The sequence below is a fragment of the Heterodontus francisci genome, chromosome 3, assembly GCF_036365525.1.
Source record: "Heterodontus francisci isolate sHetFra1 chromosome 3, sHetFra1.hap1, whole genome shotgun sequence".
Taxonomy (NCBI): Eukaryota; Metazoa; Chordata; class Chondrichthyes; order Heterodontiformes; family Heterodontidae; genus Heterodontus; species Heterodontus francisci.
This window is the reverse complement of record NC_090373.1, coordinates 106,955,060-107,099,238: the sequence shown is the minus strand read 5'-3', so window position 1 is coordinate 107,099,238 and position 144,179 is coordinate 106,955,060. Positions and strand designations below refer to the sequence as shown.

The window sequence follows — 144,179 nt, the reverse complement described above, 5'->3', positions numbered from 1 at the left end:
ACAGAAAGGAAGAGTTCTTTGATATCTCCAACAACAATGTAATAATTAAATTTTAGTCCCAGAGAAGTTGACTGGCAGTAATTAACTCTTGCCATGTCATTAAAAGAGCATTTAGACTGAAATGACTTAACTCTCTGTGGTGAATTTACTTCATATCTACAGTGCAATTACAGGAACTTCACGCTGCTCAATGCATTTAAATGAGAAGCCAGGCAGAAAGATGTTGTTTCCATGAAGGTAAAGACAGAGCCTCGCATCTCCAACAGCAACTTCTCGATTTCCAAGTTTAATTGCTCTGCCCTTATCTGAAGTTACTGTGCCATTTGCACTTCAATATTCACTGTTGTGTTATTTTGACAGCAATTTTTGTGTCTTTATGTTTAGCTGTATACATATCTGGATAATACCAATGTGGGTGGTAGATAATATTTTCCCTATTCACAGTAAGGTGAGACTTACCACTTTTTTAAATCTCAGGGAACAAGAAGGTAGAACAGCAACATTGCTTTACTATAGTGGCTGAAACATTATTTTTAAAGATTGTTTTTTCTGAAAATATGTTACATCTGGCTCAACCAGTGAATGTTTATTTTTTATGGACAATGATCTTGTTAGGTTGTAGTGGGCTAGTCTGCTTCATGGTCTCATCCTCATTTTGCAAATGTTCCTAAGCTTATTGTGTTGAATGGTTACAATGTCTCACTGTGCATCACACAAACTCATAAATAGTAACCGCCCAGTTTTAGATGGGAAGAACTTGCTCATCCAATCTCTTTGACTTTCTTGAGGGACTGACATCCCAAGTAGACATTGGAAAGCCCTATTATATGTAGTGCCTTCCAAAGTTTGTCCCTTATAAAATGCAGCTGCGTAAGTTTAAAGCAGTGGATGATATAGGTTAAAATATTGGTGGTGAATAGACAATTAGCTGAACCAGAAGAAGCAACAAATATTAGTTAGTGAAGTGATGCCAGAATGGGAAGATGAACTGAACGGCCTGTCCCAGGAATAAGTGCTGAACTGCAATTATTTCCAATCTCCAATGACTTGGATTCAGATATGCAAAGGGAGTTGGTCAAATTCACAAATGATAGGAAACTAAGGAGACCGGTCATTGGACAAAGCAACTAAAGAATCGCATAAGAACAAAAACAATAGTTATAAATGGACAGATGAAATTCAACAAACATAAATGCAAGGATTTGCATACTGGGTGAAAAATAGGGGACATATTTATTGAAAGAAAGAAGCTGCATTTATATAGCACTTTAGGGTGTGCAATGTCCTTTACACCTAATTAATTACTTTTGAAATGTAGGCAAATGTGGCAGTCATTCTGTGCTTTGCAAGGTCCCACAATCAGCAATGAAATAAATGACTAGTGTTACGACCGACCGCTCCAGTCAAAGCCCCCAATCAAAATATAAGATTCTGATTGTGCTGGGAGAAACGCACTGTTAATTTAATCCTGTCCCTCCACAGATTGCCTAACATATCATTTTAAACTTTCCAAATTAAAGAAAGACCCAGCCAAATTGTACCATCTATTAACCCCCGAATGAGGCTAACCAAACCAGGTGTCTTTAAATCGACAAATTAACTGTTAAATTAGAAAATCTAAATTCTTAAACACTATGAAGATTTAAAGAATATTTAAAATAGAAAAAATTATAGTCCTTGCAAACTTACTCTTCCCGATGAACAATCCTCTGATTAAAGTCCACGTGCAATATTCCAGGGTCCAATGAGGAAAGGAAAACAATCCAACACCCGAAGTTTCAAACTCCTCTTTCTTTCAGTGATGACCACAGTAGATTAATAACTCACAACCACTTTCAATAGTATCAATCTGGCTTTAGGATTTTTGAGGGAAAGAAGATTGTCACAGTCTAACTTCCCTTCCTTCAGTTTAAATTTCAGAGATCTCTGTTTTGGCTTGACTTTTTTTTAGAATTTTGAGAGAGAATAATAAATGAACAGACTAAATTCTCTTCCTTCAGTTTAAATGGGCTGAGAGCTCTTCTTTCAGGTGCTAACACACAGCTGTCTATCTGTGTCCTCTGTTAGAACAGGCTGTTTGCACTATAAGCCAGTTCAAAATTAAATTGTAATGAATGTATCTCTTCATGCTCAGACCGAATCACTATATCCAAGGTAATGAGAATGCACTCTTTGAATCACGTCTCCGACCGGCTGTATCCAAGGCAACGAGAATGCATTCTATGACTCAGTCTTCACAGCTTGCTGACTAAAAGCAATACGGCTCTTTCTCCAGAACACCACATTCGTCCCCCCAAAAAAAACTACATGTCATAACACTAGTTTCAAGACTTTTCTTCAATTTTAACTTAATGGAAATAATTTTTGAAAGTGAATTCACACAGGTTTCAAAACAGTCACAGATTACAGAATTTGAAGATGCATGTTAAAACTAGAGAAGCCAATATGTGAAATAGTACATATTATTATTGTCTGAGTGCAGGCCCACCAAGCCAGGATGGCCAATATTCATTCTGAGAAGAGCAGAAGGTATTTTCTTTCAACCCATATTCCAAAATGGCAGCTGGTATCGGGTGACAGCGTTGGATGGGCTTGGTCTCAGGTGACAGTGCCGGGTGGGCTTGGTCTTGGTGACAGGGTTGGGTGGGCTTGGTCTCAGGTGACAGTTTTGGGTGGGCTTGGTCTCGGGTGACAGTGTTGGTTGGGCTTGGTCTCGAGTGACAGTATTGGGAGGGCTTGGTCTCGATGACAGGGTTGGGTGCACTTGGTGTTAGGTGACAGGGTTGGGTGGGCTTGGTATTGGGTGACAGGGTTGGGAGGGCTTAGTCTCGGTGACAGTGTTGGGTGGGCTTGGTCTTGGGTGATAGTGTTGGGTGGGCTTGGTCTCTGGTGACAGTGTTGGGTGGGCTTGGTCTCGGTGACAGGGTTGGGTGGTTGGTGTCGGGTGACAGGGTCTGGTAGGCTATAACTTGGGTGGCAGTACCAGGTGGGCCTGGTCTCAGGTGACAGGGCCAGATGGGCTGGAAGCAGGCTGCTGATCAGGCCTGGGATGCCTTCAGTAGCCATCCACTGGCAGCCTGAGGCCTGAAGGCCCTGGCTGGCTGAGGAGTTGGTGCTCAGGTACAGGAACCTCATCGGTCGTCACGGTTATGGAGCTGGGCTCACTGGTGGAGGGGCTGAGGAGCTGCTGTCCAGACTCAGAGCACCCTGAGAGGAGCACCCAGATGTGGAATTCAGCTTCTCCTCCTCCCTTTCAAGGCTAACTTGAACCTCCCTGCTCACCAGAGAAGGATGAGGACCTGGAGAAGACTCTAGATGCCTCATCCTTCTCTTCCCTTGCCACTGCTGCGTTGAGCTCATGGCCAAGGTGACGTTGTGCAGATCTGTGCGCATCTGTGGGATCTGCCTCTCCATGAGGGTCACTGCCCTCTCAATGGAGGAAGCCCTGCACTCACATGCCTGAGACATGGCAGCATTCATGGCATGGATGGACTCCTCCATTATACACTCATGTCTGCACATTGACTTTGGAAGCTCTGCCAGATGTTGCCTTATCTCTCTCTGCAACTCCAGAATGCCCTGTGCTGTCAGCAGCAGAGGTTTGTCATCAGCCTGGGGATCAGTTTGGGCCTGGCCACTCAGTCCTCCGACTGTCAGAGGCCTCAGCTGTCACAACCTCAGCCAGTTGCTTGGCCACGTGTGTGGGCTCTGACTAGCTTGTGACCCTGAATCTAAGGCCAATTGCACACCCACTGACGTGACTGTCTCTGTGCTGATGGAGTGTGCAGGAGAGTCATGTGATGGTGCACCCTCTGACTGCTGCCCCTCCCCCGAAGTTAATGGCTGGCCACTTCAGCTCGAGCTCCTGCGGATGCCGACCTGTATGAAAGAACAGAGACATTTGTGTGTTAGGTTGTGCAGATCTCGTCATAACAACCATGCGTGATGTGGATCTCCAAAAGTGTGGTTGAGGTAAAATGAACACAATCCTCACTCTAACCCTCACTCTAACTCTGGGCCCCCGCTAACTCCAGGGCCTCTTTGTCAGCCGTAAATAGAGGCCGGTGATCGGGGATGCCCACGCGAGTCCTCAAGTTCACTCTTGTGTTATGGGCCCATTTGCCAGTTGTGGTATGGACGAGTGTGTGGGACTCGCTGGGTGGTAAGAATATGGAGGCGAAGGACATCGGAACATAGGGAGAAGAATTATGATGAAGACATCATCGTTGGGGTTCATATTGAGCATTTTAAGAATAAAAGACAATGCAACTGAACAAGGACCCGCACACACACACACACACACACACACACACAAGTCATGACATGCCACTGATGTGGTAGCCTGGGCTGTTACAACATCAAACAGCCTGACTACAACCACTCTCATGGACAATGGCCTTTTGAAATATATGTGAATGGTTTTCATTCTTGCCTTATCAAGATGCAGATATCACATCCATGAGTTGTATGCACCTAAGAACGCCCTCCTGCAGGTGGTCTTGCATAGCCAGGCTGGGATTAATAAAGCATTGAAACCCAATCGGATGACCCAATTCAAAACATTACCTTATATGTCAAGGGGCCAGGGTCAGAAAGGGGAATAAAGCCACAGCTCACAAAGACATTGTTGCTGCAGCCAAGAAGTGTGACTTGGTCAGTCACGGGAAGTTGTGCGGAAGAAGTCATTCGGCGGACCTGATCACCCGGGAATGAGCTCCTGTATGTGTGTCTACTAAGTAACTGGCGTTGTAAGTAAATACTATTGCTTGCTGAGTTAATAAATGTGTTCCACATAAAGTAGAAATTGTATCCAAAGTCTGGTTTGTGTGATTGATACTCAGTACTGGGTCAGGACCTTAGAGGGAAGTGAGACCCCCTTTTTAAGAGTCTTACAACAGGAACAGCAACAGAACAGTTATGATAGTGGCAGTCCCTTGTCCCTTGATGGAGTCTCCTACATGGTTTCTCCCCACGTCTGCTCTGAGGGTACAAAATGGGGGTAAGCTGTGAAAGAAGGTAGCCTGTCACTGAAGCGCAGCCATGCGTCTGCCAGGATGCGGTGAAGCCTCAGCCCCTTTCCAGGACCTTTGTGGTTACTCCCTCCCCATGTCGCACTTCCTTGCGCTGAGCCACATTCAAGCCCCAAAGAGGAGAGAGGTATGGAGGACTAGTCTAGGCAGAACGACAGAGGTCATTGACCCCCTTCCAACACTGGACGCAGTTGCATGGGGTGACCTCATGGCTGCTGACCTACCCTGCAATCTCCATCCAGGCTTGCTTGGTCAGGCGGGAGGACCTATTCTTGCCATCAAGGGCAATTAGGGATGGACAACAAATGCTGGCCTAATCAGCGATGCCCACCTCCCACAAACGAATAAAAAAAAGTCCTTGGGAAAGCGGACCTCCCACCTTTCCCTTGCAGCCTGAAAGATAATCTCCGGGGAGGCATGGCTAAACCATGGGGACACCCAGTGTCTTGCCTCAACCATAGGACCAGGTCGCTCTCACTCTGTGCAAACGGTGGTACGTCCTTGTCCCGGGTGGAGTAGTGGGTAGAGGGGGAAGATCAGGCGTTCCAGCACCTCTTCACAGGGTCCAGCAGCAATTCAGTGTTGTGTTGTTGTTTTCCAACACAAACATACCAAACATTATGAGACTGATTGGTCAATTAAATGTAGGGATTTTACAAAATAACTGAATTACAGGATAGCTCTGCATTACATGTGCTACCGACTGACTAACACTGCTCCAACTATTGTATCACGTGCTAGCTTGAATCATGTTCTGTGATGATGTATACCAAACTATTTACATATTCAGTAGCATGTTAAATAGCATTCAGGCAGTTAAAGCAATATCACAACATCCTCCTTTCCTTAAATAGAAAAGTCACATAACTTATCAGCTATTTATATAATGAAATAGGATAATTGTGAAGAGTATTTACACATGTATGGCCTCTCACATTAATTGCTCAAGTATCTCTGAAATGTAAAGGTCGTCTGCTGACTTGACCTGATCTGGAAACAGTGAAACATTGCTAAAATCTGGAATTGTCAACTCTTTTCTCTTGACTCATAGGTCTGGAGTGACAGTTATCTTATACTTGGGTGTTGTACGTGTCATCTTCCTTAACTCCATTTTTAGAACTTGAATATGAGCATGTTCTATACGCAATAGGATTGTCAGGTATGATGCTGTTGGATAACTCTCTCAGCTGACATCTATTCCTTTTCAACGTTGCTGCATTCAGGGTGGTTACCTCGTATGACCGTGGCTCATTACAGATCTTTGGCACTTGTTAACCATGTCTTTTCTTGCGGGTGGATCACTCTGACCTTTTGCCCGATCTGTAGAGGAGGTAACTCCACACCTGCATGCTTGTCAAGTGTGATTTTCTCTTCTCTTGCCAATTTCTTATCTTTGACTGATGATGATCTGAACAAATGATGACTCGGAAGAGTTATACTGACTTGCCTTCTGAGCATGATCTCTGCTGGAGATGGCAATTCTGTGTCTAGTGGTGTTGCTCATAAGTGCAATATTGTTATTTGGATGTCTTGATTAGTCTGCTTACACTTCAAGATTAATGACTGTTTGCACCATCCTTTCTGCTACTCCAGGTCTTTGCCTACCTCATGGACATGCCTGTGCTCGGACTGATACTTGGCAAACTTTTTTTTGTTCTTGTCACGAGCTGGCATTTCTTTTTATTGAGCTGCGGCTTGCTGTGTCTTCTGAGCACTACTTCGCTGCCAGATTTTCTTCACAGTCTTGCCCAGTGTCCCTTTAGACCACACACCTTACAGGTATCTCTGAATGCAGGACAGTTTACCTGGCTGATGCATTAGACCACACGTGCCGCATGCCTTGCATTGTTGAGATGCCTTGCCTGCCTCACCCATAGCTTTTTTTTAAAATGTATTCATTCATGGGATGTAGGCGTCACTGGCCAGGAGAGCATTTATTGTCCATCCCTAATTACCCTTGAGAAGGTGGTGGTGAGCTGCCTTCTTGAACCGCTGCAGTCCATTTGGGGTAGGTACACCCACAGTGCTGTTAGGAAGGGAGTTCCAGGATTTTGACCCAGCGACAGTGAAGGAACGGCGATATAGTTCCAAGGCAGGATGGTGTGTGACTTGGAGGGGAACTTACAGGTGGTGGTGTTCCCATGTATTTGCTGCTCTTGTCCATCTAGTTGGCAGAGGTCGCGGGTTTGGAAGGTGCTTTCTAAGGAGCCTTGGTGCATTGCTGCAGTGCATCTTGTTGATGGTACACACTGCTGCCACTGTGCGTTGGTGATGGAGGGAGTGAACGTTTGTAGATGGGGTGCCAATCAAGCGGGCTGCTTTGTCCCAGATGGTGTCGAGCTTCTTGAGTGTTGTTGGAGCTGCACCCATCCAGGCAAGCGGGGAGTATTCCATCACACTCCTGACTTGTGTCTTGTAGATGGTGGAGAGGCATTGGGGAGTCAGGAGGTGAGTTACTCACCTTAGGATTCCTAGCCTCTGACCTGCTCGTGTAGCCACGGTATTTATAAGGCTACTCCAGTTCAGTTTCTGGTCAATGGTAGCCCCTAGGATGTTGATAGTGGGGTTTCAGCAATGGTAATGCCATTGGAGATGGTCATTGCCTGGCACTTATGTGGCACGAATGTTATTTGCCACTTATCAGCTCAAGCCTGGATATTGTCCAGGTCTTGCTGCATTTCTACACAGACTGCTTCAGTATCTAAGGAGCCACGAATGGTGCTGAACATTGTGCAATCATCAGCGAACATCCCCACTTCTGACCTTATGATTGAACGAAGGTCATTGATGAAGCAGCTGAAGATGGTTGGGCCTAGGACACTACCCTGACGAACTCCTGCAGTGATATCTTGGAGCTCAGATGATTGACCTCCAACAACCACAAGCATCTTCCTTTGTGCTAGGTATAACTCCAGCCAGCCAAGGGTTTTCCCCCGATTCCCATTGACCTCAGTTTTGCGAGGCCACCTTGATGTCATACTCGGTCAAATGCTGCCTTGATGTCAAGGGCAGTCACTCTCACCTCACCTCTTGAGTTCAGCTCTTTTGTCCATGTTTGAACCAAGGCTGCAATGAGGTCAGGAGCTGAGTGGCCCTGGCGGAACCCAAACTGAGCATCATTGAGCAGGTTTTTGCTAAGCAAGTGCCGCTTGATGGCACTGTTGATGACACCTTCCATCACTTTACTGATGATTGAGAGCAGGCTGATGGGGCAGTAATTGGCTGGGTTGGACTTGTCCTGCTTTTTGTGTACAGGACATACCTGGGCAATTTTCCACATTGCAGGGTAGATGCCAGTGTTGTAGCTGTACTGGAACAGCTTGGCTAGGGGCGTGGCAAGTTCTGGAGCACAGGTCTTCAGTACGATTGCCGGAATATTGTCAGGGCCCATAGCCTTTGCAATATCCAGTGCCTTCAGTCGTTTCTTGATATCACGCGGAATGAATCGAATTGGCTGAAGTCTGGCATCTGTGATGCTGGGGACTTCAGGAGGGGGCCGAGATGGATCATCCACTTGGCACTTTTGGCTGAAGATTGTTGCAAATGCTTCAGCCTTATCTTTCACACTGATGTGCTGGGCTCCCCCATCATTGAGGATGGGGATATTTGTGGAGCCACCTCCTCCAGTTAGTTGTTTAATTGTCCACCACCATTCACGGCTGGATGTGACAGGACTGCAGAGCTTAGATCTGATCCGTTGGTTACAGGATCGCTTAGCTCTGTCTATCGCATGCTGCTTACGCAGTTTGGCACGCAAGTAGTCCTGTGTTGTAGCTTCACCAGGTTGACATCTCATTTTGAGGTATGCCTGGTGCTGCTCCTGACATGCCCTCCTGCACTCTTCATTGAACCAGGGTTGGTCTCCTGGATTGATGGTAATGGTAGAGTGGGGGATATGCTGGGCCATGAGGTTACAGATTGTGGTTGAGTACAATTCTGCTGCTGCTGATGGCCCACAGCGCCTCATGGATGCCCAGTTTTGCATTGCTAGATCTGTTCGAAATCTATCCCAATTAGCACGGTGATAGTGCCACACAACACGATGGACGGTATCCTCAATGTGAAGGCGGGACTTCGTCTCCACAAGGACTGTGCGGTGGTCACTCTTACCAATACTGTCATAGACAGAAGCATCTGCGGCAGGCAGATTGGTGAGGACAAGGTCAAGTATGTTTTTCCCTTGTGTTGGTTCCCCCACCACCTGCCGCAGACCCAGTCTAGCAGCTATGTCCTTTAGGACTCGGCCAGCTCGGCCAGTAGTGGTGCTACCGAGCCACTCTTGGTGATGGACATTGAAGTCCCCCACCCAGAGTACATTTTGTGCCCTTGCCACCCTCAGTGCTTCCTCCAAGTGGTGTTCAACATGGAGGAGTACTGAGTCATCAGCTGAGGGAGGGCGGTAGGTGGTAATCAGTAGGAGGTTACCTTGCCCATGTTTGACCTGATGCCATGAAACTTCATGGGGTCCAGAGTCGATGTTGAGGACTCTCAGGGCAACTCCCTCCCTACTGTATACCACTGTGCCGCCACCTCTGGTGGGTCTGTCCTGCCGGTGGGACAGGACATACCTGGGGATGGTGATGGCCGTGTCTGGGACATTGTCTGTAAGGTATGATTCCATGAGTATGACTATGTCAGGCTGTTGCTTGACTAGTCTGTGGGACAGCTCTCCCAACCTTGGCACAAGCCCCCAGATGTTAGTAAGGAGGACTTTGCAGAGTCGACAGGGCTGGGTTTGCCGTTGTCGTTTCCAGTGCCAAGGTTGATGCCGGCTGGTCCGTCCGGTTTCATTCCTTTTTATTGAAATGGCTGGGCCATTTCAGAGGGCATGTAAGAGTTAACTACATTGCTGTGGGTCTGGAGTCACATGTAGGCCAGACCAGTTAAGTACAGCAAATTTCCTTCCCTAAAGGACATTGGTGAACCAGATGGGTTTTTGCAATAATCGACAATGGTTTCATGGCCGTCATTAGACGAGCTTTTAATTCCAGATTTATTAATTAAATTCAAATTCCACCTTCTACTGTGGTGGGATTCGAACCCAGAGAAATGTCATAGAACATAGAACATAGAACATTACAGCGCAGTACAGGCCCTTCGGCCCTCGATGTTGCGCCGACCTGTGAAACCATCTGACCTACACTATTCCATTTTCATCCATATGTCTATCCAATGACCACTTAAATGCCCTTAAAGTTGGCGAGTCTACTACTGTTGCAGGCAGGGCGTTCCACGCCCCTACTACTTTCTGAGTAAAGAAACTACCTTTAACATCTGTCCTATATCTATCACCCCTCAACTTAAAGCTATGTCCCCTCGTGTTTGCCATCACCATCCGAGGAAAAAGACTCTCACTATCCACCCTATCTAACCCTCTGATTATCTTATATGTCTCTATTAAGTCACCTCTCCTCCTCCTTCTCTCCAACGAAAACAACCTCAAGTCCCTCAGCCTTTCCTCGTAAGACCTTCCCTCCATACCAGGCAACATCCTAATAAATCTCCTCTGCACCCTTTCCAAAGCTTCCACATCCTTCCTATAATGCGGTGACCAGAACCGCACGCAATACTCCAGGTGCGGCCGCACCAGAGTTTTGTACAGCTGCAGCATGACCTCGTGGCTCCGAAACTTGATCCCCCGACTAATAAAAGCTAACACACCATATGCCTTCTTAACAGCCCTATTGACCTGGGTGGCAACCTTCAGGGATTTATGTACCTGGACACCAAGATCTCTCTGTTCATCTACACTACCAAGAATCTTCCCATTAGCCCAATACTCTGCATTCCTGTTACTCCTTCCAAAGTGAATCACCTCACACTTTTCCGCATTAAACTCCATTTGCCATCTCTCAGCCCAGCTCTGCAGCCTATCTATGTCCCTCTGTAACCTACAACATCCTTTGGCACTATCCACAACTCCACCGACCTTCGTGTCATCCGCAAATTTACTAACCCACCCTTCTACACCCTCATCCAGGTCATTTATAAAAAAGACAAACAGCAGCGGCCCCAAAACAGATCCTTGCGGTACAACACTGGTAACTAAACTCCAGGATGAACATTTGCCATCAACCACCACCCTCTGTCTTCTTTCAGCTAGCCAATTTCTGATCCAAAGCTCTAAATCACCTTCAATCCCATACTTCCGTATTTTCTGCAATAGCCTACCGTGGGGAACCTTATCAAACGCCTTACTGAAATCCATATACACCACATCCACGGCTTTACCCTCGTCCACCTGTTTGGTCACCTTCTCGAAAAACTCAATAAGGTTTGTGAGGCACGACCTACCCTTCACAAAACCGTGCTGACTATCGCTAATGAACTTATTCTTTTCAAGATGATTATAAATCCTATCTCTTATAACCTTTTCCAACATTTTACCCACAACCGAAGTAAGGCTCACAGGTCTATAATTACCAGGGCTGTCTCTACTCCCCTTCTTGAACAAGGGGACAACATTTGCTATCCTCCAGTCTTCCGGCACTATTCCTGTCGACAATGACGACATAAAGATCAAGGCCAAAGGTTCTGCAATCTCCTCCCTGGCTTCCCAGAGAATCTTAGGATAAATCCCATCTGGCCCAGGGGACTTATCTATTTTCACACTTTCCAAAATTGCCAACACCTCCTCCTTGTGAACCTCAATCCCATCTAGCCTAGTATCTGTATCTCAGTATTCTCCTCGACAACATTTTCTTTCTCTACTGTAAATACTGACGAAAAATATTCATTTAACACTTCCCCTATCTCCTCTGATTCCCCACACACAACTTCCCACTACTATCCTTGATTGGCCCTAATCTAACTCTAGTCATTCGTTTATTCCTGATATACCTATAGAAAGCCTTAGGGTTTTCCTTGATCCTATCTGCCAATGACTTCTCGTGTCCTCTCCTCGCTCTTCTTAGCTCTCCCTTTAGATCCTTCCTGGCTAGCTTGTAACTCTCAAGCGCCCTAACTGAGCCTTCACGTCTCATCCTAACATAAGCCTTCTTCTTCCTCTTGACAAACGCTTCAACTTCTTTAGTAAACCACGGCTCCCTCGCTCGACAACTTCCTCCCTGCCTCGCAGGTACATACTTAGCTGCTCCTTGAATAAGCTCCACATTTCGATTGTGCCCATCCCCTGCAGTTTCCTTCCCCATCCTACGCATCCTAAATCTTGCCTAATCGCATCATAATTTCCTTTCCCCCAGCTATAATTCTTGCCCTGCGGTATATACCTGTCCCTGCCCATCGCTAAGGTAAACCTAACTGAATTGTGATCACTATCACCAAAGTGCTCACCTACATCTAAATCTAACACCTGGTCGGGTTCATTACCCAGTACCAAATCCAATGTGGCATCACCCCTGGTTGGCCTGTCTGCATACTGTGTCAGAAAACCCTCCTGCACACACTGGACAAAAACTGACCCATCTAAAGTACTCGAATTATAGTATTTCCAGTCAATATTTGGAAAGTTAAAGTCCCCCATAACAACTACCCTGTTTCTCTCGCTCCTGTCGAGAATCATCTTCGCTATCCTTTCCTCTACATCTCTGGAACTATTCGGAGGTCTATAGAAAACTCCCAACAGGGTGAACTCTCCTCTCCTGTTTCTAACCTCGGCCCATACTACCTCAGTAGACGAGTCCTCAAACGTCCTTTCTGTCGCCGTAATACTCTCCTTGATTAACAATGCCACACCCCCCCCCTCTTTTCCCATCTTCTCTGTTCTTCCTGAAACATCTAAATCCCGGAACCTGCAACAACCATTCCTGTCCCTGCTCTACCCCTGTCTCCGAAATGGCCACAACATGTCCCCAGAGAAATATCCTGGGTCTCTGGGTTACTAGTCCAGTGATAATACCACTATGCCACCGCCTACACCGCTGAAAGCGCTTGTACATATTGCTTGCTCACATCTACGGCTTCATATTTTCTGCCATCTTGGAAAAGACTGTCAATATCATACTCTTTTTCAAGCAGATCCTTTTGGAGTGCCTGTGTTGGAGTCGATGCGATTACCAGCTTCATTATTCTCTTGGAGAGTTCTGCGTCTTAGCAATCGCAATCTTTGTCTTTTTCTTGACATCTGCTGATGATCTGGTCAAAAGTTTCTTTGGACAGTTGCCTGTCGGCCATCTGTTCGAGTTGATGGATCCTAAAGTTGACTTTGACCCTTATTTGGTCTTCCAGTGTTGTCCAGAGTTTACAAGACTCCTTTTGGTTTGCTACTGACAGTCTAGAAGTGTTGATGCGATGGATACCTTCAATATCAATTGCAATTTTTATCTTTATCACTATCTTGTTGAGTTCTCTGACTGCAAGATCTAAAAAGCATAACTCCATACGCTGTTTAAAAAGTTGGAATTTGTGATGGACATCCAGAAGCTTGCAATTCATCGTTGGGTATTTTGTTGCCATGGCATTAAAACTTTTTGCTCACAGGAACTCTTTTGCCACATCTTTCTCCTTAAATGCTTTCATTTTTAACAGCTTTCCTCCTAGGAAAATTTAATGCAGGTATTCTGTGCCTGCAGTACTGGACCTCTGCCATACCCTGAGCTCTGTGGCTGCAGCGTGAGCTTTCAATCATCGCAAGGGGAACTTCGCCCATGAAGCTCTTTAGTCGGGAAAACCACAACGCTAATGGCAGTGAAGTCTCGCAGCCCTGACTCAAAACAACTCTTTTTTTCCCACTTTTGAGCCCAATTCTGAAAAAATACTGCCTTTCTGGTCAGCCAATATTCGATAAAATTTCCCCTTTTGGTTACTCTCTCAGAGGACTGATTCTAGAGGGCGCTTGTCGACCACAGCCATGTGTCACACTGCCGCTGCTTCCTTTAGATATTCTCAGTGTTGTCCCAGGTTTTTATGGCTTTACACAGGAGAAACTGTAATCCACAATGTTGCGCTTGTGATCACTGCCACTGCCTCAAACACCGCTGCTAACATTTTGCGTTTCTCTGCCCCTGCTACCCTATTGTGTTCTTCTGTCACCATATTGCATAATTGGTTTTCAACACAAACAGACCAGACACTATGAGACTGCGTGAGCAGTTAAACGAAGGGTTCTTTATTCCAGAATAACAGAATTACAGGAGAGCTCTGCAATATATGTGCTGCCTGCTGACTAACACTGCTCCAACTACTGTATCACATGTTAGCTTGCATCACTTCCTGTGATGATGAATACCAAACTATTTACATATTTAGCAGCATGTTAACTAGTATTCAGGCAATTAAAGCAATATCACAACATCCAAAATCAATGATTCACTGAAGGGCAGCAATACAAGCCAGACCCATGATGGGGTCACTAAATTCAGCCCATGGTCACAAATATCGTCATTGCTAACAATGGGGACAATATGGCAGTATCATCTAGACTCTCTGTTCCCAGTACAAAAGGGGGCTTGTGGCTTGGGTGATGTAGGTATTGAACACACAAGTGACATGACACTAGAAGCAGGCTCTGTAAGGACATCAGCATCACTGAGATGAATGCCACCCGAAGGATCTGTCAGTGCTGTCCCAGCCACCAACCTCATAACCTCCTGACACTAAGGTAGCACTTAGGCATCAGAGATTAGGCACAAGAATTGATAAGAAATGGTAATAGGACATAATGAATAGTCAATCTGTAAATGTGGAAATCTTTGGCAGGTTGATGTGTTTATGGACTTTTTAAAAATCTAGGCCATCAATTGACTTTTCGTTTGTTCATGAAGGTTTGTAATTGTTCATTCCTTGAAAGGATGGGAAATGTACAGGGGGATTGAGTTTTGGCTGTTTGTGAGCATTGCAAATGTCAGTCAATGGCATTATGGGCTTTGAAAATGGGATGCATCAGGTGTTGGATATTGTGTGTCTGTGCAATATTTTAAGTTGATTTATTTCATTGAAGTAAATTAGTTCATGGATTTAGTGTAACTTGGTATTGTCTTTTGTTTTAATATCAAGCCTCACATATGTATAGCACCTTTTCCAATTCAGGAATTAAATCAACATTGCTCTAAAGATTATGAAATTGTAGTGTTAGCAGTGTTTATTTATGTTCATAGTTTATTTTAGAATTTTGTCGGTACAGACTACAATTTAGTGGGTGTTTAATTTTCTATTGATCATGTGGAAAATTGCCCAGGTATGTCCTGTCCACAATTAGCAGAAAATATCGATCCTGGCCAATTGCATGCCCATCAGTCTACTCACAATCATCAGTAAAATAATAGAAGGTAAGCTCGACAGTGCTATCAAGTGGTACTTATTCAGCGATAACCTGCTCTCCGATGCTCGGTTTGGGTTCCACCAGGACCACTCTGCTCCAGACCTCATTACAGCATTGGTCCGAACATGAACAAAAGAGCTGAATTCCAGCGATGAGGTGAGAGTGACTGTCCTTGATATCAAGTCAGCATTTGACTGTGACATCAAGGAGCCCGAGTGAAACAGAACTCAATCGGAATCAGGGGGATTATACTCCACTTGCTGGAGCCATACCTAGTGCAAAAGAAGGATGGTCATAGTTATTGAAAGCCAATCAGCTCAGCCCTAAGACACTGCTGCAGGAGTTCCTCAGCGTAGTGTCCGAGATCCAAAGATCTTCTGCTACTTCATCAATGACTTTCCCTCCATCATAAGATCAGAAGTGAGGATGTTCACTGATGATTACACAGTGTTCAGTTCCATTTGCAACTCCTCAGATACGGAAGCAGTCTGTGAAGAAAGGCAGCAAGACCTAGACAATATCCAGGCTTGGACTAACAAGTGACAAGTAACATTCGTGCCACACAAGTGCCAGGCAATGACAATCTCCAACAAGAGAGAATCTAACCATCTCCCCTTGACATTCAATGACATTACAATCACTGAATCCCCCACTATCAACATCCTGGGGGGTTACCATTGACCAGAAACTGAACTGGAGTAGCCATATAAATACTGCGGCTACAAAAGCAGGTCAGAGGCTAGGAATCCTGTCACGAGTAACTCACCTCCTGACTCCCCAAAACCTGTCCACCATCTACAATGCACAGGTCAGGTATGTAATGGAATAGTCTCCACTTGCCTGGATGGGTGCAGCTCCAACAACACTCAAGAAGGTTGACACCATCCAGGACAAAGCAGCCTACTTGATCGGCACCCCATCCACAAACATTCTCTCCCTCCACCACCGACACACAGTGGCAGCAGTGTGTACCATCTACAAGATACACCGCAGCAATGCACCAAGGCTCCTTAGACAGCTTCCAAACCCGTGACCTCTACCACATAGAAGGTCAAGGGAAGCAGATACATGGGAACGTCACCACCTGCAAGTTCCCCTCTAAGCTAAACACCATCCTACCTGGAACGATATTGTCGTTTCCTCCCTGTCGCTGGGTTAAAATCCTGGAACTCCCTTCCTAACAGCACCTACCCCACATGGACTGCATCAGTTCAGGAAGGCAGCTCACCACCACCATCTCAAGGGCAATTAGGGACGGGCAATAAATGCTCGTTTAGCCAGTGATGCCCACATCCCATGTTTGAATAAAAAAAAGTAATATATACACCACACAAATGCCAGGCATGACCACCTCTTCTTGACATTCTGTGGCATTGCCATGTCAAGTCCCCAGCAACAACATCCTGGTGGTCACCATTGATCAGAAGCTTAAATGGACCAGCCACATAAATACTTTGGCTATAAGAGCAGCTCAGAGGCTGGGTATGCTGTGGTGAGTGACTCATTGCCTGCGTTGCCACTGGCTTTCTACAATCTACAAGGTACAAGTCAGGAGTTTAAAGGAATACTCTCCACCTGCCTGGATGGGTGCAGCTCCAACAACACTCAAGAAGCTCAACACCATCCATGACAAAGCATAGAATCATAGAATCAGAATAGCTACAGAACAGATGGAAGTCATTCGGCCCATCATGTCAGTCCGGTTCTCTGCAAGAGCAACTCAGCTAGTCTGACTCACCTGCCCTTTCCCCATAGCACTGCAAAATTTTTCTCTTCATTTGCTTATCTGCCTCCACCACACCCTCAGGCAGTACATTCCAGATCCTAACCACTCATGGCGTACAAAAGTTTTTCCTCATGTTGCCATTGCTTCTTTTGCCAATCACCTTAAATTTGCATCTTCTTGTTCTCGAGCCTTCGCCAATGGAAACAGTTTCTCTATATCCACTCTGTCTAGACACCTCATGATTTTTAACACCTCTATCAAATCCCCTCTTGACCTTCTCTTCTTGAAGGAGAACAACCCAAGCTTCTTCAATCTATCCTTGTCACTGAAATCCCTCATCCATGGAACCATTCTTATAAATCTTTTCTGCATCCCCTGTAAATCCTTCACATCCTTCTAACGTGCGGTATCTAGAATTGAAGTTGAGGACGAATCAGCATTTTCGAAAGGTTCATCATAACTTCCTTGCTTTTCTAAACAATGGCTCTATTTATAAAGCTAAGGATCCTGAATGGCTTTTTGAACCACTTTCGCAAACTTCCCTGCCACCTTCAATTTGTGCACATATGCATGGGTCTCTCTGTTCTTGCACTTTCTTTAGAATTATATCCTTTATTTTATATTGCCACTCCTTGTTCTTTCTACCAAAATGTATCACATCATATTTCTCTGTGTTAAATTTCATCTGCCTCTTGTCCACCTATTCCACCAGCCACCACTATATCCTCTTGAAGTCTCTCACTATCCTCCTCACAGTTCACAATACTTCAAAGTTTAGTGTCATCTGCAAATTTCAAAATTGTGCCTTGTATACCCAAGTCTAGGTCATTAATAAATGTCAAGAAAAACAGCAGTCCTAGCACCAACCCCTTGGGAACCCCACTGTATACCTTCCTCCAGTCCGAAAAACAACTGTTCACTATTACTCTCTGTTTCTTGCGACTCAGCAAACTTCATATCCATGCTGCCACTGTCCCTTTTATTCCATGGGCTTCAACTTTGCTGGCAAGCCTGTTACATGGGACTTTATCATATGTGCTTTGGAGGTCCATGCACACCACATTAACTGCATTACCCTCATCAATTCTTTCTGTTACCTCATCAAAAATCTCAATCAAGTTAGTTAGCTATGATTTGCTTTTAACAAATCCATGCTGGCTTTCCTTAATTAATCTACACTTGTCCAAATGACTGTTAATTTTTTTCCCCAGATCATCTCTAAAACCTTTCCCATCACCAAGCTCAAACTGACTGAGCTGTAGTTGCTGGGTTTATGATTACACCAGTTTTTGAATAAGGGTGTAACATTTGCAATTCTCCAGACCTCTGGCACCACCCCTATATTGAAGGAGAATTGGAAGATTATAGCCGGTGCCTCCGCAATGTCCACCCTTACTTCCCTCAGCATCCTTGGAAGTATTTCATCTGGTCCTGGTGACTTACCAACTTTAAGTACAGCCAGCTTATCTAGTACTGCTTCTTGATCAATTTTTAGCCCATCTAATGTATCAACTACTTCCTGTTTCACTCAGACTTTGGCAGCATCTTCTTCCTTGGTATCTTTTAGTACCTCAGCCATGTTCTCTGCCTCTATGCATTGATCCCCCTTTTGGTCCTTAATTGGCCACACCTCTCCCCTTACTATCTTTTTACTATTGATATACATATAGAAAACTCTTGGATTCCTTTTTATGTTAGCTGCCAGTCTCTTCTCACACTCTCTCTTTGCCTCTCTTATTTCCTTTTTCACTTCCCCTCTAGACTTTTTATATTCAGCCTGGTTCTCAATTGAATTATCAACCTTATATCAGTCAATCTGTCATAAGCACCCTTTTTCTGCTTCATCTTGCTCTATCTCTTTCGTCATCCAGGGAGCTCTAAGTTTGGTTGCACTACCGTTCCCCCTCTTGGAAATGTACCTGGACTGTAATGGAACCATCTCCTCTTGAAAGGCAGTCCATTGTTTCAGTCTGCTTGATTGACATTCCCTCCCAAACCCACTGGTGCACAGTGGCAGCAGTGTGTACCATCTACAAGATGCACTGCAGCAACTCCTTTCACAGCACCTCCCAGACCCCCAACCTCTACTGCCTAGAAGAACAAGGTCAGCAGGTGCATGGGATCACTACAAACTTAAAGCTCTGCTCCAAGTCACACGCCATCCTGACTTGGAAATATATAGCCATTCCTTCATCATCACTGGATCAACATCCTACCGAACAGCACTGTGGTAGTCTCAAAGAACAAAGAACAAAGAAAATTACAGCACAGGAACAGGCCCTTCGGCCCTCCAAGCCTGCGCCGATCCAGATCCTCTATCTAAACCTGTCGCCTATTTTCTAAGGGTCTGTATCTCTTTGCTTCCTGCCCATTCATGTATCTGTCTAGATACATCTTAAAAGATGCTACTGTGCCCGCGTCTACCACCTCCGCTGGCAACGCGTTCCAGGCACCCACCACCCTCTGCGTAAAGAACTTTCCACGCATATCCCCCATAAACTTTTCCCCTCTCACTTTGAACTCGTGACCCCGAGTAATTGAATCCCCCACTCTGGAAAAAAGCTTCTTGCTATCCACCCTGTCTATACCTCCCATGATTTTGTACACCTCAATCAGGTCCCCCCTCAACCTCCGTCTTTCTAATGAAAATAATCCTAATCTGCTCAACCTCTCTTCATTGCTAGCACCCTCCATACCAGGCAACATCCTGGTGAATCTCCTCTGTACCCTCTCCAAAGCATCTACATCCTTTTGGTAATGTGGCGACCAGAACTGCACGCAGTATTCCAAATGTGGCCGAACCAAAGTCTTATACAACTGTAACATGACTTGCCAACTCTTGTACTCAATACCCCGTCCAATGAAGGAAAGCATGCCGTATGCCTTCTTGACCACTCTATTGACCTGCGTTGCCACCTTCAGGGAACAATGGACCTGAACACCCAAATCTCTCTGTACATCAATTTTCCCCAGGACTTTTCCATTTATTGTATAGTCCACTCTTGAATTGGATCTTCCAAAATGCATCACCTTGCATTTGCCCGGATTGAACTCCATCTGCCATTTCTCTGCCCAACTCTCCAATCTATCTATATTCTGCTGTATTCTCTGACAGTCCCCTTCACTATCTGCTACTCCACCAATCTTAGTGTCGTCTGCAAACTTGCTAATCAGACCACCTATACTTTCCTCCAAATCATTTATGTATATCACAAACAACAGTGGTCCCAGCACGGATCCCTGTGGAACACCACTGGTCACACGTCTCCATTTTGAGAAACTCCCTTCCACTGCTACTCTCTGTCTCCTGTTGCCCAGCCAGTTCTTTATCCATCTAGCTAGCACACCTTGGACCCTATGCAACTCACTTTCTCCATCAGCCTACCATGGGGAACCTTATCAAACGCCTTACTGAAGTCCATGTATATGACATCTACAGCCTTTCCCTCATCAATCAACTTTGTCACTTCCTCAAAGAATTCTATTAAGTTGGTAAGACATGACCTTCCCTGCACAAAACCATGTTGCCTATCACTGATAAGCCCATTTTCTTCCAGATGGGAATAGATCCTATCCCTCAGTATCTTCTCCAGCAGCTTCCCTACCACTGACGTCAGGCTCACCGGTCTATAATTACCTGGATTATCCCTGCTACCCTACTTAAACAAGGGGACAACATTAGCAATTCTCCAGTCCTCCGGGACCTCACCCGTGTTTAAGGATGTTGCAAAGATATCTGTTAAGGCCCCAACTATTTCCTCTCTCGCCTCCCACAGAAACCTGGGATAGATCCCATCCGGACCTGGGGACTTGTCCACCTTAATGCCTTTTAGAATACCCAACACTTCCTCCCTCCTTATGCCGACTTGACCTAGAGTAATCAAACATCTATCTCTAACCTCAACATCCATCATGTCCCTCTCCTCGGTGAATACCGATGCAAAGTACTCGTTTAGAATCTCACCCATTTTCTCTGACTCCACGCATAACTTTCCTCCTTTGTCCTTGAGTGGGACAATCCTTTCTCTAGTTACCCTCTTGCTCCTTATATATGAATAAAAGGCTTTGGGATTTTCCATGACCCCTTTTAGCCCTCTTAATTCCTCGTTTCAGATTGGTCCTACATTCCCGACATTCTTCCAAAGCTTCGTCTTTCTTCAGCCGCCTAGACCTTATGTATGCTTCCTTTTTCCTCTTAGCTAGTTTCACAATTTCACCTGTCATCCATGGTTCCCTAATCTTGCCATTTCTATCCCTCATTTTCACAGGAACATGTCTCTCCTGCACGCTAAACAACCTCTCTTTAAAATCCTCCCACATATCAAATGTGGATTTATCTTCAAAAAGCTGCTCCCAATCTACATTCCCCAGCTCCTGCCGAATTTTGGTATAGTTGGCCTTCCCCCAATTTAGCACTCTTCCTTTAGGACCACTCTCGTCTTTGTCCATGAGTATTCTAAAACTTACGGAATTGTGATCACTATTCCCAAAGTAGTCCCCTACTGAAACTTCAACCACCTGGCCGGGCTCATTCCCCAACACCAGGTCCAGTATGGCCCCTTCCCGAGTTGGGCTATTTACATACTGCTCTAGAAAACCCTCCTGGATGCTCCTTACAAATTCTGCTCCATCTAGACCTCTAACACTAAGTGAATCCCAGTCAATGTTGGGAAAATTAAAATCTCCTATCACCACCACCCTGTTGCTCCTACATCTTTCCATAATCTGTTTACATATTTGTACCTCTATCTCACGCTCGCTGTTGGGAGGCCTGTAGTACAGCCCCAACATTGTTACCGCACCCTTCCTATTTCTGAGTTCTGCCCATATTGCCTCACCGCTCGAGTCCTCCATAGTGCCCTCCTTCAGCACAGCTGTGATATCCTCTTTGACCAGTAATGCAACTCCTCCACCCCTTTTACCTCCCTCTCTATCCCGCCTGAAGCATCGATATCCTGGGATATTTAGTTGCCAATCGTGCCCTTCCCTCAACCAAGTCTCAGTAATAGCAATAACATCATATTCCCAGGTACTATTCCAAGCCCTAAGTTCATCTGCCTTACCTACTACACTTCTTGCATTAAAATAAATGCCCCTCAGACCACCAGTCCCTTTGTGTTCATCATCTGCTCCCTGCCTACTCTTCCCCTTAGTCACGCTGACTTCATTATCTAGTTCCTTACAGGCTTTAGTTACTACCCCCTTACTGACCTCCTCATTTGGTTCCCATCCCCCTGCCACATTAGTTTAAACCCTTCCCAACAGCATTCGCAAAAGCACCCCCAAGGACATTGGTTCCAGTCCGGCCCAGGTGTAGACCGTCCAATTTGTAATAGTCCCACCTCCCCCAGAACCGGTCCCAATGTCCCAAAAATCTGAACCCCTCCCTCCTGCACCATCTCTCAAGCCACGCATTCATCCTGACTATTCTTTCATTTCTACTCTGACTAGCACATGGCACTGGTAGCAATCCTGAGATTACTACCTCTGAGGTCCTACTTTTTAACTTGGCCCCTAACTCCCTAAATTCTGCTTGTAGGACCTCATCCCGTTTTTTACCTCTATCATTGGTGCCTATGTGCACAACAACAACTGGCTGTTCACCCTCCCCCTTCAGAATGTTCTGCAGCCGATCTGAGACATCCCTGACCCGTGCACCTGGGAGGCAACATACCATTCGGGAGTCTCGTTTTCGACCACAGAACCGCCTATCTACTCCCCTTACAATCGAATCCCCTATGACTATAGCCCTTCCACTCTTTTTCCCGCCCTTCTGAACAGCAGAGCCAGCCACGGTGCCATGAACCTGGCTACTGCTGCCTTCCCCTGGTGAGCCATCTCCCTCAACAGTATCCAAAACGGTATACCTGTTTTGGAGGGAGATGACCGCAGGGGACACCTGCGCTGCCTTCCTGCTCTTTCTCTGCCTTTTGGTCACCCATTTCCTTTCTCCCTCAGCAATCCTAATCTGCGGTGTGACCAATTCGCTAAACGTGCTATCCACGACCTCCTCAGCATCGCAGATGCTCCAAAGTGAGTCCATCCGCAGCTCCAGAGCCGTCATGTGGTCGAACAAGAGCTGCAGCTGGACACACTTCCAGCACGTGAAGGAGTCAGGACATCAGCCGTGTCCCTGAGCTCCCACATTGAGCAAGAGGAGCATAACACGGGTCTAAGATCTCCTGCCATTTTTAATCTTAAGCTTAACTTAGTCTTAACTTAGATAAATGAAAAAGGAACGAAAGGTTTTTACCAATCACACGAAAAAAAAAAGAAATAGAAAAAGCCTTACCTTATCTACACACCACCGAGTCCTTTTTTTTTGGGTAGAGGAGGAGGGCGGGTGGGAGACACTACAGGTGTAGTGTCTCGGGTTCAGCCGCTGCCCAAATATATAGGACTTACTTACCCAGCTGCCACCTCGCTCTCCCTGTCGCCGCTGCAAAAAGAAACTGCCGAAACAAAAAGGTAAGTTTATATAAGTTGTAAACTCACTTACCCAGCTGCCACCTCGCTCTCCCTGTTCCCGCTGCAAAAAGAAACTGCCGAAACAAAAAGGTAAGTTTATATAAGTTGTAAACTCATTTACCCAGCTGCCACCAAACTCTCACTGTCGCCGCTGCAAATAGAAACTGCCAAAACAAAAAGGTAAGTTTATATAAGTTGTAAACTCACTTACCCAGCTGCCACCTCGCTCTCCCTGTTCCCGCTGCAAAAAGAAACTGCTGAAACAAAAAGGTAAGTTTATATAAGTTGTAAACTCACTTACCCAGCTGCCACCTCGCTCTCCCTGTCGCTGCTGCAAAAAGAAACTGCCGAAACAAAAAGGTAAGTTTATATAAGTTGTAAACTCACTTACCCAGCTGCCACCTCGCTCTCCCTGTCGCTGCTGCAAAAAGAAACTGCCGAAACAAAAAGGTAAGTTTATATAAGTTGTAAACTCACTTACCCAGCTGCCACCTCGCTCTCCCTGTCACTGCTGCAAAAAGAAACTGCCGAAACACCACATGGACTTCCTGCAGTTCATGAAGGTCGGTCACCATTACCTTCTCAATTCGAGATGTGGACATTCTGTGAAAGAATAAAAATAATTGAGGTGTGGTCATATATGAGCAGCATGGGGCTCAACTTGAATGTTAAATCTCATATTATTTCAGGTTGCTGCTGTCAATTTAAAAATGTAGATGATTCTATTGTGTAATTTTACCAAATGAAATCACACTTCATTTTTGAAAATCCGACCGGTCGTCACTTCACTAACTGAGGATTTAATACTATGTAATGCCTTAGAGCATAATAAAAGCATAGAAAGTTATCAAATTTACAAGAAAAGTATTAGACTTAGCCATACAGTCGACCCTGATGTGTATTTTAAGTAGTCTCCTGCCTGTTTCTGACAGGTATTTACAGGCTCACTTGAAAATTGAATCAAGTGGTTCTTGGACATTAATGGATTGACCAAAATAACTCCTCCTTAGTTGTCAATTATTGGCCACCCCCATGCTTAAGGTAAGAAAAGGGCAGACAGCAGAAGAAAATTATTCCTGAGTGTGTTTCATCAGGTTGTTTGAGCCAAGCTCAGTCCTGTCCTTACCTGGGAGAAGGTTTTCGCTGTGTGTCAAAAATGTGAATCTGTTCTATATAAGTACTTCTAAAACATCACTACATGTAGAACACTAACAAAATCTTCCTTCACCCACCGCCCTCCCCCCCACCCCCCACCCCTTTCCCACTCTCTGGGCTGGATTTTGTTCCCAGCCCGACGTCGGGTTCTGTGGGGGGGCTGGAAAATTAGAGCGGCTGCCCAGAACCCGTCGCCACGATTGCTGGGCCCTATCTCCCCGGTGGCGAGGAAGCTCTGTGGTGGCCCCTCTGCCGCTCTGCGATAGGACCCAACTTAGCATATTTAAATAACAGATTTGCATGAATTAAAAGATAAACTGTAACAATCTTACTTTCAGTTCCCGATCCTCAGCACAACGTGCGGCGCTCACGTGACTTCACTTTCCCATCCAGGGAAAGCTGGCGCCACCTCGGTGAAGAAGGATTGAACTCTGCACTTTGTGTAGCTGGAAGAGGGGAGGGGTGAACTCTGCACTTTGTGTAGAGGGAAGATGGGAGGGGTGAACTCTGCACTTTGTGTAGCTGGAAGAGGGGAGGGGTGAACTCTGCACTTTGTGTAGCTGGAAGAGGGGAGGGGTGAACTCTGCACTTTGTTGAACTGTCTCCAGGGCTGGCAGCCTTTTAAAAATGGTGCCATCACCTGCCTCCGCATCGGTGACGCCGTGAACAGCATCGCCAATGCTCCCCCTGCCGCGAGATTGGGGTGGGGTGGGGGTTGGGGAGCAACTGCCATGAATATGTAATGCAGCCGCCCGCCACAGAATCGCGAAATAGTGATCGGGGTGGGAAGCCTGGTGGTTTTCTTTTTCATCTCCCCAGCCCAGAGAACACTGAAGGTGATTGCAATGCTTTAATTACTGCCCCGGCTGAACCTTGGCACAAATCTAATATTGAACCTGGGACCTCTGGTGTTTTGGGCTTTCTATTACACTAGGTAATAATACCTTTGTCCACCAGGTCATTAAATAAATAAAAACAGAAAATGCTGGAAATACTCAGCAGGTCAGGTAACATCCATGGAGTGCGAAACAGAGTTAACAGGCTGGATTTTGTGTTGTCGGCACAGCTCCTGGCGCTGGGCTGAAAAGACGAGTGAAAGCCTGCCACTGCCTTTTCTTCCCCAGCACCCCCATCTCTGGATTGATCCTCTGGTGTTTTCAAGGCTAAGTGTCCTGCGCCAGGATCCCCGTCTCTTTAAAAATAAGGATCCCGCCTCCAAGAGCTGCCAGAGGGCTGGCAGCTCAGCAGTATCAGCAGTGTTACTGGGGGCGGTGGCCACTGCCAATACTGCAGAGGCCTTAGACCTAGGCCCAGCACTAGGAACCCGGACCTCAGGTAAGCGAGGCGGGGTTGCCAGGGCGAGTCCAGTAGGCCCCGGCATGGGGGGGTTGGGGGTGGTCATTCAGTCCAGGGGAAGGGGGGTCTCGGGGGGTACACTGGTTCCCCGGGGGGGGGGGGGGGGCGGTCCTTTGTGGGCCACAGATTGCCCATGGAGGAGGGATCCCCCACACAAGCCCGCAGGGAGGGCGCCTTGAGTTAGAAGGTGGTAGAGGTCGCCCACCTCCCAGCAGTGGTAGGAAGAGGCGATTAATTTGATGTTAATAGGCCATTCAAGGTCCTCAATTGGGCTCTGGATGGGAAGGCCATTGTCAGCCTATCGCGCCCCCAGGAAGATTGCTTGGTGATGGGGAGGTGATGGACCCACCCACCCCCCCCCACCCCACCTTTCGTGATACTCCATGCCCCCCGCCCCCGGACCACCCCTCCACCTCTGACTCTGCCTCACGGGCCGCATAAAATCCAATCAAACGTTTCAGGTCGATGACCATTCAATAGGAATATTAACTCAGTTTTTCTCTCCACAGATGTTGCTTGACCTGCTGAGCATTTCCAGCATTTTCTGTTTTGATTTCAGATTCTCAGCATCCATAGTATTTTGCATTGGTCGGAAGCCATTAAAGAAGTCTTGTTTGTTTGCTCCTTTCCTGGTGCTCAGATTATATTTCTAACATACCCAAGCTACAGATTTCTGTGGAGGGGATGCAAAGGGTAGAAATCATAAGATTGCACTGATAGTATGGAGATGTAAGAGCATGGGCACGGAATCAAGGCAATAATGCTACAGCCCTATCTTTGAACTCCTCTTTCTAATACTCTGTATCAGCAGTGGAGTCTCACAATTTTTGATCTTGGTCGCTATTCTTTGCAGATCCAAACTGACAATGATGGGTTTGGCAGCAAGTGCCTGTTTTGAACAGCTTGAGGCACCATGGGCGGAATCTTCTGCTGATAGCTTATTTTCAGGCATCAGGACCATTTCCGGGTCCTGCCCCCACAGGGGTCAGAGGTGCGGCAGCAGGGCGAATTTAGGCCATCCAATTATTGGAGGGCAGGCATGGAAGGGCAGCCCCACGATTCACTGATGTCTCCCTTGAGGTAAGGGTGAAGGTAGTGAGGGCCTATAGACATCTATAGACATGGGAGGAGGCAGCCAGCCTATAATAATGCAGGCTTGGTTGGAGGTGGCACAGGAGGTCTCTAGCCGCAGGGTCATCAGAAGGACATGGATTCGTTGCTGCAAGCGGTTCAATGACCTTCTGAGGGCTGGCAAGGTGAGTGACATCAGATCTGTATGTGTCAGAAATGGTCTTGAGCACTGCTGGTCTCTGCACTGCAAATGTCCAGCTATTACAAGTCCCAGCAATACTGAGCCTTGTGCACCCTGGACCACTCAGTGAATGAAGGAGGTGGTAGCAGTGTGGCCACTCATGGAAGAAGTGAGGACGGCAGCATGACAAGGATAGAGTACAAAGTGTTCTTTGGCAGGATGATATGTCAGATGCTTATGGAAACCCATTCAAGAAACTCCTCTCCTTCAGCTTGCAGGAAAAGAGAGCGCACAATGTCTGGGAGAAGGGATGCAGCAGAGTGGAGTGACTCACATATCTGCCCTGACGCCAATGGAAGAGGAGGCTCTGGTGATTGCAAACTTTCAACAGGGCATACTGTAGGTGAGGGCGAGATGGGAGTCTGCCTGAGAGATGGTGAAGGCCCAATGCCTGAAACATGGCATACATATGGACCCAATGCCACATACTTGATCTTAAGTGCGGACTTTGAATATTGTGATCAATAAGGAACTGTGCAGTGAAAGGGATGCAGAGATGTGGCATTCATAACTTGTGTTTTCTTTAAACCACAGGGGCTATGCCAGAGATACAGCAGGAGGTGGCAGCCAACCCAACGATTGCCTCCAAGGGCAATTGACACTCAGATGATGCAGCGTCATGCAACTCAAATGCACAATCCACCAACGCAGATACAGGCACCTTGGTGGGATTTGCACCGCATGTGGAATATTTGTCACAGGGTGCAGTACATGTGAGCAAGTGAAGGAGGCAGTGGAAGCTGGTGGCAGTCCCCATCGGAGGGCAGAGGAGAGCGCCAACCAAACTCAGATCGCCAAAGATGCTGAGCCTTTGAGGTCAATCACGCAGAGGGTCTTATGGAGGAACAAAGAGAGATGTGTGGACATCTGGCAGAATTCCCTGAGGCTTTGCACGCCTTTGGGCAGAATCTAGAGAAGTCCACACATGCCATAAATCTCGCAATGTCTCTGTTGCATGAGCACATGAGTACCTCCATTGAAAGAGCGCCATCCTCATGGAGACTCAGATTCATTTATGCCGGGTCAACAATTGGATGCAGGAGCAGCACGATGCCATTCACAATGTGGCTGTAATACTCAGTAGCCTTCATAGTTACATACGAACATATGAATTAGGAGTAGGAGTTGGCCATTCGGCCCCTCAAGCCTACTCCGCCATTCAATAAGATCATGGCTGATCTGATTGTAACCCCAACTCCACATTCCCGTCTACCCCCAAATAACCTTTCACCCACTTGCTTAGCAAGAATCTATCTACCTCTGCCTTAGAAATATTCAAAGATTCTGCTCTCACTGCTTTTTGAAGATGAAAGTTCCAAAGACTCACAACGCTCTGAGAGAAAATATTTCTCCTCATTTCTGTCTTAAATGGGTGACCCCTTATTTTTAAACAGTGACCCCTAGTTCTAGAATTGCCCACAAGGAGAAACATCCTTTCTACATCCACCCTGTCAAGACCCCTTAGGGTAAAGGCCTGCTCAGGTTGGGAAAAAGAACCCGACCCGAAACCAACCAAACCACAGTGGACCCAAGCCCGACCTGACCCGAGCCCCTCCGATTTTGCCGCGAGCCTGACCCCGACTCAACGCGATCCGAGCCCAACTGACCATCCCTTTACTTACCTTCGGACTCGGAACCTCCAGGAAACTGCAGCGCATGCGTGATGATGTCACAGTGACATCACTCGCTCACTGAGCACTGTGCAGACTCAGTTCCATCCCGGACTCCCAGCTCAGGTAAGTTTTTTAATTTCAATTGAAAGGGCACTTACTGTGTGTGTCCAGCCTGACCCAGACCTGACCCAACCTGGACTCAGCCCAACCCGACCCGACCCCGACACATGTCGTCGGGTCCCGTCGGGGTCGGGTCGGGTAGCAGGCCTTTACCTCAGGATCTTATATTTTTTAATCAAGTTGCCTCTTAATCTCCTAAACTCCAGCGCATAAAAGCCTAGCCTGTCCAATCTGTCCTCATAAGACAACCCGCCCATTCCAGGTATTAGTCTAGTATTAGTCTTTTCACAAGGATGGTGCCTGGTTTGGAGGGCTTGAGTTATAAAGAGAGATTGGACAGGCTGGGTCTGTTTTCCCTGGAGCGAAGGAGGCTGAGAGGGGAGATGATAGAGGTATATAAAATTATGAAAGGCATAGATAGGGTAGATAGCCATAGTCTATTTCCCATGGTAGGGGATAGATTTAAGGTGAGAGGGAGGAGGTTTAAAGGGGATCAAAGGGGTACATTTTTCACACAAAGAATAGTGGGTATCTGGAATGAGCTGCCTGAGGAGGTGGTGGAGGCAGGAACAGTAGTGACATTTAAGAGGCATCTGGACAGGTACTTGAATGAGCAAGGCATAGAGGGATATGGAATTAATGCAGGCAGGTGGGATTAGTATAGATAGGCATTATGGTCAGCATGGACCCGGTGGGCCTGGTTCTATGCTGTACGACTCTATGACTAAATCTTCTCTGAACTGTTTCCAACATATTTACATGCTTCCTTAAATAAAGAGACGAATACTGTACACAATACTCCAGATGTGGTCTCACCAATGCCCTAACAGGGCGGCACGGTGGCGCAGTGGTTAGCACAGCAGCCTCACAACTTCAGGGACCCGGGTTCGATTCTGGGTACTGTCTGTGCGGAGTTTGCAAGTTCTCCCTGTGACCGCGTGGGTTCTTGCCAGGTGCTCCGGTTTCCTCCCATAGCCAAAGGCTTGCAGGTTGATAGGTAAATTGGCCATTGTAAATTGCCCCTAGTGTAGGGAGGATGGGATTACTGTAGGGTTAGTATAAATGGGTGATTGTTGGTTGGCACAGATTCGGTGGGCCGAAGGGCCTGTTTCAGTGCTACAACTCTAACTAAAATAACTGAAGCATAACCTCCCCATTTTTCTGTTCAATTCCCCTCACAATAAATGATAACATTCTATTAGCTTTCCTAATTACTTGCTTTTACAGCATACTAACCTTTTGTGATTCCTCTGCATCTCAGAGCTCTGCAATCTCTCACCATTTAGATAATATGCTTCTTTTTTATTCTTCCTGCCAAAATGGACAATTTCACATTTTTCCACATTATACTCCATTTGCCAGATCATTGCCCACTCACTTAACCTGTCTGTATCCCTTTGTAGCTTCCTTATCTCCATTTCACAACTTATTTTCATACCTATCTTTGTGTCATCAGCAAATTTAGCAACCATACCTTTGGTCCTTTCATCCAAGTCATTTATATAAATTGTAAAAAGTTGAGGCCCCAGCACTGATCACTGTGACACACCACTTATTACATCTTGCCAAGCAGAAAATGACCCATTTATGCGTACTCTCTGTTTCCTGTTAGCTAGCTTTTATTTTCCGCAATAACCTTTGAAATGGCACCTTATCAAATGCCTTCCGGAAATCTAAGTACAGTGCATCCACCAGTTCCCCGTTATCCACAGCACATACTACTTCTTCAAAGAACTCCAATAAACCGCTTAAACATGATTTACATTTCACAAAACCATGTTGACTCTGCATGATTACCTTGAATTTTTCTAAGTGCCCTGCTATAAAATCTTTAATAATAGCTTTGAACATGTTCCCTAAGACAGATGTTAAGCTAACTGGCCTGTAGCTTCCTGCTTTCTGTCTCCCGTCCTTTTTGAATAAAGGAATTACATAAGCTATTTTCCAATTTAATGGAACCTTCCCCGAATCTAGGGAATTTTGGAAAATTAAAACCAACTCATTAACTATCTCACTAGCTATTTCTTTTAGGACCCGAAGATGAAGCCCATCAGGTCCTGGGGACTTGTCATTTTGCAGCTCCAACAATTTGCTCAGTCCCACTTCCCTGGTGATTGTCTTTTTCTTGAGTTCCTCCCTCTCTTCCATTTCCTGATTTATAGTTATTTCTGGGATATTACTTGTATCCTCTATAGTGAAGACCAATGCAAAATATCTGTTCAATTCATCTTCCATCTCCTTATTTTCCATTCTTAATTCCCCACACTCACTTTCTGTAGGACCAATGATCACTTTGTTAACTCTTTTCTTTTTTAAATATCTGTAGAAACTTTTACAATCTGTTTTGATATTTCTAGCTAACTTTCTCTTGTACTCTAATTTTTCCCTCCTTTTCAATCCTTTAGTCCTTCTTTGCTGTTCTTTATATTCTGTACAATTGTCTGACCTGCCACCCATTTTTGCACAATTATTTGCACAATGCTTTTTCTTTAAGCTTGATACTATCTTTAATTTTTTTAGTTAACCACGGATAGTGGATCCTCCCCTTGGAATTTTTCTTTCTCGTTGGAATGTATCTATTCTGTGTATTCTGAAATAGCCCTTTACATGTCTGCCACTGCATAGCTATTAATCTATCCCTTATACTAATTTGCCAGTTCACTTTAGCTAGCTCTGCTTTCATGCCCACATAATTGCCCTTATTTTAAGTTTAAAATTTTAGTTTTGGATCCACTCTTCTCTCCATCAAACTGAATGTAAAATTCAATTATATTCTGATTGTTGCTGCCTTCACTGAGAGGTCATCAATTAATCCTATCTCGTGCACAATACCAGGTCTAGTATAGCCTGCTCTCTGATTGGCTCCAGAATGTGCTGTTCTAAGAAATTATCCCAAAAACATTCTATGAACTCCTCATCTAGGCTACCTTTGCCCATCTGATTTTTCCAGCTTTTCTTTGGCTCCCTTATGAAACCTGTCATAATCTTGTACAACTCTATCAAATCTCCCCTCAAACTCCTTTGCTCCAAGGAGAACAATTCCAGCTTCTCCAGCCTAATGTTGTAGCTAAACTCCCTCATCGCTGGACCCATTCTGGTAGATCTCCTCGACATACTCTCAACGACCCTCACATCCTTCTACATCTCCGACAGTCCTAAGACTCACACGTACTTTGGTATTGTTCGCAAACTTTCAGACCATTCCCCAATGACCACATTTAGATCACTAATAAAAATAGTAAATAGCAAAGGCCCTAACACTGATCCCTATGGGAATCTACTGGTAACCAGACTCCAAGTCAATCCAAATTCACTGCTTTCTGCCAATGGCTATTCAGTTAATTCTCACACTGCCACACAGATTACCATTAATCCCACAAAATTCTACTTTGTATAGAAACCTCTTATGCAGTACTTTATCAAAAGCTTTCTGAAAGTCCAGGACAACACAGGACTACCTGCGTGCCAAACTACGTAAGCAGCATGCGATAGACAGAGCTAAGCGATCCCATAACCAACAGATCAGATCTAAGCTCTGCAGTCCTGCCACATCCAGCCGTGAATGGTGGTGGACAATTAAACAACCAACTGGAGGAGGTGGCTCCACAAATATTTCCATCCTCAATGATGGGGGAGCCCACAACATCAGTGCGAAAGATAAGGCATTTGCAACAATCTTCAACCAGAAGTGCCAAGTTGATGATCCATCTCGGCCTCCTCCTGAAGTCCCCAGCATCACAGATGCCAGACTTCAGCCAAGTTATTTCATTTCGCGTGATATCAAGAAACAACTGAAGGAACTGGATCCTGCAATGGCTATGGGTCCTGACAATATTCTGGCAATAGTACTGAAGACCTGTGCTCCAGAACTTGCCGCGCCCCTAGTCAAGCTGTCCCAGTACAGCTACAACACTGGCATCTACCCTGCAATGTGGAAAATAGCCCACGTCTGTCCTGTACACAAAAAGCAGGACAAGTCCTACCTGGCCAATTACTGCCCCATCAGCCTACTCTCAATCATCAGTAAAGTGAGGGAAGGTGTCATCAACAGTGCCATCAAGCGGCACTTGTTTAGCAATAACCTGCTCAGTGATGTTGAGTTTGGGTTCCGCCAGGGCCACTCAGCTCCTGACCTCATTACAGCTTTGGTTCAAACATGGACAAAAGAGCTGAACTCAAGAGGTGAGGTGAGTGACTGCCCTTGATATCAAGGCAGCATTTGACCGATAATGGCATCAAGGAACCCGAGCAAAACAGAAGATATTGGGAATCGGGGGAAAACTCTCCCCTGGTTGGAGTCATAGCTAGCGCAAAGGAAGATGGTTGTGGTCGTTGGAGGTCAATCATCCGAGCTCCAGGATATCACTGCAGGAGTTCCTCAGGTTAGTGTCCGAGTCCCAACCATCTTCAGCTGCTTCATCAATGACCTTCCTTCAATCATAAGGTCAGAAGTGGGGATGTTCGCTGATGATTGCACAATGTTCAGCACCATTCGCAACTCCTCAGATACTGAAGCAGTCCATGTAGAAATGCAGCAAGACCTGGACAATATCCAGGCTTGGGCTGATAAGTGTCAAGTAATATTCATGCCACACAAGTGCCAGGCAATGACCATCTCAAACAAGAGAGAATCTAACCATCTCCCCTTGACATTGAATGGCATTACGATCACTGAATCCCCCACTATCAACATCCTGGGGGTTACCATTGACCAGAAACTGAACTGGAGTAGCCATATAAATAGCGTGGCTGCAAGAGCTGGTCAGAGGCTAGGAATCCTGAGGCGGGTAACTCACCTCCTAACTCCCCAAAGCCTGTTCACCATCTACAAGGCACAAGTCAGGAGTGTGATGGAGTACTGCCCACTTGCCTGGATGGGTGCAGCTCCAACAACACTCAAGGAGCTCAACACCATCCAGGACAAAGCAGCCCGCTTGATTAGCACCCCATCCACAAACATTCACTCCCTCCACCACCGATGCATGGTAGCAGCTGTGTGTACCATCTACAAGATGCACTGCATCAATGCACCAAGGCTCCTTAGACAGCACCTTCCAAAGCCGCGACCTCTACCAATTAGAAGGACAAGGGCAGAAAATGCCTGGGAACACCACCATCTGCAAGTTCCCCTCCAAGTCACACACCATCCTGACTTGGAACTATATCGCCGTTCCTTCACTGTCGTTGGGTCAAAATCCTGGAACCCCCTCCCTAACAGCACTGTGGGTGTACCTATCTCCCATGGACTGCAGCGATTCAAGAAGGTAGCTCACCACCTCCTTCTCAAGAGCAGTTAGGGATGGGCAATAAATGCTGCCCTGGCCAGTGATGCCCACATCCCATGAATGAATAAAAAAAATTACTTCTTCGAAAGATTCAACTAAATTTGTAAAACATGACCTTTCCTGGAACCACGTTGGGTTTCCCTACAAATACCTGCTCTGTCTAAAAGGTTGTCTAACGTATCCCTAATGATTCTCTCAAGTATCTAACCCATTACTGAGTTGTGTTAGTGGACCTATAGATATCTGGTTCTGTTTTATACCTCTTTTAAAAAATTGGATCTATGTTCACCTCCAGCATAAAGAAACAATTCCTGACACCACCAAACTATCTGTCCCATTTCCTTAAGGACCCTCAGGTGGATATCATTTGGGCTGTCAGCTAGATCTATTTAAATGTTCCGTATTCTTTATAAAACAATATCCTCATCTATTTTAATGTTAACAACACTTTATGCTGTCATTGTCACATGATCTTCACTTAGTGTCTCTGCCATACCCTGAGAGTCTTTTCGGACCTGTCCTTGAGCATCTTTCAATGGTTCAGCACACTCTGATAGCTTAAAAGATTTTTCCTATTCCTACCACCATTGTCCACAATCCTCTTTTTGTTGACCTTTCAGCTGACTTAATATCAACTGTAGTTATTTATAACTGTTTTGGTCGTTGTCTTTCTTTTGCCGGGTATTATGTACCTTCAATTTCTGAAGAGAGGAGCCACAAGACTGATCCCTTAGTTAAAAGACGATAGAAGCTTGGTTTGTTTCGCCTAGAAAAGAGGCAACTGAAAGATGATTATAAACAGGACTATTAGATACATAAGAGAATGGACAAAATAAATCTGAAATATTGCTTGAAGTTAAACACTGAAAGTAGGACAAGGGGGCGTAGATGTACACTTGGAAAAGGCAAACTTAGGACTGATGTCTGGAATGTTTTCTTTGCACTAAGAGTGACGAACACTTGGAAAGGACCTCCAGACAGATCAGAAGAGTTGCATACCTTGAAATCGTTTAAGAAATAATTGGATGCTGAAATGGAGCGACTATAATATCTGGCTGGATCTATGAGGTGATCGTCCTTTCTCGTCCATAACTGTTTCATGCTGTTGAACATTTTTTTTAGAACATTAAAACATTACAGCGCAGTATTTCAAAGAATCATACAATAGTACCGCACAGGAGACCATTCGGCTCTTCGAGTCTGCGCCGGTTCTTTCGAAGAACAATCCAGATTATTGGTATATTACAGTCATGAGCAATGGAAGCCATTGTACCAAAATCAATTTCAGAGTTTCTGGTAGAGGTAGCAGTAAGTAACTGGAGCATAATGTTATCTCATGTTGTTTTGTGTTCAAGAACACGTAACGTGCCATATTAATTTAAACAGAGTCAATGTGATCCAACTGGTAGCACACGGCAGCGGGTTCATTTGCTGCAGACCAAAACCGCCATGGTCCCGACACTAACTGTTAATAAGCAAGGCCTTGCTTTTAGCTGTTGGAAATGTTCCAACTCCAATTTCATGTCTGTAGTTTTATTTGAATTATGTGACAAGTTTCATTGCTATTTACAGCCAAAACGTCCACAATGTTGAATACTAAAAGCATGTGACACGCATGAAATGCTGGTGGGGATGTATTTCTGTTTGATATTTCGGGAGGGGGCACCTGTTCTGTGTAAGATATAGGTCTCAATGGAAATGATATTTTCATCAGAGTGCAACATATGTCTGGTAACAATAAAAATAGAGTTCATAAAATCCATATAAATGTCTGAAAAGAATCCCTATTATAATCGGTGTGTTCCCCATGTTCGTCTACTTCATGGGTTAAGAGAAATCAGGTATTTAAGTGAAGGGGAGGTGGGGGATAAGATATTTTTGAGCCCAGTTCAATAAGCACTAACAATTCAATCGATATAAATAATAATAAAAGCTTTGCCGCCCACAAAAGGTCACTGTGTCATTAAACCACAAGTGCATTTTCCAATCTGAATTGGGAACTCATCGTTTCTTAATGACCCGATTTTCTGGAGAAAATAAAAGGGTGAGAGGAGCACTTTGCTTTAAATAATAAATGAGATGAGCAATGGGCTGGTGGCGACGAGAGCAGGTGGTGAGCAGTAGATCCAGCCATTGTCCGCCCTGCTTTCCGTGAAATTATACCGAGTCACTTTCTCCACCACCTCCAGAACTGACGTAAACCTGATAGGACGCAGCAGCAGGACGCCGAGTCATTGAAACAAAACAAAAAAAAAACCACAGACACACACACACACATGCAAACGGATGAAAGAGATGTACGGCACGAGTGGAACCCCTTAAAGTCGACGTTGAGATTTAAAAGCAACCGTGCGAACAGCTTGTAATAAAATAGTTGCTGAGAATTGAGATGACTCTTGCTGCAGGGTGCCGCATTGCCTGGATGATGGTAGGAACCGTATACTGCAATTTGGTGGTTGTTGTATAGATCTGAGATACATATATAGATATACACCACATGCGTGGGATTGCGCCTGAGATTTTAGCCTTGGCTTAATGCGATTGCTGTCGAACCTGTACCTTTTTGACATTTCGATACAATTACTGGATTCGTACGTTTCTAAACCAAAACGACAGCAAAAATGATCATCGGAAGCTAAAAGGCAGATTGGATCCCTGTTCGCTGCCCGAATCTGTAAAGATATATCCTATACACATTACAAAAGGAATACGAGAACAATGACTCATTTGCAAGCGGGGCTGTCTCCAGAAACTCTGGAGAAAGCTAAACTGGAGTTGAATGAGAATCCAGACACCTTACACCAGGACATCCAGGAAGTAAGAGATATGATTATCACCCGACCGGACATCGGCTTCCTTCGGACTGACGATGCTTTCATCTTAAGGTTTCTAAGAGCCCGGAAGTTTAACCATTTCGAGGCTTTCCGTCTGCTGGCTCAGTATTTCGAATATCGTCAGCAGAACCTGGACATGTTCAAGAACTTCAAAGCCACCGACCCAGGGATCAAACAGGCGCTGAAGGATGGCTTCCCTGGAGTGCTTTCTAACCTGGATCATTATGGCAGGAAAATATTGGTCCTCTTCGCTTCCAACTGGGACCAGAGCAGGTACACGGCTGAATAAAAGCATCTGACCAGCCCCCCGAAAAACCAATTATATCTGACACATTTCGAATTTAGTTTGAATGACAAAAAACATTTTTTTTCCTAATGTTAGGTTTCTGTACAAACATCTATCCTAGCTACCCCTAACCTACTTCCCATCGAATTACATCAAATCAAACATTAAATATATATAGTCACCCTTGCAATACAGCTGTATGAAAAATACAAACCGAACAATCTTTAGTTTAAAAAAAAATCCAAGGTAGCAATTGCGAAAAAAAATAAACTGAATGTATTCTTGAACCCAACCTCTTAATGACTGAGGGTGTACCCATGAGGTGCAAAATACAACAGATGTTTCCCAAAGAAAATGTTACTGATTAATTTTAAAATCAAAGACACAAAATAAACAGACGTCTTTGCAACATGATATCATGAAGGCAGTGTCAATCCTCACCATCACTATGTGAACACTTCCCCCATGACTGTTTACTAATGAAGTGACGATTTATTTTCCTTCAACCCAAAGCTAAGGATTTTGTTTTACACTTGAGTGTTGTGGGTTGGGGGGGGGGGGGGGGGGTGGGTGAAGAGAACAAGTGAAAGGACTCCAAGATGTCTTCTCCCAAAACGGTGGGGATCCAAACACGGCATTTTAGGTAGTAACAGTTCAGTGTCTAATGGAGAAACATTGAAAATATTTGCTTCATTTGAATGCTCATCTACAGATTAATATAAATATATAAAATGAAAAAGGACCAAAGCTTTTTAATTTCATATTATCTGACTACAGGTCTTTGCAGCAATTTATAACGAACATCAGATCAATGACTAATAACGTACTTGTAATATAGGTGCATCAGCAGGAGAGGAGATCATTAGTGACATATTTAGAATGTAATATTAATCAAAACAGAAACATCAGTGGCCTTGCAATATTGTGCCCCTGCCTCCCTCATACCATCATCTGCCATGAAACTTGGCTACTGGCATATTTCACTCCTACCTTTAATGGCAGCCTGATCCAGCTCCATTACATCAATGTAACAGTGCTCATCAGCACATTTTCAGAAGGTTGTTACTTCTCAGGTTGTAAGTGAAACTGAAATTAAAATCTAGATATTCATTCAACATTTAAATATATAAAAGAATCTTAATATACTCAGTATTTATTACTTTATGATTTTTAAAAATCTAATGCAAAAAAGAAGAAATGTCATCATTTTATATCTGAGACCATGCACTTCTATGCTGCCATGATACTGCAGTGGAGCCATATATTGATGTTATGGGTGGAATCAATTGCAGCTTTAACAGGTTTTGGACACTTCCGTAATCTCAAATTTATTAACATTTGCAAATAAACAAACAAGGGTTTAAGGATATGAACAATCTCAATCTATCTCAAATGCAGCAAAAAGCATTTCCAATTACAGTGTCATTACTTGCAGGGCCATGTTTGTGATTAGCTTAAACATTTCTACAGTTAAACATTTCGGCAAATCACTTCCTTCAGATTATCAGTTACGGAACATTTCCTGTTACAGCTTTTGCTACAGTTTGCAGCATATTGTTGACAGTTTATAATACAACACAAGCTCTCGCAACTCAAGTTTCTTATCCAGATGGCATTGGATAAATCATGATGGAAATCTGTGTAGTCATAATTGAAAATGAATACTTTTCACAGTAATGTAATATCATATGAAAGGTAAAGTTTACTAAGAATGGGTGATGTGTATAATCTGAAGCCTTTAAGATATAACTTCAGTACAAGATAAGTACAAGATGTATGTAGGAACATTGAAATGAGCTTGGAACAATCATTGTGGTTCACCTGACAAGTACCAGAGTTCAAAGAAAATGTGCATTACTTTATTTCTTATACCATTCAATTGCTTCTGTCACTACAAAAAAACAACCAGTTTTGTTTTGAATTTGCCATTGCTGTCCGCCTTCATTGTATCCCTGGTTATTTGTTCCATGCATTTGCCACTTTCCGTGTTATGCAGTTAAATTTAAATACCCTGTTCCTTTTCTCTCTTAATAACAATAATTGCTTACACTACTTCAGATGGGGACACACCATTGTTTTATAAAAGATCCCTATCATCTTCAAGGCCTTAAGTTCTATTCCTTTGGCTGCACATCTTAACATCTTGTTTTCCTGTTTACCACTGTGGCACTCTGTTGATGCTTTCAATGAAATATCCACCAGTATTCTTTGATTGCTCTCCGAAGTTACATTTGTCTTATATTTCCGTGATGTTCTCATCATCTTGCATTTTTCCTCATCAAATCACATTTGCTTTTTCAGCCTAAAGCTATCATTTTATATTTGGCCTACTTATTTATTTGCACCTCGTAAGTTAAAAAGCTGAAAACTTATGTTAAACTTGTATCGAAACTTGTATCGAAACCACACTCAGAACTGTGCACTGTTAAATTATAATTAATATATTATATTATTTATATTATAGAAAAGGTATACAGCCATTGGAGAAGGTGCAAAAAGACCACAAGATCCAAGAACTGAGAGGCTATACTTATCAGGAACAATTAACTAGGCTGTTGCTTTATTCTCTAGACCTGATAGAGGTCTTTGAAATTATGAAGGGGTTTTCTAGGGTAGATGTAGCGAAGAGGTTTCCATTTGGAAGGGGAGACCAAAACTAGGGGCCATGAATATAAAATAGTCACCAATAAATTTAACAGGGAATTCATGAAAAGCTTCTTTACCCAATGAGTGGTCAAAATGTGGAACTCACTACCACAAGGTGGACAGCATAGATACTTTTAAGGGGAAGCTAGATAAATACATGAGGGAGAAAAGAATAGGATATGTTGATAGGGTAAGATGAAATAGGATAGGAGGCATAGCAGCACAGATCAGTTTGGCTGAGAGGCCTGTTTCTGTGTTGTACATTCTATGAAATATATGCAACAGTTCTGTATTTTTTTAAAAACTTAAGCCAACTGTGTCCCTGTCCAAAAACAAGAAATGCTGGAAATACTCAGCAGGTCTGGCAGCATCTGTGGAGAGAGAAGCAGAGTTAACGTTTCAGGTCAGTGACCCTTTATCAGAACTAGGTCATCAGACTTGTCCCTGTCAAAGGTGGGCTTCAAACCTATGTCCTATTCATCCATATCCTTTCTCACTTCCAGGTTTGATTACTCTAACAATCTCCTTGTTGGCTTCCAAAGTTTTTCTTTGCATAAATTCCAAATCATCCATAACAGGGCAACTGGCTTCTTAATTTTTATTAACTACTGCTGATCTATGTACTTTTTCCTTGCCAACCTCCATGGTATCTGCAACCTTTAAAGCATTGAACTGAAATTTCTCACCATCATTTAAAAATCATTGAACTGCCTTTTGCCTCTCTACTTTTTCAACTTTCCTCAGCCCTACAAATCAGTCCACATTCTCCATTCTTCCACTCTAGGCACTTGTGTAACTCCCTTCCCTCCATTCCACCTTCTGATATGATGGACCTATTTCCTGTTCAACACCATGTCAAATTCTTTGCTAAAATATAAATATAAAATGGAAATCTTCTAAGGTTTTGCTCTTGGTGCAATGCCTCAATCAAAGGGAATCTGGATTGAAGAGTCAATATCAGGGGTCAGTACACAATGAATTGGGCATTTTGATTTTGGCACCATTTCTCCTGTCCAAGCTGTCATGAAGACAAGCTCTGCATCAAAGCTTTGCCTAACAAATTGTACCCTTTCTTATCTAGAGAGTTTCTTCTGCACTTGAAGTCAAGTTGAATAGATTTATCAGATACAAAACCTATGAAGTTATGCTGATTCCCTTTTATTAGCCTACATTTTTTGAGGTATTTCAATATTATTATTTGGTACATTTTCGTCTATTGCTTTACTAGATTTGTGGAAATCATAGAATCCTAAAAAATTACAATACAGAAGGAAGTCATACGGTCTGTTGTGCCTGTGCTGGCTCTTTGAAAGAGCAGTAGTTCTTAGTCCCGCACCCTGTTTTTTGTCTGTAACCCTATAAGTTCCTCATGCTCAATATTTGTCAACTCCCTTTTAAAATTATTTATGGAATCAATTTCTACCACTTCTTCTGGTGGAATGTTCCACCTGAATCTTCCCTCCAGATCTTTTGCTAATGATTTTAACTTTATGATCTCTGGTTATTGACTTGTTTGCTAGAGGGAGTAGTTTTTTTTCTATCTACTCTATCAAAACCTCTGTTAGGTCTCCCCTAAACACTCTCTGTTCAAAGGAGCACAGTGCTAACTTTTCCAACCTATCCTCATAACTGAATTACCTCAACCCTGGTAACATCCTGATAAATTTCCTCTGTATCCTTTCTAAAGCCTTTACATCTTTCCTGAAGAGTGGTGCCCTGAATTCTTCACAATACTCCAACTAAGGTCTAACCAGTGATCTATAAAATTCTAGCATGATATCTTTGCTATTATATTCTATGTCTCTATTTATAAACCTAAATAACCCATTTGCTTTTATAACCACCTTATCGACTTACCCTGCCACCTTTAAGGATTTGTGTATATTGACACCAAGGGTTCTCTGCTCATCTACATTTTTCAATATTGTGCCATTTATAGTGTACAGTATTTCCATATTATTCATCCCAATGTGCATCACTCACACTTCTCCACAATGAACTCCATCTTCCATGCTTTTGCTCATTTAACCATCTGTCTATTTCATCCTGAAGCCCACAACCATCATCTTGACTACCTACAGCATTTTGTATTATCTTCAAACTGTTCCCTATACCTGAATCTAGGTCATTTATAAAAATTGAAAAGAGTAATGGATCCAAAACTGATTCGGACAAACACGACTGCAAACTACCTGCCAGTCTGAAAAATATCCATCCACAACCACTACTCTCGGCTTCCTGTTACTGAGCTGAATCCATCAGCCACTTTCCCCTTAATTCCATGGGCTTCCATCTTTTTAACTAGCCACCTGTCTGGTGCTTTGTCAAATGCCTGCTGGAAGTCTGTGTATACAACATCTACTGCACTTCCTTGATAAGTGGTCCGAAAGGAAGAGTGCTAAATTGGGGGAAGGCCAACTATACCAAAATTCGGCAGGAGCTGGGGAATGTAGATTGGGAGCAGCTGTTTGAAGGTAAATCCACATGTGATATGTGGGAGGCTTTTAAAGAGAGGTTGATTAGCGTGCAGGAGAGACATGTTCCTGTGAAAATGAGGGATAGAAATGGCAAGATTAGGGAACCATGGATGACAGGTGAAATTGTGAGACTAGCTAAGAGGAAAAAGGAAGCATACATAAAGTCTAGGCGGCTGATGAAAGACGAAGCTTTGAAAGAATATCGGGAATGTAGGACCAATCTGAAACGAGGAATTAAGAGGGCTAAAAGGGGTCATGAAATATCTTTAGCAAACAGGGTTAAAGAAAATCCCAAAGCCTTTTATTCATATATAAGGAGAAAGAGGGTAACTAGAGAAAGGATTGGCCCACTAAAGGACAAAGGAGGAATGTTATGCTTGGACTCAGAGAAAATGGGTGAGATTCTAAACGAGTACTTTGCATCGGTATTCACCGAGGAGAGGGACATGACGGATGTTGAGGTTAGGAACAGATGTTTGATTACTCTAGGTCAAGTCGGCATAAGGAGGGAGGAAGTGTTGGGTATTCTAAAGGGCATTAAGGTGGACAAGTCCCCAGGTCCGGATGGGATCTATCCCAGGTTACTGTGGGAAGCGAGAGAGGAAATAGCTGGGGCCTTAACAGATATCTTTGCAGCATCCTTAAACACGGGTGAGGTCCCGGAGGACTGGAGAATTGCTAATGTTGTCCCCTTGTTTAAGAAGGGTAGCAGGGATAATCCAGGTAATTATAGACCGGTGAGCCTGACGTCAGTGGTAGGGAAGCTGCTGGAGAAGATACTGAGGGATAGGATCTATTCCCATTTGGAAGAAAATGGGCTTATCAGTGATAGGCAACATGGTGTTGTGCAGGGAAGGTCATGTCTTACCAACTTAATAGAATTCTTAGAGGAAGTGACAAAGTTGATTGATGAGGGAAGGGCTGTCGATGTCATATACATGGACTTCAGTAAGGCGTTTGATAAGGTTCCCCATGGCAGGCTGATGGAGAAAGTGAAGGCGCATGGGGTCCAAGGTGTACTAGCTAGATGGATAAAGAACTGGCTGGGCAACAGGAGACAGAGAGTAGCAGTAGAAGGGAGTTTCTCAAAATGGAGACGTGTGACCAGTGGTGTTCCACAGGGATCCGTGCTGGGACCACTGTTGTTTGTGATATACATTAATGATTTGGAGGAAAGTATAGGTGGACTGATTAGCAAGTTTGCAGACGACACTAAGATTGGTGGAGTAGCAGATAGTGAAGGGGACTGTCAGAGAATACAGCAGGATATAGATAGACTGGAGAGTTGGGCAGAGAAATGGCAGATGGAGTTCAATCAGGGCAAATGCGAGGTGATGCATTTTGGAAGATCCAATTCAAGAGTGAACTATACAGTAAATGGAAAAGTCCTGGGGAAAATTGATGTCCAGAGAGATTTGGGTGTTCAGGTCCACTGTTCCCTGAAGGTGGCAACGCAGGTCAATAGAGTGGTCAAGAAGGCATACGGCATGCTTTCCTTCATCGGACGGGGTATTGAGTGCAAGAGTTGGCAGGTCATGTTACAGTTGTATAGGACTTTGGTTCGGCCACATTTGGAATACTGCGTACAGTTCTGGTCGCCACATTATCAAAAGGATGTGGATGCTTTGGAGAGGGTGCAGAGGAGGTTCACCAGGATGTTGCCCGGTATGGAGGGCGCTAGCTATGAAGAGAGGTTGAGTAGATTAGGATTATTTTCATTAGAAAGACGGAGGTTGAGGGGGGACCTGATTGAGGTGTACAAAATCATGAGAGGTATAGACAGGGTGGATAGCAAGAGGCTTTTTCCCAGAGTGGGGGATTCAATTACTAGAGGACACGAGTTCAAAGTGAAAGGGGAAAAGTTCAGGGGGGATATGCGTGGAAAGTTCTTTACGCAGAGGGTGGTGGGTGCCTGGAACGCGTTGCCAGCGGAGGTGGTAGATGCGGGCACGATGGCGTCTTTTAAGATGTATCTAGACAGATACATGAATGGGCAGGAAGAAAAGAGATACAGAACCTTAGAAAATAGGCGACATGTTTAGAGAGAGGATCTGGATCGGCGCAGGCTTGGAGGGCCGAAGGGCCTGTTCCTGTGCTGTAATTATCTTTGTTCTTTGTTTGTTCTTTGTTACCTCATCAAAGAATTTAATCATGTTTGTCAGGCATGATTTCCCTTTAACAAATCCATGCTGGTGCTCCTTGATTAACAAAAGCCTTTCCAAATTTAAGTTTATTTTGATACCATTTTTTAGAAGGTATAATTCCATATTTATTATTAAATAAATTTTGATGGATGTAGACAATGAGTACATGAGAGGAAAGGTAATAGAAAGATTATCTGAAAGGCTAAGATGAGGTAGATAGCATGGGAGGAGACACTTCTGGCGGATAAATACCAGCACAAACTAGTTGAGCAGAATAACCTGTTTCTGTGCTGTATTCGATGCAATTCTACGTAATATTTCCCATACAATGAATTACTTAGAAGTGCAGTGACTGTTATTATGCAGATAAATGCCATAGCTGTTCTTTACAGAATAATCCCATAAACAAAAATCTACTTATACATTAGTAACTAAAAAAAAATAATTATTCATTCATGGAATGTGAGCATTGCTGATAAAGCCAGCATTTATTGCCCATCCCTAGCTACCCTTGAGAAGGTGGTGAGCTGCTTTCTTGAAGCGCTGCAGTCCATGTGGTGAAGGTACTTAACATCACTGTTAAGTGGGAAGTTCCAGGATTCTGATCCAGTGACAATGAAGGAACAGCAATACATATCCAAGTCAGGATGGTGTGTGATTTGCCGGGAGTGGTGTTTGAATCTGCCTGCCACCCTGGTTCTTCTAGGTGGTAGAGATTGAGAGTTTGGGAAGAGCTATCAAAGAAGCCTTGGTGAGTTCCTGTAATGGAGCAAGTAGATGGCACACATTGCAGCCACTGTGCTCCAGTGGTGGAGGGAGTGATGCTTAAGGTAATGGATGTGCTGCCAATCAAGCAGACTGCTTTTTCTCTGGATAGTGTTGAGCTTCTTGAGTGTTGTTGAAATAGCATTCATCCAGGCAAAAGAAAAGTATTCCATCACACTTCAAGACTTGTGCCTTTAGATGGTGGAAAGATTTTGGGCAGTCAGGAGGTGAGTCACAGCATTTATATGGCGGGTCCAGTTAAGTTTGTGGTCATCAGTGAACCCCGCACCCCCCCACCATCCTGAGGACATTGATGGTGCAGGATTTAATAATGGTATTGCTGTTGAATATGAAGGGGACGGTTAGACCTTTTCTTGTTGTAGATGATCATTGCCTGGCACTTGTTTGGCATGAATGTTACTTGCCACTTCACAGCCAAAGCCTGAATCTTGGCCAGGCTTTGTTGCACCTGGACATGGATTGGTTCAGTATTTGAGGAGTTGCAAATGGTACTAAACATTGTGCAATCATCAGCGAACATACCCACTTCTGACTTCATGTTAGAGGGAAGGTCATTGATGAAGCAGCTGAAGATGGTTGGGTCCACGACACTACCCTGAGGAACTTCCTGCAGTGATGTCCTGGGGCTGAGATGATTGACCTCCAACAACCACAACCATCTTCAGCCAGTGGAGAGTTTTCCCCATGATTATTCATTTCATTTTCACTAGGGCTCTTTGATGCCATACTCGGTCAAGTGCTGCCTTGATGTTAAGGGCAGTCACTTTCACCTCACCTCTAGAATTCAGCTCTTTTGTCCATGTTTTGACCGAGGCTGTAATAAGGTCTGGAGCCAAGTGGTCCTGGTGGAACACAAACTGAGCATCATTAAGCAGGTTATTGGTGAGTGAATGACATTTGATAGCACTGTTGGTAACACCTTTCATCATTTTGCTGATAATTGTGAGTAGACTTTTGGGGCAGTAATTGGCCAGATTGGATTTGTCCTGCTTATTGTGGACAGGACATACCTGGTCAATTTTCCACATTGTCAGTTAGATACCAGTTTTGTCGCTGTATTGAAACAGCTTGGCTGGAGGTGTGGCTAGCTCTGGAGCAGAAGTCTTCAGCAGTACAGTCAAGGCTGATAGCACTTGACGTATCCAGTGTGCTCAACCTTTTCTGGTGGAGTGATTCAAATTGTCTGAAGACTGGCTTTTGTAATCTCCTCAGGAGGAGGTCAAGATGGATCATTCACTTGACATTTCTGGCTGGAGATGATTGCAAGTCTTGTGTTTTGCTCTCATGTGCTGGACTCTGCCACCAATGATGATAAGGATGTTTTGTGGATCCTCCTCCTTCTGTTAGATCTTTGATTGCCACTAAATTGTCAGACTGCTTGTCTGACATTCAGTTACCGGTTGAGCAGAAATTTCCCCCAACTAAATATTGGGAAGACCAAAGCCACAAACTTTGCTGCCTCGTCACCCATTCCACCCTTCTCCCTGGCAACTGTCTGTGGCTGACTCAGTGGTATGGATTTTACTGACCCCCCAATGTCAGGAGTTGTGGTGGGGGGCGGGAGGGGGGGAGCAGAAAATGCCTCTGGGAGAGACCTGCCATGGACCTCGACGCTGGGAAGGCCCAGCCCCATATTGCCGGCAGCAGCAAGGCCTCGTGGTAGCCCCCCCCCGCCATGTGGCGGGGGCTTCAAAATTTTAATATATAAATACATTTAAAGTAATGAATTAAATGCTTACCCGCTCCCATCGTCAGTCCTGGTGCCATATTGGTGGTGGTGGCCAGCACTCCCGTGCCTTCGATCCAAGGCGGAACACTGGTGGGGAGGGGAGAGCAGGTGAGTGGGGTCAACCATTTTTGATTGTCCTAGAGGGTGGTGGGAATGGGTAAAGTTCTTAGTTTTTTAAATTTGGCGGGGTGGGGGGGGGGGGTTGGGGGGGTGGGGTGGGGGGGAAGGCCGGATGAACAAGTTGGGATTTTGTTGGGCAGGGAGAGGTCAAGTAATAAATTTGATAGTCATTGTGGGGGTGGGGGGGTGGTGGGCATGGGAGAGGGTCAGGATAAATTTATTTAATTTTTTACACTCATATCTCCTTTAAAATTTTAATTAAATTAAAGGACTGGAAGCCCTTTAGAAATGGCGTTGGCGCCTGTGCAGTGACACCTGACGCCATTGCCGGGGACAGACCGCCCGCCCTTTCCATGTCATGGGGGGTGGGGGGTTGCAGGTGGTACGCCCCAGTCATGTAAATGACCGCTGTGTTTAATATCACAACAGCTCTGTGAAGTAAAGCCTGCGGCGAGTTTGTAGAATGCAGCTCAGACCTTTCACACCCTTGGTGTGATATTTGACCCAGAGATGAGCTACTGACCACATATCCACACCATTTCTAAGACATTACCTGGCTCCACCCCTGCCTCAGCTCATCTTCTGCTGAAACCCTCATCAATGCCTTTGTTAACTGTAGACTTGACCATTCCAACGCATTTCTGGCTGGCCTCTCACATTCTACCTTTCATAAACTTGACGCGATCCAAAACTCTGCTACTGATGTCCTAATTTGAATCAAGTCCTGTTTACCTATCCCTGTGCTGGCTGATCTACATTGGTGCCTGATTAAGAAACACCTCAATTTTGAAATTCTCATCCTTGTTTTCAAACCCTCTATGGCCTCGCCCCTCCCTATCTCTATAATCTCCTCGAGCATCATAACCCTCTGAGATGTCTGCAATTCCGGCCTCGTAAGCAGTCCCAATTTTAATCACTCCACCATTGGTGACCCTAAACTATGGAATTCCCTCTGTAAATCTCTTCAACTTTCTACCTTGTTTTTCTCCTTTAGGTTGCTCCTTAAAACCTAGAACTTTGGCCAACCTTTTGTTCATCTGCCCTAATATCTTCTTATGTGGCTCAGAGTCATATTTTGTACTATAATGCTTCTGTGAAACACCTTGGTACATTTTATTACATTAAAGGCACTATGCCAGCGTATGCCAACGTATGCCAGCCAAGAGCGACGTCTCAATTCATTCCATCTTCGCTGCCTTCGGAGAATACTTGGCATCAGGTGGCAGGACTATATCTCCAACACAGAAGTCCTTGAAGCGGCCAACATCCCCAGCTTATACACACTACTGAGTCAGCGGCGCTTGAGATGGCTTGGCCATGTGAGCCGCATGGAAGATGGCAGGATCCCCAAAGACACATTGTACAGCGAGCTCGCCACTGGTATCAGACCCACCGGCCGTCCATGTCTCCGTTATAAAGACGTCTGCAAACGCGACATGAAATCGTGTGACATTGATCACAAGTCGTGGGAGTCAGTTGCCAGCATTCGCCAGAGCTGGCGGGCAGCCATAAAGACAGGGCTAAATTGTGGCGAGTCGAAGAGACTTAGTAGTTGGCAGGAAAAAAGACAGAGGCGCAAGGGGAGAGCCAACTGTGCAACAGCCCCAACAAACAAATTTCTCTGCAGCACCTGTGGAAGAGCCTGTTACTCCAGAATTGCCCTTTATAGCCACTCCAGGCGCTGCTTCACAAACCACTGACCACCTCCAGGCGCGTATCCATTGTCTCTCGAGATAAGGAGGCCCAAAAGAAAGGCACTATACAAATATACAAGTTGTTCTTGTTGTCTACCACCATTCATGACTGGATATGGCAAGACTGCAGAGATTTGGTTTGATCCATTAGTTGTGGGATTGCTTCATTCTGTCTATGGCATGCTGCTTCCAATTTTGTGTCTGGTTGAGCATGTATATCTTGCAACTTTGTCAGGTTGGCACTTCATGTTCATGTACACCTGGTATTGCTCCCGGCATGCTCTTCTACATTCCTCATTGGACAAAGGTTGATCCCCTGGCTTGATGGTAATGGTAGAGTGAGGGATATACTGGTCCATGATGTTACAGATTGTAATGGAACAGAATTCTGCTGCTGCTGATGTCCCAAGGAGCCTTAAGGCTGCCCAGTTTTGAGCTACTGGATCTGTTCTGAATCTATCCCATGTAATATGGTGGTCGGGCTACACATGATGGAGTGTTGCCTCAGTGTGAAGTCAGAACTTCAGTTCTACAAGAACTGTGAGGTAGTTACTCCTACTAATACTGTCATGAACAAATGCATCTGCGGTAGGTAGATTGGGAAGGATGAGGTCAAATAGGTTTTTACCTCATATTGATTCTCCCACCCTCTTCCACAAGCCCAATCTGACAGCTTTGTCTTCAGGATTCGGCCACCAGTAGCACTGTTGAGCTACTCTTGATGTACCCCACCCAGAGTTCATTCTGTGCCTTTGCTACTCTCAGTGCTTCTTCCAACTGGTGTTTAAAATGGAGAAGCACTGATTCATCAGCTAAGGGAGGGTGGTAGGTGGTAAGCAGCAGGAGGTTTCCTTGCACAGGTTTGTCCTGATGCCATGAGACTTCATGGTGTCCAGAGTCAATATTGAGGATTCAATATTGGACGGCACAGTGGCGCAGTGGTTAGCACCACAGCCTCACAGCTCCAGCGATCTTGGTTTGGTTCTGGGTACTGCCTGTGTGGAGTTTGCAAGTTCTCCCTGTGACCGTGTGGGTTTTTGCCGGGTGCTCTGGTTTCCTCCCACAGGCAAAGATTTGCATGTTGATAGGTAAATTGGCTATTGTAAATTGCCCCTAGTGTAGGTAGGTGGTAGGAGAATGGTGGGGATGTGGTAGGGAATATGGGATTAATGTAGGATTAGTATAAATGGGTGGTTGTTGATCAGCACAGACTCGGTGAGCCGAAAGGCCTGTTTCAGTGCTGTATCTCTCTATGATTCACAACATCACCCCGTCCCAATTGTACACCACTGTGCTACCACCTCTGGTTGGTTTGTACTGCTGATGGGACAAGGCATACCTACAGCTAGTAACAGAGGAGTCTGGAACATTGGCTGAAAGGTATGATCCTGTGAGTATGGCATTGTCAGGCTTTTGCTTGACTAGTCTGTGGGCCAGCTCTCCCAATTTTGGCACAAGTCCCCAGATGTAAGTGAGGAGGCCTTTTAGAGTCAACTGGGCTGTGTGTTCTTCTGTCATACCTGAATCCGATGCCTAGGTCAAAGCTGAGTAGTCTTTCTGGCTTTATTCTTATTGTACTTCTTTGCATCAGTTTTGCACAATTGAGTGTCATTTCGGAGGGCTTTTAAGAGTCATTGCTGTGGGTCTGGAATCAAATGTAGGCCAGACCAGGTGTAGTGAACTAGTTGGGTTTTTATTTTAATCCAATAGCTTCATGGTCACCATCATCAACATTATTGATACTAGCTTTTTATTCTAGATTTTATTTATTTTTTTGAAACTAAATTCAAGTGCACAAACTGCCATTTGATTACCCATGGGATTATTAATGCAGACTTCTGGATTTCTAGTGCAATAAGATAACCACTATGCTACCAGACACATTCAAATTTAAGTTGTTGTTTGCTAAATAAATCAGTTGGTACACAATGCCTTTAATAAAGTTTTTTTTTTACTATTTTAGCTGAAATAATATTTCAGTTGCCCAGAGACTATGATAGTTGCTACTGTTGATGATACTTAGCCCCAAATGCTGGAGTTAATCAAATTGTTACAGTTCTTTGGTCACCAGCTTGAAACCTTTGCTGCTCATTGCTAAAAAAAAAAGCCCTGTTAATGGCAGTGCCTCTGTTTTCAGGTACTCGTTAGTAGATATTTTACGTGCCATACTGCTATCATTGGAAGCAATGATCGAAGACCCAGAACTTCAAGTGAATGGATTTATTTTGATCATAGACTGGAGCAACTTCACTTTCAAGCAAGCCTCTAAACTTACCCCGAGTATGCTTCGACTGGCAATTGAAGGACTGCAGGTACAAATGTTTTCTCTTCGTAATTAAAATATTTAATTAACATATGGAGATTTTCAAAACAATACTTTTATTCATACTAGTAGATCAAGTCACTGCATTTTGTAGAAAATATGATATTGTCCAAGATTTTCTTTTCTTTTGTATGCAATGATTATATTTTGAGAGCAAAATACTTCATACGCATAATTGGATATTCCCCAGAAGAAACATGTGGTATTCGGTATGTGAAGGGCATGTCTTTTGCAGAAAGAAATAATTCAAGTTGAAGTGATTTTAGTCTGGGAAATGAATATACTGCAGTCCTAATAAAAAAGACTCTTGTGCCTTTTTTTACCAAAACTATTTTTCATACTTCCTATGTTTTTATCTATCCTAAGAATACATCCATTCTATCACGATGAATATCCCATTCTGTTAAACAAAGTCACCAAATATGTATATGCATAGATGAATTTAAAATAAAAACATGCAGTGAAAAATGTTGCTCTAGCAGGGGGAAATCAAAATTTTTACTTGGCATATACCATTCTTTGAAGCTGGGAATTTAGTTCTCTTAACATATTTCCCTGAACATCTGAACATTATAAAATGAAACAAAATTGTCTTTGAATGAAGCTATTTGCACCACAATAATCATCTACAGCCAGCTGATCAGCTTCAGGCACACTCCCATAGATAAACTAGTTCTTTAATAGAAATTACTTATGCATCACTGTCTTATTGACAATGGCTATTATTTCCTCTTTGTTTTTGAAAAGCAGGCAAAGTTCCCATTTTCACCTTCTTGAAATAGGTGATTCTTGAAACTGGAGTTTCATTAGAGTTGTTGCAGTAACCATAGTCCTAAAAGTATCTCTCCCATTTGAGAGAGACAGTTGGTGATGTATAGCTTGAGGGTCACCACTCTACAAGCATAGAATAAGGCAAGGAGGCAGGCCTCTATAAACTACCACAGCCAGTAGGGGGAGGGAACCTGTGCTGTGGGTATCTTTTTATATCACATATGAGCTGTCCAGCCAACCAAGCTAAGCAACCACCCCTTCATTGGTGTAATGAAAAAGATAACACATGCACCTTTAATGCTTCTCAATCAGCTCATGAGGCACTAAACCTATACAAATATTGAAAAGTTCATGATTGCAGTTGAGGATTGCATAATACCTGTGGAGAACTACTCAATAAAAGTTGTGGAAAGCCCAATTTTCTAATCAAGCTTTGGTTGTATGAGTAGACTCTGTAATGGACTGTTGCAAACAGATTTTTCAATGGGAGAAGGCAACTCCAATGTACTAAGGAGACAATGGGCTAGATCTTGTTGTCCCCCTGGATTCGAGTTCTGTGGCAGGGTGAAGCCTGAAGGTGGGTCTGGATGAGGCCCACCAAGGACCTTGATGCTGCGAGGGTCCAGCCTGATTCTCCTGGTGGTGGCGGAGGGGTATTCAATCAATAAAATGAATGAACAACATACACTTGCCTGCAATCTTGAGGGTCCTCTGGTGGCCGGCATTCTCACGCCTTCAAATCATCAAATTTCAAATGTTGCGCCACACTGGTGGGGAGGGGAGAGGAGGTAAGATTTCAGTGCGGGGTTGGGGGGGAGGGGTGGTGTGCGGCTTGGTGGATGGGGTCAAATGCACATAATGGGGATAGGAGATAGTGGGAAGGTTTGAATAAAGTTTGTGCAGTTTGGGGGGAAGGGGAAGGTCAGATGTAAAGGTTAAGTATTTTAGTAATTGTGATTGGGGGGTGGGAAAGCAATTTATTTATTTAATTTGGGAGGGTTACTTCTTTAAAAATGTAAATGTGCTAGCAGGGCTGGCTGCTCTTTAAAAATGGTACAAGTGCCTGTGCATAGGCAGCTGATGCCATTGCCAGGGATAGACAGCCTGCCCCCTCCACGTGATTTTGGGGGGGTGGGTGGCGGGCTGCATCGGCTATTTAAATGAGCCGCCGCACGGGAGATTGCAGCGACTCTTTGGTGTGTGGTCCGTACAGGCAGGCTGCCATTTTTTGAGCTCGCCACCAAGATCAGCGGTGCGGTCTTAAAATTCAGCCTAATATGTGGAAATTCTACTGAGAGAATAAATGTGGTGCCAATTACTCAGATGACATGGCAGAAAGTCTGGAAGAAGTTACATAGCATACAGAAGGGTGTAAAGTTGAAGAATAAATATTACAGACAAGTAGCAGCACAGAGTACGAGGAAAAGAATTGATAAAAGAAGATGCAAAAAGGGCTGTACTAATATACGGAACTGTTCACAAGGATGTGGCTTATAGGATAAAAGTAAAATACTGCAGGTACTGGAAATAGGAAATAAAAACAGGAAGTGCTGGAAATACTCAGCAGGTCTGGAAGCATCTGTGGAGAGAGAAACAGAGTTAACGTTTCAGTCTCATCAGAACCGCTGCCAGACCTCCTGAGTATTTCCAGCATTTTCTGTTTTTCTTTGTGACTTATAGGCCCCCAAATCCAATGTGGGAAGAGTGCAAACTTGGGGGAAATGGACAAGTTTGGTCATCCAGGGGAAACTCTCCTGGCCCACAAACAGTGCTGCAAAGGCACTTACTCCCTTCAGCTACTGGGATTCACAAGGCCTGGGAAACTTGGCGCACAGATGCTAAAAATAAAACTTTACTTCAAATGGAGGCACACAGCCTCCTTAAAATATTTTAGTGATCGATCTGCCTCCTGAGTGCGGATTAGTCATCTGACCTGCTGAGGTGGCACCACTAAAGCCAGAATTGGGCAGTTTGAAGACAGATGGGGGTCAGGTTGGCCTTCTTTGTACTTTTAACACTAGGAGTGCAACCTTAAACCTTAAGGAGGTTAAAACTGGTGGGATTGTATCAGCTGATTGTTTTGCAACACACATGATTTTCCTTTTGTATGCGGTATAGGTAGGTGGCCAATCTGCTAACCACTAGTTTTACTTATACCTCAGATCTGTGTTAGACAGCCATTTGCTTCCAGAAATATTGTATAAGAAAGAAATATGACTTGGTTGGACTAACTGCCTTCTACAATCCGTAGTCTGCAATAGAGCATGTGACAACACCAATAGCATCTGCAGTGGAGACCTCAACTATATGGTGTGGTTGATGAAGGAACAGCTGGTTCAAGATTTGTCACGGCCAATTTCAGTTCACTTAGAGAATGGCTATGAGGAGCTATAAGGGAAGAATTCTGAGACTTCATATATGCCCAGAATTCCTTCTTGCACGGACCAGTAAACATTGTGAGGCAATGTCTTACAACAAAGGCATGTGTGGTGATTTAATGCCAATGACAGTTTTGTGATATTATGAAGCCCTGCACATGTGAAGTAGGCATCTCCTGTTCCTTCGATCCTATTCATACTAAACTGCTGATCACCCAACTTCCCCTCCTGGTCTCCATGTTAACTGATATTGTAAATAGTTTTCTCTCTTCAGGTGTTGTCCTATCTTGTTTAAATCTGCCATCATCACCCTTCTTCTCAAAAAAACAACCCTTGACCCCAGTGCCCTTGCAAACTACTGCCCCATTTCTAACCTTCCTTTCCTCCCCAAATGTGTTGTTGTCTCCCAAATCTGTTCCCATCTTTCCTAGAGCTCCATGTTTGAATCTCTCCAATCAGGTTTCTGCCCTGTCATCATACTGAAACAGCTCTTATCAAAGTCACAAATGACATCCTATTTGACTGTGACAAAGTTAACCTTTCCCTCCTCATCCTACTTGACACAGTTGACCATTCCATCCTCTTCCAACACCTCTCCACTGTCGTCCAGCTGGCTGGGACAGGTCTCAGCTGTTTCCATTCTTATCTATCTAATCATAGCCAGAGAATCACTTGCAATGGCTTCTCTCCTTGCTCCCGTAACGTTACCTTTGGTGTTCCCTAAGGATCTATCCTTGGCCCCCTCCTATTTCTCATCTACATGCTGCCCGTTGGCAACATCATTCATAAGCATGGTGTTAGTTTCCACAAGGTATGCTGAAGACACTCATCTCTACCTTACCACCACTTCTCTCCACTCTTCCGCTGTTGTTAAATTATCAGATTGTTTATCCAACATCCAGTATTGGATGGGCAGAAATTTCCTTCACTTAAATATTGGTAAGACTGAAGCCATTGTTTTCAGTCACCGCTCCAAACTCTGTTCGCTAGCTATTGGCTCCATCCCTCTCCTTGACAACAGCCTGAGATTAAACCATTCTGTTCACAATCTTGGTGTCACATTTAACCCTGAGATGAGTTTCCAACCACATATTCATGTCATTACTAAGACTGCCTGTTTCCACCTCCGTAACATCACCCAACATCGCCCCTGTCTCAGCTCATCTGCTGCTGAAAACCTTTATTATCTCTAGACTTGACTATTCCAACACACTCCTGGCTGGTCTCCCACATTCTACTCTCTGTAAACTTGAGGTCATCCAAAACTCTGCTGCTCGTGTCTTAACTCGCACCAACTCCTGTTCCCCTATCACCCCTGTGCTCACTGACCTACATTGGCACCTGGTCAAGCAATGCCTTGATTTTAAAATTCTTATCCTAGTTTTCAAATCATGGCCTCGCCCCTCCCTACTTCTGTAATTTCCTCCAACCCCACAAACCTCCAAGATGTCTGGGTTCCTCTAATTCTGGCCTCTTGTGCATCCCTGATTTGAATTTCTCCATCATTGGTGGTCTTGCCTTCAGTTGCCTAGGCCCCAAGCTCTGGAATACCCTCCCTACACCTCTCTGCCTCTCCACCTCACTTTCCTCCTTTAACACATTCCTTAAAACTTACCTTTTTGACCAAGCTTTTGATCATCTGATGTAATATCTCCTTTTGTGGCTCGGTATCATACTGTGTTTTATAATGCTCCTGTAAAGCACCTTGGGGAAATTTATTACGTTAAAGGTGCTATATAAATACAAGTTATTATTGTTGTTAGATACCAGGGACAATACTGGAAAACTAATGTCGAAGAGAATCTTTTCTTACATTACAAAGAGAGCCCTGTGGTTGATTGATCTTTTATATTTAGATGTATATGTCCCTTTATTTTATTTCAATGGCAAAGTACTTGCATAGGAGCCATTTTTTCATTTATTTGATTCCTTTTGTTCATGCATAGTACAATTTCTAACTGGTGCAAAGCTTTATGCATCCATCATGATGGCTATCAAGCTGGCTGCCAGCCGTGAGACAAAAAAGGAAAGAAAAATTGACAAATAAGATTGGAAAGTAGAGAGAGCAAGCTTGAGGGAAAACAGGGACAGAAGTTCAATAGATAACAGTAGGAGAACCAGTAGCAGAGAGAGTAAGAAAACAAGTGGCAGAGAACAGTGCAAGAGGCCAACAAATAGAAGTAGAGGATCTGGTGGCAGATAGTCAGTCAGAGCAGAAAGAGTGGGAGAACTACCAGCAGAGACTCAGTGAGAACAGAGAGAAATGATGGCTGAGAGTCAGAATGAGTGGGAGATCTGGCAGCAGAGACTCAGTGAGAGCAGAGATAGTGGAAGAACTGGCAGCAGCGAGTCAGAGAGAGCAGGAGAACTGACAGCAGAGAGTCAGTGAGAATCAAAAAGAGTGGGAAAACTGACAGCAGGGAGTCAGTGAGAGTGGAGAGAGTGGGAGAACTAGCTGCAGAGAGCCAGTGAAAACACTTTCCGGTAAGTCAATCAGAACGTGAGTTGAACGTGGAACACTGAGAAGAAATTTAAAAGTAACTTCACTGCTATGGAGGGAGTGGATTGGTGGGTAACACCAAGTGGTTAGCACTTGTTTATTAATTTGTTTCATTAAATTGTACGTTTTTTCACTGCTGTTCACTTGATGGTAATTTCCATTGTGTTTTAAAATGTTAGATTTCAATTCCCTTGTTCTTAGTTGAACTTTTTTACTATTTTAATATCTGTCTTTTAGAGGTCAGTTTCTTAGAAGTCTCTTAGAGTTTTATGGGTCAGTGTTTCCTTGTCTTAGACATCAGTGCCTTAGAGTTTTAGATTCCAGTGTTAAGTGTTTTAGTGCTTGGGGTCTCAGTGATTTAGAGATCAGTGGATGACTACCATGGCAGGCCAGGGGAGTCCTGTTGCATGCATATCCTGTTCTATGTGGGAATGCCAGGACACTTCATGCATCCTCGATATCCATGTATACAGGAAGCACCACCAGTTGCTTGTGTTCATGCTCTGAATTTCAGAGCTTCAGGAGTGCTGGCAGCACTGCTGTGCCTCCAGGAGGCCGAGAGTTTCCTGGATCGTATGTTCCAGGAGGTTTTCTCCCCACTGCCATAGAAGATGCAGGAGGTGAGGGAATGGGTGCCCACCAGACAGGGTAGGGGGGGGGGGGGGGGTGGCACAGGTCATGCAGGAATTGCCTATGCCATTGGCACTTGCTAACCAGTTTTCAGTTTTGAATATCAGGGAGGGTGACGACTTCTTGGAGGAATGCAGTAAGAATCAAACCCCTAGCACCACAGGAAAAGTGTAGAAGTGCAGTTGTCATAGGGATTCGATAATTCAGGGTGTAGACATCCATTTTTGAAACTGATTCCTTAATGGTATGCCTCCCTCATCCCAGCATAAAGGATATTACCAAACTGGTGCAGGACATTCTGTGAGGGGAAGGGGAACAGTCAAAACTTGTGGTCCAAGTTGGAACTGATGTAATAGTTAGAAAAGGTGTTGAGCTTCTTCAGGCAGAGTTTCAGGAGCTAGGAAAATGATTAAAAACAGAGCCTTAAAGGTGGTAATCTCAGGATTACTCCCAGCGCCATGCACTAGCGAGTTTAGAAATAGGAAGATAGTTTAGGTAAACATGTGGCTGGAGAAGTGGTGCAGGAGGGAGGGTTGCAGATCATTGGGGCATTGTAACCAGATCTAGGGGAAGGGACATCTGTACAAGATGGACAGGTTGGACTTGGACAGAGCTGGGGCTAATGTTCTTTCTGAGAGGTTAACTAATTTGGCAGGGGGAGGTAAACCATAAAATAGTGGAAAGGAGCAGCTGTGAGATCAGAGGAAGAGAGATATCAACATTGATAAAATTATAAATATGCCAAAAATTGCCAAGGCCAGATTGATGAAAATGGCAAAAGTGACAGGAGATATTAAATTGTATGTACATCAATGTCCATAGCATAACTTTTTAAAATTTGTTTGTGGGGGGGAATGTGGGCATTGCTGGCTATGTCCATCCCTTATTGCCCTTGAACTGAGTGGCTTGCAAGGCCATTTAAGAGTCAACCACATTGCTGTGGGTCTGGAGTCACTTGTAGGCCAGGGCAGCAGCTCTAGACTAGCTTTATTTAATTCCAGATTTTTTATTAATTGAATTCAAATTTCACCATCTGCTGTAGTAGGATACAAAGCCATGTCCCAGAGCATTAGCTCTGGTTTACTAGTCTAGTGACATTACCACTACATCACTGCCTCCCCTTTAGCTAATACATTTTCTGAACTGCAGGCACAAATTGCCACATAGGATTCTGGTGTGGTTGCACTAAGAGAGACATGGCTCAAATGAGGCCAGGAATGGGTTCTTAATATTCCTGGTTACCGAGTATTCAGAAATAGTATAGAGAAAGGAAAAGAGTGTGGGTTGTGGCAGTATTGATTAAGGATGATGTTACAGTTTTAAATAGAAAGGACTATACTAGATGATTCTAGGACTGAATCTATTTGGTTTGAGTTAAGGAACAGAGGGGGAGCTGTTATATTGCTGAGAGATTTTTAATGTGCTCCAAACAACGAGAAGGAGATAGATGAGCAAATTTGTTGGCAACTTTCAAAGACGTGAATCAAAAATAGAGTAGTAAAATTAGGAGACTTTAATTACCCTAATGTAGATTGGGAAAAACAGAGCTATGGAAAGGAAAGAAGAATTTCTTATATATGTACAGGAGAACATTCTCAATCAATATGTCCCCAGTCCAACAGGGAAGGAAGCAGTGCTGGATCTGGTTCTGGGAAATGAAGTAGGACAAGTCGAGTGTGCTATAGGAGGAGATCATCCAGCTAATAGTGATCACAACATAAGTTGGTTCAGAGTAATTATGAAAAGAGACAAGAAAATATCAAAGGTAAAAATGCTCAACCGGGGAGGAGCTAGTTTTAGTGAGTTAAGGAAGGACTGATCACAAGTAGATGTGAAAAGTGATTCCAGCGTAAATCACCAACGAAGCAATCGAATGCATTCAGGGAGAAGAGTGTGTTCAGATACAAACTCGGCATATTCCTTTGAAGAGAAACGGTATAACATCCAATGCTAATGTGCCCTGAATGACAAAGGAAATACAAATTAAAATAAAACAGAGAAAGGAGGCTTACGACAAATGTCAGGACCAAGATTCAGTTAATAACCAGGAAGATTATGGAAAATACAGGGGGAAATTTAAAAAGTCAACACAGGAGGCAAAGAGAGGCTACGAGAAAAGATTAGCAGACAACAATGAATTGATCCTAAAATATTTTATAAGCATATAAAGCATAAGGTGGTGACTGGGTAAACATTTGGGCCTATTAAGACCTAAAAGGAAATCTTCATGTAGAAGTAGAGGACATGGCTAAAGTATTAAATGAGTACTCTACATCTGCCTTCACAAAGGAAGTGGATGATGTGAAGATTACAATAAAAGAGGAGAGGGAGTTATCGGCAGGATAGTAAGAGTCTTTAAATATTTTTAAGTAAGAGGGAGATAGATTCTTGATAAACAAAGGGTGAAACATTATCAAGGTAGTTGGGAATGTGGAGTTGAGGTTACAATCAGATCAGCCATGATCTAGTTGAATGGCGGAGCAGGCTCGAGGGGCCAAGTGGCTTACTCCTGCTCCTAATTCATATGCTCGTATATGACCTTTTAAGCTTCTCTATTACAAGAAGAACAATTGTAACTTTTCCAATATAAAAACAGAAAATGCCGGAGATATTCAGCAGGTAAGGTAGCATCTGTGGAGAGAGAAACAGAGTTAACAGGCAGGATTTTGTGCTGCCTTTGGAGATGGGCATGGGTGTGGAGGGTCAAACAAAATGGATGGGGCGCCGTTGCTGACATTGCCCAGGATCGGTGCCATTTTGTCCAGGGTGGAGAATGCCACTTAAGGACCTCTCCCTGCCTCCTCTTCAATTTTATTGAAGGCAGAAGGGCCTGCTGCTGAAGGAGGCTCCCTCCTTTGGGGGTAATCCAAGACCCCCAGTGGGCCCCCATAGTTTACTTGAGTTTATAAATAGAGGCATATGGCTGAATTTTATTCTCCCGCTGCCGGGAGCGGCAGTGAGCCATGCCACCATATTGCTGCAATCTAACGCACGGCGGCTCATTTCCATACGCAGGTCAGTCCGCCCCTCAATTATGTGGCGGCAGCGGGCACTGCGATGCTGGCAACAGCGTCAGCTGCCTCTGTGCAGGCACTGGCACCATTTTTAAAGGGCTACATACCTGCTCAGAGAGTTCAAAGTTCAACCCCAGATCCTCACCTCCCCAACTATACTGTACATAAATGTGTGACCTGTTGCCCCCTCCGCCACCAGTACACAGAAAATAAATGATAGCCCTCGCCCAAAACATTTAAATTGAATTGCTGACCTCTTCCCCTCCCAACTGAACAAAGTGCAGAGGTCAGCCCTTCCCCCCCCAACACTAGAAATGCAGAGTTGACCCCGTTTTCCCTCCTCACTACACTAAAGATCCTAAGTTACCTCCTTCCCCACCTTGGTGGCGCCAGCTTTCCCTGGATGTGAAAGTGAACGCATGTGAGTGCCAGCTGTCACATGAAAGATTGCGGACAGCCCGTAAGGTCATGGGACATGAGATGCTAATTTATTCATGTATTTTATTTCAATATTTAAAGTTGGGTCCTATCGCTGAGTGGCGGGGTTCAGCCATGGAGCCTCTCCACTGCTGCGGAGATCGGGCACAGCAATCTTTGCGTCGGGCTCCATGGCGGGCTGCTGCGATCTTCCTGTCTCCCCCCACCAATGATGTTGGGAGCTCAACAAAATTCAGCCAATAGAATATGATGCTAGTAGTTCATGCTAGTAGTTTATAAATCTCTGGTTAGGCCTCAGCTGCAATATTGTGGACAATTCTGGGCATAACACTTCAGGAAAGATGTAAAGGCCTTAGAAAGGGTACAGTGGATGTTTACCAGGATGTAACCAGAGATAAGGGACTTTAGTTATGAGGAGAGATTGGAAAAGTTAGGACTGTTTTCCTTGGAACAGAGATGGCTCAGAGGTGACCTAAAAGAGACTTTCAAGATGATGAGAGGTTTTGTTAGAGTAGGCAGAAAAAAATCTATTCCTTCTGGCAAGTGGGTCAATAACCAGAGGCCATAGGTTTAAAATCATTGTCAATAGATCTAGAGGGGAGGCAAGAAGAAATGTTTTCACCAGGAGAGTTGCCAGGATCTGGAATACTGTAACTGAAAAGGTGGAAGAAACAGATTGCATAAATAATTTTAAAAGGGAGTTGGACAGCTACTTGAGGTTGAGGAACTTACACTACAGTAAGCAAGATTAAGGGGAGATCTGATAGAGGTGAACATTGTTTTGTTTTGATAAGATATATAGAGCAAAATTATTTCTGCTGGCCAGCGACTGAATAGCAAGTGGGTAGGCATTTGTTTAAGGTCATCCCTTAAAGAATGAAAGAAAAGCTTAGATGGATTGTTTTATGCAGAGGGTTATTAAATCATGACGGATTTTACCAGGTGGGAACAGAATCCATAAGAGCTTTTATAAGGGAAGTGGATCTATATTAGAAAAAAGAATAAAAATAAAGGGCCTGGATAATAGGTTAAGGTATGGGAATAAGGGAATCAAGGGATAGGACTGGAAAGTGGCGTTGATGTAGAAGATCAGCCATAATCTTATTGAATGGCAGCAGATCAGGTTCGAGAGGTCAGATGGCCTAGTCCTGTTCCTATTTCTTATATTTTTATGTTTAACAGCTCTTTCAGCAAGCTGGTAAAGGTGTGATGGGCCAAATGGTCTCCTTCTGTGTCGTAACATTTTACACGTTCATTCATTTCAGTGTGTAAGGTTTATTTCATTTATTTTTTAAAAATCTGAGTTATAAGTTAATCACCCAAGTATGCCATTCTATCCATATTAAGAGTAGCTGGCTTTGTGAATTGCAAGTTCATTAATTTGTTTGAGTGTGTGGCCTGTCATCAGGATTCTGCTCATTCTAGAATTACCAGCAGGATCCGGTCGAGTCAAAGCTGCCAGCAAGAGTCAGTTAAGGTCAGGTTATTGCAGTCAATCTACGTATTAAGAGCACTATATTCCAATCTACTATCCAGGCATTACAAAATCTTTATTTGGCATTTAGATTAGGCTTTGGTCATTCCACAGCTGCATAATTCAATACACACTATTTATGCCAATAATGTTCCAATCTTGCTATTGGAAAAGTGTGAAATGAGAAAAATCAACTTCATAACTGGCTGGTTTTCTTTTATTTCTGTTTTTGAATTTGTGTTGGATGAAATCAGCCAAAATAAAACTTAAAGCATCCATCATTTTGACTGCTGCCCGTTAAGCACAACCAAATGTAAGGCCTAATCACTTTAAATCCTGTCAATTTATTTTCCTACTAATTATTGCATAGAATTATTACATAAACATTACAGCACAGAAATAGACCATTTGGCCCAAGTGGTCTATGCTGATGTTTAGGCTTTACATGAGCTTCCTCTCATCTTTATGTCACCCTGTCAACATAACCTTTAATTCCTTTCTCCCACATGCACTTTAGTTTCCCCTTAAATGCATCTATGCTATTCGTCTCAACTACTCCCAATGTGACATCATATTCCATAATCTAACCATTCTCTGGGAAAAGAAGTTTATTCTGAATTCCTTATTGGATTTATTATTGCCTATCTTAAATTTATGACCCCCAGTTTTGAACTCTTCCTAAAGTGAAAACATCTTCTCTGCATCTTACCCTATCAGACCCTTCATATTTTTAAAAAGCTCTATTAGATCACCCCTCAGTCTTTTCTTTTCTAGAGAAAAAATCTCCTCCCTATTCAGTCTTATCTGATAGTTATAAGCTCTCAATTCTGGTCCCATCCCAGTAATTTTATAATATGGAGGCCAGAACTGTTTCTAATACTGAAAGTATGGTCCAACCTAGGTTCCACATAAGTTTAACATAACTTCTCTGCTTTTCAATTTTATTCCTCTTGAAATAAATCCCAGTATTTTATTTGCATTGTTATGGCCTTGTTAACCTGTACTGCTACTTTTAATGATTTATGTATCTATCCCTAGATCCCTTTACTCCTTTACCCCAATCCTATTTTCCAATGTATATGTAACCTCCTTATACCTCCTACCAAAATGAACCACCTCACACTTATCTATATTGAAATTCATTCGCCATTTAAAGCATTTGGGGAAGAATCATATTCCTCAGCATAAAATCACTGGCTGAAAATATACCCAATGATAAATCTGGCACTGATATCACCAGTTAGGGTGGGAAAATCTGAGATTTCACGTCCAGTGGGGAGCCGGTATATGAGGTTAGGCAGAGTTGTAGTGGTATCAGGAACAGCCACCAAGGGACTGAGGAAAAAGACTTGAAAATTATGGTAGGGAGAGACATCTCAATATAAATAGCAAAAGTTTGGAAATTACTGTTTGCATTATTGGTGACCAAACAATTAACCTGTTCATATGATGTTCCTCAATCCACTATTTTGACCTTCATTAAAATAGGCCACGAGTAATGTAATAGAATGCATTAAGTCTTCTCCTGTTTAATATCACCAATAGAAACAAACCCATGTTCCTTTTAAAGGAATGTGCCCACAAAAAGGGTATCATGAATAGGGTTTCATTCTAACCACTATTTATCCTAACTAACATTTTCTAACTCTATTGGACTATTTGCCTATGTCTCAATGAGGAAGATTTTCTTGTGCCAGCACCTGGACCTACTAGATCACCTGGTCACAGCACATAGAGGACTATTAGGTGAGTCTTTTATGGGTGTGCAATCCACTATGCACTGCATCCAATTCAATCTAGTGTAGGAACGGGAAAATGTGCCCCACTGTCTGTATCTGTATCTATCGCATTTATTATATTCAATTTATTTCAGCTGATGTGTTGAATGACTGCAGACGATTTAATTCAATGTTGATAATCAGTCATGTGGACAGTTGTTTGCTGTTCCCGGAATGCACAGATGAAATATTACCCTCTCACTTTGAGAATTGCCTGACCTTTTAAAATCATTGTTTTTCTTAAAATGGCACACATATGTAATTCTGGTCTTTGTGTATTTCGTTTCTTCTTATGTCACATATTTTGTTGGCTGTCTTGGCAAGCTCCCTCATTATTATTTTTTTCCACGTTTGCTGGTTAATGGAATACAGGAAAATGTTTTCAACAATTGCAAATGTTTTGCTGTATATCTCCTGACACTCAATTGGAACTGCAGAGCTGTAACCATTGCATCATATTGCTTTATTGTTTTTAGCAGTGAATGTTTGCGAGGCTGCTGAAAGATGAGTGGTGAGTCCATTTGAAGTGAGGGGCATAAAATCGAGACATTTTGCGTTTGCTAATGTATGATCTTTAAAAGCAATACTGTATCATGTGCAGGCATTGATTTGATTGTGATCACATGGTGGCAAATGTGACCAATACCTTAATTTCGCAACATTATATTATGGGTGGTAATGTGAATGTATCTTCACAATATCATTCAGCAGTAAATGGATAATGCAATTTTCAGTGCGAGTTTCCTGAGATCATATATTCATGAGCTACAATTACTAGCCAGATTCTGTTTGTTGTAATGTTATGGACATGCTGCATGTAATTTTGGAGGATTCTGTCAGTATCTCATAGATATTGAGCTGTCACTTAAGGTCAAACTTTTTTATTATTTCCAGGAATGCAATGTTGACAGAATTAGCTACAGATATGGCGGCTGCATTTCCTGATTGCAGGCTGTGCAGTCATAAAGCAGGCATACTGAGAAATTCAAGGTGTTGCTGTTTCTTACACCGTGCAAGGGATGCTTCCTTGAGTTATGTTGGTGTGTTTATGTGTTAGAGTCTAGTGTGGTGGAGGATTAGAAAGGTGAAAAACAGGAAAGAAAGTAATAGTGATGGACAGAATTACCAAAGACAAAGGATTGAATTTTACCAGCCACCCAGTCAGGGGTCATGGCGTGAGGCCCGAAAAATTCTTCTGGGAGAGGCCTGCCATGGTCCTTGACGCTGGGAAGGCCCCGCCCTATTTTTCCATCAGCAGTGAGGCCTCGGGGTGGCCCTCCCACCGCTGGGTGATAAAAACATCATAAACATATTTAAATAAAGGATAATAAGGGGATAATTACCTACCTTTCCATGATGGCCGTCCCACGCCGATATTCCGGCCAGTGGCCGGATGTCCTGCACCTTCGGATCTCCGTTTGGAGATCCGAGGTTGAACACTGGTGGGAAGGGGGGAGGAGTGAGGTTTTTAAGGTGGTGGGCGGGGGGGGGGGGGGGGGGGGTGGAGCAGGAAAAACTGTTTCAATTGGCTGAGGGGATAGTGGGAAGGGGTTGAAGGGAAAAGATCTGTATGTTTGGGGGTGAAAGGACGGGACCGGCAAAACAGTGTTTTTTGCGGGGGGGGGGGGGGGGGGCGGGGGTGGTAGAGGGAAATTAAAAACTTGTTAGGTCATTGGGGGGGCGGAAGAGAGGTTTTGTTTATTTTTTGATTGTGAAAATTGAAAACACAGTTGCGTTTCATTTTTAAAATGTAAATAGAACCATAGAACCATAGAAAAATTACGGCACAAAAGGAGGCCATTCATGCCATTGTGTCCATGCCGGCCGAGAAGAAGAAAAAAATAGAAACTAGCCGCCCAATCTAATTGCACCTTCCAGCACCTGGTCCATAGCCTTGCCAGTTGCAGCACTTCAGGTGCATGTCCAGGTACCTTCTAAAAGAATTGAGGGTTTCTGCCTCCACCACCATTCCTGGCAGTGAATTCCAGACACCCACCACTCACTGGGTGAAAAAGTTTTTCCTCGTGTCCCCTCTAATCCTTCTACCAATCACCTTAAATCAGTGCCCCCTGGTAATTGACCTCCCTGCTAGGCGAACAGGGTCCTTCCTGTCTACTCTATCTAGGCCCCTCATAATTTTGTACACCTAAATTAAGTCACCCCTCAGCCTCCTCTGCTCTAAGGAAAACAACCCTTGCCTATCCACTCTTTCCTCACAGCTGCAACTCTCTCCAGAGCAATTATGTCCTTTCTGTAATGTGGTGACCAGAATTGTACGCAACACTCCAACTGTAGCCTAACCAGTGTTTTATACAGTTCCAGCATTACATCCCTGCTTTTGAATTCTATACCTCGGCCAATAAAGGAAAGCATTCCATGTGCCTTCTTCACCACTCTATCTACCTGTCCTGCCACCTTCAGAGACCTGTGGACATGAACTCCAAGGTCTCTCACTTCTTCTATCCCTCTCAATATCCTCCCACATATTGTGTATTCCCTCGCTTTATTTGCCCTCCCCAAATGCATTACCTCACACTTATCTGGATTGAATTCCATTTGCCACTTTTCCTCCCACTCAACCAAACCATTGATATCATTCTGGAGTCTACAGCTATCTTCTTCACTATCAACTACACGACCAATTTTTGTGTCATCAGCAAATTTCCCAATCATGCCTCCCACATTTAAGTCCAAATCATGAATATATACCACAAACAGCAAGGGACCCAACACTGAGCCCTGTGGAACGCCACTGGAAACAGCTTTCCATTCACAAAAACATCCATCGACTGCTACCCTTTGTTTCCTGTCCTTGAGCCAATTCTGGATCCAACCTGCTACGAAATCCCATGGGTTTTCCTTTTACTGACAAGTCTGCCATGCGAGACCTTGTCAAATGCCTTACTAAAGTCCATGTAGACCACATCCACTGCACTACCCACATCAATCCTTCTTGTTACTTCCTGAAAAAAATCAATTAAATTAGTACGACATGACCTTTCCTTAACAAATCCATGCTAACTATCACTGATTAATTCATGCCTTTCTAAGTGGCAGTTTATCCTGTCCCTCAGGATTGATTCTAATAATTTATCCACTACCGAGGTCGGACTGACTGGCCTATAATTATTTGGCCTATCCCACGCACCCTTTTTAAATGATGGTACAACATTTGCATACCTCCAATTGTCTGGTACCTCTCCTGTATCTAGTGAGGATTTGAAGATGATCCTCAGCACATCTGCTATTTCCTCCCTGGCTTCCTTTAACAATCTGGGATGCAATCCATCCGGCCCTGGCGATTTATCCACTTTCAAGGATGTCACACCCTCTAGTACTTCCTCTCTCATTATGCTTCTGCGTCATCAGGGGCGAGCATTCTGCCCCCTCCATTTTAATGAGCCATTGCACGAAATATTGTAGCGGCTCTGCGCACCCATCCGGAAGCTCACCTCCGATCTCAGTGGTGAGCTATTAAAATTCAGCCCAAACAGAAGAATCAGAAAAACAGCAGAGAGAGGGGGAAAAAGTACTGCAGCAACAGGGATGATAGAACCAGACAGATGTGGAGAGAAAGTAACAAAAGAAAATTAATTTAGATGTAAAAAAATAAATGGGCAAAAATTCAGGCCATGTGCACTGACCTTCATGCCTGACGCTTAGCTTTGGGAACGCTGATTCATAAAATCTACCTGACAGCAAAACAACAGGGACAGAGAAATGATCTGGAGAGCAATAAAACACCGTGTTTCTTTATTCATGGCTAATTTTATACATCTGTATTCTTTCGTTCTTTTCTTCCTCCCTTATCTCTCATTCTATGCTTCTCCAAATGTTACAACCATTGTTAGTTTTTGCAGCTCCCCTGCTTTATTTAGCTTTGTTGTGAAGCAATCCTGCCAGCTGTAGTCACCTTGGGTTCACTCCAATCTTCCCAGATAGGGGAAAAAGTAACTAGAATATCGACTAATTAAAATAATCTGGATAAAGAAGGGTAAAGCTTGAGAATGAGTGAAAAAAACATTTTCAAGAAAGAGAACGTGAAAAATAAATTTTTTATAAGTAATGAGTTTAATAAATTGAAAAACATCAAAGAAAAAGCTAAAGTAAACATGGATCCTCGTGAAATGTTTTCAAAAGTCAATATTGGAGTTTCCAATCTCATTATCCCATTTTATATATTTTGCCTATTTTGAATAGTCACAGTCTCCAATATGTTTTATAATGTGCATCACTCAAACCACCGTTGAGGGGGAAAGTCCCAAGCTAAATTCAATATCCCAGGGAAGTAACCCTGATGGCTATACTTGAGCTGGCTTTAATTTTGTAGTACACTGCTTGTGTGTTTTTAATAGTCTTAATTTTGTGAGTTACACTTTTAAAATACTCCTGTGTTCCATGCAATTAATGACCTGCAACCCATATCTTTCAGCTACAATTAGCTGATCAATAAAAACTAATGGCTGTCCAGTGGTGTTGCCCATGGAAAGTCGAACAAAGCAAATTTTCCTCAGAGTGCATCAGTTCAAAAGTGAAGTGGCATGGCATGTGATGGGAATGAGAAGGTGGGAGAAAGCATACGTGATTGGGAAAGTATATGGAAAGGCAGCGGCTGAGGATCATATTTTCACCATAATCTTCACCCCAAATGCACCCGCTGGCGAACCTTTCCCCACCACATCCCATGTAAATAAAAGAAGAAAAGAATAAGAGGGAAGCAAAAGATGTAGGCGTAGAGAATCAAACAAAAAGAGGCAGGTGTGAGAGAAAGAGATGGAGCAGAAGAGAAGCAGAGAGAGGAATAATATGAAGGTAACAGAGACAGATAAGAAAGAGCCCATATTCTCCAACTTGCATGGGAGATCTACAAGATGCACTACAGCAATGCACCCAGTCTCCTTGGACAGCACCTTCCAAACCTGCGACGTCTACCACCTAGAAGGACAAGGGCAGTAGATGCATAGGAACAGCACCACCTGCAAGTTCTGTTCCGAGCCACACACCATCCTGACTTGGAACTATATTGCCGTTCCTTCACTGTCACTGGGTCAAAATCCTGGAACTCCCTTCCTACAGCACTGTGTGTGCACCTACCTCACATGGACTGCAGAGGTTCAAGAAGGCAGCTCACCACCACCTTCTCAAGGACAATTAGGGATGGGCAATAAATGCTGGCCTAGCCAGCGATGCCCATATCCAATGAATGAATAAAAAAAAAAATTATTAAAATATAGGACTTTAAAAATTGGGACTGAATATAGATACACTCTACATTATTTTATTATATATACACTATCTTGAGTCTACACATACTTTCTGGGGTCAGTTTTCCCCATTAAAATTTCTATCTTCACTTGTATAATATAATTGTCTGTATAAATGTCACATTTTAATTACACTCTCCTGCTAACCATGGTGCTAAAATGCTTCCACTGTGGCGATGATGTAATTAGAGTGTGACATGTTTATATAAGTCTTTTTCTTTACAAATGTTATAAATGTGAGCATAGGAATTTATAATGGGAAATTGAACAGGAAATATACAGACATTAGATTTTTAATATATGATATTTAAATGGCCTTTCATCTTGCATATTGTTACACGTGTAACATTTTTGTCATACCTAACAATCACACATGCGTGTTACACCTAGAATTACTTTTTCCGTGGACATTTATGTAGCCTTTTGTACTTACCCCATAATATTTAGATGCTAAATGGCAGTCTGGTGGTATTTTGCACAGCAGTACCCGCTAGCTTTATATAATAGTTTTGAAAGTGTTCATCACGATTAAATAAAACAAGGAAGTTTTTTATGTGCTCTCCAACTGTTTTTGGGTAGATCTGAGCTGGCGGGGGGACAAAAATTGGTTGGGGAGCCATTTCAATGGGTCCCAGCACCCGATGCCACTTCAGTGATTTCCTGTTGGAAGGGACGTCAGCCATAGAATACTCAAGTACAGTAAGTCTTATTGTAATCAAAATAAATTAAAGACCAATGCACTTCCTGCCATTTGTACCTGAGCAACACTGATCACTAGAAATGCCATATGTTCCTGGAATTCAGCATTTGTATGGGACCACAACGGGAGAGAGGGAGTGGGAATTATAAAAAGGTCACCATGCTTGGTGTAATTTATCACCGAGCAATAAACTGTAATGGATGTGAGATTCTGAAACTATCATTTTTAAAACTTCTGCTGGAACCACTGGCCATGCCAAAGTTGCAGCAGGCACAACAATCAATTCCTTGCCCTCACAGAGGCAAGTAATCTGGCAACACTGGAAGCAAAAAACACAACCCACCAATTTTATTCCAAGAATTGGCCAAGGTCAGGTGTGGAGTTATGGGAGGGTAGAAGTTACACTGCAAGGCAGGTTTACTTTCATTGCAGACTAATAGAAAAAAATGACTCCCATACTTAAAGCTGTCAAAATTATAAAGAAAGGCAGGTGCTTCATGCTGTTTCTTCTGACTTGGACCTGGAAATTTCTGAGCATGTTCTAGTTGGCAGGCTACATCATTAAATGCCAGTTAGACTGTGATTGAGCTCAGGCACTGTTTGCTTACAACTATTAAACTTTGTGGCCTTAAAAAGACAGGCTACTTTAAACAGAGTTCCACCTTATCAGCAAAATAACACATTGTGGATGAAATGGTATCACCCTCTTGTTATTTTAAAATAATGTATCATCTGACTTATTTTGAGAAAAACTATTCGGCAATCCACTAGTTGAATTTATAGGACTGTTGTGTCTAGCAGATAACCCCATGCAGGTGATAATGAAACAAACCAAATATCTGATTATCACAAATGTCTCCAATTATTTTTAACTGAACAACCAATCTAAATTCAAAACAAAAGCAAGAAATGCTGGAATCACTCAGCAGGTCTGGCAGCATCTGTGGAAAGAGAAGCAGAGTTAACGTTTCGGGTCAGTGACCCTTCTTCGGAACTGACAAATATTAGAAAAGTCACAGATTATAAGCAAGTGAGGTGGGGGTGGGGAAAGAGATATCTCTTTCCCCACCCCCACCTCACTTGCTTATAATCTGTGACTTTTCTAATATTTGTCAGTTCCGAAGAAGGGTCACTGACCCGAAACGTTAACTCTGCTTCTCTTTCCACAGATGCTGCCAGACCTGCTGAGTGATTCCAGCATTTCTTGTTTTTGTTTCAGATTTCCAGCATCCGCAGTATTTTGCTTTTATAACCAATCTAAATTATTTGTCTGCATTATATGCAATTCAGCATTTTTAAAGTATTATAGCAATATTATAATAGTCTTCACAATTTATATTGTCCATGCTTATTCCAGCTGGCCATTTATACTGGGCCATTAAGGTTAGACATTTGCCATTCCTATAAATGTCAATAGCTTATATTATTTAGCAGCCCAGCTATTTCAGGCTGACTCAGTTCAATCAACTGTTTGCACCTCGTTAAAGTGTAATTACCGTGGTTACTTAATCCCCTGTTGTTAGTGTTGGATTATATTTTGCACTAACACCACAGCAGCTGGAAAGAGAAAAGCAATGAGCCTCAGCAAAAAATCTGACTTTCTAAACAAGATGGATGAGCTGGCAAAGATGGCCAGGATGACCTAGTGCACCACCTTGGTCAACTGAAATCTACTGTCATTGACTTGTTGAACAGTTGTTCATTGAATGACATCAACAGAAGGAAAGAGGAAATGGGAAGGAAAGGATCAGGAAGCTAAGGAGGCACTTCTGCTCAGTGTTCACAATGCACTGGGAAAGATGCATTTAACTGTGTTGCACAAAAAGCCAAACAGTTGGGCGGAAGCACTTTGAAGGCCTGATTTTAATCCCTCAGAAGCATTGCTTCAGAGATGGAAGTCTTGTCACAACATAGAGTTCCACCGTGCACATGGAAATAAAATTAATTCAGATGCCAGTGGTATAGAGCAGCAGTTAGAAAATGTGTTGCCTGTGCTGCTGAAAGGTTATGAACCACAGAACACCTTTAATTGTGAACAGACTGGTGTTTTCTATAGGTGTGGTCTTCACTTCTAAAGCTCTGCTTGGCCAAAAGTAAAGCTAAAGGAAGAAATTCCGTAATGGGTTGCTGCAATGTGGAGAGCAGAGAAATATGCAATCTGCCAATAATTGGTAAATCATGAAATCCTCATTGTTTTAGAGGAGTTTACCACCTGACTGGTTTACAGTGCGAAAAGAACCACCTGGAAGACTACAGGTATTTTTTCTGGATGGTTACATTGTAGAATTGCAAACTGAGCAACCCTGACACTCCACCTGAAACTGATGCCCATGACATAGGAGGGGTCGGCACAATGACGACAAAGAAGAACAGAATCTGGACAAAAACAGTGACATGATTTTGGCAACATGGAGTTTGATCTGGATTTAACAGTGCAGTGTGTTATACAGTAGCAAAATGATGGAAAGCCAGACTGGGACATGCTCAGAATGATAGAAAACGTTTGCGGCTGTACTCCCAGGAAAAGACAATGCAGACGCTTTACAGAGTTCTTTACCGGTGACAAGTAGGACAGCTGTGGTTCAAACTGTACAATTATATCTCTATAATGAAATAATAAGTTACTATTTTTTGACTTTGTTAAAGAGTGCAGTGTAAATAAATCTTATGAACACTCATACCCATTAGTGTGATATGGGTCATTTTGAATGTCAAGTTAACATCAAGAAGCACTACTCATTTTTACTGTTCACCTCATACAGCAGGCAAACACTTTAACAACAAAATTTAAGCGCGATATAAGCGATGGGGACTGTATGGAAATATGACATAACTTTGTAAAGTTTAGGGCAGCACCTTAAGGTATGGGGGATATGGACTGGCAGACTGAAGAGTGATACTGATGTTGCTCCATGGTCAATTTCTTTATTTCTAAAGAAGTTTTCTTTGTATATTACTGTGCTGGTCTCTCACACATATGCACACTTTCTCTTATAATGAAGGTATGCTTATTTCTCTAAAAACAATAGCTATATTTACCCTTTCATTAATTTCTATAAATCATAGCAATGTTATGAAAATGCGCTACCACAAGGAGTAGTTGAGGCAAACTGGATAGATGCATTTAAGGGAAGCTAGATAAGCATATGAGTGAGAAAGGAATAGAAGGTTCTGCTGATAGGGTTAGAAGAAGTAGGTTGGGAGGAGGCTTATATTGAATATAAATGCCTGCATTGTTCATTTGAGCCAAATGGTATGTTTCTGTACTGTGTACTCGATGTATGCTGGAAAATGAAATGCTCTGATATTTTCTGCATTCACTGTTGACTAGAATGTCCTAACCTGGATTTTTGTCAATTAAATCTGGAATATCATTTGTGACTCCTCAGATACTGAAGCAGCCTGTGTCCATATGCAGCAAGGCTTGGACAACATCCAAGCTGATGAGTGGCAGGTAACATTTGCACCACATAAGTGCCAGGCAATGACCATCTCAAACAAGAGAGAATCTAATCATCTCCCCTTGAAGTTCAATGGCATTGCCATCACTGAATCCCAACTATCAACATCCCGGGGGTCACCATTGACCAGAAACCGAACTGGACCATCTATATAAATACTGTGGCTACAAGAGCAGGTCAGAGGCTGGGAATTCTGTGGCGAGTAACTCACTTCCTGACTCCCCAGTGCCTGTCAAAGGCACAAGTCAAGAGTGTGATGGAATACTCTCCACTTGCCTGGATGGGTGCAGCTCCAACAACACTCGGAAAGCTCAACACCATCCAGGACAAAGCAGCCCGCTTGATTAGCACCCCTTCCACAAACATTCACTCCCTCCACCTCCAACGCACAGCAGCAATAGTGTGTACCATCTACAAGATGCACTGCAGCAACTCACCAAAATGCCTTCAACAGCACCTTCCAAACCCGCGACCTCTACCACCTAGAAGGACAAGGGCAGCAGATGCATGGGAACACCACCACCTGCAAGTTCCCCTCCAAGCCACACACCATCCTGTCTTGGAACTATATCGCCGTTCCTTCACTGTCGCTGGGTCAAAATCCTGGAACTCCCTTCCTAACAGCACTGCGGGTGTACCTACACCCCATGGACTGCAGCGGTTCAAGATGGCAGCTCACCATCACCTTCTCAAGGGCAATTAGGGATGGGTAATAAATCTGGGAGGGTGAGTTGTGAGGAGGATGCAGAGAGGCTTCAGGGTGATTTGGACAAGTTGAGTGAATGGGCAAATGCATGGCAGATGCAGTATAATATGGATAAATGTGAGGTTATCCACTTTGGTAACAAAAACAGGAAGGCAGATTATTATCTGAACGGCTATAAACTGAGAGATGGGAATATGCAGCGAGACCTGGGTGTTCTCGTACACTAGTCGCTGAAGGTCAGCATGCAGATCCAACAGGCGGTAAAAAAGACAAATGGTGTGTTGGCCTTCATAGCGAGAGGATTTGAGTACAGGAGCAGGGATGTCTTGCTGCAATTATACAGGGCCTTAGTGAGGCCACACCTGGAATATTGTGTGCAGTTTTGGTCTCCTTATCTGAGGAAGGATGTTCTTGCTATAGAGGGAGTGCAGCGAAAGTTTACCAGACTGATTCCTGGACTGGCGGGACTGACGTATGAGGAGAGATTGAGTTGGTTAGTATTATATTTGTTGGAGTTCAGAAGAGTGAGGGGGGATCTCATAGAAACCTATAAAATTCTAACAGGACTTGACAGGGTAGATGCAGGAAGGATGTTCCCGATGGTGGGGGAGTCCAGAACCAGGGGTCATAGCCTAAGGATACAGGGTAAACCTTTCAGGACTGAGATTAGGAGAAATTTCTTCACCCAGAGAGTGGTGAGCCTGTGGAATTCGCTACCACAGAAAGCAGTTGAGGCCAAAACATTGTATGTTTTCAAGAAGGAGTTAGATATAGCTTTTGGGTCTAAAGGGATCAAAGGGTATGGGGCGAAAGCGGGAACAGGTTACTGAGTTGGATGATCAGCCATGCTTATAATGAATGGCAGAGCAGGCAGGTCATGCTTGACAAATCTATGAAGGGCAGGTCATTGACAAATCTATGAAGGGCAGGTCATGCTTGACAAATCTTTTGGAATTCTATGATGACATTACGAGCAAGGTGGACAATGGGGACCCAGTGGATGTGGTGTACCTAGATTTCCAAAAGGCCTTCGACAAGGTGCCGCACAAGAGGCTGCTGCATAAGATAAGGATGCATGGCGTTAGGGGTAAAGTATTAGCATGGATAGAGGATTGGTTGTCTTACAGGAAGCAGAGAGTGGGGATAAATGAGTGCTTTTCTGGTTGGCAATCAGCCACTAGTGGTGTGCCTCAGGGATCGGTGTTGGGACCGCAATTATTTACAATTTATATAGATGATTTGGAGTTGGGGACCACATGTAGGGTGTCAAAGATGAGTGGCAGAGCAAAGTGTGCAGATGACTGTGAAACTTTGCAGAGGAACATAGATACATTGAGTGAGTGGGCAAAGGTCTGGCAGATGGAATACAATATTAATAAATGTGAAGTCATTCATTTCGGTAGAAGTAACAGTAAAAAGGATTATTACTTGAATGGTAAAAAGTTGCAGCATGCTGTTATGCAGAGGGACCTGGGTGTCCTTGTGCATGAATCGCAGAAGGTTGGTCTGCAGGTACAGCAAGTAATTAGGAAGGCAAATGGAATTTTGTCCTTCATTGCTAAAGGGATTGAGTTTAAAAGCAGAGAGGTTATGTTGCAGCTGTATAAGGTACTGGTGAGGCCGCACCTGGAGTACTGTGTGCAGTTTTGGTCTCCTTACTTGAGAAAGGATATACAGGCACTGGAGAGGGTGCAGAGGAGGTTCACTAGGTTGATTCCGGAGTTGAGGCGGTTGGCTTATGAGGAGAGACTGAGTAGATTGGGATTATATTCATTGGAGTTCAGAAGAATGAGAGGGGATCTTATAGAAACATATAAAATCATGAAGGGAATAGATAAGATACAAGTAGAGAGGTAGATATCTTTTTGAACAATAAAGGAATTGAGGGATACGGTGAGAGCGCGGGTAAGTGGATCGGAGTCCACGAAAAGATCAGCCATGATCTTATTGAATGGCGGAGCAGGCTCGAGGGGCCGGATGGCCTACTCCTGCTCCTAGTTCTTATGATCTTATGAAGGGCCAAATGGTCTACTCCTGCTCCTATTTTCTACATTTCTATGTTTCTAAATGCTGGCCTAGCCAGTAATGCCCCCAACCCCTGAATGAATAAAAATAAAGTTGGTACTGTTTGAACAATACCACAGCATTGGAAGAGCAGCCCTTTATTGCATCAGTCTAAAACTTTTTGATTTCCCACTTGACCCATTCCGTGGTTTATGTGGGTGATTCTACAATACAAAGAGGTATTGGTTTTGTGTGAAAGTATTTTGAAAACTTGTTTCTGCATTTTCCAGATATTATCAGGCAAAACATAGCTCACATTAAACCGTAATGTATTGTTTCACTGTCTAATAATGTAATTCTTCTTCTCTTGAGATCAAAGTTAATTAGAGCCAAATTATGAGCAGGTTAATGCTGTGATCCCACACCTACTCAGAACTGACTTGAGACTGTTTCAAGCTCATTTCAAAGTGGAGACTTTCAGTCCTTTCAGTCTGAGTTAAGCAAGCCCAGCTCCCAGAGGTGACCATCTTTCTGACCTACTTTATCTTGGCTGAACAGTTGGTACTGTGTGCAAGAGTCAAAAGACAATAAAAGGCCTATATAAATCATTGGTATTTCTTCAAAGGAAATGCCTTTCCTCCCATACCATCAATTAAAATCTTAAAGTACATCTAAATTGGCAATCTATGTTTAGAAACCAAAAACTAATTTAAGGCAACATCTGTTCAGACAGCATCTGCTTGCTGTAGAACCACAGAATGTGCAGCTATTGGCATCAAGGTGGTGAGGTTTCTCTGTGACAGTTTGATATTCAGTCACAGGTCTCACCACCTGAGACAAGTTGTAACCTCTGCTTAGTCCAAATCAATATGATTTGTAATATTTGCAAAATGCTATCTTTAGTTGGAGGATTATTAAGCATAGTTTAAAGTACCATGAGACATGTACAATTCATTCAAAGAATGTCTCAGGTGCTCTACTAGTGTGCCTGTTGGGTCTTTAAATTAGTTAGGTGGTATTATGACATCATTAAATGATGCAAGCTAAAATTATACCTAATAAATGTTATTGAGAAGGTCTGGAGATCTGAACTATGATATAATTTTTCAGATTTGCAATAGTTGTAATAGCAGGCAAAGGATATGTGGTGGGATCTTTGCATGATGATGCTGGTGAGGATAGGAATTCACCTGAAAGTCACACAAAGGAAAGGAAATGTCCTAAGTGCAGAGGGTTACAGTGGTAAATGAGATAGTTAATGAAAGCTGGGTGTCATTGGAAGGAAACAGAAATGTCTGTGGGAAAGCAGCAAGTGGCACATGCAGAGTGGGTGAAAAGGTGGGCTCTGAAAGCAGACAAGCAGCAAGTTACAAAACAGAAGGTATTGAACATTTGGGGGATAAAATAAAGCCTACAGAGTGAGAGAGTCAAAGTATGGTTGAACAGACAATGTCAGGTCGTCTTATCCTTCAGAAAATGACTAAGGGCTGGATTTTACAGAGGCCTCGATGTCGGGATCCATGGCGGGGCGGCGGAGTGGGCATGAAGATTGCCCCGGATGAGGACCGCCATGAAACTCAATGACGGCAGGGCCCGGCCCAATCTTACCGGCGGCGGCGAGGCCTCGTGACGGCCCCCCTGCCGCTCGGCAATGGGACCACAATAAGTACATTCAAATTAATTAAATTAAGAGATTTACATATACTCACCCGCAATCTTGGGGGCCTGCTGCGATCTTCAGCCTGGTGGCCTGCACTGACACGCCTTCAGATCCCCGTCTGGGGAAACGAGATGTGACACTTGCAGGGAGGGGGGAGGAGGTAGGTTTATTAGTGCGGAAGGGGAGGAGCAGGGTCAGACTTACTTGATTGGTCTAGGGGGTGATGGGAAGGGGTAGAGGTAAAAGGTTCTGAACTTGCGGGGGTGGGGGGGGAAGGTCATACAATCAAGGTAAGTATTTCGGGGGGGGAAGGGAAGGAATGACATGTAATGCTATTGGGGGGGGTGGTGGTAGAGGGGCTGGAAATATTTCTGCAATTATTTTTAAAGCGTTCACATGCACTGTCCCTTTAATAATGTAAATTGTCAGTAAGGGCTCTAAGCCCTTTAAATATGGTGCCGGACGCCATTGCTGGGGACGGCTAGCCTGCCCCCTCCACGTCATCGGTGGCGGGGGGTGGGGAGCAGTGTGGTGCGGTCCACATCCGCCATGTTACTGAGCCACCACGTGTAAGATTGCGCTGGCTCCATGGAGTGAAAGCCACGCATGTGGGCTGCCATCTTTTACAGTGGCAGTAACATAAAGTCCAGCCCTAACAGTGGTGATAGGATGGTAATGGGAGCAAGGGTCATATGAGAAAGTCAGAGACAAATGTCAAAAGGTTGCAGGGGATGGTTGATTGACATGGATTGGCAGAATGTATTGGATGTAGGCGGGAAGCTTGCAGTGATTTCAATGAGATAGGAATTTTACCGAAAAGTAGTTCTTTCTGTAGCCCACAAACAGCAGTGAGATGAACAGCAGGTGATTTTTATTTTGGTACTACAGTAAGAAAGAAAATAATGGGCTGGATTTTAAGAGCCTCTGGCCGATCTCGGCAGTGAGCTCGCACGCCAAAGAGCAGCCGCAATCTACTGCGCGGTGGCTCATTTAAATAGCCAGGGCAGCTCACTCCCCCAATCACATGGAGCGGGAGGGCTGTCCATCCCCGCAAGTGGCAACAGCTGCCTATGTGCAGGCGCTGGCGCCCTTTTTAAAGGGCAGCCAGCCCTGCCGGTCAATTTGAATTTTTAAAGCAATATCCCCCAAAATTTATCCAATAAATTTCTAATGCCCCTTTCCCACCCCCCAATAACAATTACGTTAATTATTTGCCCATTCCCCCAAAACACATACTTTTAAAATCTGACCTTCCTCCACAAACTGCACAAAGTTTAAAGTTCACCCCTTCCCACCAAACCCGACACCCATTACGTTTATTTGACCCTGTTCCCCCCCATCTCCCACATTGAAAATCTTACCTCCTCCCCACCTCCCCAGTATCACGCCGGTTTCCCCAGATGGGGTATTGAAGTTGTGGGAGTGACAGCCACCCAGGGGCGGGGGTCCGCTAAGGAGCCTCGCCACCACTGGGATGATCGGGCTGGGCCCTTCCGGCATTGGCTTCGTGGCAGGCCGCTGCCGGACCCATATTTCGGTCCTCCCCTCCCCTGCCATGGAGCAGGATGTCGTTGGCTTGGTAAAATCCAGCCCAATAGGTGGGGACATTAGAAATGACAAAGCTGAAGACATGGAAGAGTAGGTGGACAATGGAGCCTACAGGAAATGATGTGATAAAGATAGTGGAAGCAGGGACACAGGATGAAAAGAGTCAGAATGCATGGAGCTTAGGGATATGAGTTAAAAAATGTGAAGGCAAGCTGAAATGGCCTTCAGGTTTGCCTTCCCTGCCAGATCACTTCAACTACCATTTCTCATTTGAACTATAACAGGGTATCCTGGCCAACTAATATATCTGGCTGGGCATTCATCATATCATAGTTTGTGTAACTTTGGTGATAGAAAATGGTTGCCATGTTTGCCTACATGTTTATAACAGCAGTTATTGGATTTCACAGATAATTAATTTTATGTGAAACACTTTGAAATATTCCTATATGTAAAAATGCTATAAAATGCATTTTTTTTGTTACTCTCTGTTTCTTACTCTCTAGTTCTTCCTGCATGACACGGTGAGATTAATGAGTAGTTAATCTATTTTGTTTCGGCGGGATGGGGCTGTCATGTTGGAATAGCTGATAGTAAGTGATTAAGATGTGAGTGTGGGTAAGTGAGGGTTGTAACAGTGGTGAATGTAATGAAGTGTGGTGCAGTAATTGTCAGAGAATGAAGGGACACAGCGAGGACCGTCTTGTGAGTGCTGTGAATCCTGTAGCTATTGAAACTGAAAGTGGTACAGCCGTAAGGCGAGAGTGATAGAGCAGTATTCTTACCGTAGTGAGGTCATTGAATTTTTGTCAGCATTGTAACCATGTGCTGAGTGCTGGACTCCTAGCATTTATATACTCTGAAATCTCTTCCCACTGATGGTGGAAATGATGCCTGGAAGTCATCCTGCCCTCTCAGAGGAAGAGGATAGTCCTCCTCCTGTCCACGGTCTGCACCAGGACCTCCAAGGCAGCATTGGTAAACCCTGGAGTTCTATTACTAATTTCTCAGACATATCTCTCTTTTCAAATGTGTTGCCTTGGTGTCTGCAGCCAGAAGGTATTTCCCCTTTAAGGGGTGCTGGTTGCCTTTATGTGGCATCATAGACAGTCAATCTCCAGCACACCGCCCCCTCCCCCCCCCCCCCCCCCCCGCCCGTCACAAAGTGTGCAGTCAAGGTGTATGTGGGTAATGCCAGCTGCATGCCTGACTCATGATAATGATCAGGCAGCACGAATATTGCAATCTGCCTGAGTCAATAGCAACAGACACGTGCAGTGTGCACTCCATCCCCTTGCGTTGATCGAAAGTAATAGAAAGCAGTTGAAACATTAAAGACGTAGGGCCGAGTTTTGTCTAGACAGACCCATGCACAGCAGGGAGGCTGGTGATGGGTTGGGAACCTGTTTGTCATTGAAGTGGGCTTTTCCATTAGCTCTTTAACTCAGCCACGGCATTGGTGTCCCGTCTCCGGGTTTCCTGACCAATGAGCTCGGGCAGACAAGGTGACATGCCGAATCTGTCAAAGGAAGGATTTCTAGTTAAATGGGCCCCAGCAAGGAGCAGAATGGCTAAATTGCACATTGATTCCTGGGGCTTCAGCAACCACAGGAATGGAAAGGAGACCCGGGAAGACTGCTGCCCCAGGCCACAGACTCTTACCTGGAGACCCAGCTGCGGGATCTGAGGGACTGAAATGAGGTGATGTTTGCCAAGGATGGGAGGAAGAGGCCAGCATCTCCAACCAAGCATTCTGGATGGAAGTGAATGAGGAAGTCAGCAGCAGGAGTGTGGTCCCTCGAACCTGGAGACAGTGCACCAAGAGGTTGAAGGACCTCAGGAGGGCTGGAAAAGTGAGTGGCATAACACTTTAAGTTGCCAAGCCCATACTGACTTTCCCAGCATTCTCCTGCAAGATACTCCTCAGACCAACACATCTTGCAGCTCCACTCATTCCTCTCTCTCCAGGCAGCTCCTCACAACCCCATCTGAACAGCCAACACTCACACTCACAGAATCACAGAATTGTTACAGAGCAGAAGGAGGCCATTCGGCCCATCGCGCCTGCATCGACTCTCCGAATGAGCAATTCACCTAATACTGTTCCCCACCTTCACGCCGTAGCCCTACCCTGCACATTCTTCCTTTTCAGATAAGAGTCTAATTTTCTTTTGAATGCCTCGATTGAACCTGCCTCTGACACATTCTCAGGTACTGCATTACAGATCCTCACAACTCGCTGTGTGAAGAAGTTTTTCCTCATGTCGCTTTTGTTTCTTTTGCCAATCACTCATGTTCTCGATCCTTTCACGTGTGGGAACAGTTTCTCCCTATCCACCCTCATGATTTTGAATACCTCTATCAAATCACCTCTCAGCCTTCTCTTCTCCAAGGAAAACATTCCCAACTTCTCCAATCTGTCTTTATAACTGAAGTTCCTCATCCCTGGAACCATTCTCATGAATCTTTTCTGTACTCTCTCCAATGCTTTCATAACTTTCCTAAAGTGTGTCGCCCAGAACTGGATGCAATACTCCAGCTGAGGCCCCTTGCTCTTCTGCTCTATGTCTCTATTAATAAAGCCTGTATACTTTATTAATCGCTCAACCTGTCCTGTCACCTTCAATGACTTATGCACATATACCCCCAGGTCTCTCTGGTCTTGCACCCCTTTAGAGTTGTACCCTTTGTGTTATATTGTCTCTCCATGTTCTTCCAACCAAAATGAATCACTTCACATTTCTCAGCATTGAACTTCATCTGTCACTTGTCCATCCATTCCACCAACTTGTCTGTGTCCTTTTGAAGTTCTACACTATCCTCCTCACAGTTCCCAACTATTCCAAGTTTCATATCATTCGCAAATTTTGAAGTTGTGTTCTGTACATCAAGGTCTAGATCATTAATATATATCGGGAAGAGCAAGGGTCGCATCACTGGCCCCTGGGAAACTCCATTACAAACCTTCCTCCAGCTTGAAGAACATCCATTAACCACTAAAATAAAAGCAAAATACTGCAGATGCTGGAAATCTGAAATAAAAACAAGAAATGCTGGAACCACTCAGCAGGTCTGGCAGCATCTGTAAAAAAAGAGAAGCAGAGTTAACGTTTCGGGTCAGTGACCCTTCTTCGGAACTGACAAAGATTAGAAAAGTCATAGGTTATAAGCAAGTGAGGTGGGGGTGGGGCAAGAGATAACAAAGGAGGTCTAGATTGGACCAGGCCACATAGCTGACCAAAAGGTCACGGAGCAAAGGCAAACAATATGTTAATGTTTGCCTTTGCTCCGTGACCTTTTGGTCAGCTATGTGGCCTGGTCCAATCTAGACCTCCTTTGCTATCTTTTGCCCCACCCCCACCTCACTTGCTTATAACCTGTGACTTTTCTAATATTTGTCAGTTCCGAAGAAGGGTCACTGGCCCGAAACGTTAACTCTGCTTCTCTTTTCACAGATGCTGCCAGACCTGCTGAGTGGTTCCAGCATTTCTTGTTTTTAATCCATTAACCACTGCTCTCTGTTTCCTGTCACTCAGACAATTTCATATGCATGTTGCTACTGTCTCTTTTCTTCTATGAGCTATAATTTTGCTCACAAGTCTGTTGTGTGGAACTGTATCAAATGCCTTTTGAAAGTCCACGAACACCACATCAACAGCATTGCCCTCATCAACCCCCACTGTAACTTCTTCAAAAAACTCCAGCAAGTTAGTTAAACATGATTTTCCTTTAACAAATCCATGCTGGCTTTCCTTAATTAACCCGCATTTGTCCATGTGCTTATTAATTTGGTCCCGAATTATTGTTTCCAGAAGTTTCCCCACCACTAAAGTTAAACTGACTGGCCTGTAGTTGCTGGGCTTACCTTTACATCCTTTTTTGAACAAGAAAGTAACATTTTCAATTCTCCAGTCCTCTGATACCACTCCTGAGTCTAAGAAAGACTGGAAAATTATGGCTAGTGCCTCTGTAATTTCCACTCTCACTTCCCTCGGTATCCTTGGATGCATCTCATCCGGCCCTGGTGCTTTATCAACTTTAAGAAAAGACAGCCTATCTAATGCCTCCTCCTTATCAGTTTTAAATCCTTCTAGAGTATCAATCACCTCTTCTTTCACTGTGGCCTCGGTAGCATCTTCTTCCTTGGTAAAGACAAATGCAAAGTATTCATTTCATACCTCAGCTATTCCCCCCACCTCCATGCATAAATCTCCCTTTTGGTCCCTAATTGGCCCAATCCTCCTTTTACCACCCTTGTATTATTTATATGCCTATAGAGGACTTGGGATTCGCTTTTATGTTAGCTGCCAGTCTCTTTTCATACTCTCTCTCTTTGCTTCTGTTATTTGCCTTTTCATAGAAAATAGGAGCAGGAGTAGGCCATTCGGCCCTTCGAGCCTGCTCCGCCATTCATTATGATCGTGGCTGATCATCCAACTCAGTAACCTGTTCCCGCTTTCACCCCATACCCTTTGATCCCTTTAGACCCAAGAGCTATATCTAACTCCTTCTTGAAAACATACAATGTTTTGGCCTCAACTGCTTTCTGTAGTAGTGAATTCCACAGGCTCACCACTCTCTGGGTGAAGAACTTTCTCCTCATCTCAGTCCTGAAAGGTTTACCCCGTCTCCTTAGGCTATGACCCCTGGTTCTGGACTCCCCCACCATCGGGAACATCCTTCCTGCATCTACCCTGTCAAGTCCTGTTAGAATGTTATAGGTTTCTATGAGATCCCCCCTCACTCTTCTGAACTCCAACAAATATAATACTAACTGACTCAATCTCTCCTTATATGTCAGTCCCGCCAGCCCAGGAATCAGTCTGATAAACCTTCGCTGCATTCCCTCTATAGCAAGAACATCCTTCCTCAGATAAGGAGACCAAAACTGCACACAATAATCAAGGTGTGGCCTCACCAAGGCCCTGTATAATTGCAGCAAGACATCCCTGCTTCTGTACTCAAATCCTCTCACTATGAAGGCCAACATACCATTTGTCTTTTTTACCACCTGTTGCACCTTCAGCAACCGGTGTACGGGAACACTCAGGTCTCGCTACATATTCCCCTCTCTCAGTTTATAGCAGTTCAGATAATCATCTGCCTTCCTGTTTTTGCTACGAAAGTGGATAACCTCACATTTATCCACATTATACTGCATCTGCCATGCATTAGCCCACTCACTCAACTTGTCCAAATCATTCTGAAGCATCTCTGCATCCTCCTCTCAACTCACCCTCCCATCCAGTTTTGTGTCATCTGCAAATTTGGGGACATTACATTTAGTTCCCTCATCTAAATCATTAATTAATTTCCCCTCTAAACCCATTTATATTCAGCCTGGTTCTCCATTGTATTATCTACCTGTCATCTGTCATAACCACACTTTTTCTTCTTCATCTTCATCTCTATCTGTTTTGTCATCCATTTTCATTCTCATTTTTGTGCCATTTCACACTCATGCCTCAGTCACTTTCCACAAATTTTGTCCATCCTTTATCTCCATACAATCCATTTCTCACACTCTCAATTCTCTGCTTTCTCTGCTTGCAGAAGAGAGTGCAAAACTGCAGGGAGAGGCAGAGAACCAAGGGGAAGGGGAGACGTAACCCTCAAGTATTAGCCATCTTGATGGCCACTGGCAATGCACAATCGCCTGGTCCACTGGAAAGTAAGTCTTGTTCTAGATGTTAGCATGAGCCTCCTGAGGCACTGGTGCTCATACATTTCGAGAGAGCTGAATCCACTGCCTGTAGACCTTATGTTAAAGGTCTTGCCTCCTTTGAGCTGGATCTCTATATCCATCCTCCTGTTGTATGATGCGGCATGTGGCTGAGGAGAAGGCAGCTGATGCTGCTCCTCTTGTTCCTCATTGGAGATGCAACGTTGAGCAACATAAGCTGTTTCCATGTCGTGGTGAAAGCTGACAGCAGGCCAGTGCAGATCAAGGTGAGTGAAGTCCAAGAGAGGTGAACTGACTTCCAAGAAGTTGGAGATCACCTGTCAAGTAGTACGAGCACACTCTCAGAAGAAGTGCTGCGAGTAGTAGCCTCTTCTCTGGTTGTGTTTGCACCTCTGCAGTTTCACTGTTTGAAGGCTTCCCAACCTGTTAGTTTCATTGAAGTAGCACTCCCCACTGTGCAGTCACCTGGCTGACCCTGGTGGGCTGTAGCCAGCTCAGGAAAACCATGCAGTGGTTGTTAAAATTAGAATGCTGGGTTAAATCCTGAGTTAATTGCCTCTTTGCTTATTTTAATGACTTACCTGACAGCTGCATGGAGGTTCCTCACTCACCTGCAGACCCATCCAGATTAAACCCGGAAATGGGCGGGATCATATCGGGTTCGCAACCCAGTGCTACTGTTTGGTTCTCTAACCCCTCATCTGCACTCGAACCTACCTCCCTTTGGCAGTTAAAATTCTACCTATGGCATCCATGTTCCTACATGCCATGGATCCATCCATGAAGAACTGTTCTATTATATATAAATTATTTCTGTCCTTTAAATTGTAAGGAAAGAACAATATTTAGTGTCTTGTATGTGTCCACTAAGAAAACAGGCCAGGATTAGAAACCATGTAGAACCATGTCCATAAATTGAAAATCAAGGTAGTTATGAAAGATTTATCTATTTCCTCTTTTTAAAATGAGTGGCTGCAATAATATTGCTATTTATTACAACAACAGAATTTAAAAGTAAAAAATTAACACTGCAATATTTTTATCACCTTGAAAACAATCGAAATTTAGACTGTCAAATAAAGCTCAAGATAACAATTGTCTTATCCAATATTTCCAGCTTCCAATCATAAATACATACCATATATTCAGTTAATCAGGATGCTGTTGTGTATTATTTACTTGTTTACAATATGTCTACTTAATTCAGTTTAGCCAATCAACGTCCAACTGAAAGACAGAGATTTACTCTGATGATATAAGTATTTATTTTGCTTGCAGCCAAAAGATTATGGTTTCCTATCATCAGTTGAAGTTTCTAACTGAGTCAGTGGATGTCATCATTTTTTTTTACCCATTGAGTATTTGATGAGGTTTTCAGCTTTGTTGATATTACAACTGAATTGAAATCAAACCAAGCAAGCGATTTACCACAAAGGCTCTGGTTAAGGCTGATTGATGCCCATAACCTATAACACAACAAGGAGTCAATGCCCTTAAGAAATGAGGGTGTGAGTAAATTGGTGCATATCTGAAATTTTACGCCTCTCCGGGAACAGGCTGGAGGCGGGGTATGGGGCGGGGGGGGGGGGGGGGTAGAATCGAGTGGGCAGTGGGGAGTGCCATTCCCATTGCCTACCCACCCCTGCTGCCATTTTACCAGCAGTGGGGGAGGTGGCAAACAGCCTGCCTGTCCCAGGCCAATTGAAGCCCTTAAGTGGCCAATTAATTTATTAGCAGAGGCCCAGGCACTTTGACAGCTGAGGAGGCTGCTTGTGGGTCTGAGGGTGGGTGGGGGGGCGGGACCCTCTTGATCGGACACCCTGTGTCCCACAAAGGCCACCGCCCCCTCCCCTGCAGCAGAAGCCACCTCTGCTAGTGCGCCTCCCCCTGCCCTCCTGACTGACCCCCACCGCCCTTGCTGGGGCCCAGCTGATTGTTTCTGTTAAGGCCAAAAACCCCTTTACCTTTTTCAGGGCTGGCATCCATGCTGCTCCTCACACTGGGTGCAGTCCCAGCAGTGGCCACCGTTCCTTGTGGTGCCGCTGAGACTGAAGAGCTGCCGGCCTGCTGATTGGCGGCAGCTCTCAGAGGTGGGACTTACTGCCTCAGAGGGGCGGAAATCCTGCCTGATGCCAATTAAGGGCCTGGACTACGCAAAATCGCTGCGTGGCTTTCTGGCCTGGCGGAGATGGGCTCTCCCCCAACTTTTAAGCTAGTGGGCAGAGTTAAATTCTGGCCCATAAAAAAGTTCACTTACTCAAAAGAAAAAGCAAAATGATACTCTTTTTACGATAAAAAGCTAATTGGTGAAAAATAAAGTACCATGGACTTGTGTCTTCAGTTATAATTAATTGGTTGCTAATATTCGCTGCATCATGCACTCGGTGACTGCGGAAAGCTGGTATGTCTATCTTAGCCATGTTTGAATTCTGTGTGAATTTCAGAATGGGAGTGCATGGGAAGCCAATTATTGGGTGAAGTTTCTAGACCTTAATTTATGATTGATACGTGGAGGTATTGGCAGAATAATTATCTGGTTGGAATGGTATTGTAAGTTAGGCTAAGATGATCAAAGCTGACTTGGCATGGGCAGCGCAGGAAAAGGAGTGTGGGCTAAAGATAGCAACAGCAGCTCAGGATTGAAACATCACAAAGATGGATGAATACCAAAACAAAAGCAAAATACTATGGATGTTGAAAATCTGAAATAGAAACAGAAAATGCTGGAAATACTCAGCAGGTCAGGCAGTCGAGCAGCAGCTGTGGAGATAGAAACAGGGTTAAATTTCAGGTCTGTGACCTTTTGTCAGAACTAGATAAAGGTAGGGATATCACAGTTTTTAAATACAGAGGCAGGGAATGATAGGAGGGTAGCGCGGGTACAGGAAGAATTGAAGGGAATGTCTGAGATCGGGTGGAAGGCTGAGGTGATTACGTGATAAAAAGGATGATGCTGCAAGGTAAAAAAGCATGGTCATAAGACAAATAAAGAAACAAAATATGGGTCTAGATCTCTGATCATAACTACTGGTCCCATTTCTTCAGACAGCAGGTGCTAGTAATGGTTCTGCTGTTGACGTTTGCACCTCCTGTCATTGGCAGCTCACTCAATATCCTTTCCATTGGTGTAACATGAGCTTTTGGGAGCTACAGAGCTGATGTTTAAAATTCTAAATTCAGGGATTCTCAACAGCACATTTTCTGCCTTCCCCCACAGCAAGTGATACCTTAGATCATTGTAGTTTTCTACATGTGGATTCCCCTGATTACAAATCATGGAAGAGGGGACAGAAACAAGGAAAGGAAAGTGAGGAGGCAACAATAATGGATAAAGCCAACCTGCTAGAATTCCTTACAATGCATCTCTAGGCCCTGAAAATCTTATTGGGATTTGAGTGAGGAGCAGTGCCTTTAACTTCAGTTCACTAATAAAACCCTGCATGAACTGTGCCACTTTTTGTATGATGATCTAGAGCCTGGAGAAATGATGTGCATGGCTAAAAATAATCATTCATACTTATTTGTCCAGAGAACTGTGATGAAGGAACATTGATTTTTTTAAATTCGTTCATGGGATGTGGGTGTCGCAGGCAAGGCCAGCATTGATTGCCCATCCCTAATTGCCTTTGGCAACTGAATGGCTTGTTAGGCCATTTCAGAGAGCAGTTAAGAGTCAATCACATTGCTGTGTATCTGGAGTCACATGTAGGCCAGATTAGGTAAGGATAGCAGATTTCCTTCCCTAAAGGGCATTCGTGAACTAGATGGGTTTTTACGATAATCGTTGATAGTTTCATGGCATCATTACTGAGACTAGCTTTCAATTCCAGATCTTTATTAATTAACTGAATTTAAATTCCACCAGCTGACGTGGTGGGATCTGAACCCTTGTCCCCAGCCTAATGCCCTGTACAAGCAGCGCTGATGGTTTCTGTGTATAAACTTGAGATGATGAACACATTGCAGGAAATTTCTCGGGAACTGCATGCCACCTTGGAGGTAGTGACAGCCCAAGATGCTTTTCCAGTAATAAAGCATAAAGAGGAGCTGCTAGTGACAGTGGTGATGTCCAACTCTTCAACAAATGCTTTGAGGGATAGCCTTAAAAGCTACACTAACGCAGGCCTTCCAAGTTCTGGAGCAGCCTATTCAGTTTGTAATGACTCTTGCGCCTGTTGACTGCAAGGAGGAGGCCATATATGTTGACTTCAGTTCCAAAGTCTCCAAATTACTAGAATTGTTGTCACCTCCCAAATCCATGCCCATCTTTCCCAGATTTCCATATTTAACGCACTCTAATCAGGTTTCTGTCCCTGCCGCAGTACCGAAACTGTTCTTATTCAAACCACAAATGACATCCTATATGACTGTGACAAAGGCAAACTATCCCTCCTCATTCTTCTCGACTTGTCTATAGCCTTTGACACTATTGACCACACCACCCTTCTGCAACTCCTCTCTACCATCATCCAGCTGGGTGGGACTGCATTCACCAGGTTCCATTCTTACCTATCTAATCCTAGACAATGATTTGCAATGACTTCTCTTCTGACCCCTGCACTCTTAACCTCTAGTGTCCCCAAAGATCTATCCATGGCCGCCTTCTATTTCTCATCTGCCTGCTGTCCCTCAGTGACAAAATCCAAAAACACTATCATTTTCCACATGCGTGCTGATGACCCTTAGCTCTACCTCACCACCACCTCTCTTGACCCCTCCACTCTCTCTAAATTCAGTAATAGATGAGCAGAAATTTCTTCCAACTAAATTTTGGGTAGATCAAAACCACTGTCTTTGGACCCCACCACCAGCCCTCTCCCTAGCAACTGTCTGAGGCTTAACCAGACTGTATGCAACCTTGGTGTCATATTTGGCCCTAAGACGAATTTCTGACCAAATGTTAGTGCCATCACTAAGACTCCCTATTTCCACCTGTGTAACATTGCCTAACTCTGCCCTGCCTCAGCTCATTGCTACTGAAACCCTTGTTGTTACTTTGGACTGGCCTCCCATGTTCTACCTTCTGTAAACTTGTGATCATCCAAAATTATGCTGCTTGTGCCTAATTCACACCAAGGCTGTAATTTTGTTCTTGTGGCGTGAGTCCTGACAATGGGCCCAAAAGCTTAGGGCAACCCTGCCTTGGCCATCTTTGGAACCTGGAGCCACATTTTACGGGGGTCAGGCGGGACTGCAGAAAGTGGTGGCCACTGCCAGGACTGCACCTGGAAGAAGAGGATGCCATGGAAGGACTTCACCCTCCCAGCCAGATAAGTGGGGTCTGGAGGTGCCGGGACCAGTCAGGCAGGCACTGGCAAGGTGAGTTGGGGACTGTAGGGTTGGTGAGGGCAGACAGCGCCATTGCTGCGGGGGTGGGGGGGAGTGTGGCTCTTGCCACTGAGGGGCTCCTCTGTGAACCACAGAGTGGCCAAATGGGTGGGCCCCCCCCGAGCCCACTGGGAAGCCACCAGGGTTTACCTGGAAGTACCCCTCATGGTGAAGGGCCCACCCACTGCTGGTTATATGCTAGTGGTGGTGGCAAGTGGCCCTTAATTGGCCTATTAAATGGCTCAATTGGTCTTTGAGTGGGAAGATGGCATAGCAGCGGGAAAATGACGGGCACTCCACCCCCACATTCCCTCACCATTTTATAGCCCCCCTTCCTCCTTCTAGCCTGTCCCCAGAGGGCTGGTAAAATTCAGCCGCAAGTTTTGTTTACCCATCACAGCTATGCTTGCTGACCTACATTGGTTCCCAATTAAGCAATGCCTCGATTTTAAAATTCTCATCTTGTTTCAAGTCCCCCAATGGCCTTGCTCCTGCCTGTCTCTGTAATCTCCTCCAACTGCACAACTCTGCGAGATCTCGGCGCTCCTCCAATTCTGGCTTCTTGAGCATCCCCGATTTTAATCACTTCACCATTGGTGGCTGCACCTTCAGCTGTCAAGGCCCTAAGCTCTAGAATTCCCTCCCTAAACTTCTCTATCTCTCTATCCCTCTTTCCTCCTTTGAGACATTCCTTAAAACCTACCTCTTTGACAAAGCTTTTGGCTATCTGTTCTAATATCTCCTCAAATTTTGTTTTATAATGCTCCTTTTATGTCTTGGATGCTTTTTTACATTAAAGGTGCTATATAAACACAAATTGTGTTGTTGTCTTTCCAGAGAGTGGAGCTTCTCCTAATGGCTGCATATGATGAAGCTTCAGACATAGGCCCCCATTGCTTGACACTGGAAAAGAAAGGCTGCTGGCAACTGGCCCCTCTAGCACAGCAACTTTACTGAGACAACAGTAAACTAAGGTCTAACAGGCTCCAGTGGAACAATCCCAGTCAGAGTAGGTACTCCAAAAGTAAGATAGCTAGTACAGAGAGTAGTCAGAATGTTAAGAATTGGTTCGAGGTGGGGTGACTGATTTGTTGGCAACTTTTGATCAATGTTATTCGGCAAATTGAACATAGCTTGACCACATAGAGTTTATTTCTTTATCCTTGCAACTGTTGAATGAAGACTTAGGTCATGTAAGTGTCAGCTTACAAAGGAAATAGGCAATAGTCTTTGACAGTGAAGGATTTTGAGTATGTGTTTGTGTGTGCGTGTGTAAGGGGGTGGGGGGTGGATGTGGCGATGGGAGGTGGAGACCACGCAAGTGTAAAGTGACTTTATTTTATAGACCCTCTTATTTATTGAAGCACTGGGCTATGCATTATATCCTCCTTTCTCTGGTTCCTGCCTCTCCTGTTCCATGTCTTCCCCTTTCTGTACACCTTCTTCATGCTATGGGTATGATGGTTCTCCCACTTTTCCCTATGATTCTTCAGCTTCTGGAAATGAAAAGCATTTATTCATTGCAATATGATTTATTAGCAAGCTACAATGATTCTGGAACTTGTCACTGGGCTGGATTGCAAACTCCAACTGCTCTATTATATGTGTTATCTTGGCATGGGCCTCAGTATACCCGTTGTCTCCCTTCAGTCTTCAGGAACTTCACTGGAAGTGTACGCCATGACTACAGGGATAGCCCTGATCACCAATTAACCATCTGAACACATTACTTTGAGTTATCATGGCTGATATGCCACATGATGAAAGTGCCAAGACTACTTCCTGCCTTGGCATTGGAGGTGATTGGCATTGCTCACTAGCTATACAACAATAGAATGAAAGCTTTTTCTGTTCATGAAATTGAGGGAGTTTTAAAACTTTGAGTGCCACATTTACTCCTTGCACCTCTGGGAACCCTGCCAGTCTGTAGAACAGGTTAGCTCTTTCTATTTGATTTTTCTGGTTCCATTGGGAAGGAAATTATGTGTGTGGCATACCTGAAGAAAATATCAGTCATTTTTTTTATGCAGTGTTGAGCTGCAGACTGTCAAATGTGGCAAAGGTCACCAGATGTTGCAAAGAAAATGTTCAAGGTGGTGTTGACTTTGACTGGTACAAACACTGCTGTTCCCCTGGTGGAAATTGGGAACAGATCATCAGTCAGCAGCTGACACATCTCTCTAGCCTCCGACAGGAAGCATCGCCATCTAAGGCACTGATGTGAAGAAAAATCCAAGTAAGATCTTCTTGCATTGTAGAATTTGCTGATTGCGTGTGTGTGTAGGGAACAGACACCTCAATCTAAGATCCTTCAATCAATCTTCTATTTTTTCCTCTTCAAAACATAGAAATAAAGGGATTTCCATTGGGAAATCTCTGTTCCCAGTCCACAAGTGTATCTTTTGCACAGCTGACTAAATAGGGCAGTGAAAGTCTCAGCAGGACCTTGCAAACACCAAACAAAATGATATTCAGGCAAAGTAAGACAAACCTTCAGCGCTCAAATGTGGTGTCCACCTCAGGGATTCGATTGTGCTGCTCAAACTGCCACTTTTATATGATTGGTTTTAATTAGGGTGAGGGTTGGCGTAGATCTTTAGGAAAATGGAGCCGGAACGTTAGTCACATCTACTTCAACTCATTTAAATGTAGTAGGCCAAACTTTAGCTGGGTGCACAATGGAAATGGTGGCTCTATCTGCAAGAAAGTTTGGGTGCAATTCTTTTACTAGTGGAGTTGAACCAATTATCATTTGCTGAGTTGAGCACCCAAAATGGCTTGGAAATGGGTGGTGAATCAATTGATAATTCAACCATTGATTTGTGTTACAATTGCTTAACAGGGCTAGGGAGAAGGAGAGGGAGTGTAGAAGACTTGTGGAAAAAAAGGAGGATACTTTCTGGATGGTGGCGCAACACCACCAAACTCAATATCCACAATGCCTTCCACACTTTCCCTGAGAAATAGAGCAAAGGTTATCCCATAGGGAATTAGAGTCTCGATGGTTATAGGTTGCCCCCCACCCCACCCCACCCCATTGTCCCTCCCCAGCCTTGTGCTACTCCCAACCCCCCAAATCAGGTCCTCTCCCAATGATTGTGGGCACACTTCAGCTGCATTTTACAGGCACAGGTCCACCTGAGCCATTGGCCGGTACACTCTCAATTTGTCCAATGTCACAGCTTTGGTCTCATAAAATGCCTCTGAATGTATTGATATAAAAACTGATGTGCCTTCTTGTTTAAAAGACACATATAAGTACTATGATGAAGTATTTTCTGCTGTCTAACTGTCAACCAGCTAATAGATGTTACTTCGGTTTACTTATTTTAAATGACTCCACTGTGTATATTCATATATAAAAAAAGTTTTACATGAGAGGATTCGAATCCATTACCAGCAGCAGAATAATGAATTTTTGATAGGACCAATTTTGTGGGTGGACATTTCTCTTGTTATTTTATTCCTATCAGTTTCTAATTTTGGATATGCATTGAAATAAAACTGAATGTTCCACCGCTGGCATTCATACAGCACTCACAATTACTACTACTAATACAGTAGGCCCCAAAGAGAAAATCAACTTATAGCTTTATAGATGTTGCTAAGGCAACACTTGAATGGCAATAATATGATAGCAATGGTGATGTGCAGTGTTAGCATCATATCTGACAGAATATCCTGGAGGTGCTGGTGATCAATAATTTCCCACCTAAATTTTCATCCTTTCGTGAGATACTGAAAATCCTCCAAAGCTGTCAGAAGAGTTAGAGGTTTTAAGCATTAATGTTGCCTTAGCAACATCTCCAGACATTTTAAGAGGTAAAATTTTAATTTGTCGTGCAAGAAGCTGACTGTTCATAAAGGCTCCAGCTAATATTAATGCTTAAAACCTCTAACTCTTCTGACAGCTTTGGAGGATTTTCAGTATCTCACGAAAGGATGAAAATTTAGGTGGGAAATTATTGATCACCAGCATCTCCAGGATATTCTGTCAGATATGATGCTAACACTGCACATCACCATTGCTATCATATTATTGCCATTCAAGTGTTGCTAATGACCAGTGGAAGGCCCCATAAATTTTAAATTTCTCCCTCCCTTAAGGAGTGAATTGATACAGGTGATCAATGTACTCCTTCCCTAATGGGATATTGAACTTTTGGAATTAAAAGTAGATGTTGCCTATCCTGCCCAATAGTCACCCAACACAGCTTCAATGTTGGAAACCCCGGAGGGTTGCAGCAGCTAGCCCCCGACCACCACTCTCCCCACCACCATCTTTGCATTAGCTTCACCAGCACAGATAAGAATTATACCAGAATACCGTCAAAAAATATAAAATAGGCTGACTTAGGAAAATCCTTTGGGATCAGTGGCACATTCCTTGGGCAGCCAAATTGCCTATCCGAACCACTCACGCAACTTAGCCAATTTAGAGAGAAATCCTGGCTAACTTCTCTGAGCCACATTCAGGAGTGCCTGAGATTTGATGGCCAGTCTATTCAGACTTAGATATTTCAGCCAGCGCAACAGTAAAGGAGCAAAGATTGGCCACAGAGCCAAGGACTGGGAAAGTGAAAATCTGCCAAGATTTCACCATGCCTCCCCACCCCCCCCACACCCTCCGACCATCCCCCCCTTATCATATTCAACAACCATTGATGAAAGTGCACATGAATGGGCATCATACAATGTGATATTTCCCACCGCTATATCGCTTGCCAGGCTTACTCATGAGTAATGGCTAAGTGAATGGCTTACTGGGAGGTGACTGCCACTATTGGAATTGTACCCCAGCAAAGCAACAAAAGCATTCAGGAGAGGAGGGCCTGCGAGAAAATTTAAGCAAAGAAAGAAAAGGAAATTGTACACTAATATAATTACCCACTCAAAAAGGAGTCAAGACAGGTAGAAGCCGTTCAATAATATTTGAAATCTGGACATCAGGAGTTGGGTTGCTAATTCCACATTCTTGCCCATTAACCTGTTCTACCTGTTTAGTATTATCTGCCAATGAACAGCATTAATGCCAATTGCATCATTATTTTAATTTTTTAAAAAACACAACTGCTGGAAATCTGAAGCAAAGGAAAGAAATGCTGGAAATACACAACAGGTCAGTTAGTAACTGTAAAGAGAAATGCGAGATTAATGTTTTGGGTCTAAGTCTTTCTCAGAACTCAGGTGTAATCTGTGGCTGTCCTGGATTTGGAGGAGAAAGAGGAAATCCAACAGAGGGAATAAAGGCAGGTGTGCTTGCAATTTAAGAATTTGGTGTCCAACTGAAGGTGACCCAGGACATAAGTGATACCACCCAGTTACAATGGCTTGGTCCTGTTAGCAGAGTGGGCATTGGATGTAAAGTGCTTTGCAAGCTGTGTCACTGATATGGTACCATGTTGTAGTCTGAATGCTTGGTGTAAGTATACTACAAGCATTCCCTTTACTTAAGCTTTCCTTGGCACTGTTCCTTAGCCTTGAGATTTGTTAGGCTGGATTTAATGGTCCACCTGGAGACGGGCTGGGAGATGGGAGGACCCATAGAATTGCGACGGGAGGCGGGAGCGCGGAGGGCCTGTTGCCTTTCCATCGCACCGTGATGAAGTCGGGGGTGGGAAAGGCCAAAGATGGCGTTCCCAACCAGGAACCAATTGAGGCCCTTAAGTAGCCAATTATTAGCCACTTAAGAGCCTTTTCCCACCATCACTGGAATTAAGCCAGTGGTGGAGGGGGGCCTCCTGTAGTACCAACAGTAGCCATCGCTCTCAGTGGCATTGCGAATATTACTGAGCTGCCAGCTCTCTGATTGACCAGCAGTTCTTGGAGCCTCAATTCCCATTTTTATAGGGATGGGGATCCTGGCATTGGGTACTTACGTGCTCCGAAAGGCTGACGTGGGGTTCCCCTCGCCTTTTTGGCCCGGTGTTGAGAGCCCTGCTTGTGCGTCTAAATCCAGCCCGTTGTGTCCATTTGTTGCAATAAGCTGTGGGTGTGCATTTACCATTTTTGTCACCTTTTACCATGCCTGCTAGAAAGTAGCTTTGTCAAAAAAGAGGTTTCCAAAGCTTGCCCAAAAATGCCATTTTTTTTGAGTGATTCCTCCTCAAGCAGAACCTCCAGGCTGTCCCCAGGGAAGGAGGCAATTCCTGCCGCACTCCCTGCCACTTTCTTTCCACAGCAGTCAGCATTCAAAGAAAACAGTGCTGCACCCCTTTGAGAGATGCTGCAGTTTTTATTATCCACAGTCTAGGTGACTCAGCACTTACTGGTCACATAACAATGTGCAGGAAGCTGAGGCAATTCATTTAAATTAGCTAACCTTATGGAATGTAGCAGAGTAAACCAACCACAGAACCAGCATGGGGCGACTCTGAGCATTGGGAGCACGAAACACCTTTCAGTCCAATCATGGATTCAGTTCTTATGAAAAATTAGCAAAGTTCTTTTTATAGCTGATGCATTGACATAACATGCTCTATTCTGCACTAGTGCACAATCACGCTATTGTCATGAAAACATGCAATGCTGAACGATGAATTTTAATTCATCAATTGGAAACCTAAATGAAACTTTTAAAAAAGAAAGGTGGAAACCTAAATGCAACTTTTAAAAAGTCAGCCACTAAGATGGCCACCGCAATTTACATTGAAATACCTCACATTCCAAGGTATCCAGGTGGAGATGGATGTCTGAATAGCCCTCATCCAGAATGGCTTGAGCAGTTTGAATGAGTTATCTGGTATCGCCTTTGTTCGCAAGACATTCAAAGTCATCTTGGAACATTAACACTAGTGTAGAAGAACCTCAGGAGGTAACTATTACAACAGTAAGACCTGAGAGAGATTGGATTTCTTAGACTTGGATCTCATTAAAGTGCAAAAGAGAATGCACTGGGACAATGCATTCTCTCCATCTGTGTGTAAACTTGGAGTTTCTTTTGGACACATCAGACCAGCTTCTGAGTTTTAACCAGTGCAGGACCCAAGTGGTCTGTCTGTCTCTCTCTCTCCAGACAACACTGAAAATTTTGAACCCTGTCAGCAGGCTGCAAAACATCCAAGTCCATCATTGTTGCAGAGACTCCAGGGACAAAACCATTTACATCACTGTCTCCAAGAAAACCCTGGCCACTCCTACCAGTCAGAAACTTCAGGACCACAAATTCATCCTGAAAACAACTGAATTACCAGACTCCTCAGACTGTATATTATTTTATTTGTTCTGGACTCTGATCCAACCAAACTATCCTTCTTTGCTCTGTAATCTCTTTGTGTGTGTGTATGTCTGAAAGTTGGAGCATAGTTTATTCTTTTTACTTAGATTGGGACTTGATTTTAAGTACAATAAACTAACCTCTTTCTTGTTAAAACTCCAGAAAACCTATCTGAATGGTTATTTTATGATCATAGTACATGAAGGTTTAAACGCTCACTGAATTGGTAAACACATCCACTGTTTAAAAGAGATAAATCCTGTTGTGGTCATACAAGGAGAGGGACAAGAGGGGAGCCTTTCAATCCCTCTTCACTTGATCGTAGCACTATGTTGACAACTCAGTGGATTTACATACCGGGAATTTCCTTGTAGCTCTTCCCACCGTACTGCTGTAACTCAGTCAGAAGTAAAGGCCTGCTATCTGACCCGAACCCGATGGAACCCAACGACACCTGTCGGGTTCGGATTGGGTCAGGTTGCACTTCCAGGTCCAGCATTCGGTCGCGGGTCAGGCCGGGTCAGACACGATCTATCACAGGTAAGTGGCTCCAATGTTAATTTAATTTTTGGACTAGAAATGTGGTTTTGTTACAGTTATTTTAAGCTTGTGCAGATCAGCAACAAAGTGAAAAACGGAAGGTAAGTTAACTGATGGTCGGGTCGGGCGCGGGAAAAAATGGAAGGACTTGGGCCGGGTCAGGCTTGGCTCGGATGTGGTTCTGTCAGGCTCGGGTCATGTTTATTTTTGCAGACCCGAGCAGGCCTTTAGTCAGAAGTGTGGCAGAAACCCTGGGCCTGATTTTTCTTCTTGGGTCAGGAAATGGATGTTGGGACTGTTTCGAAGTCCTGATCCTGTCCATAGAGGGAAGCAGTCACAGGCTCTGCATGGGGCCGGCTGTTAATTGGCTGGAGGGCGGGTTGGGTGGCCAATTAGTGGCTGCAGAGGCAGGAATGGAGGTGGGATTGAAGAAGTGTGGGCCAGATTTAAAACAGACCATGACACCCATCATTGTGGCTGCTGTTTTACTGATTCAGTTGCAGTAGCAGACATGGAGCAGGAAAAGCAGTGTTGGAATCTGGGACAGGGCTGCCCCTCACTTTGTAGATGCAGACCTGGAGGTCTTCCTTCAGGAACTGAGGGAGAGGATGGAGGTCCTTTTTCTGGGGTGGGGGGGTGGTGGGTGGTAGTGGGAGAGTGGCAGGAGCTGACATGGATCAAGCTGGCTGAGAACCGGAGCAGATGGAGTGTGGTCAGGAGGAACTGAGTGCGGTGCAGGAAAATGTTCAATGATCTTATTCGGTCTGGCAAGGTGAGTGCAATGCCAGACCCTCGTGACTGGCCTCTGGGCATTCAACCTCCAGCAGACACTCCAGCTGCGGAACCTCAGGACACATGTTGCTTCTGAACATGGGAAGAATGTGTGATCAGGATACTTACTGACCCCTCAGCAAGACTCAGAGCCATAGCACTGCTGAGGACCTGCCAGCATTGAGACATGCAGCTTCTTATGTACATGAGCCATTGACATTGGCCATAAAGGCCAGCAGTGCCTTATCTCTCTCTCTCTTGTCCTTGTAGGAGAAGCAGGTACATAATGCCCGTGAAAGGATGCAGACCGCAGGACGGGTTCCCAACCTACACCCCGTCACCACCATGGAGGAGGGAGCACTGGAGATTACCAAGGTGGCCGAGCATGAGCAAGTTGGGAAAAGCAAGATGGCCATCCCTGGTGGAGAGGGTGAACAGATACTGCAATATATAGATGAATGATGTGAAGTGTACTCTAGCCCATCCAACAGCATGCCAAAGACTCAGCTGCATTGGAAAGCATCAGCAGGTGTCTCCCACAGGGTCAAACGATGCGGGGAAAAGAAACATTCCTGTGTCTGCACCGGGGCAAGTGCTGCCAGCAGAAATATCAGAGCAAGCACACCCTCTATCAGCTCAGATACAGTCATGTCGGTGGGACCTCATGTGCGCATAGTGAGGGTGGCGCTGGGTGATGAGCATGTCTTAAATGAGCAGGAGGAGATGACGGAGGCAGAGGCAGCTGAGGGCAGTCCCCCTTAGAGGATGAAGAACAGACACAGCCGTGCTGTACAGCTGGGTGCAGATACAGGGCTTCAATAGTCACAAGAAAGGAGGCTCTGCATAGATCAGCAGCAACAGATGTGCTCCCACATGTCAGAGTTCCCCGAAGTAGAGTGGGGTCATGGGCTAAGAACGGAGGAGTCCAATCAGCTTATGAACTCTACCATAGCTCAAGGCTTGAGTGCATGTGCTCGTCCATTGAGAGAGCGATCAACCTCATGGAGAGCCATAGGTGGCAGCACTTGGAATGCATGCAGGAACTGTACACTGATGTTCACAAGATGCATGCCTCCCTCAGTGGTTCTGGTGGTACAGAAGTGTTTGGAGGGGATACCAGTTGTGCCCAGCTCCTCTCCAGCCATCCGGAGAGCCAGCCAAGGGCTGGGGCAGTCACCGAGGAGGATGAGGGTGCCAACCCTCATGGGGTGTCTTTATCATCATTATCAGCCTCCTCGGCCTCTCTGACTGAGGAATCATCTGTGCAGCAAGGCCCAGTGACAGAAGCTGTCCCTGCAATGACATCAGTGCAGCAGCCTGTGAAGGTGCCCCCACAGGCACCACTACAATGGGGATGTTACGTGCATCTCAGCCGCAAGCTGAGACAAGTGAGCAGGCTGCCTCCACCTCATCTGAGGCCACAAGGGAAGCACCGCATAGAAGTAGCTGAGAATGGAGGCCACCACTTTGGCAGAACATTGAGTGGGTCACAGGGGTTTGTTTCACATGCAACTGTTCACTTGTTCTATTTTTCAACACCATGTAAATAGTGATACATGACATGTGAGCTTCCATTCTTTAATAGTGAGACAAAGAAAGAGAGATGAACTGGTGAAGGGGAGCAAGGGTCCTTGCACAGGGACAGTGAAGCTTCTGGGCAGATGTTCATCCTTCAGTGGTGGTAAAAGTGGATCTGTTCCACTTTGCGTCTTCAATGGAAACACTCTCACAGGCTGCTCAAAGTGAGTTCCAGACCATGCTGTCTTCCTGGGTTAGAAGAACTCAGCTGAAACATGCCTGGATCAGATGATCCCAGTTGTTGATGGCATCCTGACAAGACCCTCGAGTCCCTCGGCGGGCCCTGACCACCTCCCTGTGCAGCCAGGGCACCTCGTGTTCTGTATCTTCCTCCTCCTCCTCTTCCTCCTCCTCCATGTCCTGCTCCTCCTTTTCCTCCTATGAGCTGTGTCATTCCAGGGTCTCACCCTCTTCAAGGTCCACACCTCTCTGCAGGGCCAAGTTTTGGGGAGGGCAACAGACCACCACAATGACCGAGACCCTTGCAGGAGTGTATTGCAGGCCACCCCATCTGATCGGTCCAGGCACTGATGGCCTGCACAATGGTTGTCCTGGTGAACAGATGGCTTCTGTTGTAGCACCTCTGTTGCTCTGTCTCGGGATCCTGTAAAAGGGTGAGCTGCCATCTGTTCAAAGGATATCCCTTGTCCCCTAGAATCCATCCACAGAGATTTGGGGGTGGAGTGAAGAATTGTAGCAGCCTGGACTGCTGGAAGATGAAGTAGCCATGGCAGCTGCCAGGAAAGTGAGTGCACACATGGTGGAAACTGTTGTTGTGATCACAGACCATCAGACCATTGAGGGAGTGGAAGCTCTTCCTGTTGATGAATCTCACTGCCCGGTTACTGGGTGCCATGATGGCCACATGGATGCAATCAGTTATGCTCTGCACCTGAAGGAATCCATCGAAGGAAGGGAATGCATTGCCCTCTGTGCCTGTGAGGCCTCATTTATCTGGAATTGAATGTACTGTCTAGCTCTCACAAAAAGGGCATCAGTAACCTGTGAGATGCAATGGTGTGCAGCCATTGCAAGATGCCACCAAGGTCCACAGCTGATCCTTGGAAAGAGCTAGAGGCAAAGCAGTTCAAGGCTGCAGTGACCTTCACGGCTACTGGCAGAGCATGGTGAGCAGTGCTGTGAGGTATGAGTTCTTCTGCGACGAGGACACAAACTGTCTGGAGAGTTGCAGTCTCCGGTGGCACAGGTTCTCCAACAGCTCAAGGTAGCTCCATCTTCAGGGGTACATCCTATGGTGATGGTATGACCTTCATTGCCTACCTGCCCCATTGTCCCTCTCCATTGCTCTCCTCATGCTTGGGCTGTGTCCATTCTATGGAGGGTGTTGCTCCTCATTGCCACTGGACTGGAAATTTAAGAGTCATGTTCCCTTCCAGCTGCTTCATTCCTTGTGCTCAGGTGGCCTCCCAATTGTGTATGGAAGCCATGCCCACTCCTCTTATGCCTCATAATGCCAGGAAGGTGACAACCCCCTGCACTGCCTGAGTGCATAGTCAACACTCTCCTCACAACCTGCGCATACCTGATGGCACCTGTGTGCCAATGGCTGAGTGACCCTCCTTTTATGAATTTGCCTAATTCTGCTGTGTGCCGCCTCCATACACCTGGTGTGCCCCTGACCCAGTGTGCAGCCTATGTCCCCCCCATCAAAATCTCAAGCTGTCCATCTCTGGGCTCTCAATTGCCTCTTTAACTGATTAATTAACTTAATTGATCTTATTAGCGAGTTGATGGGTTCTCAGGGCCGGTCTTCCCCCCCCCCCGAATGAAACACGGTGGCAGCAGTAGGAACGGCGATGGGTAACAGGCACGCCAGCTGGCGCCGCTATTTTCAGCACCTGTCTGCCTTCATTCCCGCTACCGGCGGACCTAAAAATCCAGCCCTCTATTTTCACCACACTTCGTGCAAAGTTGCAGTGGTAGTTTGGGAACAATGCTAAGAATTCTGAGCCATAGAACATCTGAATGATATGGCAATACCACTAATTCTACACTCTAACCACCAATGTTTCTGTTCCTTCCACACCTTCCCTGCTAAACAAATCAATTGTAGTCTTCTCAAATGGTGTTAAGATATTTTTCCTTTCTGCACCTTACCACCTGTCGCAAAATACACCATTTGCTATGTGCTAATTTGCCCTGAAGAGGAAGAGCAATAGGACTCAAGGCATAAAGATGATGTGGATCATGGAAATTCCTTCTTGCATTACATAGTCCCATGATGACATGCTTAATAATGTTTATGTAATCTAACTATTATAGCCTGTACACCACAAATTACTGTTCCTATCATTAATGGACAAATATGACATCCACCTGCTCGCAAATGATAACTCATTTATTTTACATGGGTTACAATAACATGCAGATTCTATAATACACATGGGTTAAGTGTTTGTTGCTAATATCACCAGCAGCAATTTCTAGGCCATAAGTATCTTACTTGCCACATCCTGGTTAATATTACTCTGCCAGAAAACATTTTTGGGTGCTTATTTTCCTGGGCTTGTGATTTACAGTAATATTTAGGTATTACCCTTATGCTCAAACCTTTATGCAATTTTTCCCTCCTTTCCTCTCAGGATTGTTCAACCTTCAAACTGCATTTTCTATTTATTTCTGACCCTTCCTTGCCCTCCAAGAATGTTCGCCTGATGCTTCATTATAACATCTAGCAGAGCTTGGGAGTCCTTTGTCATTGAAATATGCTTTTTTTTGCTGGCAATCAGCCATTTGTTCCTATAATTGCACATTCCAGTTTGTGAGATTTAGACATAATTTGCTCATTAGGTGCTTGAGAAGTGTTAAAGCATTGTTGTTTGAGATACATTGTGATTGGCTGATATTTCTCATTACAGCTAACAGAACCATTTTTTGATGGAATCGCATTGCCAAATCATAGGCTCTTGTGTTTTACAATTAATGATAAAAAGCAGGCCTCATTTTGAATATTTTGTTTGAGAGTAATTTGAGGCCACAGTTCCTGATTGAGAGACTAATTAAATACATTAGTTGAAAAAGTGCTCTATTTTGAATTCAACAGCTTTGCAATTCTGTGCTTCAGTGATCGCTGCAAGAGCCCCCATATGTTGCTTGCATATAGTGTGAAGGGGGAAAACATTTAAATCCATTGGAATTAAATACACATTTGTAACAGTTGGATGATTCACTCCTTCCTAAGTTTATTTCTTTCATTATAGGACAGCTTTCCCTCTCGTTTTGGAGGAATTCATTTTGTCAATCAGCCTTGGTACATTCATGCTCTTTATACTGTCATTCGGCCCTTCCTGAAAGAGAAGACCAGAAAAAGGGTAAGACAAATATATTGATTTTTAAAGGATATAAAGCTACTTACAATCTGTTATCAGCATTCTACATCAACAGTATCTATGCTGTAGACCTGAAAATTAACAATTTCCTTTGTTCACCAAAGCGTAACAGATTATTCATAGCAATGGTGCAATTATCATCATTCAAGAGGACTGTCTTTTGAAGTTTCTCCAGCCTATACTCTGTTCAAGTGCAGCTCCCTACTGGGAGTACAGGTTAATTTATCTTGTTGTGTGCACAAGATACAGCAATGAATTTTGATCAGATTTATTTCATTGTGTCCCATAAGCAAACAAATAAGGTTTTGCCAAACAAGTTGTCATGTTAAACGGTGCTTGCTTAACATATCACTTCTCTGTTAAGGGTGATTTTATGACTTTACAGTCTCAATAGGGAGTCTTATCCACTGATAACACATATTTGAAACTCTGGTGTGTTCAGCACACATTACAATGCTTGCCTGAATTTATAATACATGCTCCCAGCAGGCAAGTTTCCTTATGAGGAAAGCAATGTTGGAAAATCATCCTTTATTATATTTCCTTTATGGAAGTCTAACTTCAAATCAAAATATTCCATTACCGAATGTTGTCTTATTCCCATTTTTGTGTTGCTATAAATATAATTTTCTTTTAAACAGCTGTTCACAAATCTAGTAGTAGCCACACTGAAATTCATTCAGCAGCAGTTATGCACTTTTAACAGGTAATCCTGTATACTGTGTACCTCCAAGAATCCAAGTTAAGTATAAGCATGGATACTAAGTATTTCATTCTGCCAGACTGGATCCATTTTAGTTGATGCTCTCATTTTAACCTCTTAATAAGATACTGGGATTTAAGATGGATTCCCCTCTTATGCTGTTCTATGGTTCAGGCGCCGGTTCAGCAGAGAGACCTTTGCACCTGCCCATGCTAGAGCTGACCTAAGTGTTTTGGAAATTGGGAAAAAAATTCTAACTTCCAACTTAAAGAGCACAAAAATTCACTGAAAATGTATGAAAACTAGATAATTGTCCATGTTCTTTAAGGACTATCATAGCATGTAATCAATGTTCCCTTTCAGCTGTGCAGTAACCTAAAGGTTCCCGGACAGGCTGTGCACAAGATGGTGCCGTTATGTTGTTGAAGTAGCGCAATAAAGATTTAAAGGGGTCGCGCACTTAAACAAATCGCCCTTGAACTCCAAAGAAAATTAGAGGGAAAATTGCAAGTAATGTACAACATATTGTTCTACTGCAAAGAAACTTTGGGCAGAATTTTGTGCTGCCCTTGGAGATGGGCAGGGATGTGCGGTGGGGGGGGGGGGGAATAAAATGGCAGGGGGTGCCGTTCCTGACGTTGCCCGGGCCCCCTGCCATTTTGTCTGGGGCAGAGAAGGCCGAGGACGGCCTTCACACCCCCTGCCAATTGAGGTCTTAAATGGCTTGGGCCTCTTCCCGCCTAGACTTCATTTTGTTGAATGTGGAGGGGCCTGCGGCTGTGGGGTGATGCTGGCATGTAAAGCCTGGCAGCCCCCTGTCAGGTTCGGCAGGGGGTCCCTCCTTTGAGGGCAAACTAGGGCCCCCGGAAGGACCCCCCTCAGCGGTGCAGGCTGCCACTTTCCCCCAGGAAGAATCCCCCCCCCCACCGCCTCACACTCATCAACCCCTGCCCCCACTTACCTCTCTCAGGGTCTCCTCCAGTCTTCATTACTGCAGGGCCTCCTGCAGTACTGAGAGTGGCTACTGCTCCCAATGACACTGCTGATACTACAGAGTTGACAGCCTCCCGATTGGCTGGCAGCTCTGGAGAGAGAGGGCACTTGTCCCTTCAAGGGACGGCATTCTCGATGGCGGGCAATTAATTGCCTGCCTGCCTGCCGTGTGAGAGCCATGGGGGTCTGATGGAGGGCCGAGGCAGGGTCTCCCCTCGCCTTCTGGCCCGCTGCTGGACCCCCTGTTGCCGGAATAAAATCTGGCTCTTTGTGTAACCTAAACTGCCCTTTTAAGACAACAAGGCAGCACAGTGGTGCAGTGGTTAGCACCGCAGCCTCACAGCTCCAGGGACCCAGGTTCGATTCCGGGTACTGCCTGTGTGGAGTTTGCAAGTTCTCCCTGTGTCTGCGTGGGTTTTCTCCGGGTGCTCCGGTTTCCTCCCACAAGCCAAAAGACTTGCAGGTTGATAGGTAAATTGGCCATTATAAATTGTCACTAGTATAGGTAGGTGGTAGGGAAATATAGGGACAGGTGGGGATGTTTGGTAGGAATATGGGATTAGTGTAGGATTAGTATAAATGGGTGGTTGATGTTCGGCACAGACTCGGTGGGCCGAAGGGCCTGTTTCAGTGCTGTATCTCTAATCTAATCTAATCTAAGGGGTGATCAGTGTAAATAAACATTCCCTGAGATAAGTTAGAGGCTTCACACATAAGGGGTAATTGTTCTTTGTAGATTGGCTGTTGCTTGTAAATCCCCAGCTCCTCACGCTAATCAGAAGAAACCAACAGGAAATTAATAGCGATCTTTCTCTTGTTCCATACAAGTGTGACACAGAATTTGCATATATGAAAAAGAAAGGCAAATACATCTCAAAACATTTAGATTAAGGACCATGCTTGATTCTGCTGGATACCAGTATTATTAATTTTGATTTAAAAAAATAATTTGAAAGGTATTACTGTTTTATTATTTCTGGTATCTATGTTTATGTGCTAATTGCTGCTTTATCTTTCTAGATATTTATGCATGGAAATAACCTAAACAGTCTCCATCAGCTTATACACCCGGAAATCCTGCCTTCAGAATTCGGAGGGATGCTGCCGCCTTATGATATGGGAACCTGGGCAAGAACTCTGCTGGAGCATGAGTATGATGATGACAATGAATATGTCAGTGATTCCTATAATATGTCTTTCAAAGATGTAGAAAAGAGCCTCTCTCCAAAATCCATGAAGAGGTCTGTATTCTTCTGTTTGTCAAACCTGTGTCACCATTTATATATGTTCAAGATAAATTTATCATCAAATAGAAAACCTGTCAAATAACAAAACAGCAACTCTCAGATCAGATACAAAGTGGACATTTAACGGTTTCAAAGCTCTTAAGAATGTGTTTCTTTTAATTTGTGACAGGTGGCTATGAGAGGTTTTTAAGTTTTGATTTTGGAGTGGACAGCTAATGGAAAATAGTTCTGCAGGATTTTTAATCCATGAGTTCAATGAATGGAAAATCTTGTAGCACCTGCTGTCCTTTGCACCCAAATTATCCATTTGTGCCCAATTCATGCCTGAACAGGGAATCAACCCGTAGGTCTTAAACAAAAGACATCTCAAAATACAGTAATTAAAAATAACGTTTTCATATTTTGTAAGTATTAAATATAACATGAGCTAGAAAAATAATTATTTATTTGGTGCTTTTATAAATATAAAAGTAGTTACTAGAATGAAATAATGTTTCGATGATTTTACTGTTTTATCATTTATGAGGTCAATTACCAAATGTTGATCTCGCACCAGGGCTCTCAATCCTCTTGCCTGCACCTCCACAGATTAATATAAAAACAAAATATTGCAGATGCTGGAAATCTGAAATAAAAACAGAAAGTGCTGGAAATACATAGCAGGTCTGGGGGAATCTGTGGAGAGGGAAACAGAGTTAATGGCTGGAATTTTGCACCACCCCAACGAGTCAGATGGCGGCGGGGGAGGTCGTGGGGGGCGGTTGGGGGTTGGTGGGGTGGCGTAAAATGGAGCGGGAGGCTCTGGCGGCTTTCCCGACCCACTCCAGCCTCCGCTCTCACTTTATGTAGGGCGGGGGGGGGATGAAAAGCGGCCGGCCCCTCCACGCGTATTTTACGCATGGCAAGCGGGTGTCCTGGAGCCAGGAAAAGCTGCCTGGGAAAAGCAGGTGGCTTCTCAGTGTCCTGGGATTGGGGGGGTGGTGGGTGGTGCCCCGCTACCCCAACCACCCCCAGCACCCAACACACCCCCCTTCCCCCCAACCGACCACCCTTGCCTCGCCGAAGCCCAACTGATTACCCCCGGCGAGGCAACCAAAATCTAGCTGTCTTCCTGGCTCCATGGAGGTGAGGAGAAGAAAATAGGAGGGGGGCTGATTGCAGGCAGCAGCTCCTCCTGGATCTACATTAATAGTAATATAAAATGTTTTACTTACTATTTTGGTAGTGGCCTCTTGCTAGGCTGTATGGGTGCCTGGAAAACCCGAACTGAAAAGGCCATTCAAGCCTGCACCACTCAGAGCAGCCTAATTTTGCACAGGACTCTTCAACGGAAGATTTAAGGGAATCAATGGTCATCGGGGGTAGATGGGAGTGTGAAATTCGAGACACAAACAGATCAGCCATGATCTTATTGAATGGTGGAGCAGGCTAGAGGGGCCAAATGGCCTACTTCTGCTCCTAATTCGTATGTATGTTCGTATGCTCACAAGGGTTTTCGGCCTCTGTCTGAAAAAAAGGGTCTGATGAATTTAGCAGTAGTCCAAATGCCTGTGCAGATTGGGCACTCACTGTCCCACTGCTAAAGTGGTCAGCATTGTGCCTATTTTACACCCAAGAAACAGGTACAATACATACCAATTTCTACCCAATAATGTCAGTGCAATGCAAAAACACTACATTTCGAAATTAGTTAATACTTGTACCTTAAAATGTGTTTATTTACTTGATTTAATTGTGATTTGAATTCTGGGTCGAACAAGAGGGAATCATTATTTTCTGTTCAAATCAAATCTGCAGTGTTGTCCCAGTGAATCTCAGAATTTAAAAGTAAACAAGGATTGGATGAGTTTAAACTGAAAAGAAAGGGAACGAGCTGAGAAAGTTCCAAAGCTGTGAGCACATTCAAAAAATGTCTGTTCTTTGTTAAGTTTCAAAGAGTGATCAATGATGCACTCTGATTTTCCTGGAATGGAACCACAGTTGGGCACCCTGCTTGTTTCTCCAATTACAATTTCAATGCAAAATTTAAATCTGTACTTGGGAGCATGCAATTTGTTATCAATATTTTGACAGATATATAACCAACTGCGTTTTTTTTTGTAAAATTCATTAAAATCTTAAAATTACTGACAGTTGAGATTACTTACCAAAACAAAACAAGAATGGAAGTATAAGAAGCTATTAATTCTACTTAATTACCCTGTTGTTCAGACTTTTGTTCATTTTCAGTTAGTATCAATGATTCCTAGAAGGATACAGTGCAAAAGGAGCCTGGTTGGTCCATCGTGCCTGTGCTGGTTCTTTGAAAGAGCTATCCCATTACACCCGTTCCCCTGCTCATTCCCTATAGCCTTGCAAATTTTCCTCCTTATAGTATTTATCCAATTCCTTTTGAATGTTTCTATTGAATTTGCTTCCACCATCCTTTCAGGCAGTGCATTCCATATTACTGTCTTACACTTGTGTAAAAAAATGCTTCTGCATGTCACCTCTGATTCTTTTGCCAATCATCTTAAATCTGCATCCTCTGGGTACCCACGGTTCTGCCACTGGAAACCGCTTCCCCTTATTTACTCTATCAATGCTGTCTTTGATTTTGAACACCTCTTTCAAATCTCCTCTTAACCCTCTCTGTTCCAAGGAGAAAAAGCGCAGCTTCTCCAGTCTCTCCCTAAAACTGAAGTTTTTCATTCCTCATCCATTCAACTAAACCCTTCTACTCCCTCTGATGCATTACTGGTTAAGGAGAATATCACAGCTGTACTGCGGGAGGACACCTCAGAGAGGTCATGCAGCAAGGCAATATGGGTGGAGCTCAGGAATAGGAAGGGTGCAGTCACGATGTTGGGGGTTTACTACAGGCCTCCCAACAGCCAGCAGGAGGTAGAGGAGCAGATATGTAGACAGATTTTGGAAAGATGTAAAGGTAACAGGGTTGTAATGGTGGGTGATTTTAACTTCCCCAATATTGACTGGGACTCACTTAGTGCTAGGGGCTTGGATGGGGCAGAATTTGTGAGGAGCATCCAGGAGGGCTTCTTGAAACAGTATGTAGATAGTCCAACTAGGGATGGGGCCATTCTGGACCTGGTATTGGGGAATGAGCCTGGCCAGGTGGTCGAAGTTTCAGTGGGGGAGCATTTCGGGAGCAGTGACCATAATTCCATAAGTTTTAAGGTACTTGTGGATAAGGATAAGAGTAGTCCTCAGGTGAAGGTGCTAAATTGGGGGAAGGCTAATTATAACAATATTAGGCAGGAACTGAAGAATTTAGATTGGGGGCGGCTGTTTGAGGGTAAATCAACATCTGACATGTGGGAGTCTTTCAAATGTCAGCTGATTAGAATCCAGGATCAGCATGTTCCTGTGAGGAAGAAAGACAAGTTTGGCAAGTTTCGAGAAGCTTGGACAACACGGGATATTGTGAGCCGAGTCAAAAAGAAGAAGGAAGCATCTGTAAGGGCTGGAAGGCTAGGAACAGATGAAGCACTTGAGGAATATAAAGACAGTAGGAAGGAACTTAAGCGAGGAGTTAAGACGGTTTAAAGGGGTCATGAAAAGTCATTGGCAAACAGGATTAAGGAAAATCCCAAGGCTTTTTATACATATATAAAGAGCAAGAGGGTAACCAGGGAAAGGGTTGGCCCACTCAAGGACAGAGATGGGAATCTATGCGTGGAGCCAGAGGAAATGGGTGATGTGCTAAATGAGTACTTTGCATCAGTATTCATCAAGGAGAAGGACTTGGTGGATGATGAGCCTAGGGAAGGGAGTGCAGATAGTCTCAGTCATCTCATTATCAAAAAGGAGGCGGTATTGGGTGTCTTGCAAAGCATTACGGTAGATAAGTCCCCAGGGCCTGATGGGATCTACCCTAGAATACTGAGGGAGGCAAGGGAAGAAATTGCTGGGGCCTTGACAGAAATCTTTGCATCCTCATTGGCTACAGGTGAGGTCCCAGAGGACTGGAGAATAGCCAATGTTGTTCCTTTGTTTAAGAAGGGTGGTAAGGATAATCCAGGAAATTATAGGCCGGTGAGCCTTACGTCAGTGGTAGGGAAACTATTAGAGAGGATTCTTCGGGACAGGATTTACTCCCATTTGGAAACAAACGAACTTATTAGCGAGAGACAGCATGGTTTTGTGAAGGGGAGGTCGTGTCTTACTAATTTGATTGAGCTTTTTGAGGAAGTGACGAAGATGATTGATGAAGGAAGGGCGGTGGATGTTGTCTATATGGACTTTAGTAAAGCCTTTGACAAGGTCCCGCATGGCAGAATGGTGCAAAAGGTGAAGTCACACGGGATCAGAGGTGAACTGGCAAGATGGATACTGAACTGGCTCAGTCACAGAAGACAGAGGGTAACAGTGGATGGGTGTTTTTCTGAATGGAGGGATGTGACTAGTGGTGTTCCGCAGGGATCAGTGCTGGGACCTTTGCTGTTTGTAGTATATATAAATGATTTGGAGGAAAATGTAGCTGGTCTGATTAGTAAGTTTGCAGACGACACATAGGTTGGTGGAGTTGCGGATAATGATGAGGATTGTCAGAGGATACAGCAGGATATAGATCGGTTGGAGACTTGGGCGGAGAAATGGCAGATGGAGTTTAATCCAGACAAATGTGAGGTAATGTATTTTGGAAGATCTAATGCAGGTGGGAGGTATACAGTAAATGGCAGAACCCTTAGGAGTATTGACAGGCAGAGAGATCTGGGCGTACAGGTCCACAGGTCACTGAAAGTGGCAACGCAGGTGGATAAGGTAGTCAAGAAGGCATACGGCATGCTTGCCTTCATTGGTCGTGGCATAGAGTATAAAAATTGGCAAGTCATGTTGCAGCTGTACAGAACCTTAGTTAGGCCACACTTAGAATATTGCATACAATTCTGGTCGCCACACTACCAGAAGGACGTGGAGGCTTTGGAGAGGATACAGAGGAGGTTTACCAGGATGTTGCCTGGTCTGGAGGGCATTAGCTATGAGGAGAGGTTGGAAAAACTCGGATTGTTTTCACTGGAACGACGGAGGTGGAGGGGCAACATGACAGAGGTTTACAAAGTTATAAGCGGCATGGACAGAGTGGATAGTCAGAAGCTTTTTCCCAGGGTGGAAGAGTCAGTTACTAGGGGACATAGGCTTAAGGTGCGAGGGGCAAAGTTTAGAGGGGATGTGCGAGGCAAGTTTTTTACACAGAGGGTGGTGAATGCCTGGAGCTTGCTGCCAGGGGATGTGGTGGAAGCAGATACGATAGCGACGTTTAAGAGACATCTTGACAAATATATGAATAAGAAGGGAATAGAGGGATATGGGCCCCGAAAGTGCAGAAGGTGTTAGTTTCGGCAGGCATCAAGATCAGCACAGGCTTGGAGGGCCGAATGGCCTGTTCCTGTGCTGTACTGTTCTTTGTTCTTTGTTCTCTGCCAGGACTCTTGACATCCTTCCTAAATTGTGGTGCCCAAAATTGAATACAATATTCCAGATCAGGCCCAACCACTGTTTTATAAAGGTTCCTTGCTTTTATGCTCTCTGCTTCTATGAATAAAGCCAAGGATCCCCACATGACTTTTTAATAGCCTTCTCAACTTGTCCTGCCACCTTCAGAAACTTGTGTACACAGACCCTGAGGTATCCCGACTCCTGCACCCCCGCTTAAAATTGTATCATTTAGTTCATATTGCCTTTCCTCATTCTTCATACCGAAAACATTTCACACTTCTCTGCGTTAAATTTCATCTGCCAAGTGTGTGTCTGCCATTTGATCAATCTCAGTGTTCCTGAAGTCTGCTAGTATCCTCCTCATTGTTTTCTACATTTCTGAGTTCCATGTCATCTACAAACTTTGAAATTATGCCTTGTATACCCAAGTCCAGATCATTAATATATATTAAAAAGTGCACTGGTCCTAATACCGACCCCTGGAGAAACTACTGTATACTTCCCTCTAGTCTGAAAAACAGCTGTTCATCACTACTCTCTGCTTTCTGTCCCTTAGGCAGAGATGCCTCTCTAATTTTAAACTGATGGCGACCCATTTTCAGGTGCAAAACAGGCAGCCAGGAGTTGAATTTTCTGTCCAGCCTGTAGAAACCTCAACTCTCTTGTTGATAGATTCCAAAATGATGATAGTCATTTAAAGGCAAAATATTGATCATTGGATTAAGGGCACTGCAGCTTCAATAATTAAATAGGAGTGAAAAATAGCCTCACGCTTGAAGTGTTAGGAGAAGAGTGTGCACACTCTGAAAGGATGACTGGAACTGAAAGGGCTGAATTTTATCAGCGCCCTTCATTTAAATGGAGGGGCGGAACTGCTGCCTCCAATGACGTAGAGGGGGCAGCCGCAGCTTCTCCGGCAACAATGTCCGGCGCCACCGTGCAGTCGCCGGTGCCATTTTTAAAGGGCTTCCAGTCCTTAGAGGAAATTTACATTTTTAAAGGTGCCAGGTCAATTAAGCTTTAAATTAATATTTGTGCACACGTGCAATTCCCTCTCCAACCCCCACAATGCTCATAGTCTTTGCTTTGGCCTATCCCCCCCCAAAAAAATTTAGTTAGCCATAATGACCTTTCCCCCTCGAACTTTATTCCCTTTGACCCTAAACCCCCTCCCACCATCCCTACATACAATGAAAAAGGTTTTCCACGCTTCCCCCACCTCGCCCACTCTGATAATTTTATTCCTCCCACCAGTGTCTTGCCTCGGAACTCTGTGCAGAGTTCCGAAGGCATGCAAGTTGCGATTGGCGGCGGTAAAATTCGGCGAAGGGGCGGCCAGTGGCGGCAGGTAAATTAATTTGTATTTCATTATTGCTTATTTGAATATTTAGATGAAGGCCTCACAGCCAAGCGGTGGTGGGGTGGGGGCGGGGCCATACCGACGCCTCACCGCCGCTGCTAATATCCAGCGGAGAGACTTCTTGATGTCGGGGGTTGAGGCTGGCCTCTCCCTGCAGCATTTTGCGGGCCCCCCCAGCCATGACCCCCAACATCGAGGGACTTCTGACTAATCCTTATGCTGAATACACTTTGATTTTACTTTCAGGTCCCAGTCAGTGGTCGAAGCTGGAGTTCTGAAACACATAGATAAAGATGATGAGAATACCCAACCATTGCTTTCCCTGGACTGACAGCTTCCAGGCCATTCATTTATCATGAAAGAGAAAAGCACTTCTTCAAGAAGGGTCGTGTGCTTAACGCAGAGGATTCTGTGTAAACTATGATGGTAACATGTCACTTGGTATGAACATTGCAAATTAATAATAGGCTGTAATATTTGCAGATCCATCCTTGCCTGCCTGTTTGGATGGTAACTGTTGGTGAATGATGTCTTTATTCAACAAGTGGAAGTGCCAACTTTATTGTAAATATATTCTTTTACCATCATTGGAAAGTATTCAAAATCCACAAGATTAGCCAGAATTCAGTGTAAAATAACAGAAAATATTTTCTGAGCCAAATTTACATGTTGTGCAGCCTGTACTAAATGCTATCTGTTTAATCTTTTGCTCTCACCTACAGCCTTTTCCTTCAAAAAGGTTATATTTTGGTAGGAGAAAAGTAGTTTTGCCCACGTAAAGGGTTAAGTATTTCTTGTCAGTTTGATTGTTTTATGGGGTAACACTATAAGAATAATACTTGCATTTGTATCGTGCTTTAGCACAATGAGAACACCTCAAAGCACTTCACTAAGAATGATTCTTTTCTGACACACAGTGCCCTCAAAAGTAGAGAAACTTCTCCATGATAAATAATTGGCAGGAATAGAAACCAGGCTGAGAACTGGGTCTCTTATTCTACAATTATAATTGCATCTCTGTTTTACATAGAATTGCTTTTTACAACACAGAAAAGGCCATATGGTCCAATAGGTCTATGCCAGTGTTTATGCTCCACAGAAGCCTCCTCTCACCTTGCTTCATCTTGCCCAATAAATATATCCTTCTCCCTCATGTACTGATCTAGTTTCCACTTAAATGCATCTATGCTAATCACCTCAACCATGTGGTAGCAAGCTCCACATTCGCTCTTGAATTTCTGAATGGATTTATTAGTGAATGTTATGGCCTCTGGTTTTGAACACTCCACAGTAGGGGAAAAAGGCAATTTCAGACCATTTGGCTCATCTCAAAAGTTACAGACCTCCTCTCCATTTACTTTCTTATACCTTTCAATAGCCCTGTCTGACAAAAATATATCCATCACCCTCTTGAAATTTATATCATTCTCCACTTGTCCATCCCCCGGGTAGGTTCTTTCACATATTGGGCTGGATTTTTACAGCTTGTCGCTGGCGAGCTTCAAAAGGTGTGCAGCTTACTCGCGAGACATCCGCCACGGAGCCACCGCGATATTTCACGCGGCAGCTCATTAACATGCAGGAGGTGGAACGCTCACCCCTGATGACATAGAGGGGGGGCGGGTGCTCTGTCCCCGGCAACGCCGTGCGGCACAACCGCGCAGGCGCTGGTGCCATAATTAAAGGGCTTCAGGCCCTTCTGTTGGATTTTAATGTTTAAAGTGACAGGTAGTGCAAACAATTAAAATAAACTTTTATTCACACTTCCAAACCCCTCACTGACCCTCCAATGAATAATTTGTTGGTTATTTGTCAACCCCCCCGAAAAATAATAAATTTCAGATCTCGGCCTTTCCCCCAGGAACTTTCGTTACTTTAACATTCAACCCCTTCCCACCATCCCTTCAACCAATCGCGTTCGTTTTTGCCATACCGCCAGCTGGAATATCGGCATTGGATGGTCGTCATTGAAAGGTAGCTTAATATACATTCATTAAGCTTTAATAACATATGTAAATTAGATTTTCCTTGCTGAACGGCGGGGTGCCACCCCGAGGCCTCACTGCTGCCGGTAAAATGGGGCGGGGCCTTCCTGGTATCGAGGCCTGTGGCGGGCCTCTCCCGGAAGGATTTTCCGGGCCCCCCCGCCACGACCCCTGATGTCGAAGGTCAGTAAAGTTCAGTCCATTGATTTTCCTCTACATGAATACATTATATTTTCTCTGTTTGTCCACTTTTTCTCATCTAAACTTAGTCTATGTTCCCTTGTGCTGGTGATTGAGCATTCCTTTGGGATCCAGTTTATTTATTTTCTGGGATCTTAGATACTTCAATATGATCACCTCTAGGCCACCTTTATTTCGAATGTAAACATCTGAAGGCTTTCTTCAAAGCACATGTGCTTAATCCTATTTCTCAATTTAGTTGCCCTTCTATGTACTACCGGTAAGGTCAGGCTGTCCCTCTTATGGTATGAACTCAGAATTGTACAAAAGTCTCAAGGACCAGCATTTTGTAAAACCTAATGATCTCTTCCTGGGACTTATGCTTTGTCCCTCAAGTGATACATTCTAAGATCCTGTTTCTTTTTTATGACCACACCAATGTTTATGATTTAAGGATATTTTCCATTAAATCTCCTTTTCCTTGTATGCTTTTAACTTGTGATGAACAGAGGATAAATATAGTATATTGACAGGAAATATGGGCTTCTTTAGAGCAATGTAAAACTTGCGGCTGTGAGTTTACCAGTCTGCACTAATTATAGATGTCATCGATGATAGGAGTATCATATAGTGGCTAAGATTGTGCCACACCCATTACTATTTTATGAGGGGTTCTAGACATTATACCATTCTTATTGTAAAGTATAAGAAATAAAAGAAATAACTTGCCTTTGCAAATTGCATTTCAAGACATCCTAAAGGGCTTCACAGCCAATAACTGACTTTTGAAGTGTGGTCACTACGGTAAAGTAGGAAAACCTGGCAGCCAATGTGTACACAGCAAAATCCCACAAATGACAACGAGATGAATGACCAGATAATCTACCTTGGTGATGTTAGTTAAATGATAAATGTTGCCTAGGACACCAAGAAGTCCTCTGCTCCTCTTGCCGTGGGATCTTTTATGCCCACCTGAAAGGGCAAACACGGCTTCAATTTAATGTCTCATTCAAAATACTCCCTCAATACTGCACCAGAGCATCGACCTGGATTCTGTACTCAAGTCGCTGGAGGGTTTGAACACATAACCTTCATACTCAAAGGCAAGTAGGCTACCACTGAGCCAAGGTTGATATAAGAACATCACTATTCTATAATTTTTTGTGATTTATGAGCTTAATTTTACATTTCTGTGATATTTTGTAAATAAGACTGGTGCCAAGAGCAGGAATAAACCAGATACATACAATGGAGTGTAACATCAGGAGCATATGCTATTGGAGCTTTTCATTGGAATTCAGAGATACTTCAGTAGGTCACAAAGTGAAGTGCAGCGACAGCCCAGACAGAGCACTAAAGTTAATTGGAAAACTCTGTTCTTGAATTTCATTATCTGAATAGATCATTTCGATTTAGTAGAATCTGCATAAGTCCTAACCAAATGCAATATAAACAAACTGCAGTAGGTTGCATCTGGGAAATTAGCTCCAAGAGTGTGCTGTTGAATTTGGAAAAGAAAGATGAACCTGAGGTTTGGCTCAAGTCCTGATTGAGGCTTTTTTGTTATTAAGACAAAATTATGAATCCAGTGTCAGGTACACTGAGTTAGTTTAGCTAAAAGCTAAACCATACTTATGGCAGAAAACACAATTGGAGATTTCAACTTTTGTTTAGGTGGAAAGGAAAATTGAGCAGGGTAAATTGGCCAATCAGCTACCGCCCCTTTTAGGCTGTGCTGAAATTGGAAGTCCTAGCCGATAGGTTCCACATGGGGCATTTCTATCAAAACTAATATATGTTATATGTTCTTTACTGAAGCCTATAATGTTTTCCACCCACCCATGTTATTTAATTGTTGCACATCTCTGAAAATATGTTTTCTTACATTGCTCTGCTGATGAACCAACTCTTGAAGTGTACTCTTTTCATGTATAATTCAACTCTTCCTGATAAAACATTGGTGTGTTCAGTTCCTCAGATGGGTTGAGAACTTAAGGTATTGCCATATATTTAATGGCAAATTTCATTCTCTGTGTCCATTGGTCTGTTGGTTTTATATTACCTTTGTTTTTATGTCTTCCATTGTTCTGATTTGTTCATAAGCCATCTTCATGCAATGACTAGGATGTGAAGTCCTTACTGAGCTTAAACAAAATTATCTTTTATTGAAATATGAAAACAGCTAAATCATTGAAATAATCAGCAGCATTTAGCAGCTGTCAGGTAAAATCATGTGGTTGTTTTGCTCCTATTTGATAACTTATTATCATTGCAGCTTAATTTGGGAGTATTCATGCATTTTGGGAGGACTAACAAGGCAAGGGAATATACAATGGATGGTAGGACCCTAAGAAGTACAGAAGGTCAGAGGGACCTTGGTGTACTTATCTGTAGATCACTGAAGGCAGCAGCACAAGTAGATAAGGTGATTAGGAAGGCATATGGGATGCTTGCCTTTATTAGCCAAGGCATAGAATATAAGAGCAGGAAGGTGATGATGGAGCTGTATAAAATGCTAGTTAGGCCACAGCTGGAGTACTGTGTACAGTTCTGGGCACCACACTATAGGAAGGATGTTATTGCACTGTAGAGGGTGCAGAGGAGATTCACCAGGATGTTGCCTGGACCAAAGTATTTCAGCTATGAAGAAGGACTGAAAAGGCTAGGATTGTTTTCCTTAGAACAGAGAAGGATGAGGGGGGACATGATTGAGGTATACAAAATTATGAGGGGCATTGATAGTTTATAATAGGAAGAGACTTCTTCCCTTAGCGGAGGGGTCAATAACCAGGGAGCAGAGACTTAAGGTAAGGGGCAGGAGGTTTAGAGGAGATTTGAGGAAACATTTTTTCACCCAGAGGGTGGTTGGAATCTGGAATACGCTGTCTGAAGGGATGGTAGAGGCAGGAACCCTCACAACACTTAAGAAGTATTTAGATGAGCACTTGAAATGCCATAGCATACAAGGCTACGGGCCAAGTGCTGGAAAATGGGACTAGAATAGTTAGGTGCTTGATGGCCAGCACAGGCACGATGGGCCGAAGGGCCTGTTTCTGTGTTGCATAACTCTATGACTATTATTTTCACAATTATATGTCATCATTGAATTAGGCAGTTTTCACCATGCTAATGAAAGATATTCATAGTTTTTCTTTAATCAATATGGTATATGTTGACCAAATAATGTCAAACTAATCAGTAAAGATACTACTGAAAGATATATTCTTACCTTTCCCAACATCATTGATTTGTGCTAAAACTATAGTGTTAGTTTGGAGACTGTTGCCATGAACTGCATTGTATTGTAACCTTTTAAAGAGCATACAATACTCAAAAAGGTTTCTCCATTTCTCAATTCCTGCATTTATGAATATTTATCCAACATATGAAAGAAGTGTTTTCTCTTTCATAATTCACAATGTAATTATATGCAGCATCTGAAGCAATGAAAACGTGTTACGAATCTCCTTCAATGGGATGCATATTATGGGTGGAATTTTGTGCTGCTGATTATTGCCAATCAGGCACTTAAATGGTCAGTGGCAGGCCTTCCGTATGATTTAGGACCCTGCCGCCGGAAGACTCGGCCTTGCAGAGCTGCAGCGACCAGACATGAGCTGTGCTGGGACCAGGCTTAAGATAGGTCAGGGCGGGAGAGGAGGAGGGGCATCGTGAACATGGGCAGTGGGGGGGGGTCCCCTCAGCGGCTCCCCCCGCTTCCCAATGCTGGGTCCCTCGTTTGTTATGCCGGCAGCGTTCACTGTACTGAGATTGCACTTACACCTTGAAATATACTTTTTTTTTACCAATTGCTCCGAGTGTGTCACAATATGAATAATATGCAAATATAGCTTTTGCAACAGACACCAAAGCTTGACACCATTCTTGTCAAGGAGGAAAATCTTTAAGGTGAATTTAAATTAGACAGCCTTCTCTTCATCAAAGTAATGCATTGTCGCACATTCTCAAGTATTATTAAGTGAAATATTTGTATTATTTATCAATAGCTTTCTAATACCTCTAATTGGAAGATATTTTGGGTTAAATTCATCCTGATTCAGAGGGCTGAATTTTATGAGCGCACCGCAAATCGCGGCAGTGTGCTCTGATCTTGGCAGTCCCCTCGCATGGATGTGCCATCGCTGAGTCCCCGCAATATTTTGTGCGGGGGCTCATTTAAATGGAGGGGGCGGAGTAGCTTTCCCTGATGATGTAGAGGGGGCGACCGCTCCATCCCCAGCAACGGTGTCCGGCGCCACCACACAGGCGCCGGTGCCATTTTTAAAGGGTTGCCAGCAATTACTGCCCATTTTAATTTGTAAAGGGACATGGAGGGCAAACTGAAATTTAAAACTTTATTAACTGATCAAAACCGCTCTCCCACCACAACCCCCCCCCCCCCACCAAATGACCAATAAAAGTGTTTAAGACCAATAAAAAACTTTTCTTCTCATCGCAGACTTTGCCCCCCCGAACTTTGCTAGCTTTACCCTTCAATCTCTTCCCAACATCCCCTCAGGCAACACAAAGTGTTTTCCCCGCTTCCGCCACCCCCCCCACCCCGCCCCCTTCCCACCAGTGTCATGCTTTGGAACTCCGAATGGAGCACGAGTTCCGGCCTGCGGCTGGAATATCAGCATTGGACGGCTGCCGGGCCAAGGTAAGTTAATTTTCAGTTGTTTAACTTAATTTTAATATTGAAATAAAGGCCTCACTGTCGCCGGTAAAATGTAGCGGGGCCTTCTTGGCATCGGGGGGTCGTGGTGGGCCTTTCCCGAAAGAATTTTCTGAGCCCCCTGCCACAACCCCCGATGTCGGAGGGCTCATAAAATTCAGCCCAGAGCCTTTCAAGACATAAGTGTAAATCAGAGAATTGAACCTGCATATTAAAGTCCTACACTATCATGTCCTGTACTATCATGTCCTGTACTATCATGTGTGGCTAAATTTTACCAGCTCTTTTGTGGGTGGAAGGCAGAAAGGCTGTCAAAATTGTGTGGGAAGGGATCGGGGGGTGCCTGACGTTTTCCTGCCACCATGACACTTTGCCAGTGATAAAAAAGCTGGCAAATAGGCTGCCTGTCAGGAGACCAATTGAGACACTGAAGTGGCCAATTAAGGGCCATTTCCCATCTCCACGGGCATTTTGCCCATGTTGGGAGGGCCCGCCACGTGGGGAGACTGCCCAGTGAAGTCCAGGGGAAGGGCCCTCTAGGAAAACTCTATGGCCCACTGAGGGGCCTCGTGGTGGTAATGGTCACCCTTGTGGCAATAGCGCTGCCTACCAGGCCTTGGCTACCCCCAACCCCACTTACCCCTCTTTGAGGGCGACTTTCCATTGAGGTACCCTCATCCTGTAGCTGCAGCATCAGCATTGGCCACCAAGAGGAGTGGTGCTGCTAAGGTGGCAGCCTTCTGATTGGGGCAGCAGCTCTTGGGGGTGGGCGGCTGTCCTTAATTAGATGGCAGTCGTGGCAGCAGCCACTTAATTGTCTGCTGCTGGCAAAATGTGGCCCCGACCACTGAAGCGGGGTTGTCTCCCACTTTTGGCCCCAGCGGTGGGACTTCTGCTGTCTCAGAAAATTCTGGCCATAGTTTCTGATCTGCAATCCATCTACCAAAATGCTGTGCTGAGAGCGCAAGCTTACCAAAATTGTATGTAAAACTCAGCTCTAGGACATAACAAAGATGTGAACTGGTGTATTGGCTTGTGCGCAGCATTCCTCCATCATGTTGACACTGGAGAAAGACCATCAAAGGTCATCCTTCCAGTACATAAAGAAAGCTCAATTTTGATAGACCACGTGGCCTCCCCTCCTGACTTTTATATTGCTATGAAGTCCTGTCAAGTGACATTGTGAATGAGGAATGCATTGTCCTCTTGCTGGGTGTCAGAAACAATGCTGCTTCATAAAAAATGTTCCAAGGCTACTTCTAACAAGGTGTCAAGAATAAAGTGGCAAAAAGGTGAAAAACAGGCTAAGCGCAGAAACTCGATTTGGCATATATTTTCCTCCATTCATTTATACTCTTGTATACTTAGTCATTAAAATTAAGTAATATTTCCAGATCACATCTACTTTTTTAACTAAAAATAGCAAATGAGGATAATTTAACCTTTTATAACTGAAATTATATGGCAGTTTGGTCAACTATAATCCTTCTTTATGACTTTGCTGAACTTTGATCTTGTTAACAACATAAGAGTCATTGAAAAAATTTGGCTTAGAAATTGGATTTTGCCAGTGTGCCGTACATTGCACGTGCCTGGTGAGGCTTGCGACAGGACCGCGGCAAATTAATTTACGGGCCTCATTAGGATAGTACCAGCAAGCTGCAGGTGGCATTCGTGGCCCCAGAGGCAGCTTGACAGTTGTGATGGGGTGGTGGAGGCTGCAAAATCAGCCAGCTCAATCACTGGCCAAGCTTCTCAAGAATGTCCAAGGCAGGTGTGGTGGCAAGCAGAGGCCAGCATGGGCTCACCACTTTAATGTGGAGTTGGGAGGAGTATTTTTCCTGGCTCCACAATAATGTAAATTAAAACTTTAAACGTATTTTTTGGGTGACAGACAGTTCCTTTAAGGACTACTGAGCATCTGAAGAAACTGACTGGAACATGCACTGTGCAGTTTGGCAAAGGGGCCCGAAATGAGATTAAGCACCCATCCCACCCTGCCCCCATCGCCACATCACCAATTGGAAGATGCAAGTTTGAGGCAAGTGCCCTGGATGCCTACGGAGCTGCCCTAACCAATATGTGCACTTCCAATTCAGAATGCCTGCACATGCTGCCTGCCATATTGAACCCTTGGGCTCCTGTTTTACGTCTGTAAAATGGGTACAGCGTGATTCATCCTGTAGCCCATTAAATTGTATTAATATCTGATCTCTGACACTGACCTAGAAATAAACTTTTAAAATATAGTGCTCCTGGTGCCAAATATTATTTGAAATGTGCTTCGAAGCAAAGATCTAATAGCACTACTGAAATCTACTTTCAATTTGCTGTGCTGACACAAACAGGGGACGTTGTCATGTTGTTCTGTCAGAAGTGGGAAATGACTGAAGTTGGGAGTTTGACTGTTGGAGCTCTGGCTATAATTTTCTCACTGTGCTGGTGTTCATTTTTCAATGCATTTTTAAATAGTTCAAGCACCTCACAAGACTTCTAATCGATCTGTCAAAAATACTTGCCTAAAAATTACTGATTCCAGCTGTGATGTGTATGCACTGCATTTATGTAAGAGACTGCTCTTTATTTGTGAGATTGTGTTCACTTGCACTCCATATAATCCATTCTGCCAAATCTCGGACATTAAAACATATTTACGTAGTGCATTAATGTGATGAGAATGCATAACACATCATTCCATTTGAAGTGCATTTAAGGTAGATTATCATTCATTCATCATGTTCCTAAATATTTTTGATCTTTCTCATTCACTGAAACAAGAGTCTGTGCTGATAGTTTTATTTTTATTATTGTATAAAATCTGAATTACAGCCACTGTATATAAATAAGACACTTGATAAGCATGGGTTATGTGCTTTCTAAAGGTTAGCAAGGGAATGAAACTGATTGAATGCCTTCTGTTTGCAGACAGCTTTCCATTTCTTCAAACCCTGGAGCTTTCTAGTTCCTGAGTTAATGGAGGACATTGATGAAAGATTATGTTTTTCATAGTGCTATGGCAATTTAAGCTTGGGAGCTTGCAAGAAGTGCCATTAAATATCATTTAAATATTTATATGAAATCCCAAAAATTCACAGTGCAATGGCATCCAAAATACAGTTTAAACTTTTCAAATAATACCTATTATTCTGCTGTTGCAAATTGAATTGCCCATTTAAAACAACGTCCAGCGTCTTTAAGTTGTGAAATTGAGAAAAGGGAAACAAAAAATAATATTTTGCATTAATTTAATGGCATTTATTCCTCTTCTGCTAAATGGCTGATGTTCCCCTTTAAACATTGCTTATAAATGAAGCAAAGGTTGCAGATACATAAACCTTTAATGTGTTGCCCTCTGTAATATTCAGCTCACTAAAAGGTGTGAATGGTGCTTTAAAGTTTAAAAACTGGAAAATTTAGATGAATTACATGTTTTTTCCTCTGAACTATGATGAATTGAAGCAAAAATGAAAACTAGTTGCACAAAAATGTGAGACTTCAGAGGGGATTTGCATTAACTAACTCAGCTTTGCTTTAAGTCCTGGAGGATGGTTCTAAAATAAGTAAAATACAAACTTTGGCAAAAGCAGCAGATAAAGCTTATTATTGTGTTTATTAACATGCACCATTCCTTAACTCATTCACCTCAAAAAAAAATCCCTTTGATGTGGATCACAGTGAAAAAGGCCCCAGTTAAAGGAAAAGTGTTAAAATGTTATTATTTTCATACCATTTTCAAATCAATGAAAGAAACGTTTATTTCTTTTAAGAAAATGCACTGTTTTCTTTCTCTTTTCTTTCAGCCACTTTTAAATATGTTTTTTCTGATCTTTTGCCAAATACTGAGCCATGAAAATAAAATGGAAGCTTGTTGTTATGGTAACTCTAATATGGTTGCTCCTAGCCTCTGCCAATATCTGTTTTGTTGTTGAAAGAAAATCTGTCTCTTATGTTTTTTATTGATGCTTGTACAAGAAAGTTACTGATTCTTGGAGCTGTGCCATTTTTGTTGCCTCTCCATGACACTGATATTGATTAGAGCATAAAATTCATATTCAAATAAGAAATGGGAATTGATACTGATAACTTATATCTATTTTACATAATAATGAAGCAACTTTTACTGCTATTGTGTGCACCATTTTCATACATGCAATTATATATTTTATGAACTGCAAAAAGATGCAAAATACACTGAACAAATGTAAAATTTGAAATCATCTTAACTTACCTCATTGAATCCAATTTTATAATGCTATGTTAATTTATTTCCATGTATCATTGTGCACCATAATTTCACAAAAATTACCCTCCTTCAGCAAAATTGTTCCCATTTTGTGATTAATTTGGGTTTAAAAATAATGATACTGTATATAGTTAACACTAGGTGTTGGTTACTAGAGATATGTAACTTCCATCAATAATACCTTTCAATTTATACTTACACAGAACCACATTTGGCCCTTCTTTTTTTCACTTATAACCCACTTACTGAATATCTGTTTAAATCCTACAGATACTTGCCCCAATTCCCTCAGGTCCTGGGGTGGGAGGGGGGATGGGAAACAGGGTAAAGACAACACAGGAGGCCTGGTGCGGGACGAGAAGTGGACAGAGTCTGGAAACACTGGATCACCACCCGCGAGAGGAGCCAGCAAGATTTTCCAGTAGGGCCTAGGGCAGGATGAGCAGTAGCTCATTTCCACACAGCAATCTGAATACCAGGAAAAGCCTGGTATCCGAGTTATTGTAGTGGTGGAAGTGGATTCGATCTGAGAAATGCCAGTGTGCTCAGGCATATCAGTCTTCTAATAAAGGAAGGTAATAGACGGCATTAAATAAAAGCTTTCGAGCCAGTGGCACCAGCCAGTCCCTGCGAGCAAGCTTGCCAGCAGTGCCTTCTCCTCCCTCCTTCCTCTATTGGGTGCTGAAAATGCGGCCATACTGCCATGAGTGCCCACTGAAAATATTGAAATAAGGTAGCGCCTTCCTGACCCTAGATACTCTGGAGGAATCAGCCTCACTGCCACACACATACCGGTGTAGCAGGCCGAAGGATTTCTGGGACCATCATCTTCACCACCAGAAAGAGTTGGGACTAAATTTTACTATTCTGCACCAGTAACAAGGTACTTCACCACTGTAGATCACAATGCCCCAATATACACTAGCAGCAAGTTAGTTACTTCATCACTTGGTGAAGCACGGGAAGGTTACTGCCATATTGTAACTGTTACCTGTAGATAAAATGGTACTGGTCAGTTTGCTGCAAGCATGTACCTGCCTATAAATATAATTCCTGCACCTGGAACATTTAAATTTGCACAATGGGTTATTTTCATGAAATTATGGGAAATGTACTGTAAGCTATTGTTATGCAATATTTTCATGTAAGTTATCTGCGAAAATGTAACTACGATCTTATGTAACAGCTTTCATTAAAATGCCATGCTATGTTTAAGCTATTTGTATTATGGTGATGCACTTCACTTCTGGAGGCCCAGGTCTGTCAAATTTCAATCTTTTGGAGTAAGACTCACTAATTTTGGCTGGAAAACGTAAACTGTTTCTGTATGTCCGACTCTTTGAAAATAAATGCATCTCTATATATTTAAATGGCCTCATGCTTCATCACAAAGTATTACTTTTGGTAATTTATCTAATTCCTATTCCCTTGATCACAAGTCGTGGGAGTCAGTTGCCAGCGTTCGCCAGAGCTGGCGGGCAGCCATAAAGGCGGGGCTAAAGTGTGGCGAGTCGAAGAGACTTAGCAGTTGGCAGGAAAAAAGACAAAAGCGCAAGGAGAGAGCCAACTGTGTAATAGCCCCGACAAACAAATTTTTCTGCAGCACCAGTGGAAGAGCCTGTCACTCTAGAATTGGCCTTTATAGCCACTCCAGGCGCTGCTCCACACACCACTGACCACCTCCAGGCGCTTACCCATTGTCTCTCGAGATAAGGAGGCCAAAGAAGATTCCCTGGTGTAGAGTAAGGTTCCTGCCTAAATCAGTCAGAGGTATTTTAATTCTATGGTAATGACTTTGTGGTGAAGCATCAATACCACAAGCATTGCTTTCCTGAGTTTTCACCTGACAGATCCTCAAAAAGATTGCCTGAAGAAAGTGAGCCTTAAACTTTGCAGTCAACTGCTTCAGATTGGAGAATTTGAAAAGGAACTCGTAGCATTTGCAGAAAGAAAGTGTAGAACTTTTTAGTTTACTTATTCTTGTTCAGACATGAGAATTACAGGAATAATGGAGACTTTTAAAACACTGGCTGGAATTTTATGCCCCCCACGGGAGTGGTTTGGAGGTGGGGGGGGGGGGGGGAGCGCGGATGTAAAATTGAGTGGGAAGCAGGGGGTGCTATTCCCGTTGCCTTCCTGCCCCCGCTGCAATTTTACGAGCAGCGGGGGAGGTGACTAATGGCCCACCTGCCCCAGGACAATTAAGGCCATTAAGTGGCCAATTAATTGCTACTTCAGGGGCTCCTTCAGTTGCCATTGGGATGTTACCAGCGGCGGATGTGCAGCTCAGAACCTCAGGAGGCTGCCCAGTAAAGCCTGGCAGCCTCCTTGTGGCTGGGGAGAGGGATTCCCCACCCCCATGGCATAAGTCACTCCCGCTGGAGCACATCCCCACCCCCTCACCTCGCTGGGGCCCAGCCGATTGTCCCCGAGGCCCTACACACTTACCTCAATTCTGGGGCCTCTTCCATTGCTGCTCCTCTTGGGTGCAGTCCCAGCAGTGGCCACTGCTCCCAGTGGTGCTACTGGGACTGAAGAGCTACCAGCCCGTTGATTGGCTGGCAGCTCTTGGAGGCAGGACTTCTGACCTCAGAGAGGCGGAAATCCCATCCGAGACCAATTAAAGGCCTGGGCCACATAAAATCACGGTGTGGCTTCCAGGCCTGACAGAGGTGGGATTGCCCCCAACTTACTGGCCGGTGGCGGGGCCTCTGTCCTGATGTAAAAGTCTGGCCACTGACTCAGATATTGATCTGAGTGGGGTGGGGGGGGTGGAGGGTGGTTAGTATGACCTTTGAAGCTTGTGTTACGACCAGGTGCGAAACGTGTCTAGGGGTCTGTTACTGTCTTCACCTGGTCTTATTGTAACAGGGTTTAATTTCAAACATGCTGTGTTTTTAGCTCCCCTTTTGTGAATCCTTGTTCACAGCTTTCTAATTTTAAGACAAAGAAACCAATTCAGGTTTTCTGAAGTTTAAAGAAGAAAGATGAAATTTTATTAAGACTTAAACTCTAATATGGTTCACACCTATGGATATACGACATGCTCACGCGAGCATGCACACGTGATACACACGTGTAAATAGGGACAGAAAAGAGGAGAGGAAAATATAGTAGAGAGGGGTTTGAGGTAATATGAGGAGTTTCTTGTTTACTGTGCTTCAAGCTCACTTGATTGTAGGTAGTCTTGCTGTTCGTCAGTGTCCAGTGTTCTTCTTAAACCTTGTTCACGTAGGAGACTTTTCTCTCTTTGAGGTTCACATGTTTTCACAAGATTCAGTTCCATGGGAAAGAGATGGAGGCAGGCAGGACTGGAGAGGAGGTTCTGTTCCAACCGGGAGCATGCGGCTTTCTGATTTCAAACACTCTGTTGGAAGTTCAAATTCAAAAAACTCCAACAGTCAGTCATGTGACTAAACTGGTTTGGCCATGTCTGTTTGTGTATTCGGCCATCTTAGTAGTTAACCTGGAATGCTTCAACGTCTGGTAATGAAAAGTCCATTGTGAAGTAAATTGAAGCAGGGAATAGCTCCTTAGTCCTTTGAAGTACTTGTCTGTTATTATGCTAATGTCTCTCTCCAGCCAAAGTCTCCAATTGTTTTTTAAAGCAAGTTCTTTCTTCATCATCAGCAGTTTAACAATCAATGTTCATGTGGTGAAATTAATTTTCCTCATTTTTGGAAACAATGTCAGGCTTGCCTGACACTTGTAACTGTAGATGTGCACTCCAGTAATCTGCAGTGCCCACCCATTTGCAGGATATTTTGACAGCATGCCATACAAATTAGCTAAATGTTTCCAAAATTTAACTTAATTTTCACACAGATGGAAAAATTTGGGTCTGCCAATTTTGGGTCACCGCTCCCCCACCCCATGCTGGATAATTCTCCTGTGAACAAATGGTGAGGTCTGGGAAGCCTGGATATTCAGCCTCGAAAGTCATTAGAATGAAGAAGGCATTGTGGGTGGAGCCACACAGGTAAGAACTGCAAGGTTGGGCCACTGGTAAGCAAATAATACTTGCAGGGATTGTGATCAAGGCCTTGGTGGTGAGGGTGATGGGGGGAGGCAACAGGCCTTGTTGAGGGAGATGACTGAGACTTGTGGAGGGATGGATTGGGACTTCATGCGAAGAGATTGAGGACTGAGGGGGGTGTTGACAGGCTGAATGGCCTTCTTCTATGCTCTAACCATTCTATGACCTTATAAATAACAGTTACATCCTGTAAACACTGATAGTTGATGCCTCAAAGCTCTTGAAATCTGCTTTCCATCTTTGTCTCCAAATAGTCTCCTATGACATGAATTTCAGTGACCAAATCATCATCTTTGGATGCACCGACTGATCTGGAGGTTTCTCTATCAGGTGGTACAGATTGTTGCTCCACTCAGCCCCAATAACACTGCACTATGTCAAATTTGTATCCGATTTTGGCACTGAGAAAAGCATTAGCCTTTGCCGTGATCCTTTGCACCTGTTTCTGATGCTCTGAGATAGTCTTCAATGCCTCCACATGAGTATAACGCTCACCCAGAATTCTTCCATTCAGAGCAGGAATCCAGAGAGCTGAATCCACAGACCTAAGGGGTTGACCCCTGGCTCTGTGCTCCACTGACAAATTTCACTTTCATTTCTGATTTATCTGGCACCCTGAGGGTGAGGGAATGAAGGAATGATAACCACATAAAGAGACTACAAGGAAGAGTTGAGGAAGTAGGTAGCTTACCTTGTCTGCTATGGTAAAATCATTAAACTCCTGCAATGCGAATGAATTCTGAGGTTCAGAGGTAACAGTCAGTGTCCAAGCCACTTCCCTCCAGAGAGTATGTACCACATTATTGATAAACCTCCAGCCTTTGATCCCAAATAGATCATCTTTCTTGTTTCACATCTCTGTTCAGAGGACAATTAAGTCTAGCTTCCTGAAGTCTGCTGCTCATGTCTTTGATCTGGATTCCATTCTTCTTCCTCCAGTGCTTCCATTGTTCCTTTAAGCAGTAGCTGGTTTTATATCTTATTGCTGCACTAAGTCTCAATCTTCGCCATGTATTTTTTGCCCCACTAATCGGCTGGATTTTATGCTCTCCCCCATGGTGGGTTTTGAGGCAGGGAGGGCATTTAAGCAGGTAGGAAGGTGGTGGGTGGGGACCTGGCCACCTTCCTGTCTCTAACCCGTGTGGTGGGAAGGCCCATGGACGGCCTTCCTGCCCGCCATCAATTAAGGCCCTTAAATGGCAATTAATGACCAAATAAGGGCCTCTTCATGCCACCACTGCTATTAACACTGCAGCAGGGGAGCCTGTCACCACACAGGAAGCACGACATGCAAATCTGTGCAGGGTTGCTTGGCAGCTTCCAGCAGGGTGTGGTGGGGTCCTCGTTCAAAGGCACTCAGTGTCTGATCAAAGGACCTGCCATAGGGAAGGGAGGGCCCACTGAGAGCCAAACCCCTGCCCTTGCTGCTGATCCCCCTACATGCACCTCGCCCACAACCCCTAACCGGCTAAACCCCGCCCACTATCTCTCGCCTGAGTCATCGACGTAGCACTGACCTGGGCATCATGGGTGTCTTTCTTGTAGCAGCCACCGCTTCCCCACTGGCACTGCAGAGCAAATGAGCTGCCGGCCTCTGATTGGCCAGCTGCTCTCAGTGGATGGGACTTCTGCCCCCGGAGTCCTTGATCCCAGGGAATGTCCACCGATGTCCACTTAAGTGACTGATTGGCACTTAATTAGGCAGGCCTTCTTGAAAGGAGGTGACGCCAGGCTCTTGCCGGCTTTCCAGCCGGCGGGCAAGACCCCCGTCACTTACATTAAATACTGCCCTTTGTCTCTTCATTGCCTACTTGGGATTTAGCTCTTTTGGCTGCTATTTCACAGAGTCCTCTTCAAGTATCTGAGGTGTGCAGGCTGTATTTACATGTCATGCCCGCTGCTGTCGATGTAAATTGGCCAGCCCTGCAACTCACAGCGGGGTCAACTTGCTAACTGGAGGTGGTTGGAAGTCCCAATAGTGCATGACATAGTGGGAGCTTTGGACCCTTTCTCCTTTAAAAAGAAACCTGTGAAACTATCTGTTTTTGTCCTATCCTTTTCTCAGTGCAGGAAACAACAATGCTGGTCTGTGAAGAAGTCACACAACCACTCTCACTTTACTGGTTGACTACCTTCTGAACAATGACTAAAGTTTCTCTATGTGTACAATTCCTATATAGAACCAGAGAAAAATTACGGCTCAGAAGGAGGCCATTCAGCCCGCCGGGTCCACGCCAGTTGAAAAAAAAACTGTCCATAGCCTTGCCAGTTACAGCACTTCAGGTGCATGTCCAGGTATCTTTTAAAAGAATTGAGGGTTTCTGCCTCCACCACCTTTCCTGGCAGTGAATTCCAGACACCCACCACCCTCTGGGAGAAAAAGTTTTTCCTTATGTCCCCTCTAATCCTTCTACCTTAAATCTGTGCCCCCGGACCTCTCCACTAGGGGAAACAGGTCCTTCCTGTCTACACTATCTAGGCCCCTCATCATTTTATACACCTCTGTTAAGTCACCCTACTGCCTCCTCTGTTCTAAGGAAAACAACCCTAGCCTATCCAATCTTTCCTCATAGCTGCAACCTTCGACCCCTGGCAACATTCGTGTAAATCTCCTCTATACTCGCTCCAGAGCAATTATGTCCTTTCTGTAATGTGGTGACCAGAACTGTATGCAATACTCCAACTGTGGCCTAACCAGTGTTTCATACAGTTCCAGCGTTGCATCCCTGCTTTTGAATTCTATACCTTGGCCAATAAAGGAAAGCATTCCATATGCCTTCTTCACCACTCTATCTACCTGTCTTGCCACCTTCAAGGACCTGTGGACATGCACTCCAAGGTCTCTCACTTCTTCTATCCCTCTCAATATCCTCCCGTTTATTGTCTATTTCCTCACTTCATTTGACCTCCCCAAATGCATTACCTCACACTTTTCTGGATTGAATTCCATTTGCCACTTTTTCTGCCCACTCAACCAAACCGTTGATATCATTCTACAAGGTAACAAGAGATACATGGTAACTTGATAAGGTGGATTCAAAATTGGCTTAGCTGTAGGAGACAAAGAGTGATGACAGACGGCTGTTTTAGTGACTGGAAGCCAGTGTCCAGTGGCGTACCACAGGGATCTGTGCTGGGTCCCCTATTGTTTGTCATTTATATAAACGACATAGATGACTATGTGGGGGGTAGGATCAGTAAGTTCGCGGATGACACAAAGATTGGCCGAGTGGTTAACAGTGAGGTGGAGTGTCTTAGGTTACAGGAAGATATAGACGGGATGGTCAAATGGGCAGAAAAGTGGCAGATGGAATTTAACGCTGAAAAGTGTGAGGTCATACACTTTGGAAGGAGTAATGTGACATGGAAGTATTCAATGGATGGCCTGACACTGGGAAGTTCCGAGGAACAAAGGGACCTTGGCGTGTTTGTCCATAGATCTCTGAAGGCAGAAGGGCAGGTTAATAGAGTGGTGAAAAAGGCATATGGGACACTTGCCTTTATCAATCAAGGCATAGATTGCAAAAGCAGGGAGGTCATGTTGGAGTTGTACAGAACTTTGGTAAGGCCACAGCTGGAGTACTGTGTGCAATTTTGGTCGCCACATTATAGAAAGGATGTGATTGCATTGGAGGGGGTGCAGAGGCAATTCACCAGGATGTTGCCTAAGATGGAACATTTAAGCTATGAAGAGAGGTTGGATAGGCTTGGGTTGTTTTCGCTGGAGCAGAGAAGACTGAGGGGTGACCTATTTGAGGTGTAGAAGATTATGAGGGGCATGGACAGGGTGGATAGGGAGCAGCTGTTCCCCGTGGTTGAAGGGTCAGTTACGAGGGGTCACAAGTTTAAGGTGAGGGGCGGGAGGTTTAAGGGGGTCTTGAGGAAGAACTTTTTTACCCAGAGGGTGGTGATGGTCTGGAATGCCCTGCCTGGGAGGGTGGTAGAGGCAGGTTGCCTCACATCCTTTAAAAAGCACCTGGATGAGCACTTGGCATGTCATAACATTCAAAGCTATGGGCCAAGTGCTGGCAAATGGGATTAGGTAGACAGGTCAGGTGTTTTAATGCATCGGTGCAGACTCAATGGGCCGAAGAGCCTCTTCTGCACTTTATTATTCTGAGATTCTGTGATTCTGGAGTCTATGGCTATCCTCTTCACTTTGAACTATATGGTGAATTTTTGTGTCATCAGCAAATTTCCCAATCATGCCTCCCACATTTAAATCCAAATCATTAATCTATTCCACAAACAGCAAGGGACCCAACACTGAATCCTGTGGGACGCCACTGGAAACAGCTTTCCATTCACAAAAACATTCGTCGACTACTACCCTTTGTTTCCTATCACTGAGCCAATTATGGGTCCAACCTGCCACATTCCTCTGTATCCCACAGGCTTTCATTTTACTGACCAGTCTGTCATGTGGGACCTTGTCAAATGCCTTACTAAAGTCCATGTAGACCACATCCACTGCACTACCCTCATTAATCCTTCCTGCTACTTCCTCAAAAAACTCAGTTAAAGTTAGTAAAACATGACCTTCCCTTAACAAATCCATGCTGACTATCACTGATTAATCCGTGCCTGTCTAAATGGCAGTTTATCCTGTCCCTCAGAATAGATTCTAACAATTTACCCACCACCAAGGTCAGACTGACTGGCCTATAATTATTTGGCCTATCCCTCGCACCCTTTTGAAACAATAGTACAATATTTGCAGACCTCCAGTCGTCTGGTAGCTCTCCTGCATCTAGTGAGGATTTGAAGATGATCCTCAGCACATCCACTATTTCCTCCCTGGCTTCTTTTAACAACCTGGTGTGCAATCCATCAGGCCCTAGCGATTTATCCACTTCAGACCCTCTAATACTTCCTCTCTCATTATGCTTATCGTATCTAATATTTCACACTCCTCCTCTTTAACTATAATGTCTACAGCAACCCTCTCCTTTGTGAAGACAGAAACATAAAGCTCATTAAGAACCCTGCCCATATCTTCTTCATCCATGCATAAATTTCCTTATACATCTTTGATAGGCCCTACCCTTTCCTTAGTTTTCCTCTTGCTCTCAATGCACTGATAAAACATCTTTGGGTTTTTCTTGATATTTCCTGCCAATAATTTTTCATGTCCTCCCTTTGCTTTTCTAATTTCCTTTTTTATTTCACCCCTGCACTTTCTATACTCCTCTAGACTTTCTAAAGCATTAAGATTTTTGTGATCATCATAAGCTTTCTTTTTCTGCTTTTACTTACCGTGTAAGCTTCTAGATAACCAGGGGGCTCTAGATTTGGCAGTACCACCCTTTGTCTTTGTGGGGACCTGCCTGAACTGTGCCTGTAGTATCTCGCTTTTGAATGCCTCCCACTGGTTTGCCACTGATTTTCCTTCAAGTAGCTGCATCCAGTCCACTTTCACCAGGTCACCTCTCAGTTTCTTAAAATTTACCTTCCCCCAATTTAGAACTTTTACTCCTGTTTTATCTTTGTCCTTTTCCATGATTATGCTGAAACTTATGGTCACTATCTCCAAAATGGCCACCCACTGTTACTTCCACCACTTGCCCAGCTTCATTACTGAAGACTAAATCTAGAATTGTGCCCCCTCTCGTTGGGCTTGTTACGTATTTGCTAAAAAAAGTTCTCTTGAATGTAGCTCAAGAATTTTGTCCCCACTGTGCCCGTCACACTGTTTGTATCCCAGTTGATATTAGGGTAGTTGAAATCCCCAACTATATTTCCCTATCGTTTTGCACTCAAAAATTTGCCTACAGATTTATTCTTCTACCTCCCTCTCACTATTTGAGGGTCTATAGTACACTCCTAGTAGTGTGGCTGCCCCTTTTTTATTTCTGAGCTCCACCCATATGGCCTCATTTGATGATTCATTTAGTATATCATCCCTCCTCAAAGCTGTTATTGATTCCTTAACTAATAATGCTATACCCCCTCCCTTTTTATCTCCCTCTCTAAACCCACCTGAAAACTTTATATCCAAGGATGTTGAGTTGACATTCTTGCCCCTCCTTAAGCCAAGTTTCCGTTATAGCAATGTTGCCATGTGTCTATCTGTGCCCTCAGCTCATCAGCTTTATTTACTATACTCCTTGCATTTAAATAAGTACCCTTTAACACTGCCAAATTCCTTTGCTGCACACTTTTTAACCTTTGCTTCTTCTGTCTTTCAGAGTCACTCGCTAATTTTCTGCCTCCTGTTCCCTGCCCTGAAATTGTCTGATCTCAGACAGTGCTCAGGTTCCCATCGCCCTGCCAAGCTAGTTTAAACCATCCCCAACAGCACTAGCAAACCTTCCTGCAAGGATATTTGTGCCAGTCCTATTCAGGTACAGACATTCGGACTGGTTCTGGGGAAGGTGAGACCTGTACAAGCAGGATGGGTTACACCCAGGCAGGACCGGAACTGATGTCCTCGCAGGGGCATTCGCTAGTGCTGTTGAGGAGAATTTAAACTAGAATGTCAGGGGGATGGGAACCTGAGTGGGGAGACTGAGAAAGAAGAAACAAGGATAGAAATGAAAGACCGGAAACAAAAAGACAAAAGTGGAAGGCAGAGAAATCAAGGGCAAGAAACAAATAGGCCCATAGTGCGAAATAATGCTAAGATGACTAAGAATGTTAAAAAGACAAGCCTAAAGGCATTGTGTCTCAATGTGCGGAGTATTCACGATGAGGTAGGCGAATTAACTGAGCAAATAGATATAAATGGATACAATATAGTGGCGATTACGGAGACATAGCTGCAGGATGACCAAGGATGGGAACTGAACATACAAGGGTATTCAATATTTAGGAAGGACAGGCAAAAAGGGAAAGGAGGTGGAGTAGCATTGTTCGTAAAAGAGGAAATCAATACAATAGTGAGGAAGGATATTAGCTCAGAGAATCCTGATGTGGAATCTGTATCGGTGGAGCTAAGAAACACCAAGGGGCAGAAAACGCTGGTGGGGGTTGTACATAGATGCCCAAACAGCAGTGGTGATGTAGAGGATAGCATTAAACAGGAAATTAGAGATGCATGCAATAAGGGTGCAACTGTAATTATGGGTGACGTTAATCTACATATAGATTGGGCAAACCAAATTAGCAATAATACTGCAGAGGAGGAATTCCTGGAGTGCATACGCGATGGTTTTTTGGACCAATATGTTGAAGATGCAACTAGAGAACAGGCCATCCTAGACTGGATATTGTGTAATGAGAAAGGATTAGTTAAAAATCTTGTTGTGTGGGATCCCTTGGGGAAGAGCGACCATAACATGATAGAATTCTTCATTAAGATGGAAAGAGAGTTGATTCCAAGACTGGGGTCCTGAATCTAAATAAAGGAAACTATGAAGGTATGAGGTGTGAGTTGGCTATAATAGACTGGTGAACGTTACTTAAAGGGTTGACAGCGGATAGGCAATGGCTAGCATTGAAAGAGTGCCTGGATGAATTACAATTGTTCATCCTTGTCTGGCACAAAAATAAAACAGGAAGGGTGGCTCAACTGTGGCTTACAAAAGAAATTAGGGATAGTATTAAATCCAAGGAGGAGAAATATAAAATGGCCAGAACAAGCAGCAAACCTGAGATAAAAACAAGAAATGCTGGAAATACTCGGCAGGTCTGGCAGCGAACCTGAGGATTCGAAGCAGTTTAGAATTCAGCAAAGGAGGACAAAGGAATTGATTAAGAAGGGGAAAATAGAGTATGAAAGTAAGCTTACAGAGAACATAGAAACTGACTGTAAAAGCTTCTATAGATATGTAAAGAGAAAAAGATTAGTGAAGCCAAATGTGAGTCCCTTATAGTCAGAAACGGGGGAATTTATAATGGGGAACAAAGACAGGATCGGACGAAGTCAGCATGGATTTACGAAAGGGCAATCATGCTTGACAAATCTACTGGAACTTTTTGAGGATGTAATTGGTAGAATAGAAAAGGGAGAACCAATGGATGTGGTGTATTTGGACTTTCAGAAGGCTTTTGATAAGGTCCCACGTAAGAGATTAGCTTGCAAAATTAAAGTACATGGGATTAAGGGTAAATTACTGACATGCATAGAGAACTGGTTGGCAGACAGGAAACAAAGAGTAGGAATAAACTAGTCTTTTTCAGAGTGGCAGGCAGTGACTAGTGGGGTACTGCAGGGATGAGTGCTAGCACCCCAGCTATTCACAATATATATTAATGTTATAGATGAGGAAATTAAATAGAATAAATCCAACACAAAGCTGGGTGGGAGTGTGAGCTGTGAGAAGGATGCAGAGAAGCTCCAGTGTGATTTAGACAGGTTGAGTGAGTGGGCAAATACATGGCAGATGCAGTATAATGTAGATAAATGTGAGGTTATCCACTTTGGTGGCAAAAACAGCAAGGCAGATTATTATCTGAACAGCAATAGATTGGGAAAGGGGGAGGTGCAGCAAGACCTGGGTGTCCTTGTGCACTAGTCGCTGAAAGGAAGCATGCAGGTGCAGCAGGCAGTTAAGAAGGCAAATGGTATGTTGGCCTTCATAGCGAGAGTATTCGAGTACAGGAGCAGGGATGTCTTGCTGCAATTATACAAGGCTTTGGTGAAACCACATCTTGAATATTGTGTGCAGTTTTGGTCTCCTTATCTGAGGAAGGATGTTCTTGCTATGGAGGGAGTGCAGCGAAGGTTCACCAGACTGATTCCTGGGATGGCAGGACTGACATATGAAGAGAGATTGGGTCGATTCATCTTGTATTTGCTGGAATTTAGAAGAATGAGAGGGGATATCTTAGAAACCTACAAAATTCTAACAGAACTTGACAGGCTAGATGCAGGAAGGATGTTCCCGATGGCGGGGGAGTCCAGGACCAGGGGTCACAGTCTAAGGATAAGGGGTAAGCTATTTAGGACTGAGATGAGGAGAGGTTTCTTCACCCAGAGAGTGGTGAACCTGTGGAAGTCTCTACCACGGAAAGCAGTTGAGGCCAAATCATTAAATATATTCAAGAAAGAGTTTGATATAGTTCTTAGGGATAAAGGGATCAAGGGATACGGGGAGAAAGCGGGAACAGGTTACTGAGTTTGGATCATCAGCCATGATCGTATTGAATAGCAGAGCAGGCTCGAAGGGCCAAATGGCCTATTCCTGCTCCTATTTTTCTATGTTTCTATGCTTTTATGTCTGGCTTGTACAGGTTCCACCTTCCCCAGAATTGGTCTCAATGCCCCAGAAATCTGAAGCTCTCCCTCCTGCACCATCTCTCCAACCATGCATTCATGTGGTGTATTTTCCTAGTGTATACTCACTAGCATGTGGCCTTGGGAGTAATCTGGAGATTGCTATTTTTGAGGTCCTGCTTGCTAATCTGATTCCTAACTCCTTAGACTCAGCCTGCAGGACCTCATCCCTCTTTCTTCCTATATTGTTGACACCGGTGTGGACCATGACCTCTGGTTGTGCACCCTCATCCTTTGGAATGCCCTGTAGCCGCTCGGTGATATCCATGACCCTTGCACCAGGGAGGCAACATACCATTCTGGAATCATGTCTGCGGCCACAGAAACACCTATCTGTTCCCCTAACTATAGAACCCCCTATTGCTGTTGCTTCTTGTCCTTTCTCCTCCCTCCCTGCACAGCTGAGCCACCCATGGTGCTCTGGTCATGACTGTCGCTGCACTCTCTAGAGGAACCATCTCTCCCATCGGTTCTAAGAACTGAATACCAGCTAGAAAATGGGATGCCCTCTGGGGACTCCTGCACTACCTGCCTTGACCTTCTTGTCTATCTGGCAGCCACCAGTCCCTCTCTGCCTGTGCTCTCTTAAGCTCCGAGGTGACTACCTCCTGAAATGTGCTATCCACGTAGTTCTCTCCCTTGCGGATGCGCCACAGTGACTCCAGCCAGCACTCATGTTCTGAAACCCGGAGCACAAGCTTCTGCAGCTGGTGACACTTGCTGTAGATGTGGTTTTCAAGGACACATAGTGCGTCCATGACTTCCCACATTCCACAGGAGGCACATTCCGCTTGGCTGAGCTGCCCTGCCATTACTTAACTTTACAAACTAACTATTGCTAATGTAATAATTGGAATAACTTACCAGTTACTTGCCAACCATCTTCTTCCCCTGTACCGTGGAGGCTGAAAAGGCAGAAAAGTAAAGAAAGACTGCAAAGAGCACCTCTTTCCCCTAATCCGTAAAATCCCTCACACACAACTTACAGCCTGACTCTGTCTAAACAGCACTATTCTAAGTAGTAATTATTAATAAATTACACGAATTAAAACAAAACCTTAGTAGTACTAAACTTATCATTTACAAGGCAGCTATTTGAGGGTTTAAAAAAGAACTATTTCCCCCATTTTTAAAGCTATTTACAGGCAATAACAGGTGTTACTTACCCCACCAATCAGCTTACAGATTTCACGTAATCTCACTGTAAGTTTTCTTTCCTCTTTTCAAACCCAGCGAGCGCCGACACAGCTAGAGAGCCTGCCGACTGCCACTGCTCTGGTCTGAGGTAGGTGAGGGCCTCGAGCCCCGTTCTTTATTTTTCCAGGTCCCACTCTGGAACCGCCTCCTCCCTGGTCCGCCTCCGACTGCCGCTGCTCCAGCCTGAGTACTGCACACTTCCTGCCCTGGCAGATATGCTGGATCTTGCTAATTAAATGACAGTATCTGTGGCCACAGAAGGTGAAATGCGATAGAGGCCTTCTTATCCTTACATTGATTTTTGTGCCTTGGTCAGCTTCTATTTGTTAGAAGTGTAATATGCATTCACTGCTTTATAATGACCAATTTTTCAGCACATTCCATTTGCAATCTGAATTTTTGGATGAGTATGTTGTCTGCTGTGCTGAAACTATTTCCTTTGGAAATGCCTACCAGAAAAAATTTCACGCATTTGTCTGTCACCTGGCTAACAGTTGGGATGATACAGCTGTGAGTCTAATACAAAAGTGAATTATGCTTGTGTATTTTCCTTAGGCTCCAATAGGCAGCTGCTTCATCCTAAGTCTGCCACAGTGTTTTCACAGGTATAATAAACACTATGCTTTTTATGGTTATGAGATAAGGTATTTTGAACATACCATCAGAAGTTGTAATCAAGCCACTGGCAATGGCTTCAAGCTCACACTCTACCCTCTGTCATATTTACAGCAAGGGATTTTCTGACCATTTACTATGGATTAATGGTTGGAAAATCACCAGCAATGCTGAACAGATTTCTGATATTCTGTCTCAGTGGGAATGCATAGAAATCTTTATTTATATAGGACCAGGAGAAGGCCAATCAGCCCCTCGAACCTGTTCCGCCATTCAATTAGATCATGGAGGTCTGTATCTTAGCACCATCTACCCACCTTGGTCCAATAATCCTTAATACCCTTACCGAACAAAAATCTACAATTCTCAATTTTCAATTTTTCAATTGGCTGAGCCGTAACAGCTTTTAAGAAGAGAGGATTCCAGATTTCCACTATCCTTTGTGTGAAGAACTGCTTCCTGGAATCACCCCTGAATGGCCTTGCTCTAATTTTAAGGTTATGCCCCCTTGTTCTGGACTTCCCCCGCCAGAGGAGATAGCATTTCTCTATCTACCCTCACATATAAAAGCCAAATTCAACTTTGGTGAGATGCAATGCAGACTGTAACAGATCAGCGATCCATTATACACCCACCCAATAGAAGGGAAAATTGACAGAAGGTTTAATTGACAGTGGACCCAATGCTTTTTTGTGCTTATGTCAAAGTTGAATTTTACCCTCATATAGTCTGGAACCAATTCCCGTTGATAGATACTTTGTGCATGATAGGTGGACTCTTGGCAAGCATGCCAGATGAACAAGTTGTGTTCCCTTTGCATTTAGCATCTTTTCAGAAGGAACGTGAAGGTATTTCTCCTGGCAAACATGTGGATGAATTTTCGGACCGCACCCCCCCCCGCCGACCCCACAAGGGTGAGAACGGAGGCCCGAAAGTACTGGCACCAGCTGACATGTCAGTTTCAGGATGCCTTTTCTGGCACGAGAAATGGTAACCAGTGTGGGGAGAGGGCTGGACAGGGATCTCGCTCTCCTCGCCATTGAGACAATTAAAGTATTTAAAAAACTCATTAAGAGCTTGTTGGAGGGAAATGGTGGAATTTTGAAGGGGGCACATGGATCTCAGGAGGTATCTGTTGCAGATCTGCTGAAGGGAGGTGGGTATAATGTGGGGAGCCATTCATGGCTTCCCTAGGGCATTAAGCCGGCCTCAGAATAGGGTCAGTGGACAAAGAGGTCTCGCCATTTGGTAAGGAGGTGCCCTTGGCACAGCGCGGGCGGCAGGGACAGTGGGCACTCAGCGTCAGGCATTAAATGGGGTCGTCATTCCGCTGGTATCATAGGGACAGAAGAGCAGGGGGCAACACTGTCAAGGACAATTGGGCAGTCACCTGTCCAAAAGGAAAGCAACAGCTGGCAATGGGGACATGACTGTCAGATTTTGGGCACAGTGGCGATGAGGGACAACACCCTCCATAGGAAAGGCGCGACCCCGTGCATCAGGAAAGTTTGGGAGAGGATAGAGAGGCAGGAAGGCAATGGAATAGATACTCACACCACAAGATCGACTGCCAAAGGTGGAGTTACCTGGAGATGACAGAGACCCACTGCCACAGGAGACTGCACCTCTCCAGGCAGATGGTCACTGTCATCTGTGACCTCGTCATCAAAATCCTCGCACCTCACAGCACTGGTTACCATCCCCACCAGTGGCTGTCAAAGTCACTGTGGCCTTGAACTTCTCTGCTTCTGGCTCCTTCCAAGGATCAGCTGTGGACCTTAATGGCATGTCACGAGCAGCTGCACACCAGTGCATCTCACTTTATCAGAGCTGAATAGCACATTCATTTCACAACAGCCATGGCCTCACAGGCACAAAGGGCATTGAGTTTCACGTCCATCGCTGGATTCCCCTGGGTGCAGGGCATCATAGATTTGCACCCATGTGTTCATCAAGGCACCCGTGATCAGCCAGTTAGATTCATTAGCAGGAAGGGCTTCCACTCCCTCAACATTCAACTGGTCTGTGAGCTTCCTCCATGTGTACACTCACTTTGCTGGCAGATACCATGACTTCTTCATCCTCTGCCAGTCCAGGTTGCCTCAGATCTTCACTCCAACCCCTTAAGTGTGTGGATGGATCCAAGGGGACAAGGGAAATCACTTGAAGAGATGACTACTCACCCCTCTATTGAAGCCGCAGATAGAGGCACAGAGGCGATATAACCAATGCCACTTGCTCAGCAGGACAACCATTGAGCATGCCAGCGGGCTTCTGAAGATGTGATTCCAGTGCTTGGACCAGTTGGGTGCTGTCCTCCAATACCTTCCTGCAAGGGTCTCTGTCATTGTGGTGGTCTGCTGAGCTCTCCATAACATTGCTTTCCAGGGAGGTGTGGACCTTGAGGACGGTGAGGCCCTGGAAGTGGACAGCTCATCGGTGGAGGAGCAGGAGCTGGAGGTGAGAGAGGAGAGAAGGTGGAGAGAGATGACGCTGGACAGAGAGATGCCTCTGCTGCAAGATGAGTTGGCCTCCTCCTGTCACCCTCCAGGAAGAGCACCTCCTTCTTCTCCCTCACGGACTCCAACATTAGATCCAGGTCGGCATTGATGAAGCAAGGTGCAGCCCTGCTCCAGGTGCCAGGCCTCTGGCTCTCCTGTGACATATCACTTCCCTCTGGTGCAAAGAACAAAGAACAAAGAAAATTACAGCACAGAAACAGGCCCTTCAGCCCTCCAAGCCTGCGCCGATCCAGATCCTCTATCTAAACATGTCGCCTATTTTCTAAGGGTCTGTATCTCTTTGCTTCCTGCCCATTCATGTATCTGTCGAGATACTTCTTAACAGACACTATCGTGCCCGCGTCTACCACCTCCGCTGGCAACGCGTTCCAGGCACCCACCACCCTCTGCGTAAAGAACTTTCCACGCATATCCCCCCTAAACTTTTCCCCTCTCACTTTGAACTCGTGACCCCTAGTAATTGAATCCCCCACTCTGGGAAAAAGCTTCTTGCTATCCACCCTGTCTATACCTCTCACGATATTGTACACCTCAATCAGGTCCCCCCTCAACCTTCATCTTTCTAATGAAAATAATCCTAACCTACTCAACCTCTCTTCATAGCTAGCGCCCTCCATACCAGGCAACATCCTGGTGAACCTCCTTTGCACCCTGTCCAAAGCATCTACATCCTTTTGGTAATGTGGCGACCAGAACTGCACGCAGTATTCCAAATGTGGCCGAACCAAAGTCTTATACAACTGTAACATGACCTGCCAACCCTTGTACTCAATACCCCGTCCGATGAAGGAAAGCATGCCGTATGCCTTCTTGACCACTGTATTGACCTGCATTGTCACCTTCAGGGAACAATGGACCTGAACACCCAAATCTCTCTCTACATCCATTTTCCCCAGGACTGTATAGTCCATTCTTGAATTGGATCTTCCAAAATGCATCACCTCGCATTTGCCCTGATTGAACTCCATCTGCCATTTCTCTGCCCAACTCTCCAATCTATCTATATTCTGCTGTATTCTCTGACAGTCCCCTTCACTATCTGCTACTCCACCAATCTTAGTGTCGTCTGCAAACTTGCTAATCAGACCACCTATACTTTCCTCCAAATCATTTATGTATATCACAAACAACAGTGGTCCCAGCACGGATCCCTGTGGAACACCACTGGTCACATGTCTCCATTTTGAGAAACTCCTTTCCACTGCTACTCTCTATCTCCTGTTGCCCAGCCAGTTCTTTATCCATCTAGCTAGTACACCCTGGACCCCATGTGACTTCACTTTCTCCATCAACCTACCATGGGGAACCTTATCAAACGCCTTACTGAAGTCCATGTATATGACATCTACAGCCTTTCCCTCATCAATCAACTTTGTCACTTCCTCAAAGAATTCTATTAAGTTGGTAAGACATGACCTTCCCTGCACAAAACCATGTTGCCTATCACTGATAAGCCCATTTTCTTCCAAATGGGAATAGATCCTATCCCTCAGTATCTTCTCCAGCAGCTTCCCTACCACTGACGTCAGGCTCACCGGTCTATAATTACCTGGATTATCCCTGCTACCCTTCTTAAACAAGGGGACAACATTAGCAATTCTCCAGTCCTCCGGGACCTCACCCTTGTTTAAGGATGCTGCAAAGATATCTGT

General features: G+C 44.1%; 1 protein-coding gene across 1 annotated transcript; it reads left to right on the top strand.

Moving 5' to 3' along the window:
• Positions 1-36,807: 36,807 nt before the first annotated feature.
• clvs2 (clavesin 2) lies at positions 36,808-126,284 on the top strand. Its single transcript, XM_068025369.1, has 5 exons — positions 36,808-37,391; positions 51,138-51,312; positions 103,987-104,097; positions 106,832-107,052; positions 114,104-126,284. The coding sequence occupies exons 1-5, from the start codon at positions 37,003-37,005 to the stop codon at positions 114,186-114,188; spliced, it is 981 nt and encodes a 326-aa protein (XP_067881470.1). The 5' UTR covers positions 36,808-37,002; the 3' UTR covers positions 114,189-126,284.
• The last annotated feature ends 17,895 nt before the right edge of the window (positions 126,285-144,179 follow it).

Coding starts and splice junctions, on each gene's coding strand:
- clvs2 (XM_068025369.1), top strand. CDS start 37,003: ATGACTCATTTGCAAGCGGGGCTGTCTCCAGAAACTCTGGAGAAAGCT. Junction 37,392..51,137: donor TCCAACTGGGACCAGAGCAG/GTACACGGCTGA, acceptor CTCTGTTTTCAG/GTACTCGTTAGTAGATATTT. Junction 107,053..114,103: donor TCTCCAAAATCCATGAAGAG/GTCTGTATTCTT, acceptor TTTTACTTTCAG/GTCCCAGTCAGTGGTCGAAG.